This window comes from Suncus etruscus, chromosome 6 (genome assembly GCF_024139225.1).
Source record: "Suncus etruscus isolate mSunEtr1 chromosome 6, mSunEtr1.pri.cur, whole genome shotgun sequence".
In the NCBI taxonomy this organism is placed as follows: domain Eukaryota; kingdom Metazoa; phylum Chordata; class Mammalia; order Eulipotyphla; family Soricidae; genus Suncus; species Suncus etruscus.
The window spans coordinates 54,616,654-54,760,832 of NC_064853.1; the positions used below are offsets into that span (position 1 = coordinate 54,616,654).

Consider the following 144,179-nt stretch of genomic DNA (forward strand, 5'->3'; position numbering starts at 1 on the left):
ACTGGGTCTCCGGATGCTGAACAGCTTCACTAGCTACACAGCAGGCTTCACCTGCACTCAAGAAGGATGATCCTGAACTCTCCCTCTGCCAGCAGCTAGCTCATTGGTACGCTGGGTCCTTGTTCTACAGGCAAGGTGAGGGGTGGGTGAGAAAATGGAGCAGCCTCTCAACCAGCTCTCAGCGCCCCCAACTCCCTGCTTTGAGTTTTTCCATCTGGGAGTGGGATGGGGTGTCGTCGTAGGGAATGTCAGCTCAGGCCCCAATTACATGTGCACCTCCTGGGAGGATTTCTTCTCACGTCTCCTTTATGAGCCTCAGTCTCCCCAACTAAAAACAAGGCTCTGCCAGCTCAAATTGCTGTGGGGAGACGTGTGCGTTCATAGCTGCAAACCTGTGTGGGAAGATCTTGGAGTGGAAGGAGATACTGTCTTAAAGAGGAGGGGCTGGGGCTGAGCAGCACTGTGCCCCAAGAGATGGCCTGTGTGGGGGGCCGGGAGGATGCTTCAGCACAGGAAGAGATGTTTTTGCAGGAGACAGGAGTGCCTGAGGGCGGGGCGACTGGTGGATAATGACTACTTACTCCCATCCCTGAGCTACCCGTGCCCCTACCCAGCTTTCTCTCAAGGGAGCCTAGACCCTTGCTGAGAACTATCTCCCTCACCCTTCCACTGGGGTCACTCTGGGAGGGGACTGGAAGAATCTGACCTTCACCACCTGCTTTTAAATCTCTCCTTCTTTGGAGATTCTAGCAAGATTCTGAGCTTGCAGGAAGGGCAGGTCCCAGCCGTGAAGGGCTCCTGGGCTAGAGGAGAAGCAAGGAAGCAGCATGCGTCGTGAAGGGCTCACCGTTATTGTGGGGAATGTGTCTTAACGGAGGCCAACCCTTCACACAGCCCTGCAGAAAGCACCACACTCGTCACTCCACGTCAGTCCAGCAGCCACTTAAAAAACATAACAAGAAATAAGCAAATTTGAAAGAGTACTGTAATTGTGAGTGAATGCCGCCTGGCATGTAGCAGCGATTTATTAATCAATTCACTAATTCAACAATTCTGGATCGGGCCCCTCCTGTGGCGCGGTGGCGGGGCTTGGAGTGAGCTGGTGGGCCACCCAGACGCGCCTTGTTTTCACAGAGCTCTGCTCTGGAGGGAAGCTGGTCATTAAATAGGCAATTACAAAATCCCTTTCCACAGAAGGGAATATTTCAGAAACTGTGAGGCACCAAAACTTGAAATTTACAATTTAAACTATTTTTTTAGTCTTCTTCAAGCAGAAAATACTGAATGTAATTTAGCCCTTTCCCTCTGGCTCCAAGTCGTTGCTCTGAACAAAGAATCATCGATGGTGATATGGAGAAGAGCCCGGAAGGCCTTGGTGCCCACTGCAGCAGGGACAATAGATAAAAAGATGCTGTACTTGAGGGGGTCCCAGGTATGCTTTAGACTCAGTGACCCCAGGCCTCAGCTATGGCTGATGGATTCAGTGTCTTCCCTCTCTCTTCAACATGGTCCTGTCTCAGTTCCTACATACCTTCAAAACGACACTACCACACTTACTGCAGACTTTAAAACAAAATAAAACAAAGAACTATGAGAACTGCTTGCTTAGCCTCTTCTGAGAAGTGAGAGTCTGTGGGCACACAGCAGGGGCTGCCCCAAGAGCAGAGATCAGGGGTCTGGCACCAGGGCCGCCGGCTGCTCAGGTCTCCTCGGTGTATTCCTGGCTCTTCTCAGGCTGTGTGCTCCAGGTTGGAGGGTAAAGGAGGTGTTGTTATAAATACATAAGAGGCTTATTAATGGCTGGGCATGCACACATTAATTGCTTCCTCCTGTTTACATATAATCAATCACCTCCACTGCTCGAACCCCCGGGCAAGCAGCGGCAGGAGTGGGAAGAGGACGCCATTGGGATGAGCCTCCGAGGTCGAGGCTCCATCCTTCTTGCTCAAGTCTTTCCTGTCTTAGAAAAACAAACCAGAGCCTTCCCTTCATCTGGGCCCCATGATGCCTGCCCGCTCTGTCCATTTCCCAGCAAGCTCCTCGGAGGAGTCAAGGTTCTTACCACCTCCATTTCTTTCTTGCTAGTCTTTCCTCATCCTTTATAGCTTCAGGATACCCTACTCACCATAAGCCCACAGGAATTCACTGCTCCCTGCCTGCTCCCTACCTGCTATTTCTGCCATTGAACCAGGGGTACTTTCAAGAGCCTGAACTTGTGCCTGTATCGCTTCCTCTCTCAGAAGAGTAGTCAGTACATCCCAATCCTTAGATCTACCCCCAGAATAGACCTAGATTTTATCTGCTCCTCAGTATTTCTGTTCCCAGGGCAGAGTGATGGGAGATGCCCACTGTCAGTCACCAGGGCAGCATGTGGCCATGGTCCTCACCTCTAGAAACATGCTCTGGGCCCTTCCCTGATGCCCCGCTCTGTTGCTAGGAGGGTCACCTGCAGCCCCTCCCCTGATTAGAAGCTTCAGAAAGCTCTGAGCTTTGGAGCTCAGAAACTCAGGAGTTCTGTGTCCTCCTTCCCCTCTGTACTTTCTTGCATATGGCTTCCTGTCTCCACAGTTCTCGCTTCCTGGTCCCTGCCTCCTGCAATCTTTCTCTGTCCTTCCTTAGGAAGGGCTCAGCCCAGCTTTTTCAGAGGGGCTCTGGCTCCATGTGCAACTGGGGCTCTTTGCCTTTCTTAGCCCTGGCTGGTCACATGCCCTGCAGGTCACAGCTGGCTTGCAGTCAGCCCTCACCGTCCTTCACCCTTACTTATCCTTCACCCTGGCTTCCTCTTAAGGCTTGCTCAGGCCTGGAACTCCAAGAATGACCACTCCTAGCCTGGGTAACTTGAAACAAGTAACTTTCCTTTTGGACCTGCTGGTGTGGGCGAGGGCCTCCTCTCTGGGCTGGATGACTTGGAGACGGCAGCATCGTCACTGCTCTTATTAATCTTAATAGCAGCCCTTGGAAGTCGATGCTATTATTATCTCCATTTCACTGAGGAGAAGCGGGTGGAGGGCCGTATGATTTGTCTGAGATGCCGCTGCTCTTAAGGGGATTTGGGATCCCAACTGGGTTCTGTGGATTCAGGGTCCATGTGCTCAGCTGTGAGGTGGGGCAGGCGGAAGAATGGAGAGTATAAAAGCCCAGATTTGAGGCTAGTTAGGGAGCTGTTCCAGCAGACCTAGTGATGGGTGCATAATCTGCCTCTTCTGTGGGGAAGCCAGAGAACTCATGAGTCCAAGGAGAGGAGGCACTGCAGGGAATAGGGTAGAAAGGCCCACCCATAGTAGCATAGATACCTCTATATCTCTGAAGAGACCAGATATAGGGCATAAGCAGGGACTCTTCCTGTCAAAGTAGAGACAATGGGATTCTGGAACCATAGATGAGCTCCGTCTCCAGGTATGTTCAAATTTAGGTGACTCATCTGTGTGCTGATAAATTTGGGAGGCCACTTTGCTTCTCTACATATTAGTTCCCCACTGCCTTTCTGGTTGGGAAGAGCCCAGCACACAGTAGGTCTATGTTCTGTCCTCCACCTGCCTCTCGGCCCCACACTCAGACCTCCCATAGGGAGCAGGCTGCAGCTCATTATCAGAAAGAGGAGCATTAATATCCCTGATATTAAAAAATAACCTTATCATCATTCTGCCTTGTCGGGAGGAGATGAGCCCACATCAGCACTCTGACAGATGGGAGCAGCTCTTGCAGGAGAGAGACAGACAGACAGAGAATAAGATGGGGAAGCAAGAGAGAGAGAGAAAGATGAAAGGGAAGAGAGAAAGATAGAAGGGGCAGAATGGGAGAGGGAAAGAATGAGTGTGTTTGTGATTGTGCGTTTGAGTAAGAGTGTGGGAATGCATGAGTTGAACGAATGTGGGTGTGTGTGTGTGTGAGTGTGGATGTGAGGGTGTTTGAGAATTGTGTGTGGGTGTGAATGTAGGGTGTTTGTAAGTATGTGTGAGTGTGTGGGGTGTGTGTGTGTGAGAGAGTGGTGTGTGGAGGGGAAAGAGTGTGCCTAGAAGACGATGACTTGGGGGTGGTGAGTAGGTGGTGATGACACCTCACCTCTGTGAAACCAGGGAATAGTTTTAGGAAGGTGGCTTGGTACTACCCAATATTGAATGTATTGAAATGCTAAGCAGCTCTAAAGATCTGTGCCTGATTTTCATGAAGCTGTCGAGGCTGAGGGGAAGAGAAGGAGCTTGGCTGAGGACATACTCGGGAGATCTAACTCCTGGAGCCTCTTCCCTCACAGCTCTGCTGCCCTCATCACTCATCATGGTCCCCCAGAAAGCCTGCTCTGTGCTGAACCATGCTGACCACTGAGATACCTTCATTGCTGCTACTGCAAACAGCCCAAGTTTCACTTGGGCTCATCACTCCACCCCAGCCTCTGGGGTCCCTTGGCTTCTCTTTCATTTGGGTAAAGGAAATCATCAGTGCCTCTCTTTATTCCATCCACCCTGTTTCCTAAAACCCCACAGCATTAGATCAGGGGGTGCAGGCTGTATTCCAACTGTATGCAGGGAAGCATGGAATTGTCCCCCACAATTGACTGGAATCGACTGCAGAGAAATCTGGAATAGAGCATTTCATGGCAGTGGCTGTTAGCTCCACTGAGCAATAGGAAGGTCCAAGGGAGGAAGAACTGAGCTGTGTGATGATGGAGCAAATGCACAGCGCAGTCAAAGATTACAGGGGATTTTCTAGGGGCACACAGCCAGCAGCAAGTCTCAAAGCAAGTCTGATCTGCTGGTTCCTCCTCTGAGTTCTGCCCCAATATGGAACAGTACACACCACAGAGAAGGTCCTCGCTGGGTGATTTTGTCCTGGAGTAACCAAAGGTTGGGAAACATCACTGAGAGGCACAAGCAGCTGGAAGAGAGCATTATTCAGTGAATCCCATGTCAAGGCTGCAGGATCCCACCAAGTACAGCAGCTCCTTGGAGACCAGAGATCAGAAAACTGGGAAGTCCTAGGCTTCCCGAGATCCCCAAGCTCTTTGCCTATCTTTCAAGTACCAGACTGCTCTGTAGATAACAACTCACATGTGTTTTCTGGAAAGGAGATAGTGGTAGACAGAGGCACATCCCCTAGGAGTGCCCACAAGCCTTGTTAAATGTGGCATCTCCCAGATACAACATTTCTTCCTGGCATGAGAGTTAGAAGACTGGGTGAACTTCCAGGGTGGCGGGCCCGAGCTGTTTGAATGTCTGCCAGGCTGTTGCGGTGGCCCAAGGTCACTTGCTGGTGGGAACCAGTGAGGAGCAAACAAAGGAGCAAGGCTTCTCAGCCAGCTGGCTGCAGTGGGCTGAAGGGTGATGTTCCAGTGAGGATACAGGGACAGTCCATCAGGACCTCTGAGGGGATGTTTTCTGAGGCTGCTGCTGACAGCCCCAGCCAGGGGTGGGAGTGCTGACAAGGTGAAGACGGCACCTGGTGACCATCAGCTTCACTGCAATGGCCTCAGGGCTCTTTCCTCGAAGCCAGGACCTGTCAGCTCTGCATACTCTTTGTTCCATGCACAGCATCTGCTGGCTTTTGCCCCATCTCCTCCTTCTCTCCTGGCCACAGCTCCTAGGAACCCCTCTCCAATCCGCTTATACCGGCCTTGGGGAATCTACCAAAGCAGGAAATCCCTGTTGGGATGCCCTATCTAGCAAGAGAGCCCCCTCCTTTTTATTTCTTTTAGGGGGCTTCAAACCCAGTGGTGCTCGGGGCTTAATTCTGGCTCTATGCTCAAGGAACAGTCCTGGCAATGCTTGGGGGAATGGCAGGAATTGAAGATGAAGATGGGGTGAAAGTTGGCAGATGCTGTGCATGGAACAGAATAGTATGAGGAGCTGACTTCTCATACTTCTGAGGTCCTGGCTTAAAGGAAGGAGCCCTGAGGCCGCTGCAGTGAAGCTGATAGTCACCAGGTGCCCAGCCAGGCCATCTTCACCTTGTCATCAAATTCTGGTTGACCATGTTTAAGGCAAGAATTCTACCTGATGTACTAGACTGCTGACCCTAGAGTATACTCCCCCCACCCTAGGCTTGGCCTGACTTGTGCTTCCTCCTGAGGCAGCATAGTTCCTTCTCACTGAACTGGGCCTGTGCTCAGACCTTGGTTCTATCTGGTACAGATCAGAGTAAATACTCTGTCCATTACCCCCATCACCACCACCATGGGACTAGGGATTTAGGGAGAAACAGAGGTTCCATTTCTTCCTTAGTAAGAAAGAGATGACTTGAACCCAAAGTCCAAACTTACACTCACAATGATGCTTCAATGCTGTCCACAGACCATTGTTGTTGTGCCAAACCACTGACTATGCTGGTGGAGGGGCAGCAAACTCCATGGGTGGCAAAGGTTGAAAATCACCTCTCAGGCTTAAGGTGCAGCTCTTAGCGCTGTTCAAGACAACTGGCTCCAACACAAGCCAGAAACCACCCTCCCCTTCTTACCTGAGTCCTAGACAATTCCGCATGGGGCACAGAGGGGCTGCCCTATCCTCCTGCCTTCTGGAGACACTGGCCTCTGGCTCTCCATCTCACCTCCTGCTTGTCCCCATCCCCATCCATGCTGCAGGCCAGCTCCTCACTCCTGCATCTGGCTGGGGGCAGGCACAATGCTGTAACTGGGATCAGGATTTTTGTCTGTCCCCCGCCCCCAACCCCTCTTGTCCAGACTCGGGTTTGCTTTGTCAAAGCCATCCCTGCCTCCACCAGAGATTTGAACCCCAACGTGGGAGGCTGAGGGCTCTGGCTCCACCTCCTTCATGGGGCTGGGGGTGGGGAAGGATGAAGCTTCTCCCAAGGAGGAAGCTAAAGATGTAAACGAACCCGTGAAATCCTTGGTGACAGCCGTGACCACTGTGGCTCCAGCCATTAAACACGGAGCTTTAGCGGCCCCCAAAATACACCTGGGGCACTTGTCACCAGCTCCTGCTCATCACATGTGCACAGGCAGGGGGGCGTGCACATGACTGCTCGCGCACAGGCTCAGGGGACATGCTGCAGAAGCAGGGGCACTCCGAGAGAAGACTCTGGCAGCCCTACAACCCCACTAAGGCTGTGGAGAGTAGGACTGGGCTGAGGGGCCAAATCCTCTAAGCCTGCATATTTTGTGGCCTACCCCATGTGAGTGACACTGGCTATATACATTGCTTCTTCTCTGGGCCCCTATATCATCCCAAATGGCTTTGGTATGGGTCAGACACTACTTAATATCTGCCCTTGCAGTCTGCAAACACTCAGTATGGACTGGGCACACCAAGTCCTGAAGCTGTTTTATGGCTTTTACTTTGTCAGAGACCCACGAGGGCAGATAAAAGTCTCAGATGGACAGCCTGAGCAGTAAGTGCTGTCACCAGGACCGCCCCTTCCATGTGTCATTTTTCCTACTTTGCCCAGGTTGTTGACACATTCTGGGATGATGGTATGAATCCCGTGGCTGGGAGAGGAGTGGGAGGGTTGTTTCCCATGATCCCTGCAGCAGGCTGCTGGGACAGTCGTCTGGCAGCTAGGGGGACTCAGAGCCACGGGCTTCAGGTCTCTGAGTGCAGTTGTGACCCCAGGCTGTGGTTCCTACTCACCCAGCACAAGGCACATCGGGGATCCCTGGGGAAGGTGGGTTAGTCTGACCACTGTTGTGCCCACTCTTGCCTGCCTCTCCACTTGAGAATTCTGCGCAGTAGCAATAACCACTGAGCTTTTGGCCTCTCTACCTCTCCTTGTCTGAGTTCTTAGCTGGACTTCCTCTCCCACTTGCCTTATCCCTCTTCCTCGCAAACTCTAAACCACTTGCCCCACTGGCCTCCAGAAAGCATCCCTGCCTCCCCCATATCTCCCTGTGTGTGTGCCCTCAGGTCTGTGTATGCCAGAAACCACCCTCCACCCCTCATCATGGAGCTGATATGATACAGTGACCAAATATATACAGGGAGCCTGGAGCTGGAGGCTGGAGCACAGTTTTGTATGCAGGTATCCAACCTCCTACCCCAGTTCAGTCTCCAGCCCATGATGATCCCCTAGCACTTTCAGGACTATCACCTCTCACCCTCGCCAATACTCACAAGGCAGAGCCTGGCACAAACTGGGCAATTTAGGGTGGGATGACTTTGGTGCATGCCCCTGTGAGTCCCCTACCCCCCACATATTGGTATGAAAACCCATCTAGTTCTGTAGATACCTGAAAGATCCATAGCCCACATAGCTGCTCATGCAGTGGGCTTGGGCTCCACCAGTGGCCAGCATAGCACAGCCACCAGCATCCCTATTCCCAGCCTCCCAAACTCAAAATTTCCTTCTTTCACTCCCTCCAGGTCCCAGCCCAGTCCATCAAGTTCACTTTTGAGGGTGCCATGGATAATTGGAAGTGAGTCAGAAGACTGTCCATTTCCTGCATGGAAAGCTGCCCATCCGGCTGATGGCAGGAACCCTCTGGGGGGGGGCAGGGAAGGGGGACACAGACCAGATTGAAAAGGCTGGCAGGGGGATGGAGCAGCTGAGATGGAGAGAGGGTGGTGGGAAATGTGAGTGCAGGCAGCTAGCATAGGGCAAGACCCTGGTTTGGGAACACTGCAAAGCCTTTAGAGGTATGGAAGGAGTGGCAGTGGGAAGAGGGACAAGCCAGCCATTTCCCCTCTGGTCCTTTTTCACTTTAGTCAAGAGGGATGGTGATCTCCACCAGGCTGTGCTGAGAGGGAAAAGTCTGCCTAGAGTTCTCATTTTCGTGGCCCGTGCAGATTCCCTCTGACACTGCAGGACCACACACCTTTCTACACAGCAATGATCAGCATCCATGGAGCTGGTGCTACACATGTCCCAAGTCTTGCAACTCTCTTGCATCCATTTAGATGCTGTTTCATGCTTACAGAGGCAGCCTGGAGGGTGAGCTTGGCCTGGCCAGCAGCCAGGGAGGGAACCCAAGCTAAGCGTCTGGGGATACACTCAGGCCTCTGCTCTGAACCCACAGGCTCTCAGGCCAGATCCATAGTGCACAACACTGGAAGAAGTGGGCTCCTGTATGACGTGGGGCCATTGGGGTTGAGGGCAGGAGACCTCCCATCATGGTTTAGGAGGGTTTCCCCACCCCAACTCTCCACCCACCATCTCGCTTCCAACAGGGATTCATTTAAGAGCAATGGCCAGCTTGCCGAGGGACTTCAAAGATAGTGTTTGATGAGTTTTAGCAGCTTCAGCAAAACTCTAATTTGAATTTCAGGCGCTGGTGTATGATTTCCTCAGTGACAGCTCCGAGGGATGCTTGGGCTCGGCTGTCATCCAGGGGGGCCTCTTGCCGCCACCACTGCTGCAGCCTGCCTTCCCAAGGAGGAAAGACGGGAGGCGCCTGGGCTCCATTGAAGCCAGAGGGAGGGGGTGGAGGCAGAAACCAGTGACAGGGAGAGGGAGGGGACACAGCAGAGAAGAGGCTTTCCGAGATAGAGAAGGAAAGAACCTGGGAAGGAGATCAGAGAAAGTGGTGAGGGTAGGGGTGTGGGGAGTGGAGGGGAGCAGAGAACAACAGAGAAAGATGGAGATGAGGAGACCCCAAGGGAAAAGGACTAGAGAAAGCAGAAAAGAGAGCAAGACAGACAGAAAGAGACAGACTGATGGGCCAGAAGCCAGACTGAAAGAAAAGGCAAGAGGGGACAGACAGGCAAGTGGGAGCCACAAGAACCCCAAAGAGGACAGAGATGCAGGCAGCAAGATGGGGGTGGGATCAGGGGAAGACCTGGATGAGAGAGACAGAGAAGATGGGAGGGGGGGGGGGGAGGCAAGAAGCCCAACCTGCATTTCTCCAGGTATCTGTATGGGGTTCTGGGGGACTGGCCAGGCAGGATCCAGGCCAGGCTGTGGAGTGGCCTGGCTCAGGGTACTGGCTGGGGTGGGAGAAGCAAACATAGGCTCCCTCTAGACCCTTAGCTGGTGCAGCTGCTCCCAGGGATTCAGGTGACGTCCAGGTCATCCAACCACAGAGATGGCTCTGAACCTGACCCACCACCTCCAAGCCCTACAACAAGTATGCAAACAAGAACACAAATGCCCAGCACACAGGCAGTGTGGGAAGGGGCTTCTCATAATCTGCGTGGTCTATAGGTATGCACACACACTCACACACATATATACACACACATACACACAGACTTACATTTATGCACACTTAACATATGCATGCGTACAGACTCATATACATGTACACACACAAAGGCTAGAAATTAGAGAGGCAAGGAAGAGATTGTGGGGTGGCAATAAGGTAATAAAGAGACTTTCTCTGCTGTCAGGTTCCTTCTCTGTACTGGTCAGAAGCAGAGCATTGCACAGGGCCCAGTGAGGGTAAAAGAGAATCAGGATTTCAGCCCAAACCCTATGTTGAATCTGAGCTGAAAGTGCACACATAGGCTCTGGGATCTAGTTCCCTTTCTTGGGGAGAAGGCCATGTTTTTCAAGCCTAGTAGGAAGGGCGGGGGACTGGTTGAGCCTTTAAGGCCTTACTGGGCTCCAACAGCTTATGTCCCAGGGCTGGGGTGGCACTGGGCCTGGAGGAGAGGGGCTGGGAGAAACGAGACAGCCCCAGACCTGGGTTCCTGGGAATTGTAAGAATCAAGTCTGGGGTAGGACAAGGGGAGATGAGGGGCACAGCACAGTTAAGGGAGGCCACTTGCCACCCCTGAAATTTGGGTCATTTGAACTCAGATGATATATAAAAAAATAAACTATTTATTTGATATTTAATATTGATTGCATATTAAAAACAAAACAACTGTCTCGGGTTGAGTAAATGTGTTTATTTCACCTATTTCTTTCTTTCTTTTTTTTTTTTTACCCTTTCTTTAGGGGACACCCCCACAGTGCTGTAGTGCCACCTCCTGCCTTTCTTTCGCCATCTGCTCTAAGCAGTCAGCACTGTCAATGGCACTGTGGCTTGTGCTGCACTGTACTGCTTAGCAAGTCTCTGCAATTGTGTGTACAGATCAGAGACAGGCCTGCAGGCTACACACCCCAGAGTCCCCCCTGCTACCAAGTCTGGAAAAAATCTGGGAAGGCTTTGTTTCGCTTTCTGTTGTTGTTTATTTTTGTAGCACATCAAGCAGTGTTAAGGGCTTAACCCTGGCTCTGTGCTCAGAGATCACTCCCGAAGGAGTTCAGGATGCTGGGGATCAAACCTCCAGCAAGTCCCCTACCTACTATACTGTCTCTCTAGTCCCAAGTCCGGAAGGTTTGTTGTTTAAGTTCAGTCTCAGGGACAGAGCTGGGAGGCAGGAACCAAACTCTGTTTTTTCTGAACCTTAGGTCCATAGGATGGGTTGAGAATGCTCAGGGCCAGGCACTCAAATCCTTTGAGGTGGAATTGGTTGAGAAAGCTCCTGGCATAGTGAGGAAGGTCCAAGGGATAGAGCTGGTAATGAGGCTGTGCTGCTTCTACAGAAACCTGCAGAAGCCATTGGGGATAGGGACCTGTGTTTCTGCCCAGCTAATAACTCTGACATTGAACTTCAAGTCTCCAAACCATCTCCTCCTTCTCTGACTCAGAACTTGGGTATATCCTTGCCTTTACTTCTAAGGACTTCATCTCCTCACCTGTATAATGGGAGTGACATTACTTCAAGAAGCTGTGCTGGCTGTCTTGTGAGAGCCAGCTGGGGTAGGTGTGCCCCAAACAGAGCAACCCGGGCCCATGCTGGCACATGGTGAACACGACCCAAATTCTAAGACCGGAGCAGAAGGCCCAGCAGAAGCCCAGAGGAAGGATCCTGAAGAAGGAAACTCAGTCTCAGCTCAAGTCTCAGCTCCAGGCATCTTCAAGGACAGGCAGGACAGAACAGGACAGCCAGGGTGGGCATCCAGGAGGGGCAGCAGGCAGCTGCTCGGCCTTCTTGCCCTGGCAGGCAGCAGGGCCAGCAAAGGGGGGTGGTGGAGATCTCCGACAGCCGGCAGGCCTGGAGAGTGACATGTGAGGCAGGAGCCGTGAGTGATGAGGCTGGGGGCCGGCAGGGGTCACATCTCTGAGGGCCCTGTCTGGCTGCCCGAGCCGCCAGGACTGCGGCTCAGGCGCCATGGGGGGGGGGGGGGAGGGAAGGGTTGGAGCCAGGCCACGATGTGGCGGATCCAAGTCCTCAGCAGATCCGCTGACAGTTGAAAGTTCTGTGAAGACAGCTCCAGGGCCCCATGGGCCTTCCCTTCCTGGCTCGGGGTCTCCAGGGCTTCCCGCTGCCCCTCAGTCATCTCCTCAGCACATCTCAGCTTGTAAGCAGGTCCCAGCAGAGGGGAGACAGCCCAGGCCACCGGAGGAAAAGCGAAGCAGGAGGGCACATCGGCCGGATGGTACATCTGCCTCCCCCACCCACCTCCACCCCTGGTTTCTCACCCCAGGGCCTGCTTTCAGCATTGGGTACAAATCCCAGTTCCCCCACTCACTACCTGAGCTTGGGGCAAGTGACTACTTTTATACCTCAGTGTCTGGAAAGGAATTTCCTCATGACATGTGTGTGCACATAGATGTGTGCATGTATGTTTGTGTGCGCACATGAGTTTGTGTACTTGTGTAAACTAGTGTCGGGTCTACAGTCCATGATGTTGGTGGCCCCACACAGCACTTAAGTGCAGTGTGTGTGTGTGTGTGTGTGTGTGGGGTGAGTTTGTGCTTTTCTTGTTTCAGAATCAGACACAGAGATAGCTTGCCCAGGGAGACCTGGCACAGCAGGACATAGTTGGGCCCAGGACCCAGTTTAGATCTTTCTACTCTATAGAAAGAACATTTGCTGGAAAGAACAATATCTCAAGCTGAGGGATGAGGCTCTTCAGGGGATTCTAGGCATCTTCTCGTGGTGGGAGTGCTATATTCTGCAGAAGATATGAAAGAAGAGAAATCTCAACCTCCTGCCTCCTTTCCACCCTGTACTATAGGAGACATTTTGCAGGCATGACTCTTGGACAGAGCAGGAAGTTGGGAGGGGACCTTGCTAAGATCCAATCATCTGCCACAGCCCTGATTGTCATCTCCAGAATCTTTCAGAAGTCAGCTGCTTCCAACCCCTATTCTGGCCCTACATGGGTGTCTGTGAACAGCATGTTCTGTTTTCCTGCCTGTCTAAGGCCCCCAGCACCAGGACTGAGGCCTTCCTTAGCTATGGCATGGCCCTGAGAAAGTGTGTACTCCTGGCCCTGGCCCTCACTCTGCTCTTCCTCCTGGCACTCCTCTCCTTTTATTGTAGTGTTACTCCCAAGGAGTTTTGAAGCGTTACTTTCTCTCATCTCCATTCCCACGAAATTCTAACACCACAGACACATCATTTATCTGTGTATGCACAATATGTGTATCTGCAACATCTTGGGTAAAAGGAGTAAGAGATTTTTCACCCTCCAATAGCCAATTATCAAGCCCTTTTGAGAATGCAAGCCTTAACCCAGGCGCTGAGAACTGCAAATCGCTCTTGCTAGGGTCACTTAATTGCTTCCCCACCATTAATTGCTCCTGGGTGGAACACAGAGATGGTGAAATCGATGTCAGGGCCCATTTGCTGGTCAGATGGGTGTATGGGCACAGGGAGCTGACTTGGACCCATCCCCCTGCTCTGCCCAAATTGTGGGGCCCAGTTTAGAGGAGGGCAAGGGCAAGGTGGTATCACAGAGGTTATTGGGAAGTCATTGTGGTTTGGTTCATGGGCTGAGGATGTGACTACAAGAACGTGGCAGAATGCACCTTTGCATGTGTGAGGCTTGGGTCTTATCACTGTACCCCCTGAGCACTGACGGGAGTGATCACCCCAACAAAACCAAGAAATAATGTCACTGCATCAACAGGCAGGGCTGGAAGATGGCTCAGTGGATTCAGAGCACTGGAGCCAGTGTGAGGCCATGAGCAAGTTTAGTTCTGGGGCTGCTACCTGCATCAAGTGACAGCCTCACTGCCTGAGTCCCTGTAAGGGGACAAAGGACTGCTGAGTCCAAACTCATTGTTCCCAATAGAGGTACCAAGGTCTAAAATGGTATGTGGATGGGGGCATTTAGGGATTTGTAAGCAGGTTGTGAGTCTCCTGGGGTGGGTCACTGTATCTCACTTATTCCAACCTTAATCCACATGATACACTTTACCCCTGTGGGCAGAGTGAATAAATGAGTGAGCAGGCCATTCAAAGAGAAGGTGGCATCCCAAGCAGTAGCCCAGGTCTCTGATATGCCAGTTGGGCCTCAAAGAACAAGGCAGGAATTCTGGGCAGGTGATGATTTCCAGCAGCCAAGTGCATACTCAGGAGTCCACAGCTTGCTCGAAGACATATCTGCCTGGGGGTTAAATTGGCATCTCTAAATGTCAGGTCCCCAGAGTGAGCTCTTTCCTTTCCCCATCCCTGCCTTCTCCCAGCTCTCCCCACCATAGCACACACCACCTCAGGTACCCACTTTCAGACCAAAGTCTTTAGGGCCATCCTCAAGATTTCTTTTCCTCTGATCCCATGTCCAGCGTCAGCACATCCTGCAAGCTCGCTTTTCAGCAGCTGACTGGTCCTGCCCCTTGAGGCCAGACCATCACTTCCCTGGTTCTGCTGACCAGTGAGCCACTCAGGCTAGATTTTAGTTCCAGCTTTATTTTCTTTTTTCAAAAATGCTGTCGTGGACCTTGCATTTTTACCACCAGCCCTTTCACATTATATTTATTCTTCACATGAGCCATGGCACTTACTGAAGACCCTCTTGTGGCCCCATTCTTGGAATAACCCAGAGGACTCCTGTAGTCCTTATTTTTACAATATTTTGTTTTGGTTTGATTTTAGGGCCACACATAGTTGTGCTCAGGTTTACTCCTTACTAATAGATCATGCTTGAAGAAGCTCAAGATGCTTTATAAAGTGCTTGGTTTGAACCCAGCTGGCATATATAGCCAGACATGTGCAAGACAAACTCCTTATCTGCTATGGCTCTGGCCTCTGAATTCTCCAGTTTTACCTCCCACTACTCTTTCCCTTGTTTGTGCTGCTCTAGCCATCCCTGCTTCCTTGCCATTCCACACGCCTGCCTGTCATAGGGCTTTTGGACTGACTATTCCCACAACAGTGTATATTCTCACCTTCCTCAGAATCAATGTAGTCTCGAGCCAGAGAGATAGTACAGAGATAGGGTACTTGTCTCGTATGTAACTTGCCTTGAACATGGCAACCTGGGTTTTATCCCTGCACCCTACATGTTCCCTGAACCTGCCAAGAATAGAGTTAGGAGTGACCCCTGAGCATGACTGGGTTACCTCTCTACAGAAAGTCTTTATGGGGCCAGAGCAGTGGCACTATTGGCAAGGCATCTGCCTTGCAAGCGCTAACCTAGGACTGTCCGTGGTTTGATATCCCGGAGTCCCATATGGTCCCCCAAGGCAGGAGTGATTTCTGAGCGCAGATCTAGGAGTAGCCTCTGAGCATCACCGGGTGTGGACCAAAAACAAAAACAAACAAATCAAAAAAGGAAGAATCATCTAGTTTTAACTTGGGCTACTTAAAGAAGTCTGACCTGGCCTAGCTACCCTAGCTCAAAAGCAACACAGCCCAGACCTCTCCACACCTCAGTACTCAGTGCTCAGTTCTTGTGTCTTGTACCATTTATTAACCTCAGATCTGTAAATTGCTTTCTACAGGAATAAAGCTGAAAATCTAGGATCTCAGTTATAAAGGCTGGTATGTGTGTGTATAACAGATGCTGTTGTGCAGGGGTTGAAGAGGGACAAGAGATGTTCACAAAGTTACTAATGAAGTCCCTCCTCCATCAGCTGTCATGCAAAAATTGTCCTTTAAACACTGTTTGGCATTTATTCTATTACTAATAGTTTTATGCTCTACTATATGTGGTTATGACTTTTACACTCTTTTTTTTTTTTTTTTTTTTTGGTTTTTGGGTCACACCTGGCAGTGCTCAGGGGTTATTCCTGGCTCCAGGCTCAGAAATTGCTCCTGGCAGGCACAGGGGACCATATGGGGCGCCGGGATTCGAACCGATGACCTCCTGCATGAAAGGCAAACGCCTTACCTCCATGCTATCTCTCCGGCCCCGACTTTTACACTCTTTAGTTAATAGCTTTACACTCTTCTATAAGTGGCTATTAATAATATCCAGACCTCTCTTTGTACTGCATTACTATTCTGACAACCCTGAGGTAGTCAACCATGTCCATCTGCCCATTGCAGGGCTGAGGGAAACAGAACCATAGATGGGCAGTGCCAGCTCTGAGAGCAGACCTGGCATCACAGCTGTCCTCAGAAGCCTGATGTCTATGGGCCCTGGCCTTCTCCTGAAGCAGATGCTTTCCTCCAGCTCAAGCACTGAGAAGGCACAGCTCAAGGCCCCAGTCTCACTCATGAGGGGAAGCAGCTGCCCACCAAGGCCTGTTGTGGCACAGTTCAGCCCCAAGGGGCCACATTTCCTTTCTGTGGAGCCCAGGGAGTTCTTCCTGTGCCCACAGCTGGGTTGACAAGGCAAGGCTGGAATACACGAAAAGGACCTCTTGTTTGCTTCTCACAGCACTTCCCTCAGACACTGGGCACAGCCTTCTTTCAATGCCACTGGGCATTGTACCTGTACTCCTGAGCATCTCAGGCATACTTGCCACAGGGAAGCCCCTAATGGCCTCAGTCTCCATCATATCAGGTGGGTGGCCCCGTGACAGATGTGACAAGTGAGGCCAGTGGTGAGAGGAGTGGCAGAGTCAGGCCCAGAATGCTAATTTCTCTGTGAGGGTCAAGTCCTGCCCATGAGAGAAGGGCCCTCAGCAGCAGCCCAGCTGCCACCAGGAGGGTGCAGGGATCCTACATCTATATCACCCAACTTGTGAGCTAGCAGCCACACAGCTCCTTTTTCCACAATCACCCTTATACATGTGCCGGTATGTTGCCCCAAATCTAGTTCCAAGAGAAACAAATCTTGCAATTACGATTGTGCTAAGGTTTTACAAAGTGTATTTAATGAGATGTTCTCAGTGCTGCCTTCCACTGCAGCTGTGAGAGCCACAGACACTAAGACCAGGAGGTGCCACTGTCCGTGTCCATTGTCCATGGACCTGCCACCTCTGTATGTGATCCAAAGGCTGTGGCAGTGGGGGGATACCCTAACTTACTTGGGGTACCTTGTCATGTTATATTGACTCCGAACAGAGCTGCACAGACCAGGATCAAGACTGAGGCACTGGGACCAGAGTGATAGCACAGCAGGTAAGATGTTTTTGCCTCACATGTGATTGATCCGGGGCATAACATATGGTCCCCCCTGGTTCACCAAGCCAGAAATTAATCCTGAGTGCTGCTGGGTATGACCCAAAAGTCAAAAGCCAAAAAAAGAAAAGAATGTGTAACTGACCCAAAAGTCAAAAGCCAAAAAAGAAAAGAATGGGTAACACAAATGACCAAATACACAATGTGTATTTGAGAAATTCTGGATTAGCCCTCCCCCATCCCCATACATATTGTTCACTCTAGGATTCTGTGTAGATAAAGGCAGCCTCACTGCAGTCACTGCTGGGCTCTGCCATTAGGGGCACAAGAACCACAAAAATTTTGGGTGCGGATGCAGAGGCCAGTGGGTGCACCTGGACCTAGGGTATTTCACTGCCTAAAGCAAGGCAGGCTGGAATACTCGCACAGGACCTCTTGTTTGCTACTCACAGCACTTCCCTCAGACACTGGGCACAGCCTTCTTTCAGTAGGCCCTGTAGCTGAGTATATATGCCCCTAAAATTCATAGTATTGTAGCTTTGACTTTCTGGACAACTTCATTTGTTTGATACTGTCATTCCTAAAGGAACTCTCCAATTTAACAGTCTGGACATATAACAAGAGCTTACTAAACCTTCTACCATTGTATTAATGACTTCATTAGGTCATAAAGTAATTTTCAAAAATGAGCTTGCTACTGTAATTTTTCTTTTCTTTTTTTTCTATTGTTTTATTTCCAATAATTTTGCTTTCACTTATCTGGAAACAAATGTTTTATAGTCAACTATGTGATATGTTTTATCTAAAAAAAAAAAAGAAAAAAATAAAGAAATGAAGAACAGGAAAATTGGTCCTTAATCGGAAGTTTGACACTGGGTTGGGGATGGGAACAGGCCACTAAAACTATGACAGAGAAAACTGGTCACTCTGGATGAGGACTGAGTGCTGAAAGGAGGTAAAGTGATATGCATGATACCCTCTCAGTAATGGTATTGTAAACTACAGTACCCAATGAAAGAAGGAAAAAGAAAACAGTGCTTCCATAAAGGCAGGCCAGGGGAAAGGGGGTGACTGGGGACACTGGTAGAGGAAAGTGGACACTGGAGAAGGGATTGATTTTGAACAGTGAATGCTTAAAAACCAATCATGATTAACTTGTACAGCACAGTGAGTCCATTAAAAAAAAGAAGAAATAGGTGATGAGAAAGCAGATGAGTGCTTTGAGGGGTGCTCACAGCCCAGCCAAGGTAGTGGGGATGGGGACAAGTACGGTCTGCACCTTCTCTCCTTTTTGAACTCCAGTTGCCTGGTGCCCACACATGACTCCGGCTTCAATAGTGCACCTGGCCAGGACATGGGGTCAGATCCAGAAGGTGGTTCTGCAGCTGTAGGAGCTTATACCAGGAGGCCCCAACACACAGCAGGAGGGGCTCGACAGGCACCTACAGCCTTGACCACCAGTCACACCACAGGTGCGCCCTGGGCACCAGCCAGAAGCCACACTAGAGAGATGGTGCACAGAGGTGGCTGAGTCTAGTCCTGCCCTTCAGAGTCTCTCCAGCTTGTGCTTTTAATCTTTCTCCCTCCATAGAAACTCACCTTGCCTGAGCTTGCCTAGCACCTGGGGCTCCCTACATTAGGCTTGGAATCACTCTGGGGTTTGGAATTTCTGAAAAATTAACTGTGTCATTTTTATTGTGTACTAGAACCTTCGTATCTCTTATGCATTGCTTTAGATCCCCATAATTACCCTGGAAGATTTTATTACCTCCGTTTTGGGACACCTTGGACAACTGAGGTAAAGGGTTAACAGAAAAAAGTCACACAATGACCAAATAGAGCAGGCACGTGAGCCCATAACTGAAACAGACCCGAGGCCATGGCATTTTATATTCTTTTCGAATCCAGTTCTTTCCCATAAGGTGTTTGCTGTTCGAGGAAACAATTTTCTTTTAGGAAATCTAATCTCCCCAAGACTGGGGAGAGGAGGGTATATGGGAGGAGCCAGAGAGGCCCAGATGCTTGCCAGAACTGACTGGTCCAGGAAAGCAGCTCTATATACTCCTGCCTGGCCCTGGGTATAGGCTAATCAGAGCGTGGGCAGGCCTCATGCCCAGCCTGCATTTCAGAGAGCCCAGATTGAGGACTGATGAAAAAGAGGGGAGGCAGGGCCCCCAAAAGTGACAGCAGGGCTGGATAGACAGTATAGGGGCTAAAGCGATTTTCTTGCATCCCGCTGACCATTGTTTAATTCCCTGGTGCCACATATGATCCTCTAAGACTAGCTGGGAATATCCTTGAACACTGCTAGGTGGGACTCAACCCTCACCCCCAACCCCAAAAACAACAGTAAAGGCCACTAATAATCTAGTTATGAAGCAATGCAAAGGACCTGCCTCTGGTGATTTAGGAGCACATTTCTGCTAGGCTGGGGAGTCAGTGATGGGTTGTTTCCTGGCTGAATAGGAATGAAGCAAGAACAACTCAAACGTATTGTAGTACTTAAATGCCGGCTCCGGCTCCTTTGGAGTCAGCCAGTCTGAGTTCCAACCCCAGCTCTGCTTCCCACTGGTAAAAGAAGATGTCACATCACTGTTCTGGGGTAGTTTTTCACCAGGAATAAAGGGCAGTATGTCACCTCTCTCCTGGGTGTGAGTAATTAAGATCTCCATGGAGCCCTTTGCCAAGGTGTGCTTAGCCCTCACTGTATCTGTGAAGAATAAGGACATTTCCAGTATGTTAGGTCTGAAATGCATGGTTGTTTGGGGGTACTTGCTTCTCGTATACAATCTTTGACTTGTCTCCCAGATGCTGGCATGACAGCACCCAGCAGGGACCAAGAAGACCTCAGAGGCTCCAGAACTTTTGGAATCTGGAAAGACCTATGCAATCAAATCCATATGACAACTGTGTGTGTATCTTGTGTGTGCATGTGCGTATTTCTGTTTTCATAAGCTCACTACAAATTTTGCCCTTGAAGGGGTCACAGTTAAGCATGGAGGCTCTGAAGTCATCCTGTAACATTGACTCCTCCCAGGCTTGAAGCCCACCCGTGCTCTCACCTGACATCTCTCGAATGCAGGTGTGTTTGTATCATCAGCCCTAGTCCCTGGGCTCACATGAAACTGGCTGATGTGGGTCAGTTCCTGAATGGAATTAGTCTTTTCCCTCAATAGGAAAGGTGTTTGCTCTTGGGCCAGCTCCACAGGCCTCTTCCACACTCACTGCCTGTTCTTATCAGACACTTACGACAGGTCTAAGAAATGTCCCCTGGAGGGAACTGTGGGTCCCTGGACTGACCTTGTCCTAGCTTTATTTGATCAGCTGTTCCTGGCCTGTGTCGGGGGAGCTTGGCGAGAAGAAGTGGCACGACTTGGTGTTTGATCAGAGCAGCCAGGGAGCGCCAGGCAGGCCCTGCTAGGCCTGGAGCTGCTCTTGGTCTTTTGTTAATCACTCTTCAGAGGACAAAGGAAGGACGTTCTGATAGACCAGCCCACCAGGAGCTTGGGGGAACAGCTTCATAAAAGGGGTGAGTTGTTGAAGCTGGGTTCTTGTGTGGCCCCCCCTGGCCAGCACTCCTAAGCACCACTTGCCTTGTCAGGGTAGGTGTGTAGCACAGAAACATAACTTAGTGGTCTAAAATGGCCACGGATTACACTGGGCAATGGTGCACAGAAAAAAGTGTTTCCTGGAAGTGAGTCTCTCCTCTGCCCAGTCTTAGATACCTTCTTTAAGTGACCCTGGCTCTTGGGGGGTACTTCCAATGAGTGGGGAGACAAGACACTCTAAGACAAGTCCACAGATACGGCTGCTTTTCTGTTTTAACTCCAAACTAAGCCCTGAGCTTGAGCTATGAAGGGCAAGAGTAATGGAGCCAGAATATCCTTCCCTGCTTGGCTATTTCCTTTATTCTCCTGGAAGACAATCAATCACAGTGGCACCTTCCTGAGACCACCTTGAGCTGCCATACACTCAAAGGCCCTTGTCACCATCCTCCCAACTCTGGGACAGACACACTGGGTCATCATCCTGCAGCCCAGAGTTAAATCCTAGCTTGGACTGGTCTGTTCAGATACAGTCTTAGGCCACATCAGGTATCTTCTTTCTTCAGACTTTCAAAAAGAATCATAAACATACACAGATGTCATTCAGGAAGCCCTCTTCCTGCCCAGACAGGTAGTCTCCCTCACAGACAGGCAGACACTGCTAGTAGTGCAAGTAGTCCCAGGTCAGATATCCAGGCGAGTTTGCAGGCTCTGGAGCAAGCCCTCCCCACTGCAGCTCAGTGTCTCAATGGGGCCAGTCCTACCTTCTGTCTATAAGCCAGGTTCTTAGGCACTCTTTCTGCCCATTTTCCAGTTCGACTTCTTTATGCCATGCAGGCAACAGCACACTCCTCTGTACACGATCTCCTGCCTGATGGGAGCCCAATTTCAGGTGACAATGGGCTGTTGCTGACCGGGACACTCAGGATCTCAAGCTGACGCACAGCCCCAGAATCCCAAACTGCCCACTGGTATTACTCTAGGATACATCTCCAATCCAGGAAGTCAGTAAGAACCCCCTCCCCCAAGTCTGGCCCTTACCTCAGAGGTGTTTGAGTTAAGGGACCTACAGGCTATGATGTACTTGCTTCCGTACACACTGGGTTCTCTCTCTTCTTTCCTTCTGCTCTTGTGAAGATGAAGAGGCGAGGGTAGTTTGCACTGGGTTGCAATGCCCTGGAGATACTGGGGATCCCAAACATTAGCGCCACAGGGATTTTGCACTTGACCTGTGGGGAAGTGCTGGAGATCAAACTAGTGACTCATGCACACTCTCCTCAAGTCACAGCCCAGGGCCCTGCCCGGAGAGTGGTGCTGCAGAAACAAACATCCTATCTGTGCCTGCCTCTCCTGTTTCCTTGCTGGCTGCCAGCAACGTGACATTTTCAGCTGTTCACCGGGAAAGGATTCTGCTTATTTTACAGTTATCTGCTCAGCATTTCATGCTTTAGGGGCAGTGGAGATGCAAGAGATAAATGAAAAGTGGTGGGTGTTATGAGGATCCCTAAGAATTCAGAGGGAAAAGAAAAAGATGGGGAACTATAGGAATGGACAGCATCCTCAGCACCTACATGATAGGGGACTGCTGACCTGTTATTTGAGGGGCTTTGTTCCTAAGAGCTCAAATGTCAACACTAAATCCACTCAATCCAGGCTTTTAATTTGCACTCCCATTCCATGGGGGTAAACACACTCTCCTCTCATTTACAGATGGGAGCTGGAGGAAGCAGCTCAGAGCCAGCACCTTAACCAAGGTCACAGCAGGAGGCCCATGTGTCTGGGATACCAAACCCCACATTACACTTGCAAGCCAGAAGAGAGAGCTAGTCCTCTCCACCTGTGCTAACGTGACTGAAGGCATGGCAGCCCCAGAAAGCAAGCTGCTCAGTCCCAACCTGTCCCACAACTGCCCAGAACAAAGAAAATACAAACACAGATCCACACCATTACAGTCCGAGCGAAACTCAAGCAGCCCTGTAGTTCCCAAAGTCTGTTTTATTTAAAAGGGGCAGTTCATGGTGAACTCAGAGAATGGTTTGTGATCCAACATCATGGGCTGGCAAGTTGTTCTGACCAAGGATGGGGGCAGTGTGTGTGGTGGTGGTGAGGGAACCGGTCACTGCTTTGAGGGCCACCAGAGTTGCAGGTGGTGTGCATAGCTCAAAAGCGAGGGCCTCTCACACTGGCATGTACTCCTCGCTAAATTAAAGTCGCAGCCCTCCAGAGGAGCGGTTTCCCCTTAACTCCCAAGTCCAGAGAGCTCCCACATGTCTACACACTGAGGCTTGAGCTTGGGTTGTGCTTCCGTGCTTCCAGTTCAAGTATAACCAGCCCCTACCCCTGCTCCCCATGGCAGCAAAACAAGACCAATTCGCTGACTCTCCTTAAGCACTGTTCTTACCCAGCTCTTTTCCTCTTGGACTTGCCCTATCAACCCCCTTGAGGTGCTTTGGGCCCCAAACAGGGCTGAAATAACTGATCCTGTTCTGGGAGTGGGATGGAGTAAGAACTGCTGTGTTTCAGCATCTAACTTTATGCCACAATTTACTCATTCTGGGAGGCACATCCCACAGTGCTTGGAGGACCATGCAGTACCAGGGATCGAATTTGCAAAGCCTGTGCTTAGCCATCGAGCTCTCTTCAGCCCTCCACCTTAGATTCAACGAGAACACTGCCCCCATTCCATGGGTGGCTGACAGTTTCTGCCATTCCTCAGCCCATTTCAGGCACAGCCCTCCTGTGCCATCACTGTGTGAGATGCTCTATGGGCAACACCTAGTATCTAGTTCCAGGAGTATCCCTGATCTGAACGTGGGGCAGGCCCCCTATCACTCCTCCACCTTCTTTGATCAGGCTCATTTCGTGCTTCTGCCCCTGCTCTGAACTCTTCCTTGGGGATGAAGTTGATAGTTTCTGGAGTCAGCGAGGGAAAAGCACGTGTCTTCAGTGAGGATCTAATGTTCACATCACAGGTCCTGAACTGTTGTGGGTGAATGGCTTTGGGGACCGGAGACAGCTGTAAAAGCACACAGCTCTGCCTCTGTGCCACATTTGGTTCCACTTACTGATTCGAATTCTCAGTCTCCTGGGGACTAGGGTTGGGGACATACTGCTCCATAGGCTTACACGGGCATGGAGTCGGCTGGCCTCCCCTCTTTCCCATCAGCTCTGGAGGATTCCACTGAACAAATCCCAGGGTTTCCAGGAGTCCACACACCACAGGGCATTACCCACAGCAACGAGGCTGAGAACACAGCAATGACAAGGTGAGCAAGCAGTGTGGACCAAGGAGACATGGCGACCAGGACAGTGTCCTTGCAGCAGAGGCAGGGGCAAAGGATAGGAGGCCAAGCAAGCTAAGATTTTCCTGCAATCAAATCCACACTCAGGGTGGAACAGCCTGGGGGAGAAGCTGTCAGTTCAGCAGCTGACACCAGGGTCTATTCCCACCTTCCATAGCAGCCAGCCCCAGTGGTGGGAGCTGGAGAGCTGCAGGTGTGACTCCTCTGGGATGGCCAATGATTAACCCAGTATCCTGGGTTCTATTAGAAGTCCAAGGAATTCCCAGGGAAACTGTGTGGGGTTTAAAACTTAGAGCTTTATCTAGTCAGAACTTTTTGGGAGGGGGGTGGTCACATCTGGCAGTGCTCCAGGGAGCACACACCCTATGAGCCTCCTCTCAGGTTCTAGTCAGAAAACTTGAAGATGAGAGGTCTTTTCCCCTCAGGCTCTCCGCAGTTCATCTTCACTTTGTTGTGGGGCTGGAAATCTGGCCACTGCTGTGGCTCCGTGGCATGTGGGGAGTGTATATGTGGCCACCAGATTGGGCCTCAAGGTCCTGTGAACACAGGCCACTCCACTCGTTCTGTGAGTTTTGTCTGGTGCCACAGGGACATCCAGGAGTATCTGTCACCTGCAGATCCAGGACCCTCCTGGCCTGACAACTCACAGGCCCAGACAAACCATGAGATCACAAGAGCGGCCAGCCAGGACCTGTACAAGGGCTTCCCGTAGAGGCAAAGTCTTCAAGGTTTGAGCACCATCTTCTGGTCATCTTGGCTTCTGAGGCTGACATTCCTTTGAAAATCTCACTTGCTGCCTGCCAGACCCAGACAGGGATAGCTTGAGCATTCACCAATCAAGACAAGGGCATGATGGTTGGAGGAGGAGCCTGGGGGGTGGGGGGGAGGCTGGACAAGCTGGAACTTGTTGCTGTAGTAGGAAGCTGCCCAAGGGCTGGTGAGAGGACACGCTGGGCAGTGTTAAGCTCCACCTTCAGAACTTCCAGCACTGTGTGATAGCAGCAGAGGTCCTAGCCTAGATGCTAATCGCTCTGCTTATATCCAGTGATGTGACGTGTGATCAGAGAGAAGGGAATGGCCTGTGTTCAGCAAATCTGCAGTGGGGGCCGAGTGATTCAGGTGGGGACTCCCCTCAGCATGGGTCACAGCAAAGTGGGGCAGGAGCCTGCATGGGGAGCAAAGACTACACAAGCAGTATCGACCATTCAGTGTCAGGGAAAAAAAAAAGCTCATCATTCTCTCCCAGAGGCCGGCATGGAATTCATCTAATTGCACTTCATAACGGATCTCACAAACCATTCATTATGAGATGATATTTTGAGAACTGAAGATAAAAAACCTTGTGAAATCCAGACCCCAAAGGACACTGACCTGCAGGATTGCCGCAGGCTGCCTTGGACAGAGATGATGGCTCCTGACCCCCAGAATTTCCTTCTCACACACTGTACCCGGAGGATGGGCAGTGGCAGCCTCCAGGGCAGGTGGGAGTTCAGATGTGCAGCAAGATTACAGAACCAGGCCCAAGGGGCAGAGCCTGGGAAGGTCATCCCAGAAAGGCAGCGTCTGCCTGTAGTGGGATATACTGCCTCAGCTCTCCCCACAGAAACTTCCTGACAAGGTTGGGAAGCATGGACACAGGGGAGTTCTGGGTAGATGTGCTACCACCCTGAGGGGGACTGGTGACCCCAGGCAGATGGGAAAAATACAGTAAGGAAAAGGGCCACAGGCTGAAGGTAAGGGACCCTTCCTTCATGGTCCAATGGTGATTTCCTCTTTTTAAATAGTCAGAAGGTACTGGCAATTTCAGCCCTGTCAGTGGGTCACCAGCCCCCTGTGTCCCCCACTCCTCTCCCTGTGGTTTGGCCCATTTTCTGGGAATGGTCAGTGTTGCCAAGGCCACTGCAATTGGATGGAGGGAGGCGAGGAGTTAGCACCACAGACTCAGGCACTGATGACTGGGAGAAAATGCTGTCCGGATGCAGGTTCCAAGGTGCTGTCTTGCCTCCTCTCTGTATCCCCCAGATTCTGCCAGCTGCACAGTGGCTCACTTGGCCTCCCCGCAAATCAGGGTCACAGTACCGTCCAGCAGTTCCTCCACAGTCACAGCCACCAGCTCAGAGCTGCTCTGGGGTGTCTGTGAGTCTGGCAAGGTGACAAACACCTGCGAGCCAGCCAGCTGGGTCTCCTCCAGCGTGATCACCTGCTCTGTGGGGGCCGCTGGCTCTGGACTCTGGATCACCTGAAAGGGAAAGAGGGTGAGGCCGTGGGGCAGTGCACACAACACGTCCTCAGGAGTTCCACAGCTTCTGTCTTGGGCCGTAATGATGATCTTTATGTTTTACCTGAGGAGAGCAATTACATGGGCCTAATGGGAAGAGGCAAGTCTAACACTGCAGCGATGCAAAAGAGAAGGCAGGCAAACAATTTAAATAACTCTGTGCGCTAAATTGCTATCATTGAGCTCAGCGCGCTGTCTGGGGCACCCAGACTCTGTGATTACACACCGGAGAATGCCAGCTCCGTTTCTCACACTGGGGTTTCCTGTCGCCGAGATGACACTCTGGAGCCAAGTGCCATGTGAAAGAAATGCTACTGAGGGTGGCAAGTCTCATGTTTGACACAGAGAACAGGAGCCATTTACCCAAAGCCTGTGCCTGACCAAGATGGTGCCTCGGCACCTCCATCAAGCTGAGTCCTCAGGCATCTATGTGAGCACATGTGATTAGCTGAGGGGGAAGACTGGATGGGTGGTCTGTGACTTTTGTTTGTTTTATTTTTGGTCCATATCCGACAGGGCTTACTACAGGCTCAGAAATCACTCCTGGTAATGCTCTGGAGACCATATAGGGTGCCTGAGATTGAACCCAGGGCAGCTTCATGCATGCTGCAGTGTGATCTATGTGCTGTAATATCCCTGGCCCTCCAAAGTGACTTCTGTCAGAATATTTCTTTAGCTTGCCAAGTTAGTACCCAATTTTTTTTTTCCTTTTCTGGGGGAGTGGTGCACACCTAGAAATAATCAAGGCTAACTCCTGGCTCTGTGCTTAGGAATCATTCCTGGTGAGCTTGGGAGGTCATATGGGATGCCAGGGACTGAACTCAGGTCAGCTGCATGCAAGGCTAATAATGTAAGGCTATATGTTGTACCATCTCTCCAGTCCCTCTACCTGTTTCTTGTCCCCACAGGCCACATGCCTGCCCCTCAGGTTTAAAATGTCCTGCTCACCACGTGGGCAGAGGGGAAAAGTCGAGTGGGACGAAGAGACGCCAAGACAGCAGGTCCAAACTGTTTCTCTTCCCTTCCCTTTCAGCAATGAAAACTTATTTACTGTGTTACCAAAAATTCTGATATAGAATATAAGAAAAGGGTTGCTCTGGCAAAGGTAATAGCTAGGGTTTGAAATGCTGTTTTTCTTGACTGCATTGTGGGACTGGACAAAGAGGCAAGTCCTCTTCAGCTCTGGTCACAGTTACGGCTAATGAAAGAACTGAGAGAAAGTGGCAAGGTCTGCCAAGAGGTCCAGGAACAGAGAGGGCAGAAGCTGACAGTCTTGGCACATCAGAAGCAGTAGTTTTTTTCTCTGGCCAAGGAGAAAAGCCACCACACTCATCCAGAAGTGCTGGCAGGTACCCAGGCAGGTGAGCTCAGCCTAGGGTGCTTCACCCTTCTTCTTTCCTGCAGCCCTGCTACCTCCCACAGTGCTTCCTGGAGAGGGCGAATGTGTGAGGTTTGTAGAGAAACCAAAGGCAGTCCACTTTGGGAATTCTTTTCTTGGGGGTGTAGGGAGTGTCAGGCTATATCTAGCTATGATCAGGGGCTACTCCTGACTCATGTTCCAGGAAGCCTGCATGAACAGGTTGGGCCTCCCACAAGCATATCATGAACTCAGAGTACTATCCCATCCCCCTGGCCCACTTTCAGAAATTCTCTCCTCCAGGTTTCTGCCAAGACTCATATTTTCTGTTCTCGTGAGTACGGGCCCAAGGAAGAGGTGCTCCCATGAGGCCCCTTATCAGGATGGGCTCATGAGACCAGTGAGTCCCCCAGAGAGAAAGGCAGGCTGTGTGACAGCACCTCTCCAGAGGACACTGTCTCCCCGCCGTCTTCCTCCCATGGCTCCAGCATTACCTGCACCATCTGGGAGGTGGTGGCTGGAGTCTCCATGCTGGTGGCCCTTGGGTGCTCGGAGTCCAGGTGGCTGTGCAGCTGGGCCTGAGAGGTGAAGAGCTCCCCACAGAGCTCGCAGGGGAAGGTATTTTCAGACTGCTTGAAGTGCTCTGTAGTCACATGGTGCTGCAGTGCCCCAGGGAAGCGAAATGTGGCTGAACAGTACAGGCAGCGGAAAGGCTGAGACCCTGCAGGGGACATGGGAGGGCGAGGCTGGTGGTAGGCAGTGTGGTCTGAGAGGGGGCACCTTTAGAAAAATCATACGAAGTTACTCCGCCCCCCAAAGACTTAGAGCTGGAGGTGGGACTCACGGGCAAACACATACTTAGCATGCATGAGGCCTGGGTTCCATGCCCAGTGCTGAAAAAGGATAAAGGGAAGCATCTCACAAGCAAGGCCCTGAAGCCACAGCTTAGTAAGTATCAGCATTAGGCTATTCTGTGCTGCCAAGTCCATCCTCTGTTCCCCATAAAGGGGTGGACATTAGTGCTATTCTACCCAGTACTGAGAAACTCATGCCCCCACAACTCAGAAATAGGGCTATGAACGCTAAGGCTGCCATGGCCAGGGGCAGTAGTGTAAGATGAAGGTGCAGGACTGGGTAGACGTGACTTCTGAGAGGGCAAGTAACTGTTTTAACTTCCAGGCTCCAAGAACTGGCAGGATATTCCCAAAGCAGACTTTGGATTCTTTGTTTGTTTGTTTGTTTGTTTGTTTTGTTTTTGGGTACACCTGACAGTGCTCAGGGGTTACTCCTGGCTCTATGCCAGGGGTCTCAAACTCAATTTACCTGGGGGCCGTAGGAGGCAAAGTCAGGGTGATCCTTGAGTGCAAAGTCAGTAGTAAGCCTTGAACATTGGGGGGTATGACCCAAACAACTAAAATAAAACAAAACAAAAAAAGATTCCTCTAGGGCAGGCCCACAAAATGTTGTACGGAGGGCCATACATTCAGAAATTGCTCCTGGCAGGCTCAGGGGACCATATGGGATGCTGGGATTTGAACCACCAACCTTCTGCATGCGAGGCAAACGTTTACCTCTATGCTATCTCTCTGGCCCCAGACTTTGGATTCTTAGGTTAGAGAGAATCAGGCTACTGTTCTCCCTGTGTGGCTTTTGGCCATTGTTCAACTCCAGGGCTGCAAAACACGTGGGAGAAAAGGCATGGACAGGTCTGAGAAGCCAGATCCTAAACCTAATCCATTTATTTATGTTTTCCTTTTTTATGTAAGGACACAGGAGAGCATAAAAATCTATGTCAAATCAAGACCAGCGCCACACTTAGAATAACCTATAAATTCTAAATGATAGGAAGGCAGGGTTTAATTGCCAGCAGTTTTTCTTTTTTTTAATGGCTCATTAAAAATGTGCTTTGAATTGGAGCCACTTTAGATTTGAAGTAACTACAAGGGGGTGGCCTGTTGTACTCAGCCTTAACAGATCTAGTTCTCAGGCAGCCTACAAGGGGTCACCTTAACTGTCCCTATCCCTTACATGGGAAAGCAAAGGTACAAGTCATTTCACCTGGGTGGTGCAGTATGAAAAGGTCACTGACCTGAGTGCTGGCACTTGATGTGGACCTGGAGCAGTGCTGGTGTAGGGAAGAGCTCCTTGCAGTGATCACATTCATGGAACTTCAGGTCTGCAAAGCACACAGGGAAGCAGGGTAAGGAGAGGAGGGAAAAAGGACAGTGTGATGATGGTTGATACTCAATGAGATTGACAGAACCTAAGGCCTAGAACCTTCTGCCTCTGATACATTCATTCAAGCTGGTGAAAAGGGGCCCCTGGCCTGGCTCCGAGTGCCTAGATGTATGCAGAGGTAGTGTGAGATTGGAGTGAGAAAACCCCCAGGCTTGTCAGAAAGCCTGTCCTCAGGAAATGCTTGGTCAGCTCCCTAGTGAGAGTCACTACCTGCACAATCATCTGAACGAAAAGAGAGGACTGCTCCTTTTATCTTTCCTGATTATTTGAGGGGAGAGGGGTCCACACCCAGAAATACTCAAGGGTTACTCTTGGCTCTGCACTCAGGAATCATTCCTGGCAGGCTTAGGGAACCATATGGAATGCTGGGGATTGAACCTGGTCAGTGGGGTACAAGGCAAGAGCCCCACAAACTACTATTCCTCTGATTCTGGACTACTCCTTTTCTGAAGGAGAGAAGCTCCCACCCACTGAGGTCACAAGGCTGTCAGAATGTCAGTGCAGAGCCCCTCACTCCTCCAATCTCCAGCTGTCTGTGGGCCAGGACAGAGCACTACCTAGGAGCTGAGAAGTGCAGGTACTGTTCTGGGTCTCCACACTTGAGACTCTCAGGGTCCCCAGTCCTGCTGAGAAGGGACAGGAACAGCATCCTCCAGGTGCCAGCCTCAACCTGGCAGGCAGGAAGTAGGCTTTCGTAGACAGACATGGGCTGCTATGTCACCAACCTCCCTGCCAGGCGGCACCCCAAGATCACCTGCATGCTCAGCTTTGATGTGCTTCTTGTGCTCAATGGTGTTGGAGAAGGTTTTGTCACAGGAGCTGCACTGGAGTGAGGAGAACTTGGAGGATCGATGGTTCTGAGCAGCAAACACATCAGGGTGGTGGGTCCGATTGTGATACCATAAACCAGACAATTGCTGCAAGGGATTGGGTACACGTTAGGTCTCAGGATCTTCTGACAAGGTAGAGAATTCTCAAGGCCCTCATGACAGAAATAAATGTTCTTGGGAAAGTTGATGGGTCCGGTATCATCATAAGTGTTGACAGGGAGGGAGGCTGCTAAAGGAACAAGGTCCCTGTGTACTGCAAACTGATACACCTGAGCAGCAAGAGTGTGTGTGTGTGTGAGAGAGAGAGAGAGAGTGTGTGTGTGTGTGTGTGTTTGTGTGTGTATGTGTAAAAGATACGTATCTAGTCTATTGGGCTATAAACAACAGAACTAGAAAGTTCATAGCTTTCTGTTTACTCCTTTAGAGCACAACAGAGAAGTCCATGCATGCAATTCCAGGAGCAAGTGTCTCTGCCTTCCTGGTACAGAGCACCCCAGGAAACTTCAACAATCCCCAGGTTTTCCAGAGTCTGAACTGCAGCTCTGGGATCCTAATGTCACTATGCTGGGCTTGGCCTAAATGCAGCACTTGGGTGTCTGCCGAGATGACACTGTCATCTGAATATCTTGCTGTGTGGCCACATCTTGTGGCTGTCAGCAAGAAACAGGCTTCTTTCTATGGTTTCTGAGTGGCTCATACTGTGGCTGCCTTTTCATTCTACCCAGAACTCTACTTTAATGATATACTAAATTTTAAGGTGATAACAGCAGAGGCCTGCCTTGGGAGTTCACACACACACTGGACAGTTCCAGTACCCCAGGATACGCCCCTCCAGAACCATCACATCAATCATCATAAGTTGGCGACTTTCATGAGAACCATGAATCCTGGTCAGAGTCAGAGGTGCTCTGAGAGCCACAATCATCAAGGAGGCCCAAGGCGCATGGCTGGGGTGGAAGGAAGGTGGCTCACCTGGTAGGCCTTGTTACAGATCCCACAGCTGAAGGGCTTCCCCCCGACATGGGTGACCATGTGTCTCTCCAGCATGGAGGGAGCACTGAAGATCTTCCCGCATGTGGGGCAGGGGTGATACTCCTTGGAGTGCACCTCATGGATGTGTTTGCGGTGGTCCTGCAGTGTGGGGAAGCTCATCCTGCACTTCTTACAGTCATAGGGGTCTTCTATGTCTGGTCCCATGAGAAGGGCAGAGGGAAGAGAGCAGAAGTGTCAGAGGGTGACATGAGAGTAGCCAGATGCAAGTTTCCAAGTGAGATAGTTAACCCAGACTGCAGGGTCTCAGACTCCATGGATGGGAGGCCTATGCCATCTCATCAGACTTCACCGACTGTACCACTTCTATAGCACCTTGGAATGTATCCCCACACTCACTTTATGTCCCCTAATTCCACTTCCTGCTTCCCAGGGCGTCCACCCAGAAGTTGGATTACTGATCCCACCCTAATTAACATTCATACGCCACATGGTGATGGGATTATTGGATTATTTCCCCCTCCTCCCCAACATATACACACTTGGTATTCCTCTCACACCCTAGTGTGTGGCCTGGTTCTTGTCAGTAAGACCACTGAGGAAGGCAAGCACTCATTCTTTGGTCTTCCTCCACTAGGCTGCTTTCCTTCTTAGGAACAGAGAGCTTGTGTGGTGTGATTCCTTGCTTGAGTGCTATATTTCCTGAACAAGTTCTTGTACTTTTTTACTGTGTGGATTATTTCCTGTATCAACGCTTGCTTCCAGTCCCAAGTCTCACCAGATCCTTGTTTCGGAGCCTTGGGCTCTGCTTATAGATGGCACCTGAACAGGGACATCCAGCTCTCGGCAGGATTGAGAAAAGAAATGCTTGGTTGAACCCCAGGTTAGACTCTGAAGTAAGAAAAACAGGGTTTTTTGGTTGTTTTTGGGCCACACCTGGCAGTGCTCAGGGGTGATTCCTGGTTCCCATGCTCAGAATTATCCCTGGCAGGCTTGGGTGCTCATATGAGATGCCAGGGATTGAACCTGGATCCATCCCAGGTCGCCATGTGCAAGGCAAACCCCTACTACTGTGCTATCTCTCCAGCCCCTTTCTAAAAATTTTTTTTAACTTTATTTATTGATTGATTGGTTTCTAGGCCACATCTGGCATCGCTCAGAGGTTACTCCTGGCTCTGCGCTCAGAAATTGCTCTTGGCAGGCTCAGGTGACCATATGGGATGCTGGGAATAGAACCAGGTTCCACTGGATTGGTAGCAAGCAAGGCAAATGGCCTACAGCTATGCTATCTCTCCAGCCCCGGCCCCTGAAAATTTTTGTTGTTGTTTTTGGGCCACACTAGGCAATGCTCAGAGTGCTCTGCACTCAGGAGACCATATGGGTGCTGGGATCAAACCTGGGTCAGACAAGGGCAAGGTAAATAGCCTTCCTGCTATACTATTACTCTAGTTCCAGTAAGAACATTCAACAAACACATCCTGGCCAACACATTCTAAATGCCTTACAAATATAAGCTCATGAAACCTTCCAAGAACCCTGTAACTAGCTCCCCATGCTCAATCCTGTTTTACAGGTCAGGAAAACCTAGTTTTCCAGCATCCGATGGCACAGGTGGGTAATGAGTAAAAGAGGGCCACAAGCCCAGCTAGAATCCTAAGGCCAGGCTCTGAGCAACATGCTTAATTGGACATGCCAACTCTTCAGTGAGGCCTCAAAAATAAGAACAAACACTGATCATGAATACATTTGCCATCCCTGTGGTAGGAAGCTTCAGTCTTCCTCTCAAAGCAAAATATTTTAATAATAAAATCCTTTGCCCAGAAGAAAGGCCTAGCTAACATGCCAGTCTTCTGTGTGCAGTGATTCCGATTAATTCCAGAATTCTGACACGAAGCAGTTCTTGGTATCATTAACTGGTTTCCCTGTGGACATGAGCTTCCAAAATCTCAGTTTTACATTGTCATTTAAGACTCAAACTTTGAAGCCACTATCTGTGAGCAATGATATGGCCATATGAAACAGGCAAGGAACAGTCAATTCAAGTGGGGCCTGTTGCTACTGAAGCCATATCTCAGACATGCAAGAGCTCCATTCTAGTTTTCCCCTTTCCTGACTCCCATATGCTGTCACTGGGAGAAGGAGACTAAAAGCAGAATATCACTTAAATATGATAGAGGGAGGGAGCTGGAGAGATAGGATGATCACATGGGAGTGATCATTTCTCTAGAATAAGAAAGGAGCATGAGAGACATAGAAGGGCAATGGAATCTCTTTAAGGTCAACAAATAGTAGGGCCAAGTCCAGCCCAAGCATAATCCTCTGTGGTGGTGCTGAACACAGTCCTGCTCAATAAGAGCAGTCAAAGGCACCATGTGGCAGCCAACCAGACATCTCCTGGGCAATCTTCTGAAGGTGTAATGAGGAGCACACTTTTTTATGTGCACGTTTGTATCCATTCTGGAAGAGGAGAATGGAGGGGACAAACACTACAGAATGTGTGACTACAAAAACATTTGCAAGGGGATGTGGAGTGGAAGGTTGTGAGGGGAGTGTGGCTTACAGTAATTCAGAAAGGGTCCATGCGCTCTTACTGGGGAAAGGCAGGTATGACTACAAAATGAGAGAAGGGGGACAGAGTGAGAGTAGGAAAGATTTGTTCAGTGGATTAAAGGGAATATCTTAGAGCCTATATCCTATAGAATTTTTCTCCTTTAGCATAACTTGCCTGTATAGGACAAAATTATAGGGCTAAAAGAAAACTACTAAAAAGAAGAAGGACAAGGAAATAGAGACACAGGTATCAGGATATCATGCAGCTGTTAAAATAGAATTCTTCTGGAAACAAAACCAAGGGACTCGGTATTGTCAGAGAAAGGAGGAGGAAAAGGGTTGCTCTGGTGGTGGACAGTGTCTGTGATGACTGTTACCCAGTACCTGACTTCCATGATCTCAGTACCTACTGTGAAAGGTATGCAGATGGATGGAGAGGCCGTTGGCTTGCCGGAAGCCCTTGCCACAGTCCCTGCAGACATAGGGCTTGTCCCCAGTGTGTGTCCTCACGTGACGGGACAGCTCAATGGACTGGGCAAATACAGCATCGCAGTACTGGCATGCGTACATCTTCCCTGGAAACAGCCACCACAAGGACGTAAGAAGGGAAACCAATGGGGAGAAAGCAATTAAATGACAGCTAGTCTGTGAGATTGGGTGGGAGATGGGAGCCATCCTCTCTGACGGCTCCTCACAAACACAGCTGGTCACACACAGTGGATGTCAGCATGATATCCCCCTCCTGATCACCCTGGATTACACATCTGCTAACCAGATCACCACAGGTACACTAGTGCTTCTGGTAACGGGTTTCCTGGCCCCCAGAAGCAAAGTCTGCACAGTGCAAATAAAGCTGTGTCTATAAGCAGGAGGCCAAGATTGAGCAGATAATGGAAGTCTCTTCATAGCACCTCACTAAGAAGCAACTATAGATGGTATGTCCCTTCTGTTCTCATGGACATAAGGAGGATCCACTGGCCATACTGCAGGATGCTGGGAAGGACAGGGAGGGTGAAGGTCTGGAAGCATAGAGCCTTGAGGACATACCCGGCTGTCCCCAAGTTCCCTAAGGAATGATCAGCCTGGGCAGCTCAATGGTGCTCAGCACAGTGCAATGTGGATCCAGAGTAGGGTTTTGAGCACAGAATTGCTTCAACAGAGTTGGTTTATTTATTTTATTTTAATTTTTTTTGGGTTTTTTGGTTATACTCAGTAATGTTCAGGGGTTACTCTAACTCAGTGCTCAGAAATTAATCCTGGCAATTTGTATGCAAGGAGACATTATGGGATGCCAGGGATCAAATGCGGGTTAGCTACATGCAAAGCAAATGCCCTACCCCCTGTACTATTGCTCAAGCCCCCCAGCTGACTTTCTAAAAGAAACAATATAGTCCTGTGCTGCCATGAGAACATGGAACAGGGGGGGAGGGAGAACAGTAAGGAGAATCCAACAGCAATTCACATGAAATCTGGGAGTGTTATTATAGATGACTCCCAAAATAAGACAGTGTTTTACCATTTTGGGGGAGTCATCTATAACAGTGAGATCTGCACTGACACCCTCCTCTGCTCCAGGTCTGTCTTACAAACAGCAGTCCATGAAGTAATTGAGTTCAGGTGGTCACCCAGCAAGCACCTGCCAAATCTCAGCAGGTTCTTCACAATCATTTTGGTCACATCTAGCAGTGCTTAGGGGACCATACAGGGTACCAGGAATTGAACCTGGGTTGGCAGCATGCAAGGCAAGTGCATTACCTACATATGTGGTCTCTCTGATGCCTCTTCTCATTTTTGAACCAAAGTCCAAGGACTGCCTGGCTTTATGTAACTTCTACAGAGATGAGGTCATGACACGGAGCTCCCCAGCTCTCCTCAGAAACTCTCATCCTGAGCCTGTCTCTTGCCATGCATGTACATTGTACACAATCCAGATCATTGGTGTGCTCTGATGGTCTGAATTTTGTTTTTCTTTTCATCAATCATAAACCTCTCTATCGATATCAAACTGTATACTATAGGTGTTTGACTGCAGCTGGAACAGGGAAAGCATGTGGGGGAGAATGCCCTCTTAATATATCCTACCTTCTGAGTGCTTTTTCTTTGTGTGGTAGGCCAGAGCTGAGGCCTGGGTGAAGGTCATGAGGCAGTGCTTGCACATGAACGGACGGTCCCCAGTGTGAAGGCGAAGGTGGTTCTTCAGAGTTGAGTTGGCTGCAAACTTGGCACCACACTCTTCACAGGAGAAAGGCTTCTCATCAAAGTGTTCTGTCAGTTTATGATACTGCATGCCTGGGGAGCATGCCCAGAGGGAGGGGGAGAGAGAGAGATGAAGAGAAGGAGAGAAAGAGAGGAGAGAAAGGAGAGAGGAGAAAGGAGAGAAAAGAAGAGTAAAAAAGAGAAATGAGAGGAGAGAGAGAATGCTATCAACATCATGGATCCTAATGAGGGCTCTGACTCAAGTTAGGCCTCTACAGGCAGCACAGTGAGAACCAAATGAACCAGGCCACGCACACTTGGACCTCTGAGAGCCATGTCACTCATCAGCCCACTGTCCTGTGCTCCTAAAGTTCCTTTGGCCCATTCCTGGTTGGATCAAGCATAAAGCATCCTGGGACTATCTTTCTCTCTTCTCTCTCAACTAGAACCTAGTCACCCAGAAATTAAAAAAAATAAAAGACAATTCACCCTTGTGTTCCCTCAGGCTTGGATGACACTTGGGACAAGAGTAAACAATTCTGATTATATACACCTCCTTGTTTTCTGGGGCTCCTGTTTATTATCAAGAAACAAGTAATATATGGAAATGCAGACTCAGGTGCTCAGCAGCTGGCTACGATTATGAGTAACAGCCATAGTCCACTGAGTATGGACATCACCATGCTAGGGGTTCAGCTCTGTCATCTTAAATCTTCGTAACAAGCCCAAAAAATCAAAAAGTCTCAGGGTACCTACTTAACAGAAGAGGAAATGAAAGCTCAGCGAGATGGTTCCAAAACTCATACTCTTTCCAGACACTACGCTGCCTCTTTCGGAATCAGCTGCCTTTTCTAAGCCTGTTCCCACCATTCCCATAGACTGTGGAGGCAAGGCCTACTGGAATCCAACCCACAGCCCCAGAGCAACCCTTTGAACCATGGAGCCTTCTGGGACACACCTGAGGCATGAGCGAACTCCCTTCCACAGAGGTCACAGGTCACAGGAAGTCTCTTCTTCTTCTTCTTGGGAGCCCCAGGCTCACCCCCTATACTGTGGGCCTCCAGCTGATGCTTCTCCAGCTCTTTTTTCGACTCCTTGGTCTCATTGCACTCCTTACACTGGATCTGCTTGCTCTTGGCCACCCGGCAGCGCTTCATGTGAACCTTGAGGCGGCAGTAGAAATGGAAGCTTTTGTCACAGGCCTTGCAGATGAAGCTCTTCTTGGCAGAGTCTGGGGAGGCAGAAGTGTCTTTGTCTTGTCCTGGCAAGGAACCAGGCTCCGCCTGGTCATTCTGGTTCCCAGCTTGGCATGCTACGTCAGTGAGCTCAGCTGCCTTTTCATCCACATTGTTGGCTTCAGGATGAAATTTAGTCCTCACCTTCCACCGCTCCTCCCCAATCTCCTGAGTAAGGAAACCTGCACCGGAGAAAAATTGCATGGTGCCACTTGATTTTCTAACATTTCGTCTCAAATGTTAAGGCCGGAAATTACTCAAGGCCCTCATAAAACTCAGTAGTAATATCTCCACCATCTTTACTTTTCTTAAACATAATTAGCGTTATTTTATACAGATATTTCTGACTTTTCCAGGCACCAGGAACATGCAGAATGCAGCAGGAAACAACAATGCGGGGTCCTGCCTGGAACCCCCACCTCCCTTCTTACCAGCAGATGCTAATTCCTGCATGACAGGCTGCAGGTCTGGGACAGATGTGTGGGTGACGCACAGGAGGTGACATATTTCAATGGCCGAGATGGATTTCTCTGTGGCTTTGCTCAGCACCGCTTTCAGGGAAACTTCAGGGCTGACTGTCTCCAAGGAAATGCTCAGAATCTAAATGAACCCAGGAGACAAAGGTTGGCAGTTCCTATCAACAGATTTTTTTTCTCCATGGTTTTCAACTTAAAAATGAAAAAAGCTAATTTCGAGAAGGCAATTCTCCCTTTATCACAAGCCTACATTTCTCATGAAAAGTAGTTAGTGGGATCTGGGAGGAGGGGATACACATGTAAAGACAAATGTGTAAAAAAGCAAGGAAACAAGGAATGCGAATTTGAATACGAAGACTCATTAAACCTTTTCTCAAAAAAGTATTTTTTAAGACACAAGGAGCCTCTCAAAGAACTTTTCTAGATCTCAATATTCAAAGCTTAGAAGGCTGTAGGACTTGATTGCTGGTATACTGTCTGGAAGATCAAGATAACTTTTTTAGAATATATAATTGTCTCTGTGTCTGGATGTAATTCCACATGATCAGGGACTTCACATTTTTAGATACTTAGATGTATCCTTTTAAACATTTTCTTTCATAAAAAAAAAAAGGCAGCTTTTTAAATTAGGTTCAAATAGGGGCTTTCAAGAGGCCAAGAGTTTTATTTCAAAGCTGTCCTCTTTCAGATTGTTCGAGCCACCAGCAGAAAGAGTCAGTATACTGAGAAAATAAAGCTGATCTATCCACAGATGGCCAAATGGAATCTTGGTTTGTAAGCCATTTTTTTTCCTGCTCTTTTCAAGTCTATCTAAATAAACCTGGTGTTCCTGGAAGCAGGCATGAGACTAATTAGTGAGGCTAAAACTGATGAGCCACAGAAGCACCATCTCTGAAATACATGGTCCTGGTATAGGAGGGAGGTATATTATCCTAGGAAGGCCTTGGAAATGAACATCGTCTTCTTCTACCCAACAGAGTCATGGGCAAAGGGTACCCGTGGGCACAGCAAGAAGCCAGCCCTTCTGCACACCTTCCAGGCTCCCTGGACCAAGAACACTCCAGATGAATGTATGATCTGATTTCTTCTGTGCTCCGACTTCCCTCTCTGAGACGAACAGAACCCCCAGATAGACACCCATGGCTTGCCTCCCAGTCCCCACCTGCCTTTTCTGGGATTCCAGCCACACTGTGAGAAGCCTCACAGAAAATGAGTTGGCACTATATGCCACTGCATATGGGCTAAAGCTTTGTTCTAGCTATGTTTATCTTGGCTGTTCCTAGAAACCAGAATAGAGTATGCAATAAGGCCAGTTTCGCTTTTCTCTCTTTGAAGGAACTTCATCCTTAGAACATGCTGGGGAGCAGTACCACTCAGAGATCTGCCTAACTCTAGACAAATGGAATGAATCTAAATCAGTCATAGAATCTGCCTACAAATCTGGCCTCATCTCTTATCAGGTAGAAAGAACATCCTACACAGGCTATGGATCCCCCTGGGAGCTCGGAGCCCAGTGTTCCCTTATCTGCAAAATGCTATCACCTGCCACACAAAAGAGGTGGGAGGATTAAAAGGAACAAACTAGTTACAATGTGTGGGCTCAGCAGGGGGCTCAGCGCACAGCAGGGAGTCCACAAGGCTGATTCTTCCCTTAGGAACCAACACAGGCTTGGGGACAGCTCTGCAAATCCACCCAGAAAACATCTCTGACTTGCCCCACCTCTGTCACTGCCTCTGCCAGCTGCTCCTCCTCTGGTGTGAAGGACTTCTGTTCAGTCCTTTGTCGGAGAGCTTCTAGGATCCGTCTGTGATGCCTCAGGATGGCTTCTAAGGCTGTGCTTTCCAGCGGCCTCACTGAAAGAAAAGGGACGCAGAAGCTCTTTAGGAAGACTAACCACCCGACCTGTTTCCTTCCCTAATTCCCCACTCAGTTCTTTATAGTCAGAATATACTTAGTCCCATCTCCTATCTGAGGTTGGAAGGGAAGAATATGGCAAATAGCATTAATAAGAACAGAACAATCCCCACAATCATCTAGAACAAATCCCATGCCCATGGACGAAATCGATCGGGGACAGGTTGACTCCCACAGCAGACCTGGAAGACTGGCAATGTGAAGGCAAAGCTGCAATGAGGCCAGGTCTCCTACCTGTCCGGAAGAAAGCCTGGGCACCAGGCTCCTTCTGGATCTCCTCCAAGAGCAGGCGCCATGGGCAGGGCTCCATCTCCTGAGCTGCCAGCAGCAGCTGCCACACAGTGGTGGCAGAGAGGGTCTGCTTCTCCATGGCTGCTGACATCAGAGCATTGAAGGCCCCTGCACCCGTCTCACATCTTACCAGCATCTCCATGACCTGTGAGGCACAGCACCAGCAAACAGTCAGTCCCTTTCCTCAGTAGTAGGGCCCCAGGCCATCAATGTCCTGTGTCCCCCTCCCCACATTGTAAAATCAGCCCATGCACCATAGTTCCAACCCCAGGTGAACGGGTCTGAAGCAGGGTCATGCATGAAATAAACGAAACTAGGCTGAGGGTGAAACACGTGGTCTGGCAATCTTCTACTTCATATGGAGAGCCATCTACCTGCCAGAACTGTCATTTTTATTGAGTACAGAGACCAATCCCAGCTGTTAAGGACAGAGTAAGAATAAAAGCAGACAACTTAAGTTTATCCAGAGGCAGTTCTGCCCAGGTTTACATGTAAGACAATCTCTGTTTTGCGTATCTCTGTTACAATGTGTAATCTAACACCTCAGAGTTCGAGACACCTGCATCCCAATGAAGCTCTATGGTGTTCCTTCTGCATGCCCTCCCCACACTGCTGTGTAAAGGAAAACAGCCCCCCCCCCATGTCACTGTCTCTCGAGAAGCAACATCTCGACGGGTCCCACAGCAGTTCTCAAAATGGCTGAGTGTGTCTGTCCATATAAAATATAGATGACAGAGGGGCAGAGTGATAGCACAGCAGGTAGGGCATTTGCCTTGCATGTGACCAACCCATGTTCTATCCCCAGAATCCCATATAGTCCCAGAACCTGCCAGGAGTAATTTCTGAGTGCAGAGCCAGGAGTAAACCCTGAGCACTGCCAGGTGTGGCCCCAAAACAGACAGACAGACGGATGGACGACAGGCTCACAAGCAGAGGATTTACAAATCTCTTCCTTCTCCCTCATTTGATTCTTGACCCACTCTCTGGTCTTCCCTCTTTCCTCTTACCTCCTTTTCTTCAGGGGTTAAGTCCTTCACACGTTGGATCATTTTCACTAACACCTGGTTGTCTGTGAAAATCTCGGAGAGGTTTTCGTGATATCGTCTCAATAGCTCGGTCCCGTAATCATCAGGGCTTGCATGAACTGTAAAGTTATTGGCGGAAATGGTAATGGTCAAAAATGAGATCTACCAAGGGTTTCTCCTATGAAAATTCAGGGAGTTTTAAATGAGAGAGGAAGAGAGATCTTGGCATGAGGCTCTGCCTTCTCTAGACATCAAATCCAGCTCTTGGCTTGGGGTCTCCTACACATATATTCAGAAATCCTTTGGTCTACACTTCCTCATTCAGTGCTTTAGGGTCACAAAACCACTAGTGCTGTGTAAGTTAGCACCTGGTGGTACAGGCTAGTGACTGCTCCACAGGGGTCTAATTAGAAGGCTGCACTGATGAGAGATTCAGTGGATAGATTTGAGGGGCACTAGCTGTCACCCAAGGTAAAGACTAACTGGGCAATCCAAAATGTAAGCATGAACCCAGACGGTGGCCATGACAAGCCTGGCCCCTCTTCTATTTACATGGCTACAGAGTTAATCTGCCACCGACTCTCCCCTTATGGCTACGGTAACACCTGTCAGTGTAAAGATACAGTGGCTAAAGGGATGCTATATGGCTGGGATTGAACTCAGACCTACAAGCTAGATTCCATAGGCGCTTGCTCTCTCTAAACAGGTCAGGTTTACTTGTAAGTAAAGAAAATTACAAATTCCCCAGCATTTCCCTTAGTCATGTAGTTTTTAAAACTGAATAAGTTCTTTGCTCCAGTGACTCTTACTTCCTGGATTCCATCCTTAAGAAATAACCAGAAGGCCAGAAAGATAGTAGAGTAGGTAGGGCACTTGCCTCCATGATGTTTAATCCCAGGCATCCCATATGGTCCCCTGAGCCTGCCAGCAGTGATTCCTGAATAAGAGCCTGGAGTAACTCCTGAGCACCACAGGTGTGGACACACCACTTCCTTATCCCAAAGAAAGAAATGACCCAAACAAAAAGATCCCTATTATGGACACATTTGAAACTGCAGGATTTGTCATGACAACTGTTGATAAATAATCATTACTGAGTGCCTATAATGTGCTAGTGTAAATCTTATGTAGCTACAAAGGAATGTGCTAGGTACTTTTCTTTTTTTTTTTTTTTTTTTTTTTTTTTTGTGGTTTTTGGGTCACACCCGGCCGTGCTCAGGGATTATTCCTGGCTCCAGGCTCAGAAATTGTTCCTGGCAGGCACGGGGGACCATATGGGACGCCGGGATTCAAACCGATGACCTCCTGCATGAAAGGCAAACGCCTTACCTCCATGCTATCTCTCCGGCCCCGCTAGGTACTTTTCTTACCCCATCTCTTCACAGAGAATGGAATGAGGTTCGGCAAGGTTTGGCCACCTACATGGGGTCACACAGCTAAAGTGAGGATGCAAACTTAGGTAAGTCTTGAGTCTTTTCATTAGACTACACGTGTACCCACAGCAGAGCAAGAGGGAAACACCATCGAGCCCTTATGATGGAAACGTACACAGCCTTCAAGACACAGGATAATGGTTTTTATTTTGTTCTGTTTTAACATGGGGGAGAATGCTGTTATGTTACTCTTAAATAGAGAAATTTATAAACATGGTAGAGTATCTAAACATTCTAAGAATTGGGTTTCAAATATCAACATTGACACAATAAGTAGTGGGGCTTTAGGTTGTCTCATTGCTTTACATATTAAAGTTAGTATATGAAAACACTGTGATTATGTAGGCCAGAGCTATTGTACAGTGGGTAAGGCACTTGTACTGCAAGGCAGCTGACCTGGGTTTGCTCCCTGGAACCCAATATTGGTGATTTCCTGGACTGGCGCAAGTGGTAAGGCTTCTTCTGCCTTGCAATGGCTCTAGCCTAGGACGAACCAGTTTGATCTCCCAGCATCCCATAAGGTCTCCCAAGCCAGGAGTGATTTCTGAGCGCATAGCCAGGTGTCACTACTGAGCATCACTGGGTGTGGCTCCAAAACAAGCAAAAACAAAACAAAAGAGTGATTCCCTGAGTGCCGAACAAGGAGTAAGCAAGCCCTGAGCAATATTGGGTGTGGGCCAAAAACAAAATAAACAAAAAACTCTGTGAGCATCATCTATTTTTCTAATACCCTTTTCCTGAAAACCATCTTAATCTTTAATGCTCTGGGACAGGGTTGAGCTAGCTTAAGTGTTGCTGTTCCTCTATGGAAAGGGACATGGACTCATTTCCCAAACATCAGAAGGTGTTAATTCTGGGGAATAAAACCAAACAATACCCAAATGAGGAATGATTATGAAACCATGGTTTGAGTTTCTGCTGTTCATAGTTGCCAGAACCATGAGCTTTTTCTTCCTTTCGGCATTCACAAGTAACACCTGACAGCAGCCCAGGAGAAGCCACATAGACACAAACCTTGAGTCGCAGGAACCTCCAAAGAAGTCTAGTGGAGAAGATGCATTCTTGAACTACAGACCTCAGTTCCAGGAACTCCAAGAATTGTTGTTTTGTGGCGAGTTTCCTTTTAGCAATAGCATTTTAGAACATTACCTTATCCCCCAGCATGAAACCAAAAGGCTGCTTTAAGTTTTAAACTTCTGTAGGAGTTGGTCCACAGGGCCAACAAGTAACTAATACCTGTGGTGCTCGGCAAAGTGGCGGATTTCTGCAAATTTCCCAGCAGAAGACCTAACTTTGGGAATGCCATCTTCACAGCTTGAAAGAGTTTTACCAAACTCTCAGCAGTCAGAGTCTTCTCTTCAGACATTCTGTGCAACAAATTTTCTATGGTCTCCTTGGGTGTTCTGCCCTCACAGCAATTCAGAATCACCTGCAGTGGCAAGCCATCACCAGACACCAATTATGAGAGTGCTGAAAGCATTTGACCCACCCCCTGGGAAATCCGACAAGACGATGGTACAGCACAGATGGTCCCACATGTGCCTCTGTGGGGCTCTGGCACTACTTTTTTCATAGTCTCTTCTTTATTGTTTCAATAAACATCCAACAGTCTCCAAATAAATACTCCTACAAACACCTTTCTCCATTGTTGTCCTGTGTAAATTCTTTGCCTCCCCAAATTTGCATTTTTTGCACATATTCTTATACTAGAGCTGTTACTGACATTTCCCCTGGTTCTTAAGAAAAGTGTGTTCAGACCAGCAACCAATTAATATAGTGTTTTCTTTTTTTTTTTGAGGTCACACCCGGCGGTGCTCAGGGGTTACTCCTGGCTGTCTGCTCAGAAATAGCTCCTGACAGGCACAGAGGACCATATGGGACACCAGGATTCAAACCAACCACCTTTGGTCCTGGATCGGCTGCTTGCAAGGCAAACGCCGCTGTGCTATCTCTCCAGGCCCCGTTACAGTGTTTTCAAGCTCCTGTTCAAAAGTATCTGACCATGGTCCAGGCTGTCATTCTGAACAATTTTCATATCTTTGCTTCTTTTAATTTTACATGCATAGCCATTTAAATACCCAGATAATTTACATATTAGGCAAGTAGTCTCTGAAGTCAAAATAAGTGAAGGGCTTATCTGTATTATTTTTTCCTACAGATCATTGACTATTTCTCCCTCTCATTTTCAGCAGCACATGCGCCAATCACATTCCCCTGCTCTTCTCAGCTGTGCTGAAGGATGCTCCAACTCAAGAGGGCAAGGCAAGGCGCTCCAGCAAAAGGTTAAAAAATAAACTAATTGAAGCTATTTTACAGATACTGTTTTAGTATAATGGGAGTGATTCTTTCAGGGACTCACTATGCACAACTTCAGGAACTGATAATGCAGAGGATTATTGCAATATGTGTAATCTATCGATTCACAGCCTCTGAGCTTCCCTTTGGGACCATGCCAGCTCTCCAGAGGGACAGTCAGATCAGTCACGGTGGCATGGCAGAGGACACTATTAGCAAATTAACTCCCATTTGAAAATAATGAATTTAGCTATAAAACCAAATTGGTTTTAGATAGATGAAAAGAATATCTATATTGTAGATGTGAAAGGAATGTACATATTATAAATCAAGCTGTCATATTCCTTGTCAGTAGAGAATAGTTATTCTCTTTGCTTAAGGTCTAATATATATTAAGAATTCTAAATAAAATACAATTTGAATTTTCACAGCTTGTATCTAAAAACCATACTGATTTAGTACTACATCTTAGTTCGCAAGCAGCCAAATATTATTCAGATGAGCACAGGCTTTCAAGTTAGTCAGGCCGAATTTGAACCCCAATTCTAAAACCTAGTGCATCCTTCTTTTAATATGCAAAAAAATTAAATAAAAATGCAGTTCTTACATAAAGTTTCTATAAAATTGTTGTATGGCCTAGAATAATGTATGAAACATGGGTGACCTGTTTTTTGTTTTTAGGTCACACAGGGCAGTGCTCAGGTTACTCCTGGCTCTATGCTCAGAAATCGCTCCTGGCAGGCTCGGGGGACCATATGGGATGCTGGGATTCGAACCACCAACCTTTTGCATGCAAGGCAAACACTTTACCACGGCCCACGGGTGATCTTTCATAATAGTAATTACTGACATATTCAGGAAGCAGCATGAACAGTGATAAGTAGAGTGCGTTTTGCTTAAAAGTCTGTGTTCCAGGGGCTGAACTAAAGGGTAGGATGCTTGCCTTACACGTAGCCAACTCGAGTTCAATCCTTATCATCTCATATGGTCCCCTGAGAATTCTAGGAGTGATTCCTGGGTGTAGAACCAGAAGTAATCCCTGCAGTAATCCCAATGACACAGGAGCATCACTGGATGTGGCTCAAACAACCAAACAAAGTCTGTATTCCAGAACTAGCACCAAACAGCTATGGCTTTAGACAAATGCTTAACATTAAGTGTGTTTCTTTGCCTTTAAAATTAGGGTAGAGATGCCTGGCACACAAACAACCTCACTTCAATTCTGGCTCGACAATGTCCCATATGCATTGACAGGAGTGATCCCTGAATACAGGAGTAAGCCCTAAACAAACCAGATATACACTCCCTCCCTAAATTAAAACATACATACAAAATAAAATTAGGGTGATGTCCATGATGTTAAAAAGTTTCTGCAAGGATAGAATATTTAAAAGATCTTGGGCACTTGATTCACTGCAACGGAGATAGAGCTGGAGTTATTATGTTAAATGAAGTAAGCCATAAGAAGGATAAATATAAGATAAAATCACTTATATGTGTTATTTAGAATAACTACATGAAGAAATACAATGGCTTAAATGGGGGTTGTCAAGAACACCCTAGGTCTCAGAATATATTGAGGAGAAGGAAAGAAATTGTGTGGAAAAAACACATATGAAATGATGAGAGAGAGGGGCTAAGGGTGCATTAGTGGAGTTAAGAAAGGACAGAACTAAATATCCAAGCCAGAGTCAACAACAATGAAATCATGAAACGCAAACTTTAACAACCAAACTTAAGGTGTCTCTTATGATGGCAGGCTGGGGCAGGTAGTAGTGGTATGGGATGGACTATGGGAATAGTGGTGGAGGGAGGTTGACACTGGAGGTGGAACTGGTCCTGAAGCATTGTATGTCTAAAATCCAACTATGAATAACTTTGTAAACCGTAATGTTTTAAACTAAAAAATAAGATCTTCAGCACTTAGCTTGCAACACAGAAGCAACAAATACATGATGACTATAATTGCTATGTTTTTAATGTTTCTAATCCTAAAGTAATGGCATTCCTGCTTACCACTCTCCCTCCTTCCTTCCTTCCTTCCTTCCTTCCTTCCTTCCTTCCTTCCTTCCTTCCTTCCTTCCTTCCTTCCTTCCTTCCTTCCTTCCTTCCTTCCTTCCTTCCTTCCTTCCTTTCCTTCCTTCTTCCTTCCTTCCTTTCCTTCCTTCTTCCTTCCTTCCTTCCTTCCCTCCCTCCCTTCTTCCTTCCTTCCCTCTCTCCCTCCCTCCCTCCTCTCCCTTCTCCCTTCCTTCTCTCCCTTCTCCCTTCCTTCTCTCCCTCCCTCCCTTCCTCCCTCCCTCTCTCTTTCCCTCCCTCCCTTCCTCCCTCTCTCTCTCTTTCTCTCTTTGGTCTTTGGGTCGCATCCGATGGCTTTCAGGAGTGACTCCTGGCTCTGTGTTCAGAAACCGTTCCTGGCAGGCTCAGGGGACTATATGGGATGTCAGGATTAGAACCACCATCAGTCCTGAATCGGCTGCATACAAGGCAAATGCCCTACCGCCGTGCTATCTCTCTGGCCTCCCACTCCTATTTCTTAAAGAAGGAGGTATGTACATAAGAGTCAAGGCATCTATGAGCCTCATTCTATAACAGAAAAAGCTCTAAAAGGTATGTATACTTCTATTCTTTGGTGTCTAGCCAAAGAACACAAAAGCACTAACTTGAAAAGATATATGTGCACCTAAGCTCATTATAGCATCATTTACTATAAGCAAGATATGAAAATAACCAATTGATCAATGGCAGAGTGATCAAGAAGATGTGATCTTGGGGTTAAAGGGAAAATAGAGTGGATAGGACCTTTTCCTTGCATGTGCCCAACCTTGGTTCAATCTCTGGCACCACCATATGGTCCCCAGAGCCTTCAGGTGTGATCCCCGAGCACAGAGTCAGGCACACACACGGAATACTTCCAGCTATATCCCTTTCCCTCAGAAAAAAACAAGAAGAATATGTGGTCTATATGCACAATGGAATACTACTTAGCCATAAGAAAAAGTGAAGTCCTGCCTTTTGTGATACCATGGATGGAGCTGAAAGGGATCATGTTAAGTAAAATATCACAGGGAAAGACAAATATCAGATGATCTCACTCATGTGTTCAGTACACAGAGAAGTAGAGGACAGGAATAGACAAAAATCAAATGAAGCAATCCGTGGTCTCAGACCTAGAGGGAGGGCAGAGAACAGGAGTGGTGTGGTATGGAAACATTCCCATAGAAGTGGGGTAAAACCATATCCATAATACACAGTAAGACAAACTAGTGTGATTTCAGTTAAAGAAGCAACATTTAAATTAAAATGCCTACATACATGTTCCACATAATGTCAAAATACAGTGACTCTTCATCCACATTCACCCCACACTCCTGCTTTATCACTGTGCTTCACTGTTCATGAGGAGTGGCTTAATGAAGCACTTGTGAGGCCCCAATCCTAAGAAGTTCTCCCCTACCCCCCGCATGTGATTTATAACTAATTTAAGTTCTTCTGCTTTAGCCCTTCTGTCAAGTAAACTGAAAGTGACAGAAGAAAATGACGGTGTGGTCTGTCTTGCTGCAGAGAATGAGGCTGAGTTTGGGCTCTACTTATAAATGCTGTTTTACCAAGATAATGAAGTAGTTCAAAGGACACATTCAATCTAGGTAATAAGGAAAATGCCTGAATGAGGAATTGAATGAAATCACTAAATAGGGGATCAGGTACTTCTATAACCAACTTACTTAAGCCAATTGCCTGAAATTACCCTAACTCTGAAGTCTCGGGAGAAAAAAAAAGGGGAATTTAATCTTATAGTACATAACATCTTTCCTTTGTGAAGTTGAAAGTAGTTAGAAAACAGAGGCCAAATAGATAGCTGCTTTGCATGTAAGAGGCCAGGTTTTATCCCCAGCAGTAAATAGTCCCCGAGGAACCCCCTGGAAGTGACTCCTGAGTGCCAATAGGTATAGTCCTAGATCTAATAAAATTTTCTGTATGTAATTTGCAGAAATAAAATTCTGAGGTTGAAGAAAAACAGGGATATCAGGCTACTGAGTAAAAGATGGTCTGAGATCAATGCTTACAATTATAGATAGAAGGTGGTTTCTACACATTTTCACTCCTGAACATATAAGTCACTTCCCACAGTTTTAAGAATTGATGCCGAAAAGTTGGCTGGCTCTATTCCTTCTTTCCCAGATACAAAAATATTTTTAGCACAAAGTAGAAATCAATAACACCAACAAATACAGTTATCTAGTGGACTTGAGAAGTCATGCTAGCAGTTTTATGAGGATTTTAGCAGGAAGCTGGTGGGAGAGTAAATTGGTGCAACCTTCCTGAAGGGCAATTTGGCAATATATATCAAACACCTGAGAAATTTTATACTCTGCTACATTATCTCACTTCTTAGCAATAATTCAAAGGGAGAAAAATTATCTGAGGAGATGCAAAGATTTGCATACAAAGATATTCCTGAGACAAAACCAGGGAATAGACCCTGTTTCAAACAATGAAAAGCCCTTGGCCTTGAATTACAAAACTGAGATTACTAAGCAGGGGAAAAGAAAGAAGAAAGGAAGAGACAACCTAGAAATGATATCAGGAGTGTGGTAGAGGGTCTTGGACACTTTGGTAACTTGGTACATCAAAACTATAAGTGTTAACAGTTAAATTCTAATTAAAAAGGTTGTTCTTGGGGCGGGAGCAGCACAGCAGGTAGGGCATTTGCCTTACACGGCCGACCCGAATTTGATCCCCAGCAACCCAGATGGTCCCAAGCCTGCCAGGAGTGATTTCTGAGCACAGGGCCATCCACAAGCACTCTGGGTGTGGTCCAAAAATCAAAACAAAATAAAACAAAAATAAAAAGGATGCTCTCAGCATTATAACTTATAATAGCCATGAATACTCAACAATAAAGAGTGAATGAATTATGGAATATTCATTAATTAGATGAAACACAATTTGAGTACGGAAATACAGTCTCTCTCTCTCTCTCTCTCTCTCTCTCTCTCTCTCTCTCTCTCTCTCTTCCTCCCTCCCTCTCTCCTTCTCACAGTCTAAGCACAATTAACAAACTGTTTGTTCAGTATTACCCCATACTAGAATGATTCAGATTGGGAAAAAAGAGTCCAACCCCTCTGTCCCCCATGTTAGTAGTATCTCTCTCTAGAGTGGGATGGTAGGAGATTTGATACTTTGCTTCTGGTCTGTTTTCTTGGCTTTTCTGCAGAGAAAAGCATGTCAATTTTGTAAAAAGGAAAGTGGCATTATTATAAACATGACTTAACATTTTAATTTGCAGAGCAACTGTTTTATGGGAAAACCTTATGGATCATAGTGTATTAACCAGCCTTCCACTCCACACATATACAAATGAAAAGTAGAACTGCCTCATGGAAGGATGCCCACAATGGAGTAAACGACCAGAAACAAGAATCTGGACTTCTGAGACTTTAAGCAGTGTGTCTGAAAATACTGCAAAGTCCAAAATGTCCTATGCCACAGCAGAGATATTTTTTAATCTCTAAATTGAGAAGGAGGAGTGAGTGATTCTCCATGTTACCTGCTTCTCAGAGTCTGTCAGAAATCCCTCCTTGGTGGTTTCCAGGAACTCCACGATCGGCCTCAGCTGTGTCACACACTGGACCAGGTCCTCTTTGTGTTGGAGTAACAGGACAGACAAGGTCTTTCCCTCCTCTGTGCCCCCTGGGGGGAAAAAGAGTTAGAGACATGCAAGAGAAGCTAGTTGATTTGAAGAACAGGACAGTAAGAGAGTTTGTCAAGAGAGAGAAAGAGAGATCTAACAAAATTGTAAAGTGATTTTCAGCCTATTCTGAGCCTCTGAATGCAGAATCTCTTTTCAGAGAGGAAAATACTTTATTATTCTGTTTAAACTCTATGAAAGGAAAATGTTTCATTTATCTGTCGAAACACAAAGCTGCAGAGCCAACTAGAGGTTAACTTCTGGTTGGCAAGGCCACTGCTTTGTCCCTAAACCAGACAAGAGCAGACTCAGCCTTTCCAGTCGTCAGAATGGCGGAGAGGTTGTGACTGGGACGTGTGGCTTTCTGGAGGGCAGAAAGACATGGATGATATTTATGTTGCAGACTAGGGAGCCCAGGGGTAGAAAAGGAGCCTCACATTGCATGTATCTGTCTAACATGCAGCTTCTGGAGTACATGGAGGTCTTATGGGGAAACCATTTACCAGTAACTAAGGGAGGGCAGGAACTCATCACTTGTAGATTCTGGGGCGCCTCCCCAGACAGAATCAGTCACTCAAGGCTGGAGGGAGCTTTTCCTACCTTTTGTTGCCACTGCTACATCTTCTGATTTTCTGTCTGAAAATGCTGCCTTGACTGCAGGATTAGAATCTTGGTACAGCCTCAGCAGGGACACAAGGGCCTCAGGATCCAAGCTCTCATCCTTTACTTTAGCCAGAAGCCTCTGGAAAATGGAATGTCCATCTTCGCCCTCAAGACACCCCATTATGGCCTGTGGAACAAAAGTACCCACAAAGGAATTAGTCAACAAGAACCCTACATTGCTTAGATTTAGCAATCATGGCCCTCTAGAATCCTAACACTACCCATTTTACCTTTCAGTGGTATTGGTCATTACTAATGATCTGGATCACAATTCTGATTTCAGAACACTGAGGCATTGAGGACAAAAGCATATATTTCTTTCAGGGGCCAGAGAGATAGCATGGAGGTAGGGCATTTGCCTTGCATGCAGAAGGACGGTGGTTTGAATCCTGGCATCCCATATGGTCCCCCGAGCCTGCCAGGAATGATTTCTGAGCATGGAGCCAGGAGTAGGCAATGAGCGCTGCCGAGTGTGACCCAAAACCAAAACAAAATAAAACAAACAGAAAAGCATATCTTTCTGACCAGTTCTTTTCAGCTTTCCACATTGGTTGTCATCTTAAAACCACCACCTAAGACTGGTCTCAATTCTTAATTTTCTTCCCTTTTGAAAATCTCTCATATATAAATTCCCCTAAAACTTAAAAACAAATAAACAACAAAAACTTTTTTTTTTTTTTTTTAGGCTAGTCAAGTGAAGCAGTGGGAGTGGAGAAGGAACAAAGAAATCTGTAACTGGCTCTGAACAATTAATTGTAAACACCACTGCACTCGGACTAGCCACAATAAAAACTTTTAAAGGTCTTGCAAGAAGTGCTCTGGGAGTCGAGTGGCCACTCTCAGCAATTCTCAGCCAACTAGGCATAGGGTTCAATGTGAGGGCCTGAGGATAAGCTGCTATTCAGGTGCTCAGCGCCATCAAGGCCCAGTGAATAGGCCATGTTGTGCTAATGATTGAAATGACTTGGGCACCTGCACCCTAATCCCACTACCTTCTCTCTGATCTTCCTATAAGTTTCCCCAGCACTGGCATCCTTTCTTTGGTCTGACATTTATTACCTCTCCCACAAATAAATAGGAGGAAAGTCAACTAGATGGCAAGACTAATATTTCTGTTTTATATAGGCATGTATATCAACATATACACATACAAACTTTATATTTCTTTTCTTTTTTTTTTTTTTTTTGGGCCATACCCAGCGGTGCTCAGGGGTTACTCCTGGCTGTCTGCTCAGAAATAGCTCCTGGCAGGCACGGGGGACCATATGGGACACCGGGATTTGAACCAACCACCTTTGGTCCTGCATCAGCTGCTTGCAAGGCAAACACTGCTGTGCTATCTCTCCGGGCCCCAAACTTTATATTTCTACCTGACAATACTACAATCAATGATGGTTTTTCTGGTTTTGTTTTTGGGCCATAACTGGTAGTACTCAGGGCTTACTTGTAGCTGTGGTCACAGATCACTGATTGTATTCAAAGAACCATATATGGTTCTGGGGATAGAACCAGGTTGGCCACATGCAAAATAAGCAACTTAACCATTATGCCCTCATTCATGTTTTTATAATCAATACTATAAAAACTTAAGGTTTTATCCTCCTTTATTATATCTCTAAATAATTTCTCAAAACTCAAGAGAAAAATCATCCATTTCTCACTAATCCTAAAGTTTATCATTTCAGGCAAGACTTTATGAAGCAAATACTGGAAAGTAAAAACAATTTAAAATTTATCACTTAAAAAAAACTTACGGTTTTATCTCTCTCTCTCTCTCTCCTCTCTCTCTCTCTCTCTCTCTCTCTCTCTCTCCTCTCTCTCTCTCTCTCTCTCTCTCTCTCTCTCTCTCTCTCTCTCTCTCTCTCTCTCTCTCTCTCTCTCTCTCTCTCTCTCTCTCTCTCTCTCTCTCTCTCTCTCTCTCTCGAATATCTATACTTCCGAAGTTCTATTAGGGGGCTAGAGTGATAGCCAGTGGTAGGGCATTTTCCTTGCATGCCACCAACCTGGGACAGACCCGAGTTCGATCCCCGGCAACACATTGGTTCCTCAAGCCTGCCAGGAGCAATTTCTAAGTGCAGAGCCAGGCGTAACTCTTGAATGCCACTGGGTGTGGCCCCCCAAAACAAAACAAACAAAAAGAGGCATTTTAAATGTATTAGACCTTGAGTATTGTCTTTGATTTAGTGTTTCCTGATCACAAGAGGGCTATAAAAAGTTAAATTGAACTTTTTTTAAGTTCCTATATTCTGAATAATCTCCAACAAAGAAATTTATATAAAACAATTTAGTAATCTAAATTAAGATTTTACTGAAGTCAAAAGAAAATAATGGCTGTAGACTCTTCTCAGGTTGTCTGCTCCAAGCTGATTAGTACTTCTAGTACCTTTTCAGAAAGGGTGGAAATAGATTCCCCTTTCTGCCTAAAGCCAAGGCAGCCCAGTACCACACCTTACTCCCTCCTACAGAAATGACCCAGCTCCACAATTTAACCTTATCAAACTGCCAAGCCACAGAATTTATTTCAGATCTATAGACTTTGGTCTATGCAGCTACAAGAGGCCATGAGATAGCACAAAATTCCATAGTGTCTGCCCAATAGGGTCACAGGAAATCTGATGGGGAAGTTAAATAGAAATCTACCAGGCTCAGTGAATTTAAACAGTAACACAGAAGGCTCAACTAGCACTAACCACAGCCCAGGAAATCTGAAAGACACTATCTTTAGTAACATCACGGAAAGCTATAACAACCATTTTAAATTGATGTTTGTTGATCTAAGTTTCGATAATCCTGTTTTCCTTTGTGTTGTAAAAATGAGATAAATTTGTGCATTAAGAGGGACAGACTAGGATGATGGGTAGGAAATTGGGGTCACTGATGAAGGGAAGGCCACAAAGGTGGTAGAACTGGTGTTTGAACATTTAATGCCTAAAATGGCTGTATTATAAAAAGTTGGTAGGTCATGAGGTTATAATATAAAATTATTTAAAAAAAAGATTTTACTGGAATGAATAACTTCCAAGAGTCTAACACATGATATAGCTGAAAGTGTACTCCCTTTAGTCATAATTATGCAGCCTCTCTGCTTTCCCTAGTTGGCCTCAAATATCTGAGTATCTTTTCCCTGACAGTAATGGCTGAAGTAGGCAGCTTTTTGTTTGTTTGTTTGTTTTTGGGGGCCACACCCGGTGACGCTCAGGGACTACTCTTGGCTATGCACTCAGCAATTACTCTGTTCCTTGCTTGGGGGACCATATGGAACGCCAGGGATCAAACCCAGGTCCGTCCTGGGTCAGCCACGTGCAAGGCAAATAAATGCCCTACTGCTGTGCTATTGCTCCAGGCTCTAGGCAGCTTCTAAACTGGTTCCCAATACTCTGTCTCCAAGCATTTGTGCCTTTGGGTTGACTTGCTTTGAAGGGAGAGAATAGGGCAAAAGGAATGGTATTCCACTTCAAGAGTTGCTGCCGAGACGTCCACATTTCTGTGTATGTTTCACTTGCTTGTTTTGTTTTGGGGAAAACATGCTGCTACATTCTGACATGTCCTACAAACTGCCCACATGGCAAGGAACTGGTGATGTCTTTGGCCAACAGACAGTGAGTGTCCTTGAAAAAGGATCTTCTGAAGACTGCAAACAGGCATGTAATGAGCTGAGAGACAATCTGAAGCTGGGCTTTGAGAAGTCTCCTGACCTGGGGAATTTGATGAAGGAGCATGCCTCTTTCCTGACCCTCAACACCTAAAGGTAATGGAGGTTTGTTTTTGAGTTAGTAAAGTTCAAAATAAATTTCAACACAGTGGTAAAAGTGCTACTGATTCATTCTTACTACTAAGAATGGGTCTTTAGCATCTCCCTCTATCTTTCTCCCTTCCTCTATTCCTCCTCATCCTGTTTTATCCTTGGTCAGACTTTGCTCACCTGAAGGAAACTCTCTGAATATCCCCATTCTACCTCTCACTGTATCCAATTTGTCTGGCATTATCATCTGAGCCAGTGGGGAAGAAAAGCTTTCATCAATGGTGGCATCTGATGCATTTCTCATTATCCTCTCTGCAGAACTGCTCAGCAGTGAAATTAAAACATTTGTTAACTTCATTGCTCAGCAGTGATACTAGGGTGACCATCTGGGAAGAGAAGCAGGGGTGGGCTTCCGAAAGGGCCAGGAGGGAGCAGTCAGTAGCCTGGACAATACTGATCTCTGCTCTTTGTTTCAGAATCTCCCAGGGAATTGCACTAGAACCAGAGCTAGAAATACTCCCCCACCAGTCCTTGAAGCTGCCTGGGGCTCCACACTGGCAGGAGGAGACTTTCCCTGAAATTGGGTCTCTGCCTACATAGAAGGAAGGGTGGCACATAGGTAGACATGCTGGCATTTGGCTGCCACCATCTAACAGAAGTTGGAGAGATGAACCAAAATAGATGTCTGCTCTTTAACCACACCATTGAAATTCCTGTGATTCCTTGATTTAAAGAGTCTCCCATAAACTCAGTTCATGGTTAAACAAATAATCAAAGTACTTTTATCTATAAGTAAAATAAAGGTGAATATTTAAAGAGGGGACCATTCTTTTTCCCTTTTACTCTATAGGTTAAAAATAACTCTTCATACTCAGATCTTTTGGATAAATTTATCCTCCCAGTTGTTTGGGATTCCACCTGCTCTTGCACACTAATGCCTCCCCTCTGTGCTAAGGGCAAGATGATGGCAATAATGATACAAGGGCTCAGGATTGCCCAAGACACTGTATATTCATGTGATCTACTTTTGTTGTCATAATCCTCCTGAAAAGTGTCACTACATGACTTAAACTGGGGTCTGAGAGGTGCAGAAACTTGTTGGCAATGGGATGGCAAACAAGCAGATCAGCTCACGCACTACACAGCTCCAATTTCAAGTGTGATTCAATCAGTTGACACTAGACTTTACAGAATGTGCTAGAAATCATGGTTAACTTTGAACATTGGATATAGATGATCTATATTATTCCTCTTGGCCTTGAGGATTAGTATAAACTGATACACAGTAGGCACTAAATAAATGCTTAACAGGAGGTCAGAGAGATGATGCAAAGATTTGGAGATATGAACTCTTTGCAAGAAGCTTAGGGCTGGGGCTAAAGTGACAGTATAGGGAGACGATGTTTGCCTAGCACAAGATCAACCAGGTTTCAGACCCAGTCATCCCGTATGGTCCACTGAGCCCATCCAGGAATGATCCCTGAGCAGAGAGCTAGGAGTAAGCCCTGGCTATGTGCTCAGAAATCGCTCCTGGCAGGCACAGGGGACCATATGGAAAGCTGGATTCAAACCACCATCCGTCCTGGGTTGGTTGTGTACAAGGCAAACACCCTACTGCTGTGCCATTTCTCCGGCAGGGCAGACCTTTTTTTTTTTTTTTTTTTGGTTTTTGGGCCACACCCGGTAACGCTCAGGGGTTACTCCTGGCTATGCGCTCAGAAGTCGCTCCTGGCTTGGGGGACCATATGGGACACCGGGGGATCGAACCGCGGTCCATCCTAGGCTAACGCTGGCAAGGCAGACACCTTACCTTTAGCGCCACCGCCCGGCCCTGTGGGCAGACCATTTTTATTTATTGGTTTGGGGACTACTCTTGGAGGTACTCAGGGCTTACTCTTTGTTCAGGGATCATTCCTGGGAGGGCTCAGGGGACCATATGTGGTGCTGGGGATAAAAGCAGGGTCAACTGTATGTTATGCTAGTGCCTTACCCACTGTCCTATCTCTCTGGCCCATGGTAGGTTTTCAGTGCTATGCTGCTTCAAATTATGTAATGATTAACTAAATCACAAATCACCACCAACAGAAAGACAAACTCAAAATTCTTGGGCAACTTTAAGTGTATTTTTTTTTTTAGAAAAAGCAACAAATAACTAAAAATAAAACAACAACAAAGAAAAGCCTTTACAATTGTAGTTAAAAGGGAGATTTCAGGTGAAGAGTTCTTAAATGTGCTCACCAAGAGGACTGAACAACTGCTGTAACTTTGGGGACTTTTATGCATACAATACATGTGGCAGGATTTCTTTGTGGTCACAACTTTCAAAAAGGATGGGGACTCAGTCTTATTTACTTTTTAATTTTCCTATCCACCATCTCAATTCCTGGCACAAACCAGTTGCTCAATAAATATTTGCAGAATCAAAGGGTACGCAGAATTAAACCTTTGGAAATATGGACATTATTAATGTTCTTCCAAAGACTGAGAAATGTCAGCACAGACACTGCTACCATACACTAATTTTGTAAGCAACTAACTTCTCCAGCGATGTTTCTCCAGTTATGAACTATAGATACCAAAACAGAACTCAATGTGGATCTAATTATAGATGGAGATTCCCAAGCTCTATCATTTTTTAAAAATAGTATTTTTCTTTAAACACCATGATTACAAACATGATTATAGTTGGGTTTCAGTCATAAAAAAACACCCCCCCTTCACCAGTGCAACATTCCCACCACCAATACCCACCATCTCCCTTCTCCACCCCCTGCTTATCTCGAGACAGGCATTCTACTTCTCTCACTCATTAACACTGTCATGATAGTAGTTAGTGTAGTTATTTCTCTAACTGCACTCACCACTCTTTGTTCGAGCTCTATCATAACCTAAAAATCAGACGATGGCAATGGGTTTGGAGGAATTTGTTTTTTAACTTTTTAAATAAAAAATGTTTATTATAACACCCTGATTTATCAACTTGTGCATTTTACAGTTGTTATAAAATTTTTAATGTTTTTTAATTATAAATTTTAATTATCATTTTTTTTAATGTTTCAACATCAATCCCACCACTATGTGACCTTCTCTCCACCAATATGCCCAGTTTTCCACCTACCACTCCAGCCTGAACCCTTGCAGGCACAAACAAATATACTTTATATTATTTGTTAAAACATAAAGGCAAATAAAATTATTAAAACTTAGATTAATAAAAGTAAATTTTTCATAATTGTTATATTCTCTCACTGGTGCTACTAAAGCCACTGTCTAAGAATTTACTTGGCTATTTGGGAGTTAGTTAAGCCTTCAGTGTTGTTGTTTTCATTCATTGAGCTTGGGATAGGAGGTCTTTTATGTAACTGTCCCATCAGACTTGCTGTAATACTGGACTGAAAGTACTAGAAAACATGGTGGGACTGGAGTGATAGCACAGTGGTAAGGTGTTTGCCTTGCACACAGCTGATCCAGGATGGACCTTGGTTCAATCCTCGGCATCTCATATGGTCCCCCAAGCCAGGAGCAATTTCTGAGCGTGTAGCCTGGAGTAAATCCTGAACGTCACCAGGTGTGGTCCCAAAACTAAACCAAACCAAACCAAAAACATGGCATGACTACACCATCCAAGATTTATAGCTCTAAAATAACTTGGAGGCCTGGCAGTTTGATAAAGTTGGTGTGGCTTCAGGTTGCTGTGCCTTCTAGTAGGAAGAAGACTGTGCCTATTCTCATTCTGAGAAAGCTCCAGACCAGACCAGTTTACTTGGGAAGATAAGGTGGCTATCATGGTTTTTTTTTTTTTGAGATTAGTTGTCTGAATATCCTTTTAACAAGCACCTTTCAGGTACACTAAACATCAATTCTAGAAACTGATAGGTTTGGGGTTTTTGTTTGCTTTAATTTTTATTTTGGAGCTACACCTGGTCATCCTCAGGGCATACTCCTGGCTCTACATTCAGGAGTCACTCTAGGCAGTGCTCAGATACCACCATGGTTTCAAGGAATTGAATTTAGGTTGGCCGCATACAAAACAAGCACTTTACCTGCTGTCCGATTTCTCTAGCCCCAGAGACTGATGGCTTTGTACAAGACATGAGAGTTGCACATTCAGGAAGCTACTTCTAAGAGGGCTATTGTACTTATTTGAAAGTATGACTTGCAAATTAAGCCTAAAGTTAATAACAAACCACTCATGTATCATGGTAAATGAATATGGCAAGTGGAGAGAGGGTTTCAAGGTCAGATCTACAGACAATGAGTCAATGCATACATAATTGCAGTTATACATAGTGAGCTTTTTCTATGTCCTGGCATTGTACCACAAGCCTTTTTTTTCCCCCTAAAGCCATACCAAGGGGGTGCTCAAGGCTTATTCCTAGCTCTCAGTTCAGGGAATAGCTCAAGAAGAGATCAGGGGATCATAGGTAGTGCTGGGAATCAAATCCAGATCTGCCACATACAAGACAGACAAGTGCTTTACGCACTGTGCTATATCTCTGGTCCCCTTTACTATGTGTTGTGCTTTTTTTTAATTTTATTGAGACCATTGTGAATTACAAGTCTTTTTTTTTTTTTTTTTTTTTTTTTTTTTTTTTTTTTTTTTTTTTTTTGTGGTTTTTGGGTCACACCCGGCAGTGCTCAGGGGTTATTCCTGGCTCCAGGCTCAGAAATTGCTCCTGGCAGGCACGGGGGACCATATGGGGCGCCGGGATTCGAACCGATGACCTCCTGCATGAAAGGCAAATGCCTTACCTTCATGCTATCTCTCCGGTCCCGAATTACAAGTCTTTTACAGTTGTATTTCAGGTATATAGTGACAGTGAATTAGGGCCATTTCCGCCAGCAGTGTTGACCTCCCTCCTCCATAGTTCCAGCATGCATCCCATACCTCTATCCTAAGCCCCTGGACATTTTGTGTTCATCTTGTTACAGTTTGGATCTTTTGATTTTATTGTTGTTGACTTTGGCTTGGGTATATATATTTTTTAAACTCAATGCTCCTGAAACCACATGGCCCCTGGGTCCCATCCACTTTTTTCACCCTCTTTTCTCAGTTTCTAGAAAGATATAGAAATATTCCATGGGCCCGGAGAGATAGCACAGCGGCATTTGCCTTGCAAGCAGCTGATCCAGGACCAAAGGTGGTTGGTTTGAATCCCGGTGTCCCACATGGTCCCCCATGCCTGCCAGGAGCTATTTCTGAGCAGACAGCCAGGAGTAACCCCTGAACAATGCCGGGTGTGGCCCAAAAATCAAAAACCAAAAAAAAAAAAAAATATTCCACTCCTAGGGATATACCCTAGGAACACAAGAATACAATACAAAAACCCCTTCCTCACACCTATATTTATTGCAGCACTATTCACAATAGCCAGGCTCTGGAAACAACCAAGATGCCCTTCAACAGACGAATGGCTAAAGAAACTGTGGTACATATACACGATGGAATATTATGCAGCCGTCAGGAGAGATGAAGTCATGAAATTTTCCTATACATGGATGTACATGGAATCTATCATGCTCAGTGAAATAAGTCAGAGGGAGAGAGAGAGAGAGACGCAGAATAGTCTCACTCATCTATGGGTTTTAAGAAAAATAAAAGTCATTTTTGCCAACAATCCTGAGACAATGAGAGGAGGGCTGGAACTTCCAGCTCACTTCATGAAGCTCACCACAAAGAGTGGTGAGTGCAGTTACAGAAATAACAACACTGAGAACTACCATAACCATGTGAATGAATGAGGGAACTAGAAAGCCTGTCTAGAGTACAAGTGGGCTGGAGGGAGTTTTGGGACATTGGTGGTGGGAATGTTGCATTGGTGAAGGGGTGGGGTGTTCTTTACATGACTGAAACCTAATCACAATCATATTTGTAATCAAGATGCTTAAATAAAGATATTATAAATAAAAAAAAGAAATATGAGGACAAACGAAATGATTCAAGTTCTAAGGGTCTCTGAAAAAGGCAGCAATCCCTATCTAGAAGATATAAATTTTAAAAGAAAGAAGGCAGGTGTGGCCAAATACATTTTTTTGCATAGGCATAGTAAATGTTGGAGAAATTAGAAAGAAAATTTCCTTGGCCTAAGAGATACAGGGTGTCTCCACCCATGAAGCATACTGTTATAAGACCGACTACAGGCTCCAGGCATGTTGGTTGTTCAACCCCAAGGTCTTTCTTTATGGTCCCAGGAGAAGTTCTGTTCAGTTGCGATTGTCAAAGTTAGTCTTCTGTAATTAGAGATCTTTGTTTTTGCACAGATCCTAGGACAAAGCCTAGGGTAAAGTCTTTCTTTATGGTCCCAGGAAAAGTTCTATTCAGTCGCGGTTGTTGTAGTCAGTCTTCTATAATTAAAGATCTTGGTTTTTGCACAGATCTTAGGATGTAATGTCTTCTGATTTCATCTCACCGTTAGGTGGTAAGTTAGGGCAACCTGCCCTTAGATCTAGGTGTTGTTTCCTCGTCATCAAGGTGTTATATGAACCTACCCTGAAGCAAGTTGGTGCCAGAGCACCCTTTACCATGAGTTCTGTGCAAATCTTAATTTGACCATGATCCTATAATGTGGGTGATAACATTTCCCTTGTTTCAAATGAGGAAAATAAGGTTTACAGAGATGAAGTTGGTCAAGCTAAATAAGTAAATAAAATAAATATATCTCACACAATAGAACACTGCTTAGCATTAAGAGGAAGGAACATGCAACAACTAGCATGTACCTCCAAAGTATTATGATGAATAAATGAAACAAACCAAAAAGAATATATAGTCTTTGTACTACCCGAGAAAATGCAAACTGATCTATAAAGACTGAAAGCATATCAGTGTTAACTAGGGGTCAAGGGATAGAACAATATATGGCCAAGAGATTACCAGGGATATAAAAAAACACTCAGAAATGATGGATGAGTAAATTCACCATCTTTAATGTGGTGACAATTCTAAGTTTCAAAACTTATCAAGCCGTGCATTTTAAATATGCATAGCTGATGTCAATCATACCTCAATGTTATCTGTTTTAAAGAAGGGAGAGAGGGAGAGAGAAAGAGAGAGGGAAAGAGAGAGGGAGGAAGGGAGGGAATGAGAGAGGGGTATAGGATCTAAGTACACAGCAGTATTTTCCAAGCTGATTGTATTTAATATCATCTTATCTTAAAGTATCATTTCCCTTTTACGTTCTACAGCTAAAAAGATTTATTATGAAATAGAAGGAAATCAGCTTTAAATACAGTCACCAGGTAATTGGTAGTGCTCTTACTATGACCTCTAAAACAGAGGAAGAAATAGCATAAGCCTATAATGATCACCAACAGCGAATCAGTGTTCTTTCAAAGCATTAGTAATGTTACTGCTGTCAAAAGATTAGGATAAGAATCAGGGAAAATAAAATAACTGTTGAATGAAACCATGCACGGCAAATATTGCTTGAGCACCAGTTACTGCCAGGATTTTTTAGGTACCAGAATCTTAAAAAAAAAATCATAAAAAAAGAAAGAAAGAAAATACTGAAGACATGGGTCAAGGAAGTGCATAAGTGCAGAGGTGACACTGATAATTTTGCTGATCTAGGCAATGAAGGCTACTGTGCCTCTGTAACCAAAGTCAAGCTGAAAAGAAGTGCCAAGAGAAAATGAAGAGGTTTGTCTGCAGGCTATCAAGATAACCCACTAGGAACAAGAACGACAGATCCAGCAGCCAAGAGAACATTTACTTGCAGAAATATGAAAGCACAGTGTCTGTAAAAAGCACATGGCCCACGAAGAACCCTATCTACTTCTATCATCAAAGATCAAAATAAAATAAAGTCTTTCCCAGGAGTTTGCATATTCTCCTTAGGTCTGAGCAGGCATTCTCTGGGTGTTCCTGCTTCCTCCTATAACCCAAAGCCCTACTGAGTGCATGCTGCTTTGGCCTTAGTGAGTGATACTGTCTAAGAGCTGTAAGGGTGGACCAGGATACTTGTAACACTGAAAATGAAGAGGTGGGTTAGAAAGTTAATGAACAAATATGAATTATTGTTTAATATTAGAAATTCTGGGGGTGGGGTACTTTATTTAGAAACTCTGTGATATTTCTGTGACCAAAATGTGCCATGGGAACCTGACTCATGTTTATATCATTTGGCCTATGGCAAAATTGCTCTGTAATCCAATCTTCAGTTGGTCACAGTTTTCAAGACCCTCTCAATGACAACGTTAAATGAGGATTTACTGTTCCACAGATTTATTTTTGTTTCTTATATATATTTAGTTTGGGGACAACATCCAGCAATGCTTGGGGGGTCACTTTTAGTGGTGCTCATAGGGCTATGTGGTGTTGAGGACCAACCTGATAAATGTCTAAGAGAATAGAATCATCATGGTTCTGAAGAAAATTATTAAGGGGCCAGAAGTTCAGTGCATGTGGTAGACTGGAGTTTGATCCCCAGCACAGTTTATAGTCCCCTAAGAACTTCCAAAGAGTGATCTTGAACGCAGAGACAGAAGTAAGCACAGCTAGGTATGGTCCAAACACCCCCCCCCCCCCAAAAAAAAAAGATTTTTATAGACAGTGCAATCAACTATGACTGAAATAAGAATTATAGCTCAAAGGTGTAATATGCCATCCTGGTAATTAAACACGAGGCCCTGACTTCCATCCCCAGAACTGCATCCCCCACCCCCCTGCAGACTCCATTAAAAAATAATGGTATTTCACCTTGGATTCATTTTTAAAAGGGCATCTTGCTCAGAGTAAGGGACATGGTTCCATTTTAGAAGATATTCATTATTTCGATTAAGTGACTAATAGACGCTAACTTGCCTTGAGCAACATGGGAGAGGTTGGCACACTCCACCTCAGATCAGAAGAGGAAGCCCACAAGAGCAGTACTCGTTTACTATGCCAGCAGGCTTTCGGTGCAGGGAGGAAGAGGAAACAAGAAGAGTTCTAACATAGACCTGGATCAGTTCTGCAGAGTCAGGTGTAAGGCCTCTAGCTATGAGGGAGCCCATAGATTGGGCTATGTCTCACTGAGTTGGGGGTCTGAAAAGAAAGGACACCTAAAACGTAGAACATGGGAACCCTCTGGTAGCTTTCCGTCAGGTGGTTCCTAATCACTCATGCATACAGGGTACAAATGTGCCATCTTCAGCTGAATGGAGGCAGTATAACTCACAAGCAAAACTAGCTCTGAAGTCAGAATACTGGTATTTGAGATCTTGTTTAGGGTTTATGGAAAGCTTTGTGACTTTGGTCAAGATAGATCACCTCTTGGAGCATTTTTCTCACCCACCAGACAGGGCTAAGAACTAGTGAACTAGAATTCACCTTGCTGTGTATGAGGGTCAAATGAATATGCAGAGAAGAAGCCTTTCACAGTGAGTGTTCAATCAATGCGCACCCTGGGTTTTATGCTTGAAAATAATCACAGTGTTGCTGAACACTGGTTGCAGTTGGCTCAGCAAGTTATGTTAGCACTTGTCCCATGTTTTGAACATATGCCATTGTTGTTATTGATTAATCTTTGATTTGGAATTTCCATGACAACTGTATGCCTCACTTGATCCTTGATGAATCACGAAAGTGTGGCATAGTCAGTTAGCCTGGAATAGAAACTGACTGTAAATTTAGTTTTACCTGGGATTAACATATAATATTTCCTTTTGAAAATATCTTGCAGTGCAAGTATTTCTACAAGACTGCCCTTTAGGGAATAAATGTCAAACATAAAACAAAATTAAAGGCTGGAAAAAAAACCTGAGGTCCCTGCGATATTTTTCATTTTCCTCTTTCTCCCCCAGATAGGAAGCTGATATGGTACCCTGAGAATCCTAAACTAGCAAACAAATGAAACCCAGGCACCTACCTCCTTCTGGGCACTTTTGATTTCTGAGCAGTCTAGTCTTTTTAAGACATTCTGGGTGGTCAGCAGTGCATCTGAGAAGATAGCTTCATTTTCTAGAAGAAAGGTCAGCTGGTAGTGTTTCCTCTCATGCTCTGAATGTAAACAAAACAACAAAATCAGTGATTTGTCCTTTGAAGAAAATTTTAATAATTCTTCATTTAAGCACTGTGGTTATAAAATTGTTCATAATTGAGTTTCAGTCAATGTACACCACTGTACAAGTCCCTTCACCACTACCAAAATCCCCAGTTTCCCTCCTACCCATTCACCCCCACCGTCTCTGAAGCAGGCATTTCATTCTCTCTCTCTCTCTCTCTCTCTCTCTCTCTCTCTCTCTCTCTCTCTCTCCCTCTGTCCCCTCCTCTTTCACTATCCCTCTCCCTCTCCCCTCCCCCCTCTGCCTCTGTTTCTCTATTCTCTCTGTCTCTCCCTCTCACCACCACCACTTTTGGACACTATGATCTGCACTATTGTTAATGAAGGGGTATTGTGCGTATCACTTTATCTCCTTTCAGCACACAGTTATCCAGAGTGATCAGTTCCAACTATTATTGTTATAGTAAACCTTCTCTATTCTAACTGGTCTCACTGGTTCTTTGTGGCAAGCTTGTACCATGCATGAACTGGTCCTCCTGGTTTTATTACCACTCTGTCTTTTATCCTATGATGAGTGAGATTATTTTATGTCTAAACTCCCTTCTTTTGACTCATTTCACTGAACATATTAATCTCCATATCTATCCATGTATAAGCAAATTTCATGACTGAAGAGATTTTATTTTTTATTTTTTTGGATTTTGGGTCATATCTGCAGCGCTCAGAGGTTATTCCTGGCTTGGCGCTCAGTAGTCGCCTGGCAGGCAGGGGGACCATATGGGATGCAGGGATTTGAATCATCGTCCATCCTAGTTTGGCTACATGCAAGGCAAACACACTACCGCTGTGCTCTCTCTCCAGCCTCATGAGATTTTTTTTTTTTAAATCCAATCTGTCCAAGAAGCTTTAGGTCAGATTCTGTGTTACCCCCCAACTTCCTGTTTATCCCACCTGGATGGTCAGACCCACCCACACCTGGAAGGACTGCTGTTTGGGATAAAGAATAGGGCTGGCTGAGGGAAGGAGAAATAGAGGAAAGGGAGCAAGGGATCATGGAAGGCAGCAGATATGAAAAGGCCTAGAATAGAAGCCATGTGAGGAAATGAATATGGCAATTAGGGCTATGAAATAAAACTGGTTGACTCCTGAAACTTCATCCAATTGCTCGTGAATTTCTACGCCATTATCCTGTGCTCTCAGACCCAGTGCACCCTGCCAAGAAAGGCCTCACCGGAACTCTAGGACTCTACATTTTATATTTACTTAATAATTCTGTATTTAACTGACATTTACCACACCAGTGATAAGTACTGACGAAAGTGTCTCAACAGACTCTTCTTTGGTGCCATTCTCCTGGTTAGAATAATAACAGGTAGGTATCAAAAATGAGGTAGCATTAGTGCAATACTGCCTCTCAGCTCTTTCACTCATCCTCAACTTTCTAACACTACACATTGCAGAGGCTTCTGAAGGAATACCCAGCAGGTGTATTTTGCTATGCTATCTAAAGTGGTCTGGGGTGGACTTATCAGTAAGACCCTAAAAACCACACAAAACCATAAAGAACATTAAATATAAAGGGTTGTAAAGATAGTATAGTAGTAGGGTGCCTGCCTTACACACCGCCACCCAGGTTCAATCCCTGGCATCTAATATGATCCCCTGAGCACCTTGAGGACTAATTCCTAAATGCAGAGCTAAGAATAAACCCTGAGTATCACCAGGTATGGCCCAAAACCCAAAAGCCTAACAAAATAATTAAATCTAGTGTTTACTAAGGGGAACGTAACAACTTTTCAATGAGTAGTACCTGGTTCCAGACTTGCCTCCTTTGCCTTCTTACATGCTATAGCAACAGGGGGTGGGGAACAAACTCCTGTGGTCCGAGGAACCTTCACTGGAGCGCTGGCATTGCCCTGGAGCTCCTGGAAGGTGGAAGGATCCATACTCATGTCCTGTACAACAGGAGGAACCGATTCCTCCATTCCCACTCTCCCAGGGGTCCCTGCCTGGGCAGAGAGCTCGAGGGATGCACAAGGCTCTCTGGCGCCATCACAGCTGAGGCTTTCTGCTTCTAGTCTTTCAGTTTCTTTCTGCAAGGACTCTGAGGATGGCATGGGGTTGTCCCTCACCACCTGCCCCTGCACAGAGCAATTTACGAGGCTGGTCAGAAGATTTTTACAACTAACAGCCACATCAAACATTTGAAGGCTATCGGCCAATGAGATGATCTTGGAGAAATTGTGCTTGCCCACTGGGAGTCTGCCGGTGTACATCATTTCCAACAGGAGGGCAAACTCCTCCGGGCTCACCACCGATGCATCGATGGAGATGGTGTCAGTGTTGTCCAGCAGGGTTTTGAACAGGAGGCTGGCAGCCGCCAAGACCAGCTTGTGGGCCCGGAAGTAGATGGTACCAATGGAGATGGTGCAGTCACAAAACTGCTGCTCCTTGCACAGGGTGTACAGCTGCTGCAGCAGCTGTCGACTGTAATTGGGGAGCTCCATTGCATCCACTCTGTCCCAAGGACCTCTTTCCTGCTCTCCTTTCAGAGCACTAGATGCTAGAGAAACAGGAAAAATAGCATGTTACTATTTCATGGGCACCAGGGAAATGCCTTAACTGAAATCCTAAAGCTAACAAACAAACAAAAAGGCAATTCACATTCATTTGACAAATGTCACTCAATAGGGAAGGATGCTGTGCCAAGCATACTAAATTAATAATGATAATTATCAAATTACCATGTGTTTAATTATATGGATGGGACCAAGCTTAGTGCTTCATCTGGATGTTCTCATTTGATCCTTACAGACAACTCAACAGAAAAGATACTACACCCTGGCATAGTGCAGTGGCTTAGAACACCTGCCTTTTAGGTGACCCACACAAGCCAAGCATGATCTCAGTGCTGTTATTTGTGCCTGTCAGTTCTGCTGTCTTCAATTTCTGGCAGAATGAACAGTTTCCATCTTGCTGCAGCCAAGCTTATGTAGTCTCACAAGAAAGGGTATGACCTGTAACATGCAATGCAGCTAAAAAGATTTGAAGACACCATGGCCAAGAAGTGTGACCACTGGCGAGCAGATGTAAAACATCGCAGATCCCTCCCCCAGAAAACATCACAACCATAAGTTATGTGTTTCAACTATAACTGAGACCCTACCCCTGCATGTATGTGCATGTATGTGCCAGTGAACATTAGTGAGCAGTATGGCTGAGTGTGAGCACCACAGCCTCAGAGTGACCCAGCAAGCACCACAGCCAGATGTGTGTGTAACTGACAGCAACAACAGCACCAACAGCAACAAAGATGAGGGGAACAGAAAGTGGGGAAGAAATTTTTTAAAAGATTTAAAGAATGCTAAGTCCCCCCACCTTACAGGCATGTTTAAAGTTTGATGAGACTGAGACCAGGGAAAGAATAGTGCCACTAAACAGCATGTGTGCAACTCACAGGTTTCAGAGCAGTGGCAACAATGCCCTACACTGTTCCCTCTCCGAACTGGTTTCTAGGCCACAGACCCTTCTCAGCACACCCCCTCCACCCTAAACCAGGAGTCAGGCAACCTTTCTTTTGTTTTGTTCTGGTCTCCCCAGTGTGGGGGGGGAAGGGGGGACACTCCCAGGACATTCCCTTCCATGGATTTGGGCCACTGAGCTATCTGTGCTGCTCAGCCCAACAGTGCCATAGGTCACAAGGGCCATACCCTGTGTTCACATGGCATTAGGGATCAAGGGATGCACCTCATTCCTGAGCTACTTTCCTGACAGGAGACAACAGACAGCCACATCTGGTCACTTTGCATAGGAGCCACCATTGTTTTTATTCTCATAGTAGAAACCAAAAAGCCAAGTTCTTATAAGGGCCCACAATACTTTCCTGACCTATTACTAGCTGAGAACTCAGATTTGACTAATCTGCCCTCACTGTCTCTAATCACACCAACTTCCTGTCTGTTCTTAGAACATATGAGGCATATATTCCCATGCTCCTCAAGACTGGCCTATGTGCCTGACCTCTTCTCATATGCCCATTGCATCATCAGAATCCTTTCCTAACTGTCGTTCCAGGCTACCTCTCCTCCAGCCTCAGAACCTCTGATCTTTCCTTCCTTTAATAAGTTATCATAGTGTTTAGCACTCACAGAAATGCTACATTTCTAACTTGTTGATTCTGCATCTACCCTCACTAGATTGTAAGCTCAGCTCAGAAAGGGACTTAAAAAGAAAGCCATCTGTTGTAGCCCAGTGCTTGGAACTCTGCCTAACACAAACATTGCTGGTCAGTGGTGGAATGAATGAAAGAATGAGGAGAAATTTGCATACGGAAACCTTAAACTCATTTACATAAGTCAATGAGGAGTGTCCTGAACTTAGAGGAGGGTTCTGAGGAGGAACAGTTGTCCTTATCCTGACAACAAATGAGTAGCTACAGATGAGGTGAAAGTGGAGATAAATGCACTCCAAGTCTCCAGGCAGAGACTCTAGGAGGAGGCATTACAGAAGAAAATCTGACAAATCAGAGGGAGGACTGGAAGACAGGATTACAGAGTCCTGAGGGCCTGGGAGAGATCAAGGGCTGGAGCATCAGGCCTGCTTGGTATGCAGGAGCCCCAGGCTAATTCCTGGCACCTCCCATTCCTATTCCTATTCCTGAACCCTCTTTGGAGTGACCCTGAGCGTTGTGCCAGGAACAGCACCTAAGCACCAGGTATGACCTTCCATATAACCCCTGCCCAACACTCCCCCCTCCAAAAAAGGCTGAACAAATTGAAAAATCAACACTCTTTTTACGTCCATGAATGAGAGACATTAAGGCCACAGGGCAAACCACAGCTATCCAAACTGAAGAAGCGGGTGGGCAGAGAAAGAGATATAGAAGAAAAAACAGGACACTGACAAAGATAGACCAGAGAAGAATCCCACTAACAGAAACCTACATAGAAACCAGTGCCAGCACAGGAAAAACAGCCAGAACAGCCCAGACTGATGAACTGCTAGAGATACAGCATGGACATGTCTGAGAGTGTTCCAAAGGGACCAAACTATAGTTTTCTGAGTTTACTTCCCAAAGTTCTACCAGTGAATACATATTTCTTCCAGCTTCTGGCAGGAGAGGAAAAAGCTACCACTTTAAAATATGCCAGAACATTTTGTTCACAGCAAGGACTGCCCTGAGCAGAAGCTATTTTCCAGAATGTAACCTGCTGGGGTCTTATCAGAATCTAGCCCAACCAGGATAAGGACTGGGAGAATTAATATTGCTCAATACCAAAAGCAAGCAATAGATTTAACTGAAAGCCCCACCTATCAAAATTCCATTACATTTTTTATAGAAATAAACAGCCTTAAACCGTGTCAAGATTGGGCCTGGAGAGATAGCACAGCGGTGCTTGCCTTGCAAGCAGCCAATCCAGGACCAAAGGTGGTTGGTTTGAATCCCGGTGTCCCATATGGTCCCCCGTGCCTGCCAGGAGCTATTTCTGAGCAGACAGTCAGGAGTAACCCCTGAGCATCACAGGGTGTGGCCCAGAAACCAAAACCAAAAACCAAAACAAAACAAAACAAACCCCCCCCCAAAAAAAAACCCCAAAAAAACTTGTCAAGATTGAGCAGACAAAGCAATCTAAAAAAGAACAAAGCAGGTGTAACATTTCCTGACTTCAAACTGCATTTCAACCATAGTGTCAAAAGGGGGGGGGGGGAGAGAGAGAGAAATAAATTGTCTACTCCTGTAGGTGGGAGATGGGGGGATGGAGTGGAAGGGAAACTGGGGACTTTAATGGCAGGAAATGTGCACTGGTGAAGGGTAGTGTACGCTGTATGACTGAAACTCAATCATGAACAATTTTGTAACCACAGTGCTAAAATAAAAAATAAAACTGCATTTCAAAGCTTCAGTTATTAAAATAGCATGGTACTGGCATAAAAACAAATGCTTTTAACAGAATTGAGGTCATAAATAAAACCACAAATATGTGGACGATCCATTTACAACAAAAGAATAATGACCATAAAATGGACTCTAATAAACAGTTCTGCAAAAACTGAACTTGCAAAGGGGGTAAGGACCCTATCAAGCAAGAATGCTTTCACATAGCAAAGGAAAATATCAACAAAATGAAAAGGCACCCTAATGTATGGGGAAGATATGCAAGTCAAAAATATGGGCTAAAAACTATAAGTAAAATAATTCATATAACAAATAGCAAAACACTGACTCAAAAAATGAGAATATGAATAGATATTTTCCCAGAGGTATATGAAAAGACATTCACCATCACTAATTGTCAGGAAAATGAAAATTAAAATCTGGAGCAGCTATTACCTCAAGTCTATTAGAATAGCTATTATTAAAAAGAAAAATAAGTGTTGGTAAGGATGTGCAGAAAAGAGACTACTGGGTTCTGTCAATGGGATGTACACAGATGAAGCCTCTATGGAAAACAGGATAGAGGCCCCTCAAAACATTTAAAATAGAACCCTATGCTCTGATACTACCTAACTTGAAGATTTGCTACAAAACTACAATTGAGACAATGTGAGATTAATGAAAGAATTGATAAATAGACCAAAAACATATCAAGTCAACCTTCCTTTGGCAAAGAACCAAATATAGTACAATAGAACAATGACAGTATTTTTTTTCTTTCCTCCTTCCTTCCTTCCTTCCTTCCTTCCTTCCTTCCTTCCTTCCTTCCATCCTTCCTTCCTTCCTTCCTTCCTTCCTTCCTTCCTTCCTTCCTCCCTCCCTCCCTCCCCTCCCTCCTCCCTCCCTCCCCTCCCTCCTCCCCTCCCCCTCCCTCCCTCCTCCTCCTTCCTTCCTTCCCTCCTTCCTTCCTTCCCTTTCCTTCCTTCTTCCTTCCTTCCCTTCCTTCCTTCCTTCCTTCCTTCCTTCCTTCCTTCCTTCCTTCCTTCTCTTCCCTCCCTCCCTCCCCTCCCTCCCTCCCTTTTCTTTCTTTACAATGACAGGTATTTCCTTTCCTCCCTCCCTCCCTCTCCTCCCTCCCTCCCTCCATCCCTTCCTTCCTTCCTTCCTTCCTTCCTTCCTTCCTTCCTTCCTTCCTTCCTTCCTTCCTTCCTTCCTTCCTTCCTTCTTCCCTCCCTCCCTCCCTACCCTCCCTCCCTCCCTTTTCTTTCTTTACAATGACAGTATTTTCAACATAAGGTGCTAAAACAAATGAAGATGCATATGCAAATAACAAAAGTTAAGAGACAGCAGCCAGAGATACTGCATGCCATCAATCATGGTTGGATCCCCAAACCACATGGTCCCTAAATATTACTGAGTGTAGTACTGTAGGCCCACCCATGCACTGGTATTTCCTAGTACTACAACAACTAAGAAGCAACACTTGGGTACTGGTATTAAAACACTCACATGCAAGCTAAGAATTGCCATGAGGGACCTCAAGGCTTACTAAGCACTGCTTGCCTTCCTTCCCCTATAAAAAGTCTACACAGACAACTCACAATCTTTGCAACATTAACTTAAAATGACTCACAGACATGAATGTAAAACATGAAACTATAAAATTCCTATAAAATATCAGAGAAGAAAATTTAGAATTTGGGTAAAGTGACAATTTAGATATAGTAACAAAGGCATGATCCTTAGGGGAAATAAAACTGATAAGCTGACTTCATTAAAATGAAAAAAAAATTATGCCTGTGAAAGATATTGGTAAGAAAATGAGAAGATAAACAACAGACTGAAAGAAAATATTTGCAAAAAATATGGGATAAAGCACTATTATTCAAATTATACAAAGAAGTCTCAAAACTCAGGAGTGAGAAATCAAATAGCCCGATTTCAAAGAAAAGTGCTGAAGACCTTAATAGACACCACCAAAGAAGATAAACAGATATCAAGTAAGAATATAAATTAATGTTACTATCATGTCATAAAAAATTACAAATTAAAGCAAAAAGGGATAATACTACACAACTATTAGAATGGCCAAAATCTAAAATATTCATCACAACAAATACTGGTAAGGATGTGAAACAAAAATGGAACTCTTGTTATTGGTAGAAATGCAAATGACAGTCATTTTTGGAAGGCAGTTGGACAGTTTTTTTTTTACAAAACTATACATATCCATACCATATAATTCAGGTGCTTATAGCACTTTAGCCATAATTGCGAAAACTTGCTAACAACCAAAATATCCTTCAAGAGGCGGTTAAACTGTGATAAATCAGATAATTACCCCTCACCAAAAAAACAAACAAACAAACAAACAAAAAAACCATTATTGTCCATGCCATAAAGACATGGAAGAAATCTAAACACTGAATGACTCCTATATAAGATGTGGTGGGAAAAGCCTACGTCTATGGAGAACAATCAAAAAGCTTAGTGGTTGTCAGATTTTTCAGGCAGGATGGAGGAAGGGATGAGTGAACAAAGCACAGAATATTTTTAGGGTCATGAAACTACTCTGTAGTGTATTACAATGATGAATTGATGCTATTGTACAGTAGTAAAAAGCCAAAGAATGGCCAAAAAGGTATCCTAATAATGAAAACTATGAGCTTTGATCATAGTGATGTGTCACTGTAGATTCACTGGCTATAACAAAATGCATCTATGAGGTGTGGGAAGTCAAGACGGAGGCTGTGCTTATATACAGACTGTTGTATAGGAACTCTGACTTCAATTTTGCTATGACCCTGAATCAGATTTAAAAAGTTTCATTATTTGAAAAAAAATCTTTTCCTAAAATGAGGAGGTGGAGAGACAGCCCAACATGGCTAAGTGTATGCAAAGAAAGGAGGGAGGCCTGGGTTTGATCCCTGGCACTACACAGTCCTCCAAAAAAGCCATGGGAAACAATTCCGAGACACAGAGCCACAAGGAGACTCTAAACACCACAGGTAAAGCCCAAAATCTAAAAAAATAATAAAAAAAAATTCCTAAAATGAATGTAAAATGTTTATACTACCCAAAGCTGTACCTTTCCCATAATATTTAACATTGTGAAGTAACTATAAATTTATATGATTTTTTCACCTTACCTAAAGTATGGCCACTGAGCCATACATCTGCTTTGTTTGAGTCTTAATATCTGTGGTATCAATAGCTACATTAAAAAAAGGGGGGGGGGTTTAAAGTGGTAGATAGCTGGTAGGGCATTTGCCTTGCATGCAGCTGACCCAGGTCCTATCCCTGGTATTCCATATGATCCCCCAAGCCTGCCAGGAATGATTTCTGAGCACAGAGCCAGGAATAACCCAAGTGCCACCAGTTGTGACCCAAAAACAAAACAAAACACAGAACAATCAGGCAAATATAAGGCTTAGAAGTAGGAAGTAGGAAAAGAACTGTAAAGCACTGTATTCTATATTTTCTGGTACTTGTAGAAATTAGGAGAATATTCTATATCTTTTTTCTTTTTTTTTTTTTTTGGTTTTTGGTTTTTGGTGTTTGGGCCACACCCAGTAACACTCAGGGCTCAGGGGTTATTCCTGGCCATGCGCTCAGAAATCACTCCTGGAGGCCCGGAGAGATAGCACAGTGGCGTTTGCCTTGCAGCAGCCGATCCAGGACCAAAGGTGGTTGGTTCGAATCCCGGTGTCCCATATGGTCCCCCATGCCTGTCAGGAGCTATTTCTGAGCAGACAGCCAGGAGTAACCCCTGAGCATTGCCGGGTGTGCCCCCCCCCCAAAAAAAAGAAATCACTCCTGGCTTGGGGGACCATATAGGATGCCGGGGGACCAAACGGCAGTCTGTCCTGGGTCAGCCGTGTGCAAGGCAAATGCTCTACTGCTGCACCATTGCTCTGGCCCCTCTATATTCTTTTTAAAAAGCAAAGTAAGAGTTATCTTTAGAAAATTAAAGGAAATAAGGAAATAATTATAAAATGTTGTAATTTAGCTTATTTAATAAAAAGAAAAAATAAGAACAAGAATTCATTTTCAAGTAACACAAAGTACTACTCAATGAGTTCATAATGATTTTTCTAAAGAACAAATGACATCAAGAAAAAATGATCTTTTACTTAAGACATAAGTCTAATGAATTACAGTAAGTTAAATGTCCTATCTGGCTATGTTAGATCTTTGAAAACATTCCTTTTTTCAGAGAAGTTTACTGGGCCACACCTAGCAATGCTCAGAAGCTACTCCTGCTTGGTACCAGGGGACTATGTAGTTTAATGCCAGAGCTCAGACACTGGCTTCCTGCGTGTGCAAGGCATGCTGTGTTCAACCCATTGAGCCATGTCACCAGCTCCTAAAAATTTTCTTAGAAGCTAGTGACAAGGATTGTTAGTTTCAGGAAAAACTAGAATTTGCTTAAAATGTTGTTAGGGTCACTTTTCTCCAGAGAGAACCATATTTCCTCACATTAAACTAAGACCTAAGGACATCACCTTTAGGCCCTAGCACTGAACCACTGGCCAAGTGACTCAAGAATCACTGGGAAGGTCCCTGAGTTTTCTAAATATTGCTCAGGAGCCTCTCCTCTCCTTATAAAGACTACTGTGGCTCAGTGGCAAGTACCATAACCTATGTGTGGCTAGCCCCAAATATATAAGCAATGCAATAAAATATGTGACCCTCCCAAATCTTCACAGTAGAGAGAGAGACAGAGAGAGAGAGAGAGAGAGAGAGAGAGAGAGAGAGAGAAAGAAAGAGAGAGAGAGAGAAAGAGAGAGAGAGTGTGTGTGTGTGGTGTGATAAAAAGAGAATGGGTACACTGAGGTATAAACTGTCCAAGGGTGATCAAAGGCTATGTACCTTAATGATCTCAAAACTGTCCAATGTTAAAAGTTGAAATTATACTGCTATTAATGTAAATTCAAATGAAAGAGCAGACCTATTTTGGCAAAAGGCAGCATTGAATGAGCTGATGTACTAGTGGTCTTTTTAGCCCTACTATACAGAGGAAGGTGGTAAAAATATAATAAAAATGCCTTTTAAAAATATATAGTCAAACTGGAAAAAGTATGTGTGTAGGGCCGGGGAATCCCCAGGTACCTGAAATGGAAAGACATCAAATCAAAGCCAGAACAGTAAGAGGAGTTGAGACCATGGAGCCCATAGGGGTTTCAAAATCCAGTACAGGCCCCTGGGCTTGGAGGAGAAAGCATTAATGCTCTTATGGAGACCTGGAGATATAGCTTCAGGCAGGAAGAAGGTGGGGGGAGTTGGAACTGAGACCCTTTCACAAAGCTCAGAGCCTCAAACACCATTCTTCCTTGATATTCTGCCTAAAACTCTGCTCATAGCTGAGAGAAGAGCAACGAAAGCCGCTAATTACCTGAATCTGTAGAAGGGCAAAAGATACTCACAAGAAATCCAAAATGTAGGCCTATGCCATAAAAAGGTATAGAATCCAAATTTCCAATCCCTATTAAACAATCCTGAGCTGAGCAATTAACATAACTACACCCTGACATATAGCAGAGAAAAAAATGTAATATTTTCATAACCCAAGGCAGAGAGAGTCACACAGGGAAAAAGTAAAACATATAAAGAGTTCACTATCACAAACCATATGAGAAAGACCTGAAAGTGAAAGGTAAATCTATAAAAGCTGACAGTAGAAATGTCAGAGGGTATGTTTGAAGCAGAGGTAGGGAAACTTCTTAAACAATGCCCCTAAACCAAAACTCCAAACCAAAAAAGGATGAGCTTGTCTACCACCATATGAAAAGATTTCTGTCAAAGACATTTTATAAACTTATTATCAGACAAATGGCAGTAATAATGTTAGCAAAACCTAAAAGACATAACAGTTTTGATATGTTGAGTCAGTAAGAAATACCTGCAAATCTTCTGGGATAAAAAAAGAATCTGAATTCTAAGAGGGAAGAAAGGAAAGGGCAAATGATACAACCAGTTAATTTAATTTTGAATGAGAAAGTTTGTTAACAGGTTTGGCTAACAGGTGGTAATAACAATCATTAGATGCTGTTATTAAGTGGAGAGAGAAATTAATACCTAAAAAGGGAGTGATAGCACAACTAGTTGGTAGGGCAAATTTAACCCATATTCTATCCCTGGCATCCCATGAGCAACACCAGATGACAGATGTTGAAGAAGCACTTTCAAGGTAAATTTTCTGAGAACTTTCTATTAAGGACAAACATGAGTCTTTAGGATTAAAACCTCAAAACATCAATATAAAATATATAAACAAGCTAATAAAACAGATATCTAAATCACAGAGAATTTACAATGGAGTTGATGAAGACTTCTATTAGTAATAAGTGTTGGGAGGAAAATGGAATAATAGCTCTCAAATACTAGAGAACATAATAATAAACATGTAAGTATGGATATACAGGTTCAAAAAAAAGTCTTAAAAATGACCTCAGAGATTGTACCTAAAGCAAAAACATAAGAAGGAAATTGATTCCGAAAGAAACAGAATGGAAGAGGTAGGAGAAACCCCAGCAAGATGCTAGAGAAGAATCACTAATATATCCACCAGAAAAAAAAAAAATCAAAGTAGTTAAACATAGAGACCTCCAGTGATGGGCCCAATCGGGATTCAATTCCAGGCACCACATAAGGAATGATCTCTGAGCACAGAGCCAGGAGTGAGTCCTGAGCACCTTTGGGTGTGACCCAAAATCAACCCCCTCCAAAAAGTCATGAAAATTTTAAAAGTTAAGGCTGACAATATGTTGGTGAGGCTATAGAGTGACCAGAACTCTACACTACTGGTGGAATTATAAGATGGTATAATTACTAGGGAGAACTGTATGGAGATTTATAATAATAATAGTTATAAAATATAGGGCCAGAAAGATAGCATAGTGGTAGGGCGATTGCCTTACATGCATGCTGCCAACACAGGACAGACCCCAGTACGATTCCTGGCATCCCATATGGTCCCCCAAGCCTGCCAAGAGTGATTTCTGAGGACAGAGTAACCCCTGAGCGCCACTGGGTGTGATCCAAAAGTCAAAATAATAATTATTTATTATTATTAATAAAAATAAAACATTCGACAACATAGATAAACCTTAAAAATAAAAAAGTAAAGTCCAAACCAGGCACAAAAAGTATGTTATACTGCATAAATACATGAGTGAAACAATTTATAGAAATAGCGATTTCCTATAGGGGCCAGAGAGTAGACATGGAAGGTAAGGCATTTGCCTTTCATGCAAATGAAGGATGGTGGTTCGAATCGGCATGCCAATGGTCCTCCGAGTCTGCCAGGAGCGATTTCTGAGCGTAGAGCAGGAGTAACCCATGAGTGCTGCTGGGTGTGATCAGTCAAAAAACAAAACAAAACAAACTAAACTAAACAAAAAACTTATCTAACAAGTGAGGAAGGATCAGATGGTATTTGTGCAAGTTAAATGAAAAGAGGCACAAGGAATTATCAGGAGGCTGGAAATCATCATAAACATCTTATTTTGGGTGGTGATTTAAAAACAAATATTTCAAAAGAATTTGTTAAATAGGGGCCGGGCGGTGGCGCTAGAGGTAAGGTGCCTGCCTTGCCTGCGCTAGCCTTGGACAGACCACGGTTCGATCCCCCGGTGTCCCATATGGTCCCTCAAGCCAGGAGCGACTTCTGAGCGCATAGCCAGGAGTAACCCCTGAGCGTCACCGGGTGTGGCCCAAAACCCAAAAAAAAAAAAAAAAAAATTTGTTAAATAGAATTTCTAGTATTGTACTGTATGTTATTTATAGCTTGATAAACAAAGAAATTAAGAGAGACTGGAAAGCCCCATTCCCCACAATGCCCATGTACACAAAAAAATTAGGAAATGTTTTGGTAAACCAAAATGGCCTACTGTATTTTCCAGTGTATAAGACGACTTTTGAAACGGGGAAAAAAAAAAAAAAGTCAACCGAAAATCGTCTTACACATTGAGTATATCCCGAAAAAACATTTTGATATGCCACTAAACAAAAATCGTCTGGATATTGCCATGAAACGAATTTTCCAACTCGATCCTGCACCAATGCAAGGCTGCTCGGACGCTTCTCTAACTCAGCCAATCCAAGCAGGCTTTTGATGCATGCAAATTAGACAATGTTCTGGACCCGAATCCACACTGTCAAAAGCCTGCTCAGATTGGCCAGAGTCAGAGAGGAAGTCTATTACAGTAGAACCTTTGAACCTTTGCTTGTTGTGATTGGCTCACTGTGGTACATACAGTTGTAGCACAGGAACGTTCTATCTGATATAGCGAATATAGGCCTAAACCTATGTTTTAACTGCAAAATTAGGGGGTCGTCTTATATGCCGGAAAATATGGAACTTGAAAATAGGTATGGGAAAGACAGAAGCAAGACAAAATAACAACAACTATAATAATCTCAACTTACTGAATATTTACTATGTGCCAGGCGCTACTCTAAATGCTCGGATGTGTTGGTACCCTTCAATAATCCTTATCACCCCCACTTGACGGATAAGCAAATGGTGACACTGAGAAGTTACATAACTTACCCAGGGTCAAAAATGTGGGCAGAGATGAGACCCAAACTCAGACAGTCTGGTTCTAAGAGGTATATTCCGAAAAACCACTGCTTCTCTGAAATTAAAAATCAATGACAGGGAAGAAGAGCGAGGGGGGAGTTAGAGCATTCTAAGAGTCAAGAGTGTGACAAAATAGATGATTAACTTTAGCCTTTGTTAAGTGAAGTATGTAAGCCAACAGGGATGTACATGAGGGAATAGAAGCTAAATTAATATTTGCAAATAATAAGCACAGAAAACAATAAAGAGGCTAGAGATGCAGCTCAACCATAGAGCACATGCTCTGCAGTATGAGGCCTTGGGTTTCTCCACAGCACACGTGCACACACAATAATAAAGAAGGTATGATTAATCTAATTGCAATGGGAAAAGGGAAAAAGGAAGGTAAAAAATAAATAGTAAAATAGAAAACAAGATGGCAAAAATAAAGCCAAATGCATTATCGCAATAGGCAACTTAACCAGACTAACAGGATTTAAATTTTTTATTTTATATATATTTAAATTTTTTATTATGGTTTAAGTACCATAGTTACAATAGTATTGATACTTATGGTTTTGATGTATGATTGAACTGTCCTGAACCTTCCTCACCACCAAAATGGTCCTCTGTCACTGCCTCTATGTCACTTCTAATCTACCACCTTCTTCCCTCTGCACTACTTCCCCCACTGCTTGGTAATCTCAGTTTTGTAAAGATTGTTTTGTTTTTTAATATGAACTAGATGATGCTTCTAAAAGAATCAATGTGTGGATATGCTATGTTTAAAACAGTGCTTAGCAAATAATAACTACTGCACTTATTAGCCCTTGTTATTATTACCAAGAGTCTAAGAATCATCCTCATTAGTTCTGAAACAAGTCATCTGACATGACAGCTTAAGTATCTATCTGCAAACAATTAAACTGCATAATCTTTGTAAATCATTTTTAGGTACAGAATACTGTTATTAAATAAATCTGATATGTAATCTTGAGGGTTGCTGACATATACTCTTGAATGAGGCTAAATGATAGTTTGTTGATCTCACACTAGATGTAAAAGCCTCTAACATATATTTTGTTTCCCCCTAATTCTTTTTGCAAGGAAGTCAAACAGAGGAAAGAGAGTATAACACTAGATATAATGTATAACAGTAGATATAGAGTATAACACTAGATATAATGTTTTAAAATGTGTTTTCAGAGTTAAGAAATTATAGTGCAGCATTGCACGTTAGAATCTTTCTAAGTGAAGTCCTGTAGATTCCTGTATAGAGGCAACCTAAATTATGTTATTAAGCATTTACTGAAATTGCCCGGCTTGGGAAAATTGTCAAAGATCCCAAGGGAAGAACATTTAAGCAACAAAAGAGCACCAGAAAGATAGATGCATCTCAAAGGAACAATATTAAAGCCTCAAGAAAAGACTATACTGATACAGAATAAAGATACTTAGAAAGAAAAAACTTAATTGGCTGAACCAAGCACTGCATAATGACCCAAAACACAAATGGGAATTCAACACAAAGTAGAAACTAGGCCAGCTTTCTAAAAGAAGCACAAAGAATATTTATTTATTTATTTAAATTTTTATTCTTTTCTTCCAAAAAAGGATTTGAAAGTTTAAGAATTGAGTTTCAAAGAAACAATAGTCACACACAGTAGAGGGAAAAGTAGAAAGAAAAAAAAAAAACATAGAAAAAAGCAAAAGTGAGAACTAAGCCTAAACTGGCAAGAAACATGGACTCCTTTTAATGAACAAGGAGAAATTTAACACTTGGGACAGTCCCACTATACAGTGATTAATTAAAGTAGATGTTCCGAAATCTACAACTGTTGGCAATGTCACCAATAAGACACTCAAAAAAAAAAAAAAGCCTCTCCCTGACACTCCTGAAGACTAAGATGTTCTTTTCTGTGTCTTGGGAATTTGACCAGCCAATCCCCAACTGATTATTTTCTCACAAGTCTTTAATCAACAAGGCAGATGTATTAACCAATAACTATTTGTCAACTTTATACTATTTACTCAGCCCAAGTGAACTATATAACAAGATCCTTTTTCCTTAAAATGTATTTTAAAAAAGTTCCAACAATGGTATAATCAAAACTCCTGAAAGGGCTCAATTCACAACAGATTAGGAGAAAGAAATGAAGAAAAGCATTGAAGAAAAAAATAACAGATCCATTCCAATGAGGGGCAATGAAAAGGAAAAGATTGGGATTGGTAAAATCAAGTTAGGTATAATGCCAGGAAGCAAGGGTAAAAAGGAAAGAATCATAACAGAAGGAAGGAGCTTAAATCCAACTCGAAGAAATACTCCTCTCTGACACGTGCAACTGGAAAGAATGTGGGTATAAGCAACTGGCATTGCACCAAGCATTGAAAAGGCACCCAACAAGTGGTTGGCATCATTTCTGCAGACAATAGTAAGACACAGTGATCAGGCCATTTAAATAGGAGTAAGTGAGGGAGGCTAGAATAGAAATAGAACTACACCTGTTTTGAGAAAGGAGTGTCCACAATAGGAACAGCACAATTAAAACAGTTTTCAGTGACAGATGAAATGAATTAATAAGGAAAAGTTATTAGCAATGGGGAGAAGTAAAAGAAGCCTATATGAAATGTCTACCAGCAAACACATGAAGTTCTGTGTGGAAAAGCTGGATCTTCTCTGCCTGGACTTCCATACTCCAACAGCCCAAAGAGGAAAACCATAGTATTTGATCAAACGCCCTCTATTCTGGTTCCCCTTACAATTCTGTGCTTTCCTTTGGGTACTTGTACCTCAGGGTCTGAGACAGCTCTAAGATCTGGTTCAATGCAACTGTACCAGCATCAAGTATTTCTGCATTACTGGCACTACTGATAATATCATCTGAATAAAACCTTTACTTCTGTCTTGATGCTTGGCTCTGCTGGAACCAGACAGCTGGGAGGGACCTTGAAGAGCCCTATTCATTGCTTTCAGCAAACAGAAGTTCATTACTTTATCTATCACGTACTCTTGTCGCATGACCAAATGACCTTAGTCCAATCTCTTCCCTTTTTAAGGGAGGAAACTGAGGTCCTGAGAGGCTTAGTTGCTCTTTGATCTGAGTCAGCTTTAACCCCATGGCTATTTAGTATCTCACAAACAACCAGAGTCAGGTGAAATAACAGGCACTCTCACATAATTAGAGCAAAGATCACACATTCAGAGACAAGAAATGGGGCATTTGTTCCACACCAAAAGATTATTTAAAATGTAAGGTATCTAAGGAATCAGCTAAGTTAAAAGAGAACGACTAGCAATTATTTCTGAGAACTCAAGGAGGATTGGTGAGGTTAGAAAAGGGTGACTACAGCTTTTAGCAGGCCCACATTTCTCAAGTTCAAAAGCAGCTGTCATTTGGTCTTTTTACACGGAAAGCCTGAAAAGCAGCAATGGATGCTATAAGGCAAGGAAATATTTTAAAAATTTGACAGTACAGTGTTCATTACATGACAGTATCTTTCACATCTATTGTCACTGTTGCTTCTGATTATTGTTTCAAATTATATTATTATCACCATAATTATCAACCTACCCCACATGCTAAACCTGCTTCTGTTCCAATCCCTGAGATCTGTAGCTATACCTAAATGGCCTGTATAATTTCTGAAGGTACCTTCGGTTATTGGGAGATCCTGGTGGCAAAAGATTACAAACAACTGCAGTACTGAATATTCTAAGGCAACTGATTGACAAACAGAAGTCACTACTAGGGACGGGGGAAGCTGTCCAATGGTGTCATAAGTAGGGATGACACTGAGAAACTACTTTGCTTATGTAATGGGATTTGCTCCTGATCATTTCACTCATACTCATTTAACAGATACAGAAGAAGGCTTCAGAAATGTTGAATACTTTGATAAGGGACACAGAGCTAGAAAGGCACATAACTGAGTGTAGGTCTCAATTCTCAAGCCATGGTTTTTTTCCCCCTCTCTTATGCAAACCCCTCACAAGAGTCCAAAGCTTAGTGACCACTGTGTAAATTATTCTCTTTTCCAAGGGTTCAGCAGTCATTAAGAAGCACAGCTGTCAACTCTTGGTTACTAAACAAGTACACTAACAGTCTCACCCTGAGGGAACTGGTTAGTGAGCCAACCACATCCACTGCCCTATAGACTCAAGAGACCATATGCTTCTCAATTACCAATGTATGTTCCCTGACAGTGAGTTCTAATGATGGGCCACTCTCCTTTTAAAGAACCCTTTCCTAATACTACAAAATTATACTAGAATGTCATTTATCAAACACCCACAAATAACAATCACAAGAATTAAATTTCTTAGTTTGTTCCTAAGCACTTTTTTAACCTACTGACTCTCTTTCTTAATATTAACCACCCAGCAAAAACAGTAAATCCAATTTACCAATTAGTCAAAATTAGGGGAGTGGTTAAGAAACAGTTCACAGGGCCTGGAGAGATAGCACAGCGGTGTTTGCCTTGCAAGCAGCCGATCCAAGACCAAAGGTGGTTGGTTCGAATCCCGGTGTCCCATATGGTCCCCCGTGCCTGCCAGGAGCTATTTCTGAGCAGACAGCCAGGAGTAACCCCTGAGCATCGCCGGGTGTGGCCCAAATAACAAAACAAAAAAAAGAAGCAGGTCTTGGGGCTGGTGAGGTGGCGCTAGAGGTGGCGCTAGAGGTAAGGTGTCTGCTTTGCAAGTGCTAGCCAAGGAAGGACCGCAGTTCGATTCCCCTGTGTCCCATATGGTCCCCCCAAGCCAGGGGCGATTTCTGCGTGCTTAGCCAGGAGTAGCCCCTGAGCCTCAAACGGGTATGGCCCAAAAAACCAAAAAAAAAAAAAAAAAAAGAAGAAGAAGCAGGTCTTAGTACCCTGCTAGCATTGCAAATATTCAAAGAAGCCGTTTATAACTCACAACAGGAACCAAGAGTCCCCCTTGACAATACAAGGCTGCCTCTGTTATCTCATGGACCCTAGCCCTCACTTCACCTATGGTCATTGCTCCAGAATGTAGCCCAATGGGCTCTGCCTGCAGGGAAAGTCACATCCTCCTCTGCGAGAAACATATGACAATCAACTGCCATCAAGCTCTTGTGTCCAATGTCCACTGTGTGTGTTCAGCTATCCTGAGAACCTTGCAGTAGGAATTCTCTTCCAGATCAATAAGATGAAGGCAAAGAATGGGGAAGTGGGGGGAAGAACGGGCAATCCTCTGTTCTCTGCTCTTCACATCCTCGAGTCTCTTAACTGCTGCTGGCAATAATGCCTAGCACTGTCCATATTCTTTCCCATTCAATTCCCTTAACACTCTTAGGAGGTAAATGTCATTATTATCCCTAACTTAGAGATAAGAAACCTAGTGTCTAACTAATATTCTGACTAATGTCCATCAAATTGTCTAAGGCACACAGCTAATTAGTTTGAGCAGAGCTCAAATATCTGGCTGCTCCTTGTTCTTACTAACAGTCTATTTTTTTAAATTAATAACTTTATTTAAGGGGCCGGCGAGGTGGCGCTAGAGGTAAGGTGTCTGCCTTGCAAGTGCTAGCCAAGGAAGTACGGCGGTTCGATCCCCCGGTGTCCCATATGATCCCCCCAAGCCAGGGGCAATTTCTGAGCGCTTAGCCAGGAGTAACCCCTAAGCATTAAACGGGTGTGGCCCGAAAAACCAAAAAATAATAATAATAACTTTATTTAAGCACCATGATTACAAACATGTTTATAGCTGGTTTCAGTTATAAAAAAAAGAACACCCCCTTTCACCAGTGCAACATTCCAACCAGCAATGCCCCCCAACTCCTTCCTCCCCCACACCCCTGCCTGTATTCGAGACAGGCATTCTATTTCTCTCACTCATAATTGCCATGATAGTTGTTAGTGTAGTTATTTCTCTAACTGCACTTAGCACCGTTTGTGGTAAGCTTCATACCGTAGGCCAGTCCTTCCAGCCCTCATCTTTACTGTCATTATTATAATATTACAATAATTGTCATCATTACAATAATATCTCTTATTTTTCTTAAATCCCACAGATGAGTGAGACTATTCTGTGTCTATCTCTCTTCTTCTGACTTATTTCACTCAGCATAACAGTTTCCATGTCCATCCATGTATAGGAAAATTTCATGACTTCATTTTTCCTGATAGCTAGATAATATTCCATTGTGTATATGTACCACAGTTTCTTTTAGTCACTCATTTGTTGTTGGGCATCCGGGTTGTTTCCAGATTCTGACTATTGTAAATAGCACTGCAATGAATATAGGTGTAACACTCATTCTTGACTGGGCTTGAGGCTCTCAATCTTCTTTAAGCACAGAGAGGAATTCCTGCCAGACCTGGTCAGAGCACTCGAATTCAAGGTTCCCTGTTTGTTCAGCTATTCTCTGCTAAGAAGTGGAGATGCAGATCTGGGAAGGATATTCTTCAAACAGACTGAGTGGCTCACTGCCAAGAGGTTTCCCCAATGGCTTAAGCTTAATTTACTCAAAGGTCTAGTTTAGAGGTCAGCCTTGTGGGTACAAATCCTATTCTGAGAAGTTTCCCACTTTGTTGGACTTGAAGAGGATGGATAACATTGACTTTATGTGCAAGAGAAGAAATTAAGGGGCCGGGCGGTGGCGCTAAAGGTAAGGTGCCTGCCTTGCCTGCGCTAGCCTTGGACGGACCGCGGTTCGATCCCCCGGTGTCCCATATGGTCCCCCAAGCCAGGAGCAACTTCTGAGCACATAGCCAGGAGTAACCCCTGAGCGTTACCGGGTGTGGCCAAAAAAAAAAAAAAGAAATTAAGTCAGAAAGTCAAATCACTCATTACCAAATGAAATATGCCTCCTCCTTAACTGAGAAAACTAAGTGGCAAGGTAAGAAGTATCAAATCTTCCATGAATTACAGAAGACACAGTAGTAACTAACATTCAATGAAAGCTTGATGAAGCTTTTCTCATCTCAAATACCTGGTAACATACAGTATTCAGACAAGACCAACTGATAGGGTACATGTCCCATCCAGCACACCATTCCTGGACAATTCTGTGACTCCAAGTCTGTCTTTTGATATACAGATGGTCCCCAATTTAGGATAGTTCCGCTTAAAATTTTTCAACCTTATGGGTGGGAAAAATTTTGGCCATCAGTAGAAACTACTTCTTCTTTTATGATACTGAGCAGCATAAAATCATAGCTCCCAGTTAGCTTCGTGATCATGAGAGTAAGCACAAAATTACCACAATTCCATCATGCAGTAATTAATGTTCAATGCTTCTTTGGATCCAAACATTCTTCAGGAATTCCCGTGTGTTCTCAGCTAGGTGCATTAATGATGAGACTCCATATAACTACTCTGCTTTCAAATCTCTGTGCACTACTCAATAATTCACATGTGATACCTACACCTTAATATGTATGTTCTGAGCACATTTAAAGCAAGCTAGGTTCTGTATTTTTCTACTTGTTTTCTGCCTGCAGGCTAACAGTGGTCCATGGATTGGCAGCTGAAAACCACCAGGCTAGTTTAAATTATGATATTTGGTAGGTTAGGTATATTAACTGTATCTTTTCTTTCCTTTTTTTTGTGTATGTTGGGTGGGGTCCCCCAATTAGTGCTCAGGAGGCCTTGGGGCTAAATCTCAGTAATATTGAACCAGCCTACCAACATTTCAATGCAAAGGCCTTGCCCTCTTGAGGTGTTGAGGGCTGCTAAAGGACTAGCAGTGCTAGGGACTGCTTAGGCTCTATCGAATGATGCTCAGGGAGGCATACAATGCCAATGCTTGAATACTGTATTTATGTACATAGTTATGCAAGTTATGCTCCTATACCTGAACTATCTCCCAGTCTTATATCTCCAACATTTTTTTCTTTTTTGGGGGGGATGTGGGTTGGAGTTGGCCAACCCTGGTGGTAATCAGGAGTTACACCTGACTCTGTGGTCAGAAATTACTCCTGGAAGTTTTAGGGAGACACAGGGATGCCAGGGATCAAACGGGGTCAGCTGTATGCAAGGCAAATACCCTACATGCTATGCTCACTCTGGCCCCACATTTCCAACATTTTCTTACACAGGATTTATGGGGCTCTAATGAAGCCTCATATAAACTATGGAAGGCCTGTGGTTCCATTACAAGCCTTGCTTTGTCTTTGCAGTAACCTTGTACAGGTTTTTATTTTAGCCTCTCTCCAAATGTGAAGAATGCCTTCCTGTTGCCCTGTCCACAGGCATTTGCTTTGATGCTCCGAGCATCTATCTATAGCATATCAGAACTACTCTCAACACACTGAAAACTTAGCTGATTTTCAGCTTGCTTCTGGGACATCTGCTGCACACTGTTCATCCCAGACTCTTTGCTCATTCTCTTCTCTCTTCCCACACCCACTCCCTTCTCCAGGTACTTTTTTTTTTTTTTTTTTTACCTATTACTCTGCTTTTTTTCATGTATTTGGTTACACAACACTAATTAAAAAATTGTAGGAGTACTTATCAACAACCATAAGTGAACTAATGCCTGATGAGAAGGATAATAAAAATCAGAAACTCTGGAGGGAGTTTCTGACTGTCACAACTGTCAGTACTCAGGGCTGATTCCTGGATGTATGCAGCAGGGACTAAACATGGTGGGGCACAAGGCACCATATGGAGTGCCAGGAACTGAACTCAGGTAGCTGCTTGCAAGGTAAAAGCCCTATCCACTATACCTGCTCAAAAATCAAAATGTTTTGCAACTAGAATTATCCTTAAAATTCAGCCCTATCATTTTACAATAAAAATGTAATTATAAAAATCAGGTGATCTGTCATTTATCCAAGCAGTAAAGGTAGGACCGGATTTAGGAGGCAGAACTCTGGGCTTTCAAGTCTTCCTGAATGAAAATGCTACTAAGTATACACAGCAAATGTTCAGTGGGGAGAGTTTTCAATGTTGTTTAACAGAAAGCATTTAACATTTAACATTGTGTGAATCACTAGCATTGGTCTGTTCACATTTTTCCCCTTTGAAAGTTGAGAAAACAAATATTCTTAAGCTATGAAACTGTTTAAAGGTGTTTCAGGTAATACATGATCTCATATTTCTCAATCTGCCATTAGTAAAATTGTAAGATAGATTTATAACTTAAAAAAGGCTTTAAGTGAGTAAGATATTTAAAAAATATATTAATTATTCAACTAAGGTTGGGATGAAGAAAGCCTTTCATACTTATGAAGAAGAAAAAAAATTCACAAATGACCGAAAGATTTAATCACATAAAAATATATTCCACCCCAAAACGTCATCAACAAAATTAAAAGACAAATGATATACACATAAACATTTCATGTCCTATAAAGTGAAAAATAAAGGGCTGCTATCACAACATGGAGATCATTCAAATCAATAAGAAAAGCATTAACATTTTTAAATGGACAGAGAAAAACTGATAATTCACTGATTAAACTATTAACACTCAATAATAATTCAAGATGTAAATGTAAACATTAATACTATAAGGTCAAACTGAGAACATTTCACATTGATAATGTGTTTCTCTTCTACAAGGATAATATTTACTGAGAAAACAGTGATTTAGACCATACACACTGATGTGGCTGGTTTCATTTTGAAGCCTAGTTTGAAAGCTTACTCAGAGGCTTTGATATGAGTCACTAGTTACCGGGACTCTTCTATACAATTTGGATGTGAAATCAAATTAGTTAATGCAACTGCACTGATTAAGTAATATGCATATGAACAATAAAAATAAATACTAGGTGATATCATAATAAAAACATTATTTGTATTGATGCTATAGCAAAGAGCAATGAGTTAGCCATACAATACGAAGAAAGTATAAACTGGTAAAATACTTCAAGGAAGCAATCCAGAAATTTTCTCATTTAGAACTAATAAAATGTCCTTGTACAGAGACATAAGAATTTGGGAAGGGGGGGAACTTAAAATCTTTATAATTAACATGTTTTGACATTACCATTTGACAATATAATTAACATGTTTCAACAGAATGTTTATATATCAGTTATATGTACATGATTATAGAGGGTGAATTTCTTTAAATGTTTGTCTTTAGATCTACTTTTAGAAATCAATAAAACAAATAAGACTAATAAAAGGTATATATTGTTTTAGGAGCAATAGAATTGGCAATAAAAATCTGAAAAGTCAGGGGCTGGAGAAATAGCATGGAGGATGGTGGTTCAAATCCCGGCATCCCATATGGTCCCCGAGCCTGCCAGGAGCGATTTCTGAGCATAGAGACAGGAGTAACCTTTGAGCACTGCTGGGTGTGACCCAAAAAACAAAACAAACAAAAAGTAATCTGAAAAGTCAGCTGTATTATGAGGTGTTAGATTCATTTGTTTGTTGGGGGACAACATTGGGTGAGCTAAGTGGTTTTTCTGGCTCTGCACTCAGAAATATTCCTGGTGATGCTTGAGGTTCCACATGAGATGCTGGGAATCCTGGGCCAGATATGTGAAAGACAAGCACTCTACCCGCTCTACTATCTATACTACTTCTCTAGCCCCTGTTTTATGCGATTATCAAAAAAATAGACTATATTGCCATTTTATGAAATATCATTTAAAAAATTGATCTTAACAAGGATATAGGCTGGGGAATGGAAGGGGATGGGGCAATGTTAAGAGGGAAACTTGACACTGATGAGAGGTGTTGGAAAATTGTATACCTAAAACTCAGCTATGTATCACTTTGCGAATTATAGTGCCTAAGCAAAATTAATTATTTTTAATAATTAAGCTCAAAGGAAAAATGATCAAAAGATTATCAAAAATGATCAAATCTTATATTTTTCCTACCAAAAGATACTATCATGAAAGAAAATAAGACAATATAGGATGGGAGCAAATATTTTCAAGTCCATGAAATATAATTCAACAATTAAAGATGAAATAGTGATATATATTCCAACATGAGTCAATCTTGAAAACATGCTAAGAATGGGGCCGGTACGGTGGTGCAAGGTGTTTGCCTTGCCTGTGCTAGCCTAGGAAGGACTGCAGTTCGATCCCCTGGCATCCCATATATGGTTGACCAAGCCAGGAGCGATTTCTGAGTGCATACCCAGGAGTAACCCCTGAGCGTCACCGGATGTGGCCAAAAAATCAAAAAAAAAAAAAAAAAAAAGGGAAACAATGCTAAGACTTCAGCCATATGATCCCATTTATTTAAAATTGGCAAATCCAAAGAGATGGAAAGTGAAATCTTGATTATCAGAATTTGAAGCATTGGTGAGAGATGGTTCAAGGTAAGATGACTCTTTTGAAGAAATTAAAATGTTCTCAAATTAGAAAGTAATGATGGTTGCATAGACTTTTAAGTTGTATACTTTAAAACAGTAAATTGCATGGTATGTGGATTATATTTGAATAATTTTTTTAAATTAGGATCTCGAAAACTTTTAATAATACGAAGTGCTCTCAGTATGCTAAAATAAAAAAGCATGCAACTATATATAAAATCTCAATTTGATTTCAAAATATGTATATGCATATCTTCATTTCCATTTCAAAAATAACATAAAAAACATAACAAAATGCATTAACAGTGATTATCCCTATATAGAGTGTCCTTATTAGGTGTGAAAACTTATTTTCCTCTCCATAAATTTTCAAATTTTCTATAGTAAGCATACTTTTTTTTTTATAATCAGGACATTTAAAATTAGAAACCCTGGTAAGTTTGTCTAGTTTCAAAGCTAGTATCATGTCTGGCATATTAGTCACTCATTCAACATTTAGGGGTCAACCTATAAAGATCTAGGCACACGCACATACACATATACCATGCTATGCTTCAGCACAGTTAAGCAGGATATAATGTCTGTCTGAAAGGGGAGACCCAAAGCCAAGTCCATGCCCTGGGAAGAGGAAAGTCTCTCAGCCCTTCCATCCCCATAAGTGCTAACTGCACACTTCTGGAGAGCACCCATGGCTGTCATAGGCAACAGTGCAGCTTAGTGATCAAAGGTTGAGTGGGAGCCAAACTGCCTAGCTGTGAAGTTCGTGAACTATGGGATGAGTTGCCTAACTTGTGTGTGGGATGTTGTTTCTTTATCTAAAGAAAACAATCTCTCCTTTGGGTTGGTGGGAGAATAAGTTAACACATTGGCAAGATATGCTGGGGACATAATCAGTATACAATGAGTGAATTAGCTGCTGGCCACTGCCACTGTTATCTTTGCTATCACCACCAACCACTATAGTCTCAAGAAGGCAGAGACATACAGATTAAAGACCTCTAGAAAGACTTATTTCCCACATCTCAAAACTGGCAAGCATACTATTTTATTTTATTCTTAAATAACCATTGCATTTACAAATTTCCCTGGATTCTCTCCATTTCTAAAGAAACTCTTTTTAAGGAGTTCCTGAGATGAGGCTCAACAACAAAATTGCCAATTAACAACCTGTCTGTGTCCTCTTATCTTCTATATTTATATATGTATCTTCTCTACATGTCAAATCTTTAAGAATTTCTAGATAACCACATCACTAGTTTCACACAGCTGGTCCAGGATGAGATTCTACTAAGAAAGGGAGAGAAGATGGGGAGGGTTAGGCTTCTCAAGATAGAGCTGGATCTGAGAGATTTTATACAAAGTCTTAAATGCAAGAGAAATTGGAATATAACAACTTTCAAAAATCGTCTAGTCCAATTCCAAGCCACCCCCCCATACACACACTTTTTTTCCACAAGAGGAAACTGAGGCTGAGAAGTGAAGTGCTTCAAGATCTTCTGGTTCACTTGGAAGAGAATAAGACTCTCTGTACTCTATGTCTTAGATATGTATTCTAAGTGAAATGCATCGTAGGAGACTTTTGGAAAGAGGAAGAATAAACAGTTCAGAAGGGTTAAGGTAAGTAACTAACAACAGGGGTTAATATTTATGGAGATTTATCATCTCCCAGGCACTATGCCAACCAGTTTGCATGGGTGGCCTTATATAATTTTGGCAAAAGCTATGAGGTGGTTCCTATTATTAAACTCCACTTTCAAATGAGAAAGTGGAGACCCAGAGAGATTAAATGATTGCCCCAAATCACAAAATCAGTGAGTGGTCGAGTCAGTCAATGAGCCCATGCCGGTTGACTTCAGGGCTGGAACCATTACTAGTGGATATTGCTCAAGCTTAAGAATTTACAAAGCAGCCAAGCTCTTGATCCCTGTCTTTTCCCCCACTCTTCTGGCAACTTCTCTGTTCAGAAGCAGTGCAAAGATACCCAGTTAATAAAGTAGCTATTGAGGGAGAGCAGGGGACATTTATTTAGAGCCTACTTATTCTGTGCTATTTGAGGCACATAGTCCTCAAGCCCTCCCCAGGGCCCACCCAAGGCCATGCAGCTGGTAATAGTGCAGCTGGGGCATGAGGAGCCCATACAGCTCAGTATGTCTCTAAGACCCCATTTCAGACTCAGTGAGGGCAGTGTGTGCTTGTCCACCCAGCAGTTCTGTACTGAGCTTAGCCAAATGCCCTGAACTGAGCCTGGCACTATGCAGGGAAGAAACTCAGCATAATCCCTGCTCTTTTAAGAAGCTTATGCCACAGCTGGGGAGAAGAGACCACTTTCTGCTTAAAATCCTTTTTCATACCTTTGTAGTTAAGAAGCAGAAGCACAGAGGACTACAGACCCCCAACTTCCTGCAATATTGTTCTATTACATTACTCAGCAGTCCCAACCTTTAGAACACCTTTGTGTACATTTCATAGATGAATCCTACTTTTGTCTCCTGAGTGCTGTAAGCTTTTTCTTTTGTCTTTGAAGAAGTGGGAATTATTTTCATCTCTATCTTTCTCTAGTGCATCACTCGGGAGTATGACAAGAGGGCTAACTTAGGAGACTTAAGGAGTTAACCAAAAGAAAAAAAAAAAAAAAAGCAAAAGAGCAGAACTTCTCTATTGCCTTTAACTTGAGGAAAGAGCCTATGGGATTCCATAGTATTTGCTCAAAACTGTTCAAAGAAAGACATGGAAAATTTCATCCTTAACATTTTGCTGCCTGGAAAAAAAAAAAAAAAGTCCAGAACTCTAGGGGCCAATTATTCTGCTGCTTCGGCCTCTGACCTGAGAAAATCTCCCTCTGGTGTGAATCTGACTAGAACTGAGAGCAGCTGACAGCAGAGTCCCACTTAGCTGAGCATGTGGTATCTAGAGGTGGTCAAACTTAATGACTGCCAGGGCAACATGCAAGTTAGAGGAGTCTCGCACCAAACCCATGAGCTAAATCAAAATGAGCGGCAAGTTGCACCGCAATTTAAATGTGTCAAGTTTCCACTACATTTTGAGCATCATGCTAAGAGTTTTGTACTACTTGGTACTGCTTAGTAACAGATCTTTGAAACCAATCAATAACAAAATGCATTGAGGAAACTGGTCAAAGAGAAGACAACTGTGAACAGAGCACCTAGAGGGAATAAAGAGGGAAAAGCATGAAGGACTGTTCATGTGTTCTGTGAACACTGTAAGACAGGAGACCCCTGCAAAGTGTGGATGAGAAGGGAAGACCCACAATAAACTTCAGTCTGGGCTTAAGAGGGCTGTCTCCTCCTAACTTCTGCTTTGTCCTAGCCAGGAACAGTTCACATTTTCAAAAACCTTAATAAGAAAGTAAAAAGTTGGGTATCAAACTATTATCGGTGTACCTTTGAACTACTAAAACTTTTAAATTCTCATCTCTCAAGTGTAAAATGTAATGGACATGTATGGGGGTGATCATAAAGCTATTCTCATTTTCTGCTCAAAATTTCCATCATAACTTTATAAGCAAATTAACAACACTGAGTGCTTGGCCACTATGAAGGATTTAAGAAATAATTATGTAAAGACTGAGTACAGCACTTTGTGGTTGTTGAGTCAATAGTAACAATTGTTATCAAATGCTATTTTATAAAGTTCTGAATGGGAATAAGAAATAGGACAAAATGCCCTCCATCCAGAAACAAAAGGCTATGGACCAATGACTATCCTGGCCTTGGCACAAGGACAAAGCACCTTTCTAAATATCGGTTGCACAGGCTTCTTATTCTCTCACCTGTTCTCCTGCCCCACTGCTGTTTTATACATCCTTTCAACACATCCACACATATAGAACACAGAGCCAGGCCAGACAGGGGACAGAGTTGATGGGGGGAATGCAGATAACAGAAGGTTTAATATTAAAAACAGATAAATTAAAGTCTAATAAACTGAAAAAGCACATACAGGTTCTACAAAGAAAAACATAAACACTCCTATAAAATCACCATAGTAGCTCTAAGAAGGAGAAACAAGACTACCTTCAACATCACAAAGATCCAGTATCCCTAAATTGACTCATAATGTAACATCAGCTCAATAAAAAAAAAATTGTTTTCTCCTAAAATGATACACACTAATGATAGTTTCTATGGCAGAATTAAGAAGCAAAAACGAGGGAACAAAGCTATAGTACAGCAGGTAGGGCATTCTGTCTTGCATATGATCCTCAGAATCCCATATGGTCCCCTGAGCCGGCCAGGAGTGATTTCTAAGCACAGAGCCAGGAGTAACCTCTGAGCACCACTGGGGCAGCCCAAAAACAAAACAAAAAGCAAAAACTGCCAGAAAAGCCAGGGGAGGGAAGCAATGATAAAACCAGCCCTTCCAGATAATAAAACTAATTATATATATAGCCTCCAAAATTAGCTGATTTTGTAATGGTATAAGAATTGAGAATAAAGCCAAGGGAACAAAACAGGAAATTCAGTAGAAACCCAAAGCACAGAAGAATGTAGTGAGATAAGAAGCATCTCAAATCAGTGGAGAAAAGATAATTGCTTTAAATACGGTGTTGGGACTGCCCACTAGTGGTTGACCACAGGGAAAATGATAAGACTGGATCCTTCCTCAAACCAAATGCCAAGATAAATTCCAAATAGATATAAGATTTTTGTTTTAAAAGATTAAAAGTAGGGGCCAGGAAAAGAGTTGAAAGTTTGGAAGCATATATAGACAAGAATTGTGGGTTTGATTCCTAACATCATGTGTAGCCCTTCCCCCCACCAAAAAAAAATCAGTGATGTATTAGAATAAAAACATTAACGAATTTTTTATAAATCGAGTGAGGCAAACTTTCTTACTATGACTAAATAATACATTTTTTTTTTTTTTTGGTTTTTGTGTCACACCCAGCAGCGCTCAGGGTCTACTCCTGGCTCTACTCTCAGAAATCGTCCCCAGCAGGCTCGGGGACCATGTGGGATGCTAGGATTTGAACCACGGTCCTTCTGCTTGCAAAGCAAACACCTTGCCTCCATGCTATCTCTCCGGCCCCCTAAACAATACTTTTAAAGCTGATAAAGATGAGTAGATAAAGATGTAAACCTTTTACCATATGAGATATTTTATCTCACAGATGGACAAGTATCTTTCTGAATATTCTTTCTGACCTACAGACTGCCAAACACCCAAAACTCTGACAGCATCCTTAAATCAAAAGTGGGGGTCAGGCAGGCATAAAACTACTGTGAATATACCTTACAATAGTCTTGATTTTGGAATCAAGTAAATGATTTACATGATTAAGAAGCAAGATCACAGTTAAAAGTAAAAAGTTCTAGAAACTTTAGTCCTTAAAGTTTAAAACAAGTGGGACTAAGTGTTTACTAAGTTTTCAAGCAAACGGCAAACCATGTAGAGAAAAGCCACTATATCAAGTGAGTCCAGGGCAGTGTTTAACTTTCCAACTCAAGTGCATTTATGTGGTGGGCAAACGAAACCACATGGAACAACATACAGTCCCTGCAGATAATGGCATTGCTCCTGACCTGCTTAAGATACTCACAAAATCACAGAGTCTGAGTGAGCATACAAGCCCCAGAGTGAGAGCTACTTGTCCTGGTCCACTGAATGGTGCTAACTAGTGCCCAACGTGAGAGTGAAGTGATGTGAGGACATACAGATGAGGATGGAGAACCATAGAGATATCAGTAGCAGTCTGAGTCTTGCACCTGACAAGTCAAAGAACTTCACTATCTACCTATTTTTGTTTTGGAGGCCACACCCAGCTCAGGGGACGGATTGAACCAATCTGGGCCTTCTGCATACAGAGCCCATGAAGTTGTCTTCTAGGCTACTATTCAGGAGTTTCTAATAAAGGCATAAAACTGTAATCATTGAAGAATGTTCAGTTCTGCTGTGACTTGAGAGACATTGTGATGGTAGAGAAGAATTTCAACTGGCTACAAATTGGCAGGTTGGAAGACAGTGCACTCACAATCTCAAAGCAAATATCTTCAGTCTGAAGAGCTGGTATGGAAGCTAAGGTGCTTGCTTTGCATGTGACCAACCCCAATTTAATCCTGGCACCACATATGGTACCCTGAGCCCACCAAGAGTAATCCTGAATACAGAGCCAGGAGTAAGTCCTGAGTATAGTTGGGTAAGGTCCAAATCCCACCTACCAAAGGGTAGGGAGCAACCTTTTTGTCTTCACAGCTATAAGAGGCTTTTATTAGAGAAAGAAATCAGGGAAGCACCTTTTTTGGAGTACTAGATTCCAGACCAGGACAGCTGTCCTTATCTCTGGTTTTGGAGCAAGGGTAGTGGTCCTTATCTAATATTGAGTCTGATTCAGAATGTTCACATTTGTGCTTTATAAAGATCATTGGTAACAGTGTACAAAGCAGATTGGAAACAAGCAAAGCTGAAGCCAGCTGACCACCTCCAGGGCTGCTGCAGTAATCCATGACAAGAGATGATTGTAGTCTTAACTAAAAAAAGGAAGAAGGGCTATGACTGAGTCACTGGAAGTGGAGGAAGAAAGGGGGAAAGCACATCAGGAAAAGATTAAGAACATAGGTTGAGGTAGGGGTCTGGGGTAGTCTCCTCATCTTCTGCCACTGTGGTTCACCTACCAGGTGAAAGAAAGAAAATTCAGTGCCTCCAGGAGATAGTCATTCAGATCATGTGGGGTCAGGAAACTAAGGTGTTAGAAGGAAGACCCAGCAGTCAAGCTGTAGTCCTAGAAAGCTGATCGAACTAGTACATCACAACATTGCTTGCAAATATTGCCTCAACATTGTAAATAGAACCACACAACGGGGTGGGCTGGAGTGAAAGCACAGCAGGTAGGGCATTTACCTGGCAAGCGGCCAACCTGGGTTCTATCCCCGGCATCCCAATGATCCCTTGAGTCTTTCAGAAGTAACCCCTGACTGCCACAGGCATAACCCCAAAAGAAAACAAAAGAACCACACACAGCTTATTTCTGCTTTTACACTTAAAAAAAAAATCATTCAAGTGATCAATATTTAGAACCTCAAAAGCTATCATTTGTACTTGTAGTCTTTTGTTTCTGGGTTTGTTTGTATGCCTCCTCCCCCTCTCAGCTTAATCCTGGTTTTGAACTCAGGGGGCCAATGTGGTAATGCCAGGGATTGAACCTGGGTTGGCTGTGTGCAAAGCAAACGCCCTACTTGCTGCATTTTTTTTGACCAGTCTTTGGTTTCTTATCTCCCTCAACCTTTACAGTTTTGAACCAAACCCCAAGGTCGCAAAGATCAGGGAAAAAGGCTCCAGGGATTCAGACAGATGGACAGTCTCTAAATTCATTTGCAAACTATTGAAAAATACAGGAATCAAACAAACCCGTCTGGTTTATAGTAGTATTCTGCTGAGGTTCTAGGTTTACCTAGTTAAGTAACCTAAGATCTAAAAAGTATTTCCTTCCTTTTATTTCTTTTTGAGTATTAATAAAACCAGAATTACACCTATGAATTGACTTTTTCAGAGGTCCTAGTAGGAGACAATTCTGAGATAAAGAAGTGCCCTCTCTTCCTTTACTCCAGTTTCTGTCTCCTCTTTCCCTTTTTATGCAGCTCTGGCCTGACAACAAAGGGTTACTATTACTAGGCTTCCTCTACTCTTAAAAAGAAAGAAGCCCAATATCTACTAACTGCAGACACCCCTTATTAGTGGAGAGCCCCCATTTCACCAGCCTCCAGTGGAATAAAGACAAGCCATCATCTCTACAGTATTTCTGAAGCCTCTCATTGGATAGTTAGCTCCAGTTTTACACAAACATTCCACTATGCTTGACCACTTCAGACAGGAAACAAAGCCTGAAAAGATACTTTCAAATCTTTGGGGTCACGGCCCCAGAAAGTACAAAGTCCTGGTTTCAAGGAGATTTTCATCACTACTTCTAATATGTGCTATTTCATTGTTGGCTCTGTACCTTTTGAGGTAGGGGGGCCCTGTCAATGAATTTTGTGAAGTAATAAAACCAAGACACAAGCTGAAAAAGGAGTTGCTCTGAGATGGAACCCTCTTTAGACAGGCAGGAACTGAGAGCTGAGAAGACTGAATGATGCCAGTGCCAGGCTAGAGAATATTAGACCCCTCAGGAGAAAAGCTGTAGCAGCCATAAAAGCCTTAACATAAGAATAGGAAAGCCCACCGGCAAAAGTTCAAAGTCCTTTTCCTTTGCCAGGCCTAAACTGGAGCACACTGTAAACGCCTTAAAACCAATTGGGCATAAGTACATACATAGTCCATGCTGGGGTCACCCACATCCCAATTTGGGATGTTTAATTCCTTTGTTTCTCCTTTCTTGGGGAAGCCCGCATTCTCTTGAACAAGGATCCTCAAACACTAGGCAGGGAGGACAAGTTCCCACACTGTACAGCTTAACAAATGCCCTGTGAGACTGGTAGAGCCTAAGTGTCCACACCATGTGGCAGGCTGTTAGCAGTTCTAAGTCCCCTGGGAACTTCACCTGTGAGGTTCAGTGAGTCAAGCTGGAAGGCTGCCATACTCTCTATACTGAGACTAGATAATCTCCCTACTCCACGCCCTTAGCCCTGTTTCCAAACTTTTCACCAACAACAGACTCTTCTGAGATTTGATTAAAGTAATGAGCTCTCTTCCTTGAAACCTGGACATTTTTTTTTTAAATACAAAATTGCTAGCAAATGTAAAAGCTCTGTGAATCCATTACAACTGGATCATTTGCTTCAGATGAATAATTCCCACTTCAGATCAATAGGCTCTAGTGTCTTTACCTTATGGGAGAAAATGAAATGCCTGGTGTCATGATTGAAGATATAAAGGTAACTAGCATTAGGGAACTATAAGAAAAGCTAGCTTCTTTTTCTGACCCTTCTCTCCCTGGGTGGCTGCAAGAATCTGAAAACTGCATGCTCTCTGCAAAGGAAAATGTCGCAGCCCTCAGTGTGACTTAAAGACAATGACAATCTCATCTTTGAATTTAAATGCCCTTAATATTTAATTCTCTCCTCCTTGTAGTTACAGCTTGCTTTCTCCACATTATCAAGATGACAGCTTTAGAAGGCAGGCTATTGGAGATCCAGAAAACCATATATCCCAATTCAATTTTCTTGTGGAAATCAAAGCACTCACTCTCTTGAAGAGTTGAAAGAGGCTGACGGGTCACTGGCTTCCCCCAGGGTGCTGGCACAGGCCGCCCTGGAGAAGGGCAATGTAAATACTCAGTATGAGGCAACAGGGCAGAGCAATTTGTTTTTCAATCTATTTTATTTCAGTTCAAAGCATCTTTGCAGACAGATAGTCCAAGAAAACAAGCCACACTTTGGTTATGCTCGGTCTTTCTCAATCGTCAGAAGCCGCTGAATATTACCAAAGTGTGGTTCGTTTTCCTGTGCTGCCTGTCTGCAATGATGCTTTGAACTGAAATAAAATAGATTGGAAAACAAATTGGTATGCCCTGGCTCTTCCTGCAGGTTTTATATTATCCTTCAAAGCTAGTGTTACCACCTCCTCTTTCCTGGAACCCAGCAGACCCAAATCACAGAGTAAAATGGCAATACTTTAAAGTGAAGGTCCCACCCAAACCTAAAATAGCCATTTAATTCAGGGCCTGTTGTTTAACATTGCATTAACATGCCACTCTGTCCAGCTCCTGCTCCATTTGCTGGGCTGGGCTCCATCTTCTGATGACATGTGCAATATGGTTGCCAGTTACAGTGTAGTGCAAGACTTGACACTGCTGATCATCTCACAGTTCGCTTGATTTATTACTGTCTGTAATTTTTCAAATTCATGAGCCCAAACATCATCTTACTCCATATTCAAAAGCTCTGCTACTTGTTTTAAAGCAGGAAATGACTGCTCAAAGAATGCAACATTATTTTAAAACTTTTAAGAGGAAGCCCAAAATCTTTTGCAAATAAATAGTTTAATTACCACCAACTAGAAGAAACCACTATTTTCTGAGAATGCCTTAAAACATGCCTGTGGCTGCAATGGATGAACACAAGTGGTTTCAAACTTAAAACACTAAGTTTATATTCTCTTTATATAGAGTTTCCTAATTTGGCAAAAAACAAAACACTAAAATCCTAATCAGAAAAGTTTCTTTCTTAACAGAACTTTTTTCCTTTAAATACTTAAAGTTTCCATAAATGTGTAATTACAGGAAGAAAAATAACACAGAATCTGTTATTACATTTTCTTTTATTCCATACAACATCCTTTGAGGAGGTACCATTATCCAGATGTCATGGCACATAACTCATGTGTAACTTTCTTAGAACATGTAGAACAAGGAACAGCAATTTGAGTTCAGTGCAGGGACTTAGAGCACGTGACTATGAACCACAGCACAACAGTCACTTTCTTTCAGTTCTCCAATACCCCCAAGTTTTTACCAGCTCCATCTCTAAACTTAACTGAAGTTTCCCCATCCACCCATCCCTAACTCCATTTCCTTCCCCTTTCCCTCATCAGTGGGCAGACTCCCAGTCACTTAACGAGCATTAACAGATCCAAGTAGCACCTTTTCTGAGGGGCCTTTCCCCAGCCATTTAGTAAAAAGTGCTCTGCCCAATTTATCTTGTTTGCTTTTCCCTTTATAGCCATTGCCACAATTTGGAATAACTTAGTTATTGCCAATATTGTCTTTGACCCCCGAGTTTAGTTTCATCTTGCATACACAGCAAATGGTACTGAGTGCTAAGCAAGCATTCAACTATTTGCTCAACGAAAGGCCTGGATTTTTTTAATATTTAAAAAGTGTCAGGTTATGGGTACTAGCTATCTATCAGTTGCCACAAAAATGGGTGAGGTGTGGCTCCAATCCCTAAGGACCTCCCTAGGTGATAGACACAATAATCGATAAATGAAACAGTACAGGGTGGTCAGCAAAATCAGCAGTTTCAGATCCCAGGCCCTTTAAAACGAGCACCTTGGGCATCTTTAAAACGAGCCTGTTGGGGGCCAAGGTAGGGTGTTCGACTTGCATTCAGTCATTCAAGTTTGATCCCTGGCACCACTTGCAGACCACTTGATATAAAGAGTGATCCCTGAGCACAGAGCCAGAAGTAAGCCCTGAGCTCTGCCAAGTATAGACAAATAGTAAACAAACAAACTAATAAAAAGGAAACTTTGGGAACCTGAGAAATGGGGGATTAGGGATAGGAATTGGTAAAGGTCCATGCCTTGGTGGGGGGGGGGGTCCACACCCGGCAGTACTCAGTGGTTACTCCTGGCTCCACGCTCAGAAATCGCTCCTGGCAGGCTCGGGGGACCATATAGGATGCCGGGATTCGAACCAATAACCTTCTGCATGAAAGGCAAACGCCTTACCTCCATGCGTTCTATAAGATCTATCAGGGATGGACTTCATAGAACTTCAGCGTGTGAGGAGGTGTAGTCCTGGAGTCCCTGCCCAGCACCCCAGCACCTCCTGGATGGCCCAGGTAATTCCAGTACCCTGTGAGGGGCCCCCTGAGCACCACTTTGGAGACTCAAATAAAATAATAAAACATGAATATTAACACTGCCAAAGGGGTGATTTTAAATGAGAACTTAATAAAGCACACAGTGCAGCCCTCTGCACACAGGTATGCACTATAAATATTAACTGCCGATTTCAAATATTAACTAGAAATTAATTTCTCTGCTACAGTAACATCTGTACCTGACAGCTCTATTGTTCACCATCTGTCCATGCCACCAGCGTTAAAATTCAGTGGAAAGGCAGAGATCATGTTGCTGGTGCTGAGTATTCCCAGGGATTTGAATCAGAGTTATGGTACAAAAATGGAGACACTGGGTGACAGTGGTATGCATACGTGCAAGAATGAGATGTGCTGAAACCATGAGCTAAGAATCAGGTAAGGAAGAGCAAGCAGGTTCAGTAAACACCGCTATAAGAGGAGGCAGACCTCTAAGTTAGATCACGATAGAAGCATCCTGATTCTGGGTCCAGTGGGTGAAAGTGTTCACTTTGAGATTCTAAAGAAACCTCCGCAAACTCTACAAAGAAGCAGCAGGAGTGCCAGTGCACTTAATTCGAAGGAACACATTCGGGACAGGATGACACCACGGGCCACCAAGCAGAAGGATCTCGGGCAAGAGTTCATTTCGCCAGACTCATAATCCAGTCCACCCCGCCAGAGAAGCAGAGTTCGGAAGAGGCGCTCGTCCTCTTTGGTAAAAACCGAAACACGGTCACTTTCCTTGTAAGAGCCTCACTGGCGCGGGAGGTACGGTGCATGAATATAAAGCAGGCATCGGGCTTTTGGGGATGGCTGGGTGGAGAGAATTGTTATTCAAAATGGGAGAAAACAAGTCCGAGTCTGAATAATAAATCATTCTGCAACACCAGAAAGGAAAAAAAAAAAAAAAACACAAACCTAGGAAAGCCAGAAGATTCTGTGAGCTAAAGGTCCACCAGTGTCTAAAGCAGAGATTGACACACCTGCTCGCCGAAGGGCCAGAGAGAAAGATGTTCAGTTTTATGAATTAAAAGTGCAAAAAAGCTGTACAATATCTGTCGCAACGACTCAATTTGGGGCCTGGAGCTGGAAAGCGACCACCCATGAACTGGACCATGTTCAAGTCAAACTTCAAATGAGGGCACTGGGTCCCTTGTCATTTCTACAAACTCAACGAATGGCTGTCAGGCCGCAACATCCCACCCAGCGCCCCATTTAAAAAGTATTCGTTGTAGTCAGCTCCGAGCGACCAAAAATGAGATGGGGGGAAAGGGGATGTGACCTGGAGGGAGCGGGATCCGCGGGCAGAGGCCCAGATGGCGCCGAAGCAGAGAGGACCTAGGGCAGGCCTGGGGCCACTAGCACGCATCCCGCTAGCCGGGCTCAGGCCGCCCCTAGAGGGACCACATCGGTCGGTCCCCGCGGCGGGGAGAAAGTAGGGATTTGGTCGAACCCCCGCGGACTGTGCCACGCGGAAGTCGGGGGGAAGGTTCTCGGGTCTCTGCACCCTCCTCATTTCGGAGAACTCTCCCCAGGCTTTCGCCGCCAAAGGGGTCTCCACGCGGGAGTCCCAGCCCCGTTTCTATGGTTACCTGTTCAGCACCGATTCAAACTGCCGTTCTTTATTGACAAGCGCCAGAGAGGACACGAACACTCCTGCCCCGATAGGGAACAATAAAGCTTTCTCCATTCAACAGCGCCGGAGACGCCAGAAGGCGGCCATCTTGAGAGCAGCGCAGAAGCGGTGGAAAGCGGAAGGGGGCGACCGGCCCGTCACGTGATGGGTAGGCGGGCCCAGCGTGGTCACGTGCGCTCTCTTAGCCAATGCCGCGCCTGCCTGAGCCGCCGCTCGCCAGGCTCAGCTTTGACCTCTGACCCCTAGTTTATTCCCTCCTCCCGACGCTCCCGGACTGATTCCTATTGGGAGCGTTCTGCGTCCCTAACTGGGACCAAGCTGGATTTAGGATTTTATTTCAAAGAATGGCGGAGAAGTAGACACAAAAGGCTTCTTTGCTTTTATTTTTTCCTCCAAAACATGACTTCGGGGAAGGTGGAAGACCTCGTGAGCTTTGTTCCCAGGCCCATTCTCATTGGGTGCTAAAGTTAGGCATCCGGAGGCCCCCCCCAACAATGCAAAGCATTTTGATCCTGCCTCTTTCTCCGCTCACAATTTTAGGAGTTGGGGGGCTGGGGTGGGAATGGGGAAGGGAGTGTAGCTTTTCTGTTTGCTCATTTTTCCATTGTACTTACTTGTATGTTACAAGCGTTTCTTTTTGGAGCCCCTGTTACCCGCCTCACACACCAAATCCATGAAAGTCAGATACAGACAGTATGCGATTAATTAAGTCACAACAGCGCTGGCCTACTGCAAAGCACATTGTCACTTTATCACTGACGCAGCTAATTTTTCTGTCACTCCAGTCATGCCGTCTAAATCCAGTTGTCTCGGTACAATGCCGAGTTACCCGCTGTTAACATACGCTTGTATAAATACTCAGTCATTCGGAGAGCTGTCATTGTCACACTGACTCCAACTGCATCAGTGTTTATAATCGCATTCAGTAGACCAGGCAGAGCTATCAGCACTGTGGCTGTCATCCTGTCCATCATTTTTACTGTCGATATCCGACACCCTACGTCTGTCAATGACCACACAGTCCAAACTGTTCAGGGCAACGGAGTGCTTGTACTGTGTGCCCTGCTGTCACCCTTTGAGTTGATTTCGCTTTCGTTGTCAACTAGTTTCACTGCCACAGAGTCAATATTTAGCAGGCCACCACTGGGTGTACAGCTGTCCTTGTTACTACCCAATTAGTCCCTTTCATTTGTACACACATGTCACTGTCCTCTCCTAATTGACAGTCACTTTTTTTTTTGGTTTTTGGGGTCACACCCGGCAGCTCTCAGGGGTTACTCCTGGCTCTAGGCTCAGAAATCGCCCCTGGCAGGCACAGGGGATCTTGGAATGCCAGGATTTGAACCACTATCCTTCTGCATGAAAAGCAAACGCCTTACCTCCATGCTATCTCTCCAGCCCCTACAGTCACGTTTTTAGTGACTAAGTCATACCTACACCTGCTGAGTCTCCTAAGCATATGTTCCCACTTCCTCTTTTTCTGGGAGTTTCTACAAGAAAAGGCAACCAGATTTGGACGATGATCAAATATCTAGGAGAGTGTATAATATAATACATAGTGGGTGCTCAAGAAATATTTACAGGATTCAATATTTATCCCTCTTTGTTGCTGGGTTTTTGTTTTTTGTTTTTGTATTTGTGTCACACCCAGCAGTGCTCAGGGGTTACTCCTGGCTCTATGCTCAGAAATCGCCCCTGGCAGGCACGGGGGACCATATAGGATGCCGGGATTTGAACCACCGTCCTTCTGCATGAAAGGCAAACACCTGGGTGGCGCTGGGATGGATTCCTCCTCTTCGTCAGACGGCAGTTTGGGCTCCGGAGACCCGCAGTTGCAGCATTTCATGGAGGTGGAGACGTAGAAGCAGCGCTTCCAGCAGCTGGTGCATCAGATAACAGAACTTTGTTGGGAGAAGTGCATGGACAAGCCTGGACCAAAGTTGGACAGCCGAGCTGAGGCCTGCTTTGTGAACTGTGCTGAGCGCTTCATTGATACAAGCCAATTCATCTTGAATCGACTGGAACAGACCCAGAAATCCAAACCAGTCTTCTCAGAAAGCTTTTCTGACTGATCTCTGTAATACCTCTTTGGAAAATGAAGGTACTTCAAGACATGAAGACCAATTGATTGGATAGTTGAGGTAAAGGCTATGAGGGTGTGGACTCCCACCTGTATTACTCTTGGGACATCCCATCAAAACCTAAGAATGAACAAAGACCAATTTTTGGTGTGTTTGGCTGGGATCATATGTATTTTTGGTTGTGCTTTTTAATGGAAACATTGTGAAGACAGTTGACTGGTTAATGGGAAACTACTAGATAGATTTTCAAAGTCCCATTATGTGCTTTGTATCATTTTGATGGAACTGCTTTTACTGGTTTGGTAGTGGGACCACAGTTATAATCCATCATGTGTATGGATTTGTTTCAGGTTTTAGTGGAGATTAAGGTGTGTCATTCAAAAAAGGAAGAAGAGCAATTTGGTAACAAACTCTAGACCTCCTTTTCCAGTGTTTTAACTATGAGTGCTGGAAAAAAATCTGTAATGTTCATATACTACACTTTACCCTTCTAGATTATCTCCCTTCTACTGTGAGTTAATTATCTCTATGAAGTATGATACTCAGGTAGGACAGTCAGCCTGAGAATCTGGAGGCCTTTAGTGATAAAGTACCCTCAGCAGTGAGCATAATTCACATTACTAAATTACTATAAGGAAAAAGGTAGCTTATAAACCCTGTATATCTCAGGGTCTCAAAAAATTAAAGATGTGCCTAACTAAGTTAAACAGATTAGGCCAGTTAAAAGCTGTCATTTCAGATAGAAGTGCATGCCTAATATATAAATCCCATACTGTATTCTTTGATCATGAAAAATAAAAGCTTCTTTGAGTTTCAAAGAAAGAAAGAAAGAAAGAAAGAAAGAAAGAAAGAAAGAAAGAAAGAAAGAAAGAAAGAAAGAAAGAAAGAAAGAAAGGAAGAAAGAAAAAGAAAGAAGGAAGGAAGGAAGGAAGGAAGGGAGAGAAAGAAATAAAGAAGAAAGAAAGAAAGAAAAAAGAAATAAAGAAAGAAGAAAGAAAGAAAGAAAGAAAGAAAGAAAGAAAGAAAGAAAGAAAGAAAGAAAGAAAGGAAGGAAGAAAGAAAGAAAAAGAAAGAAAGAAGGAAGGAAGGAAGGAAGGGAGAGAGAGAAAGAAATAAAGAAGAAAGAAAGAAAGAAAGAAGAAAGAAAGAAAGAAAGAAAGAAAGAAAGAAAGAAAGAAAGAAAGAAAGAAAGAAGAAAGAAAGAAAGAAAGAAAGAAAGAAAGAAAGAAAGAAAGAAAGAAAGAAAGAAAGAAAGAAAGAAAGAAAGAAAGAAAGAAAGAAAGAAAGAAAGAAAAAGAAAGAAGAAAGAAAGAAAGAAAGGCAAACGCTTTACCTCCATGCTATCTCCCCGGCCCCTTTGTTGCTGATGTTACTGTGATCAGACAAAGATGGAATGCTTGGTTGCTGTGGGCTGGTAATTGCACCTGGTGATATGGGAGACCATGGTGGGGATTGGGGGGGTGGCAATCTAAAGTAGGGTTTTATGCTTGATTTCTACCAGTAAGCTTCATCCCTGCCCAATTAAAACATTTTTTTATGTTTTTTGTTTTGGTACTGTACTCAAGGAAACTCCTAATGAGTTTCAAAGGACAACATGGGATGTCAGGAATTAAAACCAAATTAGTTGCATGCCAGGCAATCACCTTATGTGCTGCATTATCATTCTAGCCCTAATACATTTTTTGAATATGTTTTCATGGGATGAAAAGATATTTCAAAAGAACTTTTTCATCCTGGTTACCAAATGGTCCCCTGGAAATGCTAGTAGTAAACTTCAATCAATGAGACAGGAGTACCCCCTGAGAACTAAGGGGAGTTACCACCAACAAAATTAATCAAAAAATTAAAAAATAAATTTCCTGGGGCCAGAGTGGTGGCACAAGGGGTAAGGCGTCTGCCTTGCTCATGCTAGCCTAAAATGGACCACGGTTCGTTCCCCTAGCATCCCATGTGATCCCCCAAGCCAGGAGCAATTTCTGAGCGCATAGTCAGGAGTGACCTCTGAGCATCACCAGGCATGGCCCAAAAATCAAAAAATAAATAAATAAAATAAATAAATTTCCTGTGAACTGTGTGTGAATGTACATGGAATGAAGATTGATCTCAAGCAACATAAACAATGAAGTCGGTTTTTCTATAATATTCCTGTTTAACCTTGACAAAATATTATATTCTATAGGAACAGAAAAGATAAAAATTAGAAATTTGGCTATCAAAACACTAAATTCCTTGGAACATAGTTACAAAAATCCGTGTTTTGGGATGGGGATAAGTGTTCTATATTTTATTTTTGAAGAACTGCATGTTTTTTGGTAGAGCTTTTTAGAAAATATAGCGAAGACTTTCCATCTGAAGTGTGCTTTAGACAGATAAAGAATTGCATATCCATATACCCACCTATAGTCAGCAACTACATTTCTTCATAATTGTTAGCATAAGGTTTTGTATTTGTGGAATATGTGTGTACTTACCCACAATTCATGAAAGACTTGCATAGGAAAATGAGAAGCAATGTCATAATATGGGGATGAAAAAATACTAGCTAAAATGGCTAAAGACCTCCTATATCTGGAGAACTTTATGGGGCTTAGAAAAATCCCTTCAATGCACCATTCAGCAAAAAAGATCCAATCCTTGGCCATGAGGGAAAGCTCCTTGAAATTTTTTCATTCTATTTTCTACATTAACAGTGAATATTTTCAGGATGATGCCGGAGGTGACTCCTGCTACAATCTATTTCAGGAATGACTACCATTTGCCAAGAACAGAGATGAATAATATCTGGTCTCATCTCTCCTGTTTTAACTGTACTCCTTTTCAGGTGCATGATAGGCTTTTAATCTGATTTTTATCATTTATGAATTGGAAGAACTAGAATTAGTATACCCACACAGAAAACTTCACCCCTAAAAAGACAAAAATATGTATATATTTTTGGTGCGCATGGAATATTCACAAGGATAAATCATGTTCTGGAATACAATATGAGTGTCCAAAAAGTCATGAAAATAGATATTGCATCAAGTATCTTTTTAGACCATGAAAGTGAAATCTAATCATGAAAAAAAAGGTTGAAAAAGTTCCAACATTTGGAACCTCAGTAACATACTGTTAAATAATGAATGGATAAAAAAAGGAAATCAATGAAGAGTTCAAAACATTTCCCCACCAAACTAACATACCCTACCAGATGAAATTAATCTCCAGCCTCCAGACCTGACCTCTACCTTTTTAATCAATCCATATCTATAGTTTCTGAAGTACACAGCCACATATGCAGCCATGTGCCAGCTCCTCAACAAATTCTACACTGCTTATACTTTCTATCACTGTGTGAAGACAGACGGAAGAAAAAGGACAATTCCCAGTTTAATTCTTCAGGGATTTTTCAGGGAAGCTAACTACAAATATTCACCCTCACCATAGCAGATACACTGCAAACCTAATGTGAAAGATATGTAAAAGTCCAATGAGCAACAGTAATTTCACAAGCAATGACTTTAGTGACACCATGGTGAGAATACTTAATGAGTTTAAAAGAACAATGGTACAGGTAGTTGTTGATATATGGCAGTTGGACTTGGACACGCCCCTTGGATAACCCCGCTGTGATGACAGTAAACTTGGACAAGCCCCCTTGTCATGCTAGGTACAATAGAAAAACTTGGACAGTTGCAAAGGGGCTCAGGATAGCGCTCTCTCTCTCTCTCTCTCTCTCTCTCTCTCTCTCTCTCTCTCTCTCTCTCTCTGTCTGTCTCTCTCTCCTCTCTCTCTCGTTCTCTGTCTCTCTCCCCCCTCTCTCTGTCTCTCCCCCCTCTCATTACTCCCCCCTCCAAGGCAGACAGTCACTACAAGTTGGCGTCCCTGTTGGGCACGAAACCCACACCCGGCAGCTGGACCCAATGGGCTCCCGAAGCCTTGCAGCAGCAGAGCAGTAGACAGACTTGCAGCTTATTGCAATAACCTGTGTTGGACACAGGTGAGAGAAAGAGAGGGAGGGAGAGAGAGAGAGAGAGAGAGAGAGAGAGAGAGAGAGAGAGAGAGAGAGAGAGAGAGAGAGAGAGAGAGAGAGCTATCCTGAGCCCCTTTGCAACTGTCCAAGTTTTTCTATTGTACCTAGCATGACAAAGGGACTTGTCCAAGTTTACTGTCATCACAGCGGGTGTGTCCTAAAAACAAAAAAGACACAAGAATGCAAAACACAGACTTGATATATTTGCTTACCTGCCGGGTGTGGGTTTCATGCCCAACAGGGACGCCAACTTGTAGTGACTGTCTGCCTTGGAGGGGGGGAGTAACGAGAGGGGGGAGAGACAGTAGAAAGATCCAAAAAGAAGCTTACATAAAAAGAGAAACCCATAAAATTCTCAGCAGATCTATCAAAAAGACTTTCTGAGCCAGAAAAGAATGAAGGGGTAAAGTACCCAAACTCAATGAAATGAACACAACACCCAAGTACTCTCTCGACATTATCATTTAGATCTGAAAGAATGATAGGTAAGGGTCAGGCATAACAGTTTAGGAAATTCAGTGTTTGAAACCAATCTTGCCAGATGTAATAAAGGAGCTTTAAAAAATTTAAAGATAAGGTACATAGTAACAGGGGCCAGGGCGATAGCACAGCAGTAGGGCGTTTGCCTTGCAAGCAGCTGATCCAGGACAGATCTTGGTTCACGGCATCCCATAAGGTCCCCTGAGCCTGCTGGGATGATTTCTAAGCGTAGAGCCAGGAGTAGCCCCTGAGTTCTGCCAAGGGTGACCCAAAAACCCAAATAAATAAATGAATAAATAAATAAAGATACATAGATACAAAATTGTTCATGATTGAGTTTCAGTCATACAATGTTACAACACCCTTGCACAACTTCTTTAAAAAAACAAGACAAACTCTATTTTTTTTTTTTTTTTTTTTGGTTTTGGGCCACACCCGGCGATGCTCAGAGGTTACTCCTGGCTGTCTGCTCAGAAATAGCTTCTGGCAGGCACGGGGGACCATATGGGACACTGGGATTCGAACCAACCACCTTTGGTCCTGGATCGGCTGCTTGCAAGGCAAACGCCGCTGTGCTATCTCTCCGGGCCCCAAGACAAACTCTTTAATACTTGGCACTGAACATGACCCGCACTCACGATGCTATGGTTGCTCTCTAATATATTAAGAAAGGTATATTTACTCCTAGCTTGATAAGAGATTTTATATATTTTCAATATCAAATTAATATCTTATTTATATTGAATGTTCTACATCAAAACTTTTTTTTTATATCCATAGGGATTTTTGTTATTGTTACTGTTTTTTGGTCACACCCAGTAGAGATCAAGGATTGTCTCAGGGTTTTGCATTGAGGGATCAGTCCTGGTGGGCTTGAAGAATCATATAGAGGGGTCGGAGAGATAGCATGGAGGTAAGGCATGCAGAAGGACGGTGGTTCGAATCCCGGCATCCCATATGGTCCCCTGTGCCTGCCAGGGGTGATTTCTGAGCACAGATCCAGGAGTGGAGTAACCCCTGAGCGCTGCTGGGTGTGACCCAAAAACCAAAAAAAAAAAAAAAAAAAAAAGAATTATATAGGATGCCAGATTAAAACCTAAGTGGCTACATGTAAGGCAAACTCCCTACTCATTATACTATGGCTTCAGACTGTCCAGGGTGTTTTTTTTTTTTTTCCTTTTTTCTTTTTGAGCCATATGTGGTGATTAGCTCAGGGGTTACTCCTGGCTCTGTGCTCAGAAATCGCTCTTGGCTTGGAGAACCATATGGGACTCTGGGGGATCGAACTGCGGTCCCTCCTAGGTCAGCATGTGCAAGACAAACACCCTACCACTTGCACCACTGCTCCAGCCCCATCCACAGGGATTTTTATGGTAATCTTTTACTTATTAATGGATACATTTGAGTAACATTTGTAATATTTTCTAATATAAATTCAACAATTATTTTATTAGGATAAAATACTTGATACTTTTATAAGTCTATTCATATTTTACTATTTACATTTCTTAATTCCATTTACTCAATAACTTTTACATTTGTTGTTAAACATTTGTTGTTTAATTTTTTTGTTTGTTTTTCTTTGTTTTTGGGCCACACCTGGTACGCTCAGGGGTTACTCCTGGCTATGCGCTCAGAAGTTGCTCCTGGCTTGGGGGACCATATGGGACACCGGAGGATCGAACCTCGGTCCATCCAAGGCTAGCGCAGGCAAGGCAGGCACCTTACCTCTAGTGCCACCACCCGGCTCTGTTGTTTAATTTTATTTAAAGAAAATGTTCACATAGTTGTCATGGTTGACTTTACTACATTTGTTTCCAGATAAGTGAGAGCAAGGTTATTTTATAAAAATAATAGAAAGGGAAAAAAAGATTAAAAAAAAAAAAAAAGGGAAGAGGGCTGGAGTGATAGCACAGTGGTAGGGTATTTGCCATGCACATGGCCAACCCAGAAAAGATGGTGGTTCAATTTCTAGCATTCCATATGGTCCCCCAAGCCTACCTTCCTTTCTTTCTTTCTTTCTTTCTTTCTTTCTTTCTTCCTTCTTTCTTTCTTTCTTTCTTTCTTTCTTTTCTTTCTTTTCTTTCTTTCTTTTCTTTCTTTCTTTCTTTCTTTCTTTCTTCTTTCTTTCTTCTCTTATTCTTTTCTTTCTTCTTTCTCTTCTTTTCTTTCTTTTCTTTCTTATTTTCTTTCTTTCTCTTTCTTTCTTCTTTCTCTTTCTTTTTCTTTTCTTTCTTTATTTCTTTCTTTCTTTCTTTTATTCTCTTTCTTTCTTTCTTTCTTTCTTTCTTTTATTCTCTTTCTTTCTTTTTCTTTCTTTCTTCTTCTTCTCTCTTTCTCTTTCTTTCTTTCTCTTTCTTTCTTTCTCTCCTCTCTTCTCTCTTTCTTTCTTTTCTTCTTTCTCTTTCTTTCTTCTTTTTTCTTTCTTCTCTCTCTTCTTTCTTTCTTTCTTTCTTTTCTTTCTTTTCTTTCTTTCTTTCTTCTCTTTCTTTCTTCTTTCTCTCTTTCTCTCTCTTTCTTTCTTTCTCTCTTCTTCTTTCTTTCTTTCTTTCTTCTTTCTTTCTTTCTTCTTTCTTTCTTTCTTTCTTCTTTTTTCTTTCTTTCTTTCTTCTTTCTTTCTTTCTTTCTTTCTTCTTTCTTTCTTTCTTCTCTTTTTCTTTTCTTTCTTTCTTTCTTTCTTTTTTCTTTCTTTCTTTCTTCTTTCTTTCTTTCTTTCTTCTTCTTTCTCTCTCTTCTTTCTCTTCTTTCTTCTTTCTCTTTCTTTCTTTCTTTCTTTCTTTTTTCTTTTCTTTCTTTCTTCTTTCTCTTTCTTTTTCTTCTTTCTTTCTTTTCTTTCTTTCTTACTTTTTTCTTTTCTTCTTTTCTTTCTTTCTTTCTTCTTTCTTTCTTTTTCTTTCTTCTTTCTTTTCTCCTTTCTTTCTTTTCTTCTTTCTTTTTCTTTTTTTCTCTTCTTTTCTTTCTTTCTTTTTTCTCTCTTTCTTCTTTCTTTTTCTTTCTTTTCTTTCTTTCTTTCTTTTCTCTTTTTTCTTTCTTTCTTCTTTCTTTCTTTCTTCTCTTTTCTTTCTTTCTTTCTTTCTTTCTTTCTTCTTTCTTTTCTTTCTTCTTTCTTCTCTCTTCTTTCTCTCTTCTCTCTCTCTCTTTCTTCTTCTTTCTCTTTCTTTCTTTCTCTTCTTTCTTTCTTTCTTTCTTTCTTTCCTTCTTTCTTTCTTTCTTTCTTTCTTTTTTCTTCTTTTTCTTTCTTTCTTTCTTTCTCTTTCTTTCTTTTCTTTCTTTCTTTTTTCTTCTCTTTCTTTCTTTCTTTTTCTTCTTTCTTTCTTTCTTTCTTTCTTTCTTTCTTTCTTTCTTTCTTTCTTTCTTTCTTTCTTTCTTTCTTTCTTTCTTTCTTTCTTTCTTTCTTTCTTTCTTTCTTTCATCCCTCCTTCTTTCCTCCCTCCCTCCCTCTCTCCATCCCTCCCTCCTTTCCTTCCTTCCTTCTTCTTCTTCTTTTTTTTTTTTTTGGAGGGGCACACCCAACAGCACTCAGTGATTACTCCTGGATCTACGCTCAGAAATCAGGAGCTGGGCTGGAGAGATAGCACAGTGTAGGGCATTTGCCTTGCATGCAGCTGATCTAGGAGGGACAGTGGTTTGAATCCCAGCATCCCATATGGTCCCCCATGACTGCCAGGAACCACTTCTGGACACAGAACCAGGTGTGACCCAAAAAGAGATCTAAATTGGCAAAGAAGTTATAATATCTTTATTTGGAGATAACATAATATACATTGGAAACCCTAAAGATTCCACTAAAAGTTTTAGAAATAATAAACCAATGCAGCACACTAACAGGCTACAAAATCAACACATGTTACATTTCTATATGCAAATAATGAACTATAAAAATAAAAATGGCATTTAAAATAATGTTTTTATTATCAAATACCTAACAAAGTATATGGAATACTTATACATGAAAAAATGTAAGTGACTACTAAAATAAATAGAAATAAATAAGAAAATGTAAAAATATTACAAGGTCATATTAGAATTAACATACCTCAAGATAGTTAGAATGACATTTCTATTTAAAGCATTATCCAGAATATATGCAGTTGATGACATTCTTCAAAGACTGACAACAAATTCTATTAAGTTTATTTAAATGTATATAATAGGGCTTGCCTTACACATGATTAATATGGGTTTGATCTTCAACTCCCTATATGGTCCTCTAGCCCTTCCAGTAGTGATCCCTTAGTGCAGAGATAGAAGCAAGGCCTGGCAACATTGGTGTGGCTCCCAAACACAAACAAAATAAAAAAATTTTATGGAATCATAAAATTACCTGAATGACCAAGGCAATTTGAGAAAAAAATTACACTATTTCCAGACTTTAAATTATACTGCAAAGCTATAGCAATTAAAGTTATTTTGTACTGGACTGAAGATTCTCAGGTTAATGGTATGGAATTGAGAACCCAGTGGGCAAAGATTTAAGGGCAAAGTACATAAAGTATGGATGAAGGAAAGGATCTTCAACAAATGGTGTTGGAAAAAATAGCCCCAAGAAGGAAGAAAGGAAGGAAGGAAGAAAAGAAGGGAGGGAGGGAGGGAGGGAGAGAAGGTGGAAGGAAGGAAGGAAGGAAGGAAGGAAGAGAGAAAGAAAAAGAAGAAAGGACAGAAGAAAGGAAGAAAGAAAGGAGGGAAGGAAAGAAGAAAATAAAACTATATTTCACATGTTTACAAAGTTTATTCAAACTGGATTAAAGACCACGAGGTTAGATCAGAATCTGTAAAATAAGGAAAACATGAGCATTACTCTCCAAAATATGAACTTCAGATAAATCTTCTATTATTTGACTTCAGTGGAAAATACATAAGAGAACTAAGAAACAGGAAAAAATCAAATTGAAAAGTTCTTGTATGGCAAAATAAATTCATGTAAAATAAAAAGACACTATACTGAATGAAAGATAATATTTGCACACAAACAATCAGATAAAGGGCAAATATCCATGTTATATAAAGTACATACAAAGCTTAACAACCAAGAAAATCAATAACACCATTAAAAATATGGGAGATGAGATGAATGAATACTTCTCCAAAGAAGACATATGGACAACAAGTAGACTTATGAGAAATGTTTTATTGTCACTTGTTATCAGGGATATGCAAATCAAAGCAACAACTATATTATTTCACACCACTGAGATTGTCATATATCGAAAAGATTGGAAACAACCAGTGTTAACAGGGATCCAGTGAAAAACAAACTTCATTTATTGTTTTTGACACTGTTATCTAGTTCAGTCTCTACAGAAAATAGTATGGAGATTTCTCAAAATGATAAGAATAGAGATTCTCCTTGACCCAGAAATTCCACTTGTACAATGGAAAACTATGCAGTTATGAGAAAAGATGAAATAATAAGACTTGGGCCCGGAGAGATAGCACAGCGGTGTTTGCCTTGCAAGCAGCCCATCCAGGACCAAAGGTAGTTGGTTCGAATCCCGGTGTCCCATATGGTCCCCCTTGCCTGCCAGGAGCTATTTCTGAGCAGACAGCCAGGAGTAACTCCTGAGCACAGCCGGGTGTGACCCAAAAACCAAAAAAAAAAAAAAAAAAAAAAAAAAAAAAAAAAAAAAAAAAGAAATAATAAGACTTGATGCAACTTGATGAAGGGCAACAGTTAAACAAAATAACCCAGGTTAAGAAGAACAAATACCGGGGCAGGAGAGATAGCATGGAGGTAGGGTGTTTGCCTTACATGCAGAAGGACAGTGGTTCGAATTCTGGCATTTCATATGGTCCCTGCCAGGAGTGATTTCTGAGCGTAGAGCCAGAAACCCCTGAGCTCTGCCAGGTGTGACCCCAAAACAAAAAACAAACAAACAAAAAAAGGACAAATACCAAAAGGTTTCACTCCTCGGAGGTATATCACAAGACAATACAAGTAAATAGACAATATCAAGCAAAGCTCAGATTACCAAGTTAGGGAATTGGAAGAGAGTATAAATTGGATATAAGGACAATTCTCAGTAAACTCAAAAGCGAGATGCCATATGACCCAGTAATCCCTCGCTTGGGTATCTATCCCCAGGACAAAAAAAACATTCATCCAAAAGTATATATGTACATCGCTATTCATTAGCACTCAGTATAATAGCTAAACAACCTAGATATCCAACAACAGACAAGTGGATCATGAAGATGTAGTACATATATACAATGAAATACTACATAGCTTTAAGGAATGATACAATCATGCAATTTGCAGCAACATGGATGGAACTAGAAGACATGTTAAGTGGAATAAGCTAGAAGAAAAAGGGTCAATACAAAACTATATCACTTATATGTGGCATTTAGAATAGCTGCACAAAGAAACACATTGGTCTAAATGGTAGATATCTCGAGCACCATGGGTGCCAGGAGAAAGAAACAAATTAAGTGGAAGAGGAGAAGCGCAAAAGCCTTTATTCTCTTTTATACTTCAAAGAAAACTGCAGCAACAGATACAGCTGTTTAGATTGAACAGTTGTTCAATCAACTGCTCTTTAGAGAGGTCTATAATAATGCTTTTATCCACAGAATAATATGGATAATAATAATACTTTTATCCACAGAAACAGGTGCAGAGTGTGTTTGGAAGCCAGGGACTCACACCACAGTGTTCACTATTAGAATTTTTTAGTGTCTTCGTTTTAATATGTCTATAATAACTCTAACTTCTTTGTCTATAGTGGTTCTTGGAGATATAGTTTGGTCGCCCTACTTTCGCATTTTAGTCCTAGATCATATTAGACTCCAGATACAGTGTTTAATATGGTAATGTCTTGACAAAATACTCTAATTTATCCATTTTCCATTTGATTATGCCTGCTATTATGATAGAATGTCTATGACCACAGAGACCATTGAAACAGGCAACTGCACACCATAAACTTTTGTTAATTGAATATGTTTTTGCAATTTTTTTCAATTTAAACTAGTTTACCATTATATCATAATGCCCATGTTGTCAGTTTGCTTTCAGGAAAGGAACCTGGATGCTTGAGACCCAGTAGATGATACTTTATGGAGTAGATTCCTTTTACAGTGTTCACTACCATACTGCTTAGTATTCTAGATGTGAAAATTATGATTGTTCTAAGAATGCTCCATGCACAATCTAACCATGGAGCTTTTATTTAGCAAAGTTTACATTCACCAGTGATGATTTGCCTAAAAACTAGAAAATCTTTACCCCTAATTAGCAGGCCTCATATTTTTTAAACCCTACAACCCATTCCACAAGAGTCAGTTCCTCAACTGCAACCTATGAATCCATCTCCAATATCTATCTATGTGGGTGTGTGTGAGTATTTATGTGGTTTATGTGGTGGACACCTCTATGTCCAATCTGTATTGTACATAATGCCTGTCTATGTTGTATATAGTTCCTGCTATATATAACCTCTCCTTATCGCCCTCCCCTGCTTACTACTTTACAAATCCTCTTCTATCCTTCACCCTCTCAAGCCTGATCCATTTTCTCTCCTATTTAACCCTCTTGACCCTCAGTTCTTAACTCCTCAGGAACCCGAACCTTCCCCGTCACAGCAAGCTGCCAGTTGGCTTCCAAAATGAAAAGGCACCCTCCCAGCCTACTTCGTCTTGGCTGGGAAGAAGCTGCCACCATTGCTCCTACTGATTCATCCTATGTGGCCCCTTTTCTTCCACCTCCCTCACTGTGGACTGTTGTTTGCTACAGGATTTGGCTGTGGAGATACCCTCAGCTCAAGGACTCTGCCTGTTCCTGACTTCTATGAATCATTTCTTAGATTCCACAAGACCACATGTGGGATGAAACTGTGCTCTGGATTCCACCCCCCCCCAGACTATCTCAAAAGACTTAAAGGGGATATTTATATTTCCATTGTATATTTCTGTAATGCATTTTCTTTAGTTACAATTCTTAGTATATATTTCCATATATAGAGGTAGCTTTCCCCATCTCCTTTTGGGATCTGCTTAGTCAGAAATTCTAGTATATGTCTCTCTTGGGATCTTAGTTCAGGTTTGAACCAGGTTATAGATATTGTTTAGCTTGTTATTTTTACCCCCATATGCACCAGTAGTATCATGTGGCATTGTTCCTTTTTGGATAGGCACATTAAAATGGGGGAAATCTTACAAATAGAAAGAAGTTCTTATCTAATAGGGATTAGAACTCACAAGTTTTATAGTGTAGGGGCGTCTTTCACCCTGAACATTTGTCATAGTGGCCTCAGTTGATTGGACACTGACCATTTAACCCCAAACCTTGGTTTCATTCTGGAACCAGCACAATTTTTCTGCACCAGCACAAGGAATCAAACTTCACAGGGGAGACCCTATTGCCTCCTGGCACCAACTTGCTCCAGGGTAGGTTCATATGATACCACATGACCAGAAAACAGTAACAGCTAGCTTTCAGGGCAGGTTTCCCTGCCTTGCTACATAACAGTAAGATGAAATCAAAAGATGCTCCATGACTCTCCAGTTTTGACATAGGATCTATGCAAAAATCAAGATCTCTGACTGCAACAACGGTGAATGAGTAGAACTTTTCCTGGGACCATGAAGAAAGACCTTGGGGTTGGACAATTAGTATGCCTGTAGTCAGTCTATGACAGGATGCTTCATGAGTAGAGACACTCTATGATTTTAGGCCGAGGGTATTTCCTTTTTTATTTCCCCCAAAGTTTGTTGTGCCTATGCAAGAGAGAGAGAGAGAGAGAGAGAGAGAGAGAGAGAGAGAGAGAGAGAGAGAGAGAGAGAACTTGCCATTCCCTTTTATTTTATTTTATTTTATTTGTACCTTCTAGATAGGGGCTTACACCTTTTTTCATAGAACCTGGGATATTAATTACTTTGTTTTACCTTATATTTCTACATATTTCCACAAACTGAGAAAAGAAAAATAAAAAGAGAATGGTTTCCAGGGGCCAAGTGGTCTCAGGTGCATGGTGGAGAAAAAAAAGGTTAGAACTAAATACCCTTGCCAAAGTTAATAACAATAGAATTAAGAGACCTAAACTATAACAATTTAAACTTAAAATGGACCTGTTACTGGTAGGGCAGGGGGCTAAAGGTGGATGTATGGGATTAATGTTGGGAACTTTGATGGAGGGAGGTCAACACTGATGGTGAGAATAGCCCCAATTCACTGTCATTGTATGCCTAAAATCTAACTATGAAGAACTTGTAATTCACAATGGCCTAAATAAAAAAAAATAAGATAAAAAAGATTGGATAGAAGACTGGGCTAGAGAGACAAAGAACAATGGTAGAGGGTGTTGTATTTTGGTGGTGGCAGTATGCAGTGACTTTGTACACCAACACTAATGTAATCATGTTACCTAAATAATAACTTATAATTATTAAAATTAATTTAAGATAAATAAAATAAAAAAAGAAATAAAGGTTCAACTGATGATATTATTTAACTTAATCTCAAAACCACTTTAGTACAGATGAAAACCAACTCAGAAAAGATAAATTATATTTCAAGATTAATAGCCACTAGCAATAGATTTAGGGATAAAACCTAGAAATCATACTTCAGAGAATTCGCATCCTCCCACCAAATAATGACATGCAGTTTTAACTGAATCTTGGGCTCATTATAAAGAATTAAGGATTATAGAAAAATAGAAAAAGGAGTTAAAAACAGAATCACTATAAATCCTATCACTTTGCAATACCATATCATTATAGATGAGCATATTTCCATCTCTGGGTACATATATACATGAGGTTAGATGGTGAGATAATCACAATAATAATACGTTTACCTCTAGTCTGCTCTTTTTGCTGAATGCTGTTCCAAACACTTTCTAAGAATTAGCACATTTAATTTACTCAGAAAGAGAAGGATAAACATAATTTTATTAAAACAAACTCATCTCACATTCAGATTCGTATCAGCAGCCAACCACCTGGTGATATTTGTCCCCAAATCTGGCTATTTCCTTAATCTCTGCTGTCTTCTTCCTACTTTCCAATCAAACCTGAAGCCCAGCATTCTTGGGCTGCAAAAACTGAGTCTTTAAATAGCACCTTCTGCACAGCTGCTGTCCGGTCAAATGTCTTCGCAGTTCCCCCAGGCAGTGGTGTTATTTGTAGAAGTGAGGTTTGCTAGAGGCTGACATATGCTTTTTATTGGTTAGAGTAGGTATCTGGGCATCAGCATTCTTTTTTTCCTGGCTTTCTACATGTTAGAATTTTAATACTCTTTTTTTCTCATCCAAATGAAGCTTGGTCTACAGATCTTGCTCAGTGGAGACCAGAGAGTTTCAGATAAGGAAGCTATTAGAATTTGACAGACTGACTTAGAAAGGTCAGCTACCTCCTCATCCATTTCTGATGACCAAAGATGAGGTGGATGGGGATGGCCAGGCTGCACTAGGAGCCTGGGACTCTGGAGCTTCTCTATGAATCTGGCCATACCAATAAATTAATCTCTTACCTCTGTTTCCAGGAAGCACTTGGAATGATAGAGAATTCACAGAAGCTATCTTCTTCTAATCAAGACAGCTCCCAGATCAGAGAGGACAGCTCACCCACTGTTCTCTGTTTCACTGTTCAGGGCAAGTGCTTGGCTATTGCCCTTGATACTTCTGTGTCCCACTCAACTAGTCAGTAATTAGGTCTTTTTATTTTACCTATAAATACATGTTCTCAGAACTAGTGCAGGGGCCAAAGTGATAGCATGGAGCCTGAGTGTTAGCACAGCAGTAAGGCATTTGCCTTGTACAGGGCCAATACAGGACAGACCCAGTCTGTCGAATCCTGACATCCTATATGGTCTCCTGCCATATAGCCTGCCAGGAGCAACTTCTGAGCACAGAGCCAGGAGTAACCCTTGAGTACCTCCAGATGCGACCTTCCCCCAAAAAAGAACTAGTGCAGGGTCAGGGTACTTGTTTTTTTTTTTGTTTGTGTATTTGGTTTTTGGTTTTTGAGTCACACCCTGCAGCACTCAGGGGTTACTCCTGGCTCTATGCTCAGAAATTGCTCCTGGCAGGCTTGGGGGAATCATATGAGATGCCAGGATTCGAACCACCAACCTTCTGCATGCAAGGTAAACGTCTTACCTCCATGATATCTCTCCGACCCCAGGTCAAGTCACATGTAAAACAGGCACCGAACCTGGTTCCATCCTAGGTAACCTCAAGCTGGGTGTAGCCCTAGAGGACCCTGAGCATTGTTGATATGGCTGTGGTGGTCCCTGTAACCTCAGGGCCTGTGTAACACCTCATCCTTCTGTCCTTTCCTTACATTGAACCACAACTTAATTGTCTGAGAACAGTCAGGAGTGGTCCTTGGGCCTCTGGAACACCATTCTACACAATGAATAGATAATTGTTCTTCTTTTTTTTTTTTTGTGGGGGTCACACCCAGCAGTGTTCAGGGGCTACTCCTGGCTCTATGCTCAGAACTTGCCCCCGGCAGACTTGGGGGACCATATGGGATGCCAGGGTTTGAACCACCGTTCTTCTGCATGCAAGGCACACACCCTTCCTCTGTGCTATCTCTCTGACTCCAATAATTGTCTTTATTTGAAAATAAATAATTTTACTTTGTTCAAATGGCCTTTCTTGTCACCTAATATCTCCCCACTACCACTACTTTTTGGTATCCTTTAATGACTTAGTTTTTGTTTGGGATCCTCATCCAGTATCTTTCTGTTACTAGAAATAACCTTGTTTGATATAAACTTAGACATTAACCTTTTGTAAAAGATAATGAAAGGAAAGACTACAGGTGAGGGGCCAGAGAATACATAGATTTAGATGCTTGCCTTGTGTGTAACTGTCTCCAGTTAGAGCTCTGCTACCACATATTTTCCCCCAGGTATAGCCAGCAGTGTGAATCCTGAGCCTAAAACCAAGAGCAAATCTTGAGCACAACCAGGTGTGACAAAACACTCCTCTCCCCATGCCCAGTCCTCACCAAAATTATATGCTATATAGCAATAAAATATGGAATATTATTGTATAAGTTAAAAATTCCTCTTTTAGAATAATTGACTTCAGTAACTGATTACTTGAGTGATTCTGCTTTTCTTTTTATGCATTTTTATTTATGCTCTTGTGTTTTAAATTCACCAGTGAATAAGCTCATGAAACCCTAGATGGAAGCCCAGGTGACCACTTTCATGCACTCCCTTCTGTCCCCTCAGCTTTGCTAGGTGGTCCAAGGGGTTCAGTGTGTCCTCCAGGACTCATGAATGAATAATATACTTTGATCTTCAATGTTCCCTGATGATTTTTGTTGAAGTGTAACTTGCAATCATAATAAAATCTCTAAAGATAGGGTCCACCACAGCATAGGCTTTGGGTAGGGAAGGATTGGGGGGGGGAGGGGTCCTATCACAAGAAGTATAGATGTAAGTGAGCACCCCAGGCATTCTTGTCAATAGCACCACAAGTGATAGGTTAGCGTCCACACGAACAATAATTAAATACAGGTAGTTATATTTGGTGGTGGCTACCACATTGAATTTGGCAGATGTAGTGCTGCCTTTAAGGCTGAGAGACTGTATCAAGGAAAGGGAAAACTTGGAGGCATCCCTTTAACCCTCAAAAAAGAGATCCTTCAAAAACTCTCCAGACTTCACTGGAGAGTTTGTAGTTGTAGCCCATGATGGCAAAAAGTATGTACTGCTGGATTTCCTGCAACTTTGAGGAGATAATAACTTCACATCCTGTAGGAGAAATGTACCTTGTAATGAGGTTGACTCCTCATTATCACAGAGTAGCGTAAAGTGTCCATTTAGAGCTACAATGTGATCAATTGATAAATGGGTAGATGGAAACTAGTTGGGACCAAACCTTTCACTAGAGACCTTTAAATATTACTTTGAGTTGAATCCCCCAAACAAATTACTTGACATATTAGAACAAGAAAATAGAAAATACATAATTCTCAGAGACAAATCCAGAAAAATTGAACAGCAAAGCATGTACACAAGCAAAAAGGATCATGTAAGTCAGTGAAAAGAATACTGCACTAAGGAGTTGTAAAACTACAAACATACATGCATCTAACAATATAGCAGAAATGTATTAAACTACTAATAGACTTACAAGGTAAAGGAGATTAATTTACAATGGTAGTAGAAATTATTAGCAGTTATCTCTCAAAATTATTAAAACAAAGAAAAAAGTCAGAATATGATACTTGAAAATCTAATGAGTATATACACAGACATATAGACATATATTTATACAACTATATGCCCTGCATACTAAATACTCTCAAAATCAGATAAAACTGGCTAGAGAGCTAGTATGGCAGGTAAGGTACTTATATTGTATTTGGCCAATTATATTTTATCAATCTGAGTTCCATCTCTGGGACAAGATATCATCCCCTGAACACAGGTAGGATTGATCCCAGAGAACAGATCCAGGAGTAAGTCCTGAGCATGACTGAGTGTGACTCCAAACCACCTACCCCCAAAAGAGTCACATTTATGGGGTGGTGAGAGGAAACTTTGGAATATTGGTGGAGGCAAACTGATACTTAATGGTAGTATTGGAGTTGGAACATTGCATGCCTGAAACTATATTATTAATAACATTGCAAGTTATGATGTCTATAAAATTTTAATTAAAATAAAAAGTCTAACTACATTTAAAATTTTTAATTTTAAATAAAAATTTAAAAGTTAAAAAATTGGGGCCAGCAGGATAGTGCAGTGGTAGGGCGTTTGCCTTGCACGTGCCAGATTCAGGATGGACCTGATTCTGAGCGCGTAGCCAGGAGTAACTCCTGAGCATCACTGGGTGGGCCCAAAAACAAAACAAAACAAAACAAAAACAACAACAAAACAAATTTTAAGAGTCTCTCTGAAGGATGGATAACAAGTGTGTGTGTGGGGGGCAGCAATATTAGTAAAGTGGGGTAGAGAGGAAAGGTGAAGTTAATAAAATCAAGAGTTGATTTTTAAAGAAAAATATTACTAAAACTAAGATGATCTACAACTCCTCATAAAAAATCTACAAGTAAAATATATATATATATTATAAACAGGAACACTTAGGGGGCCAGAGCAATAGCACAGCGAGGAGGCATTTGCGTTGCTTGCGGCCAACAGAGGATGAACTCCCGTTTGATTCCCAGCATCTTATATCGTCTCCCGAACCTGCCATGAGCTATTTCTTAGCGCAGAGTCAGGAGTAAACTCTGAGCGCGTCCCGGTGTGACCTAAAAATCAAAGCCAAAATAAAATAAAAAAGAAACACTTAGGGACTGGAATGATAGTAGTAGGGAACTTTGCAAGTGGTCTTCTTGGGTTCAATCCCCAGCATCCCATGTGGTCCCCCAAACTCTGCCAGGAGTAATTTATTAGTGCAGAGCCAGGAGTAACACGTGTGCATTATCAGGTGTTAAAACATTATCATGACCACTCCCCCCAAAATAAATTAAAAAGAATAATTATGGCAAGCGGTTAGGCTACACATCTACCGTGAGTCTGACCCAAGTTCAATCACTAACACCACATAGTCCCCCAATCATCATTGGTGCAACACCAAATGTCCGTAGGAAATGTTGGGGTGGCCTGGGCATCCCCAGCATCACAGGACCCGAGCAGCATTGCATATTCTGACTCTTGCATTAAAACAAAGCAAATAATCACCAGTGTGGTCCCTGGGCTATCTGAGCACCACTGGAGCGGTTCCCTAATTTTTTTTTAATAAAGAAATAGATATCTACATACATATCTACAAAAGAATTATAAATTAATTATGGGGCCAGAGAGATAGCACAGCAGTAGGGCGTTTGCCTGGCAGGCAGCAATCCAGGACGGACCTGGGTTCGATGTCCAGCATCCCATATGGTTCCCTGAGCGTGCCAGAAGCAACTTCTGAGCACAGAGTCAGGAGTAACCCCTGAGCGTAGTTGGGTGTGACCCAAACCCAAAAATAAATAAATAAATTGTAAGGCTATTGCAACTAAAAGAGTTTTACTGTATCAGGAACTACAAATAAAACAAAATCTGTTAAAACGTATTTTAGGGGCTGGAGAGATGACATGGAGGTGGGGCATTTGCCTTGCATGGAGAAGGACGGTGGTTCAAATCTCTGCATCCCTTATGGTCCCCCCAGCCTGCCAGGGGTGATTTCTGAGCGTAGAGCAAGGAGTAACCCCTGAGAGCTACTGGGTGTGATCCAAAACCAAAACCAAACAAAACAAAACAAAAAGCCACCAAAAACCAAAAACAAAGCTATTTTAGAAGAAGAAATTTAAAAAACTTATATAACTAGAAATAATAATAGTTTGATAACTGGTTTAACAAAATCTGTTAAAACATGTTTTAGAAGAAGGAATTTTAATTTTTTTATATAACTAGAATGCAATAATTTGAGAGCTGGGTCACTGCATCTTTATTAAGTTCTCAAAGTCAAGTTTTCTCCATCTTTTTATTTCTCCATCCTCAGTGCATTGGGTTCATCCAAAAGAGTAACTCATCATTGCCTCGACACTACAGATACAAGCTCCACATTGTTACATGACTGCATGCATAGGAAAACGCTCTTGCTGTTTCTCATCTTGTTTATAAAGAAGTACCTTTCCCCAAAGCTCTTCATCCTCTCCAATGGCTTTCTGGCTCTCTGTATTGTACACGCTCACATTTAAAATAATCACTGATTAGGAAAAGATGACTGTTCACTCCAAATCTGGATTGCTCTCCACATCCCGTTCCAGGATTGGATAGGCTGTTCTTTGCTAAAGCGAAGACTGAATGGAGACAGTGGAGAAATAAGCGGATGACTTCTGGAGAGGGATCTCTGGTTTTTCCTATTGTTATGACCAATTGTATAACCTTAGCCGTAGTATAAGTTATGATAAAAGTGTCATGCTCAAATTTTCAAATGAAGAAATGTATTAGAATAAAATATTCATTCACTCAAGAAATTATTTAAAGTCTATGAAGTGCAAGGCTCTGTTTAAAAACAGGATTAATAGGACCACCATGACTCCCTACTTCCTCACCCTGCAATTAAAAAAATACATCGTGAGAAGGTGTCAGTAAATTCAACCAAACTTTCATAGATTGCCTAGTTCCTGTGTGATTCAAGTTTTACAAGAGGGGAGTAAAGTTGCTCAATCTACTTATGAAGCCAGTTAAACCTTAATATTATAACCATACATGACCAGTATGAGAAGATATAATTATAGGCCAATTTTACTTATAATTATAGATGCAAAATTTCTAATAAAACCCCATTTAGGATTTAGTTTATGAATGTACAGATGATTTAGCATCAGATAAACCTACAAAGGTGTTTGATTAAGAAATATAGGTGTTTTTTTTTGGGGGGTCACACCCAGCGGTGCTCAGAGGTTACTCCTGGCTGTCTGCTCAGAATAGCTCCTGGCAGGCACAGGGGACCATATGGGACACCGGGATTCGAACCAATCACCTTTGGTCCTGGATCGGCTGCTTGCAAGGCAAACGCCGCTGTGCTATCTCTTCGGGCCCGAAATATAGTTATTTTAATAGATATAAAAACTGTCTATTTATGATTAAAAATTGCTTTCTGATTAGAAAGAAAGCTCTTGCTAGAAAAACCTACAGAAAACATAATATTTAATTTTTATAACAACAAACTTCACATTCATATGAGAACCAGATACATATATTTGTGTATTTCTTGATATTGATAATGTTGAATGCAATTCTGGGAGCTTGGGATACAAAGGCATCACCACAATTTAATGAGCAAATAGTAAATTATTAATAAGTGTTGGAAGAATTGGCTCATAATGTAGAGAAAGGAGGATATGCCTTTTGTTTTTTAAAAAAGAGTTGAAATGCTTTTGAGATGGATTGAAGACTGTATGTGAAGGAGTACAGCTATAAAACTTTTATAAGAAAAATGTAGGCAAATGTTATCTAGAATCAGTAAGAATTTCTTAAAGAGGAAAACAGATGTATTTTACTATTTCAGAATGGGAGGTATTTTCTTATATGGTTGGATTTAGGTTTAATCCTGAGAGTATAGCTTCCAGGCTGACATCTGGGAGCCAATTGTTCCATTGTGTTTTTCACATCCTTCCTATATGGTTCCCAATTCCTGATACAATAGTCCAGCCTGTGAGGAGGACACTACAGACAATGCCTTGGATTGGACAATCTAGCTTGCCTGGAGCCTAGAGTTGGTCTTATGCCAGGAAACTTCAGGGCTAGGGTCTCTTTGTATTTAGGCCAAGGTTATTTCTTTTCATGCCCCTCATATTTTGGTGGGCCTATGCAAAGAACAATTGCCACTCTAACACCGTTTTTACTGTGCTCCTTTGACTCTAATCCTTAAAAAAAAAAAAACACTTAAAATTTGAGGTTAACTTAAGCTAATATGCACGTGCATGGAAATGTAAAAATACTATGCCTCTAATGTTTAAGGAGTTACGTAAGTTTTATGGCTTTAGATTGCCTTTTGTGCTGTTAAGAAATATTATAATGTGTTACAATCTGGGGACTTGAGGGACAAAGTAATTGTACATGGATTCTGTTTTATTTATCTTAATGTTCTTTGGCTGAAAGGTCAAAGTTAGATCAAGGAGACTTCTGAGAATTCTGTTTATGGGTGATTGTCCTTCCACTGTAACTTTACCTTGTCCTCTTTCTTTGCAGCTTTGTTCTCATAATTAAAAATGAAAAATTAAAAAAAAAAGAAAAGGAAAGAAAAGAAAAGAAAAGGAGTCTTTCCCTTAGAGTAGTTACCGCAAATTTCCCATAATACATTCTCCTGCATCTTATTTGTGGGAACTTTGACATATGGCCACACCATGAGGTCCTTGGAAATGTCAAATTTCTGCCAGGAAGCCTTGTTTTCAGTTTATAATGAATGTTAATCACTAATTTTTAGTTAAGAAAGCAGAAAGGGGCATGAGATGAGACATCTCAAATGAGATGAGGACAACAAAAATACCATTAATAGAGTTAATAGATGGGAAATATTTTCTTTTTTGGGGGGGTTGGTTTTTGGGTCACACTCAGCAGCCCTCAGGGGTTACTTCTGACTCTATGCTCAGAAATCGCTCCTGGCAGACTCTCGGGACCATATGGGATGCTGGGATTTGAACCACCATCCTTCTGCATCTAAGGCCTTACTGCTATGCTATCTCTCCGGCCCCGGGAAATATTTTCAACATACATGTCTACTTGATTTGGAAATGCACAGCAAGTCGATGGGGAAAATAGGAGAGGAAAAATTCTATATAAAGTCTGCAAAGGAAATGATAAGGGCTAATAAATCAGGGAGAGCAAACGAGAAACTATGATGACTATTAAGCAGACAAATGTTTAACCTGATTAATCATCGGAGAAGTTTAAACTAAAGTAAGCAATGATACAACTTTAGCTCTCCAGTAAAAAAAAAAAAAAAAAAAAAAGAGGACAATAGAAAACTACAAAATGGGGGAGTAAAGCAGCTTTTATGCACTGTGTGGGGAGTGAAACAAACAAGGCATTTGGGAGGAAATAGGAAAGCATTTAATGAAATGAACAAAATATATCCTCACGTGTACTAAAAATTCTTTCAGAGAAATTCTTGCTTAAGGACACAAATGTGTGCACAAAGATGTTTTTATTCGTTTATAATAACTGTTGGAAATAACTATAAAAGTATAATGTAGATGGAGGGTGTGGTGCTTGAACATATCATGTATGTAACTCTGCTAATAAATTTGTCAATCATGATGCCTAAAATAAAATTAAATTAAAAAAAAAGTATAAGGTAGTGCAATGGTTAAAAAAATCTATAGCATGGAGGTAGGACGTTTGCCTCACATGCAGAAGGATGGTGGTTTGAATCCTGGCATCCCATGTGGTTCCCCCAAGCCTCCCAGGAGTGATTTCTGAGCATAGAGCCAGGAGTAGCCCCTGAGCACTGCCGGTGTGACCCAAAAACAAAAACAAAACAAAACAAAAAAACTATCAAAAACTAGGAATAGAAGCAGAATGTAATATATAGCCACATGTCACCCACATATATTTTTATACATAAAGATGTACCTGTTAGGGCCCGGAAAGATAGCACAGCGGCGTTTGCCTTGCAAGCAGCCGATCCAGGACCAAAGGTGGTTGGTTCGAATCCCGGTGTCCCATATGGTCCCCCGTGCCTGCCAGGAGCTATTTCTGAGCAGACAGCCAGGAGTAACCCCTGAGCATCGCCGGGTGTGGCCCAAAAACAAACAAACAAAAAAATATACCTGTTATAATGCCATGTATTATTTATATATGTGCATACTTTCATTCAAATGTAAATGCCTTCATAAGTGGGCAGAGAACCTGAGTATAGTGCCTAAAAAGAAAAGGGAATTGACTGGAAATGGAAAGCAAAGCAGAACAAAATTAAATTAAAAATATAATTAAAAAATTAAAAATTAAACAATTAAAAAGTAATAAACATGATTAAAAATAATAAACTTGCATACAATCTTGCCCAATATAGGGCAAGGTGTAAGCTTGTACTCAATTTACCTTTCAAGTCACACACACCCAGATTTACAAACCGGTGATTGTAATATTTTTTGAATGAATAGATGACTATTCGCTAACAGAAAATCTTGGAGTCTGATGTGCTACTGCATGGGATTTGTGCAATGATTCATATGAATATTTTCCTCTTTGGGGCTCGCATCATTTGCCTCCAACTGTTTAATCTCATCAAGCAGCGCACTCACAATTTCAAGTTATTTCTTGTGAGGCTATTATCTTTGCTGGGAATCTTTTTGGTTATTGTTTTGTTTTTCATTTGGAATTGTGTTTCGAAAGCATCTCTTTCCCTGCAGGTTTTGAGCCATCTGTGATAAAAGAGGTACTTAAGATTGCAATAACAACAAAAACAGATTAACTAAAGGTTTGCCTTTCATGTAGGGAATATTTCTGCTCAACTTTCCGCCTATGCACTACAAAGAGTCCTTATTTTTGTTTCAGTCGATTGAAAATGAGGCCCAATCCTAGATGAAATACATTTGTTCTCTTTTCAACTGTTTCCAAGTGTGGAAATCTCTTCCCTTAGATATCCCCATGACTTCACTCACGTGTGTGCTCAGATGTCATTTTTTGGAAAGGGCTTTCACCATTTGAAACTGCATCTCCATTACTCCCTCGTGCCTTCGTTCTGCTTCTTCTTTTTTTTTTTTTTCAAGGCCTTGTTATTACATCCTATTATTTGTTTGCCCATCTATTTTGCCTCTCGTGCTAGAATGTGAGCTCCATGAGAAGGAAGATCTGCTCTCCTTCCTTCACTGCTCTGTCCCCACATTAGGAAAGTGCCTGGTAGCATGAAAGCGCTCACTACACACGCATGACTGCAGAGGGGGAGATTTTCTGGAGAGTGCAGTACAAACCCATCACACTCCTATTCAGTTCTGATATTACTTGTGGTGTACCCAATAAGCATTTTTCTTTTTGGCTGTTCGTCTTTCTATCCTGTCTTTATAAATGTACTCATCCAATATTTATCGAGCTCCTACTATTTATCTGGCACAGTGCTTGGGGCTGGGAGACTCTATCCAATAGACCAGGCCTCATCATTCTTGTTTGCTTTCAAGAATGACAATCACTTTACATTTCTAAAACTTGCAAGCATTTATTAAAAGTTTGCTCCATGCCAAGCATAGAGCGAATCTCATTTACATCCATTATCTTTTTCAAACCTCACAATAATCCCATGAAGTTGACGTTATCAGAGTATCTCAAAATTTCTTTCCCATAAGCATGCGGTTTATGTGCAATGAATAGAACAACAGAATTAACTTGTCACAGCTGGATAGAGATTTCCAGAGCATGGCACACAGGGCACAGCTAATAGGTGCAAAACCCTTGCTAAGCCCTTACTCCTCCCCCATCCCTGTTCACTGAGTCTATACTGCTCTTTTTATGCTAAGCATACCTTTGTCCTCAACAGATTTGACTAGTGACTATATTTTACCTCAAGGTTTCTTTCATTCTTTTTTTTTCTTAAAAAAAAAAAAAACAAAACAAAACCAACAACAACCTTTTTATGGAGGCACTAGAATTTATTGTACTGTTAATTATTCTTTTCATGGACTCATCATTCCATACCAAGGTTTCTATCCAGAAGATACATAGACATACAGGACTATGAGTGGTTTTAGACAATTTTGCTTGAGATATCAAGCATGGTTATAAATAACATTTTTTTCTACTGCCAACTCTGTACTAACCTTCCATGAAAGAGGGTTATTGAGACATCCTAAAATTTTCACATCATTTTAGAGACAAAGAGATTTATAGAGAGGTTAAGAAACTTTCACAAGGGTTCAAGAAATAGTACAGGACTTAAGGCACTTGTCTTGCATGTGGCTGGCCCTAGTTCTATTTCTAGTAGCACATAATCTCCCAAACATTGCCAGGTACTCTTCTGGAGAAGAAGAGATAGCACAGCAGTAAGGCGTTTGCCTTAGATGCAGAAGGATGGTGGTTCAAATCCCGGCATCCCATATGGTCCCCAGAGCCTGCCAGGAGCGATTTGAGCATAGAGCCAGGAGTAACCCTTGAGCGCTGCTGGGTGTGACCCAAAAAACAAAACAAAAAAAAAATGAAGAAGAAGAAGAAAAGGAGAAGGAAAAGAGAAGAGGAGGAAGAAAAGAGGAAGGGAAAAAGAAGGAAATAACAAAGAAGAGGAGGAGAAACAGGAGGAGGAGAAAGAGGAGAAAGGAGAAGGGGAGAACGAAACTTGCTCAAGTTTTATTTAGGACTCCTACTTAGGCTAACCTCCCAAGTTCTACTTTTTTTTTGTTTTGTTTTGTTTTTTTGTTTTTGGGTCACACCTGGTGGCCCTTAGGGGTTACTCCTGGCTCTATGCTCAGAAATCGCTCCTGGCAGGTTCAGGAAACCATATGGGATGCTGGGATTCGAACCACTGACTTTCTGCATGCAAGGCAAACGCCTTACCATCATGCTATCTCTCCAGCCCCCATCCAAGTTCCACTTTTATTACTGAACCAGGCTTTCATCCTTGAAGACTCTGCCTCTGTGGGCAGGGTCACATGACCTTAGAAGACAGGAATTCTGGATTTCAGCCCTCTGTGTCCCTTCCTTTACTGAATAACTGTGGGCTGCTGGCCTTTCCCCTCTCTGCCCTTTAGAGTCTTTGCAAAATGAGAGGGGAAAGTTGAACATTTTCTGCAGTTAAAAGAAAGATCCATGGGGCCGGAGAGATAGCACAGCGGTGTTTGCCTTGCAAGCAGCCGATCCAGGACCTAAGGTGGTTGGTTCGAATCCCGGTGTCCCATATGGTCCCCCGTGCCTGCCAGGAACTATTTCTGAGCAGACAGCCAGGAGTAACCCCTGAGCATCGCTGGGTGTGGCCCCCAAACCAAAAAATAAATAAATAAAAGAAAGATCCTTTTTTATTTTAAGTGGATTTGAATCTAGAAATCTAGTATGTCATATGTGACACAGGTGGAAATGGAGCTGCTTTTATGGAATTGAGAATTGTAGTTTTTGGGCTTGGTCTACCTGTGGGAAGTCACAAACAGACTTTGGGGAATGATAGTTTTTTTCAGAATCACATGCTGAATTATGTGTTCATGAGTGCATTACCCATTGTCACAAAAGGGTTTTGTGATCTGATTAGAGTGGTGATGATAGTGATGGTATCAATTAAAGCCAACATGCTAAAGCTCTTTATACACATTGCCTCGATTCATTTTTTTTTTTTTTTTTTTTTGGTTTTTGGGTCACACACGGGAGTGCTCAGGGATTACTCCTGGCTGTCTGCTCAGAAATAGCTCCTGGCAGGCACGGGGGACCATATGGGACACCGGGATTCGAACCAACCACCTTTGGTCCTGGATCGGCTGCTTGCAAGGCAAACGCCGCTGTGCTATCTCTCCGGGCCCCCCTCGATTCATTCTTAACCAACATGATGAATAATGAGGAATCTCTTATTTTGTTTTATTTTATCTTATTTTATTGTGTTTAGTTTGGGGGAGGAATGAGTTTCTGCCACACCCTACAGTACTAGGGCTTACTTTTGGCTCTATGCCTAATAATCCCTCCTGGTGGGGCTTAGGGATGAGGCATCAGGGATCAAACTAAGGTTGACTGTGTGCAAGGTGGGTGCCTTAACCCCTACACTATCTCTCTGGTCCTGGAATCTCTATTTAGAGATGAAAAAAGAAGCACAAAATCAATTTGATCCTTTGCTGAAGCAAATGTTTCAGCATGCCATTTAGTTTTTAGTTTTTGGGCCACACCCGTTGACTCTTCTGGGGCCACTCTTGGCTCTGCACTCAGAAATTGCTCCTGGCAGACTTCAGGTATTATATGGGATGCTGGATATCGAACCCAGGTCCATCTCAGGTTGGCCGTGTGCAAGGCAAAAATGCCCTACTGCTTTGCTATTGCTTGCTCCAGTACCTTAGCATGCTTTTTTATAAGGACAGCTGAACTCTTTGTCAAGTTATACCTTTCATTTTGTTTTATTTTTAACTTCGGGGGTTCACACTTGGTGGGGCAAGTTTCAGCTTGTTGGGGGTTTCTGGGGCCACGAAAAAATATGGCTTCTGGCATGCAAAGCACATGCTCAGTCATCTCCTGAGCCCTGCTCGGTTAAGTTTTATATACTTGAAGAATGTTGTATGACCTCCTGTGGGATATTGTTTTCCATTAACTATAATGTTCTGCACTAAAGTGGGGGCACTTTTCAAGCAGGTTTTGTCCAGAACACAACTCATATAGCTCTGGTTTGCCCTGGGCAGTCCCATTTGGTCTCTTCCTGAGTGCTCTCTCCTACTGCTTGCACTCTGCACACCTCCCCTTGTAGGACCTAAGAAACCTCAGACCATTTCTGAAAGCTGTCACAGTCTCTCTCTATCTCATTTTCTCTCTCTCTATCTTGTTCTCTCTCTCTTACTAACATGCACACACACACACACACACACAAATGCATGCCTCTATTACAAAAGGGTCACAGAAGGAGGAGAGCAAGTTTCCATTCTCTGGCTGACTCCTCTGTCCTGGGCAAGCCTTTGGAGAGAAGGTCGGTATAAAAGGAGAAGCCCAGCTACAGAGAGGGAGGAAAGGATATTTACCCTGCTCCACCACAAGCTTTATTTTCCTGTTGGCTAAGTTTTCAACTTGGAAAGAACCAGAGAAAGGGAATGCTGCCCCATTTTTCAGAGAAGGAAATTAAGGTTTGGAGAGATTAGGAAACAGCTGCAAGGTGGGCTGGAAACTGAAGTGTGTTCTTCACATGAAGTCATGAGAATATTTTCCTACTTGATCTACAAGTTTTATTCTCTTGCCTTTCACATTATGATCTACAGCCCACTTGTATTCTGTAGGTGGGGAATAATAAGAGAGACATTTTATTCCACAGAAATACTCAATTTTTTCAAAATCATTGATCAAAAATATCCTCTCTCTTCCTTCCCTTTGGTTATGAATCTAATCTCCAAAGAAGAGAGGGTCTGTTTTGAGCACTTTATTCTGCTCTTTGTCTATTGTCATGGCCACAGTTTCTGTAGTCTCAGTGAAAGGAGATCTCAAATGATCCTGATGTGCCTTGAAGAAAGCATTTTTCACCTTCTCTTTCCTAAGATCCTATAGCTTGGCCTGGTTGGGTCTCTACTGCATCATTGAACCCTGCCCACTTGATAGTCATTCTCTCTCCACTTTGTCCTCTTCTGCTATCTTATTCCACACAAACACTGAACAATACTTGATGTTTCTCATATGTTTATTTTATGTGTTTTCCAAGACATACACTGGGGGTGGTCTTATTCCCATGAGGGATAGAACCTCATCCCCATGATGCAACAAGTCATGGTTGGCCAGACATGGTTTATTGGAGATGTGGCTGAGTGAAGGGATGCATGAATGCATGTGTGGATGAATAAATGACTAGGAGGGTTTGGAGCAGGGAGATCATATTCTAAGTTTGGAATGATCCCTCTAGCTATGAATGGCAGAGCAAACATGGTGAGATTAATGTAGGCTGTTGGGCAAACTGCTAGGCTAAGGTTAATATGTGGTAGAGGGGCTGGAGCAATAGCACAGTGGTAGGGTGTTTGCCATGCATACAGCCAACACAGGACAGACCCCAGTTTAATTCCCGGGATCCCATATGGTCCCCTGAGCCTGCCAGGAGCAATTTCTGAGTGCAGAGTCAGGAGTAACCCCTGAGTGCCACCAAGTGTGTCCCCCCCTCCAAAAAAAAAACCTATAAAAATGTGGCCAGGTAGAGATGACAGTCTCCTTGATTAGGGGGCCATGATGGGCATGGAGAAGAGGGAAGCAAGAACATGATACCAATGGGATGAGGGGACAAAGCTCTCCTGAGTTTGGACATGACCAGCTAGTTGGTTGTATATTATTTATAGTAACTGTAATTTCTGGATGCACAGACAAAGTGAAAATTTCAAACCCATGAGGATGATGTTGGGACTACAGGAGCATTTAAAAGACCTCATTAAAGACTAGGGACCCCATGAAGCCCCTCCTCCATCTACTCTGGGGGAGCAGGTGAGCTTGTCTTGGGTAGATGGGGGTAGTGCACCTGCTGTGCAGTGGGCGGCTGGGCAGAGACCATGTCAACAGTTTCAGCTACGCAGGCGGTTCAGACTTCCTGGCATGTACACAAGTGAGGTTCCCCTAGGACCCTGGAAGAAATATCATCCAATAACCAGCAAATACCCTCAGCTTCCCAGAGACATAGCATTGCCAGTGAGTGACCTTGGTTGTAATGACATTCTGAGGAATATACAAGCAAGCACAAAGCCATTTGGAGGAGACTTTCCAACCCAGGGGCTGTGGCCTGTTGGCTTCAAAGGACAGAACGATTGGTCTTGCTTGCCTGGCAGCAGTTAGATTCTGCACTCAGTGCCTTAAGATAATGTAGGTGGACATTTGCAAAAAATAAAAATAAGTAAATAGATAAATAAATAAATAAACATTCAGCCAAAACCCTGGTTTCTATTCTGGGGACTCTTAAGGTATAATAAGAGACCCATTCTCCATCCCAAATTCAGGTGCCAAAGCTGTATAGATGAATACATAATTACAACAGCACAAAGGCTAAACTCAACTCATCTTCAAGGCAGTCTGATCTTAAGTGGCCCTAAATTTGGTATGGTTTGGTAGTTCAGGCTAGCGGTGGTGCCTTCATGATACAGGCTCTATGACTGGACTTACTCTTCTTCCTTCTTCCCTCCCTCCCTCCCTCCCTCCCTCCCTCCCTCCCTCCCTCCCTCCCTCCCTCCCTCCCTCCCTCCCTCCCTCCCTCCCTTCCTTCCTTCCTTCCTTCCTTCCTTCCTTCCTTCCTTCCTTCCTTCCTTCCTTCCTTCCTTCCTTCCTTCCCTCCCTCCCTCCCTCCTTTCTTTTTCTCCTCCTCCTCTCCCTCTTCCTCCTCTTCCTCGTGTTCCTCTTTCTCATTATTATCATTATGGGCCACACTCAGCGGTGTTCAGGGCTTATTCCTACCTCTGTATGTTCAGGGATTATTCCTGGCATGACTAAGGGACTCATATGTGGTGCTGGGATCAAACTCAGGTCTGCTACGATCAAGGCAGGGGTCTAAAACCTTGTTCTATCTCTGACCCTAGTTTGGCTACTTCTTAAACCCTAATCCCCAGGGGCTTGCTACCTCTCCCAGATTAGGAGTATTATAGAATATATTAGGTTCACCCAGAGAGAATCTGAGCTCCTTGTTGTGTGCCACGCACAGGATGGCAGGGCTTTGTTCTGTTTGTGCATTGTGTTTGTCTGATCTCTACCTAAATTAATGCTTTGCATTTCTTGCGGTGGAGGAGGCATTGGACTCTGTATGGTTCAAAGCTGCATCCTTTTCTGCTTGGGCACATTTGAGAACTGAGTCCCTGATTTACTGTGGGCTGCATCATCTGTACATGGAGCACACTGACCTAGGATTTCTGTAGAAGAGGGTTAAGGACCTCTCTAAGATACAAGCCTGGAGCCGAGCAGCCTCTCGGCACCAGCTGACAAACTATGTCTACTGCTCACAGCCATGCTGGTCGATCCAGGAGCAAACTGCCGGTTCCCCGTGCAATTGCGCCATCTTGTGCCCGCACCTGGCATACCAGCGGCATGCGTGGTCCCAGAAATTCCTGGATGATCTCTGCTGCTCTCTTCAGAACTTTGCTCCTGGATGCCAGCTGGTCCTGCTTGTTCTTCTGGCCACCACTGTCATCTCCCTCACTCCATTCATGCTCACAGACACCTACCGAGAACTGAATGTGGAGTTTCTCAGAGAAGCTGCAGGTGCATAAACAACTCTGTTGGATCAAGAGTGCAAAAAATCCAGTCTAGGGATGTAGGGAAAGCACCTACTCTCTGAGTGGGAAACCCCTTTAGAACAGAAATGTGCAGAACTGGATTTGCTTGCATGTAAAATAAATCCCCAGGGTTGTGAAATCATCACACACGCGTATTTTCACCCCCAGACAAATGAGTCTGAAGAAGCAGATTGGCAGCGAAGAATTAATAAACCAAGCCAGTCAAGAGAGAGTCATGAGGTCAGTCTGTACCTCATGGTCTATCCTTGTGTCAAAGCCAGACTGCTTTCTTTATTAAGCCAATACCAATTCACCAGGAGGGGGAAGGTCAAATGATCCAGGTGGGGCTTTTACATATTAAAGGGCTAGGTGAAAAGGAAAAAAGAAATTGGGAGAATGCCTTTGTTTTGGGTTGATAGCTGGGTGACATCTTATTCTTTTTTTTTTTTTTATGGGCCACACCCGGCGGTGCTCAGGGGTTACTCCTGGCTGTCTGCTCAGAAATAGCTCCTGGCAGGCACGGGGGACCATATGGGACACCGGGATTCGAATTAACCACCTTAGGTCCTGGATCGGCTACTTGCAAGGCAAACACTGCTGTGCTATCTCTCTGGGCCCGACATCTTATTCTTTTAAGGTTGACATATGAACCCAGCCTTGTTTATTAGGAAAGACTTTAGAATGCATGTGTCTGCAGTGGTGCTCTGAAATCTACCCAGGGCTTGGCGCTGCCAGTCAGTGGACAACATGTTCTCAATCATCATCTATGGTGATAGAGATTCTATTCATAGTCACCAAGGTAACATGGCTGGAACACCCAAGCTCCCAGCCTTGAGCCATGAACCCAGAAACAACCACATTTACCCATATGGCTTTTCTGGGGACTTTCAGATTTAGGGTGCATTTAGGGTGCAACCCTTTATGCAGTGGTGTGTCCCCCAGCTGGTGGAAAGCAGAGGGGCTCAAGTGGCAGAGTCAAGCCCATATCTGAGCTACCCCAGGGCCCCTGCTCTGTTTATTTATAGATATAAGGACGACCCAGGTGGGGCCATCTTCCCCACCTATTAGGGAGCATGAGCATTTAAACAAAATGCTCAATTAATGGGAGATTCTCTCAGAAACCAGTTGGTGTTTAGTGTGTCATGTTTAGAAACCCATAAAGAGATGAGCAGCCAGGAGCTGTGACTTTGAACAATAGTTGCCACTAATATCACCACTCTGGGTTTTAAGCAGTTGTTTTCAGCCTTCTGAGCCCATTTTTCTGCCCTACCCCACCCCCCCAAAGAGGACAGAAACAGACCTCTATCCGGGGTTAGGTAGGAGGATATGATATTGCTTTGTCAAGTGTGCTGCTTACTTCTATCTCTCCCTGAACACCAGATAAATGGCAGCTCTCACCAATTGCTTCTCCTCTAAATGACATTTGTCCTGCTGCACACCCACCCATCCAGTCACACCTCTATACATCCATCATTCAGTAGAAAGCATCTGTTGGGGCTAGAGAGACAACTCAATGGCCCTGAGCATAGGCTTTGCATATAAGGGATTTGATCCCCATCCCCACATGCTCTACTTCCTTTGTAAAATCACCCCATGTGCCTTATCTCCAACCCCAGTTGAATGAGTCTGAATCAGGGTGGCATATAAAATGATTCAAACCAGACTGAGGGTGAAACATGGATAGTCTGGCAGTCTTCTACCTCAAATAGATAGCCAGCTGCCTGTCAGAATTGCCATTTTTATTGAGTACAGAGACCACCCCTGGGTGGGGCCATAAGGACAGATAGCTCAGGCTATCCTGAGCCAGTCCCACCTAGGCTTACAAGTAAGACAATCTCTGTTTTGGAGTAAATCTCTGTTTTGGAGTTGTAAACAAACATTCAAAGGAACCAGAGATGATCTTTGTTTTAGGTAAAATAAGGTGTAACCTAACTAACACCTTCGAGTACTGCTCAGAATGTGCACTCACTCCCACAGTACCTTCTCCCCATTAAAATTCACAGGCATCTACTAGGCCTGGGGGAATGTCTCAGGGATGAAAGTAGTTGCCTTGCAAGTGTGAGGCCATGAATCAAACCCTGTCTCCACCCATATGTGCCAACTATCATGCCTACAGCTCTGCTGTCTGGGACTCTATGTTAAGAGGGAGTCTCTAGCACTTAGCCAGCTGTGTACCAGTACTGTAACTTGATTGTGTGACCCCCCTAGTCATCAGAATGACAGCAACAAAATGGAGGAGGGGAGATTGTTAATAGACACTTTGACATAAACCCATGCTTCATGCTGGAGATACAAACATAAATTCCATGAAATAAAATATACAACTTTGTGCACAAAGTAACACAAAGAATTATCTGCATTCAGTAAGGGCCTACCAGCTGTGCTGATCCTTCCTTAAATGGTCACTCCAAGACCAGGAGCCAGGACCACTGGTGCCTGGGTCTCACCCGGTGCTCCCTCTGTCTCCCAGGACCCAGATGTCAGCTGTGTGTACCAAGACAGGTGGGAAGGAACGGCCTTTTCTCTGGAGCCCCAAGGAAGGACAGTTCCACTACAAGTGCAGAGAGTGGAAAGGGGGCAGCCAGGGACTGCGTGGAGGCCAGAGGAAGCCTGGTGTCCTATGGGGACCAGTGTTTTAGGTGCAAAGATGAGTAATGGCCACATCTAGGGGCTGCACACCACTGTGTGGGGAGATGGCTTTCAGTGTTGGGAGAGTCACTGAAAAGGGCTGGATTGAGCAGGATTCTGTAGTGTGAGATGGTGAGGAGAAAGCTGTTAGGAGGAACTTGTTAGCCTGTCATGGAACCAGAAGTGCAGTCTGAAATGATTGTGAAGGAGCAGCCATCAGGGAAGGTGGTGGATAGAGAGAGCCAGTAAGGCAGGCAGGCAAGGTACCCAAGAAACATAGAACTAGGGTTGGGAGAGAAGAGGGTGTTTTTGTTTTGACTGTTGTTTAGGTCAAAGTGTTGTTTCAGGTCTCTGTATGCAAAACCAATAGCTTAGTACAAACTTAGCATCACCCCTTACCTTACAGATAAGAAAACTGAGGTTCAGCAGTGTTAAGAGCATACAATTGAGGAAGAGCTGACTGGGGGATTTTAGCTTTCCTCTGCATAGTTTCAAGGGAAAGCTGAGGAGGATTTTTAGAGTCTGGAGCCTAACTGTCTATGTGTTAGGGCTGGACACTCAAAAACACAGGAAAGTGCACACCCTCACCCTATTGTCTTTGCTGGACTTCAGTGTCTCTTACAGTCCACAGCTCCTACCTGGGCCAGAGCTCTATGACCCACAAGGGGAAGCATTCATGGCCCTTGTGGTTTGATCCAGTTCCTCTCACTGAGCCCCACAGAGAGATAGGAGGTGCAGAGCTCACCTCATCACTCTGGGCATGAATGAGAAGCAGTGGAGGGACAGGAGAGTGTGTCGTAACCCTCAGAAGTGAGCTGAGTCAGGAGCCCCCAAAAATGTGGCAAACAAGTACTTCAGCAAGTGTTAGGACATCAGAGAAAAGCATTGCCTCCTGGGAGGAGTGTATTCAGCTTCCCTGTCCTTGTGGACCATGAAAGGATCAGTGTTTTCACTCACCAGAAGGCAGGAAGGCACCACCATACCACCTCTGTTACTCTTCCTCTTCCCACCTGTCTCCTCTGTTGACAGTGTCCAGGGGACATAGGAGGAGTGTGGTAGGGACCCTGCTTCCCTGGAATTGCTGCTGGGGTTCAAAGGGAGATAGAAGGATCCTGATTCCATAACCCACTCCATCTCTGACATGGTCTCTACTCCAGGTTCTGTCATCTTTGAACAGAGCATGTTCTTTAGCAGGTGCTTGGTGTTTTTCCTAGAATGACAGGATGTGAGTCTAAGAACTTTGGACAGAGGAACTAATTGGGGGTATCCAGGAACCAATGGCCCTGGAACGACAGTATGTGAATCTAAGAACTTTGGATAGAGGAACTGACTGGGATGTCCAGGAACCAGTGTCCCTGGCACTCTGCTGGACGGGTGAAGGTAGAAGCTGCCGGGGACTTGGGCTCTGTGCCCTGTGAGTTGGCAAGAAATCAGGTTTCCTAGGCAGTGGCGCTCTGGCCACTAGAGAGCGCTGTTTTCCTACTGTTCTGGTGGAGCAACCCTCCCTTGGCGGAGGTGGCCCTGAACAGACTCTGTAGACTCATACATACAGGCCACTCACAAGTCGGTGAGATTTGTGCCAGAGCACACACAGAACATTACAATGCCGTGGAAGCTGACTCCAGAACTGGTGTTTGCAGCTCATCCTTCAGAATCTTCATTTCAACTGCTGTAAGAAGGGGGTCTTACTGTCTGCCATAGGGACCTGTGGCAAGAAGGGCTATGATAGGAGAGTGAAGGTCCTTTCTCTGCTCCAGGGCAAGTTTCTATAGTTACTGCCCTCAAAGAAGCTGTCACCAGTGTTACCTGGTGCATGCAGGCGTGCGTGCTTGTGTGTGTGTGTGTGTGTGTGTGTGTGTGTGTGTGTGTGTGTGGTTCTTCCAAGCAGTGTTAGGGGCCAGGGGTATCCCTCTGGGGGATATTTGGTTGGGTGCTGCCTAAGCCCAGCAGTGCTGAGGATATTGTAGTGATGCTCTGGGGAGTAGGCAAGTGCTAGTAATTAAACTAGGGCCTACGCCTGCTTCTCCTCCTTCCCCAGCCCTTTAAACCAATTCCAGAAAGGGATAGGTCCTCAGGGAAAGGACACAGTGAACTCAGGACATACCTCCCTTTTCATCTATTTAGGCAAATTGAAGTCTAGATCACTGTCACCTTCCACTCTATAGTTGGCACATCTCCGACCTGGTGAGGGGACTGGCTGGCTGAGGTCACTAAGTGTCCTTAGTAGAATCCAAGCCTGGTTCTGTCTGCTCCACAGACTTGCATCAACCACCATATGTCCATCATACTAAGCTGGAGGTGTCAGGTGTTGCCTAAAATTCTCCAGTGGAGGCTCAAATGAATGTCCTTTGTCAGGTTCTCGGGGGATGTATGTACCCCTCCTAACTCCCTATTCATCAAATAGACTATCCTGGAGGTGAGAGCATATTTCAGTGGGCTCTGGGGCTCCCTGAGTTGTCTTTTCCCTGGGAAGCTTAACAGGCATGGACCTGCGAAGTGGGAAGCTTCTGCATCTCCCCAAATACTCAGGCTATGTCAGGGCAGGTGTGTGGCTGGAACTCACGCTATGGTACATCTCCAGGCTCCCCTCAATGTGTGGGGTACAGGGTATTGACTGTGGTGGCAGAGCATGCCTCTCAATGAGAGAAAGATCATGTAGTTTGGATTGTTATCCAATAAGTAGCTTGAAGTGCCCATTCTAGGTTGCAGGCTGGATACTACATTCCAATGAAGCCCATTTCCATACAATCCTATCATTATTCCCACTGTACAGATGAGGAAACCAAGGTTCAGAGTCAAGTCTCTGGTTGTAGATAAAAAGAAGTGTAGCTTTCTCTGCATGATCTCTATTCCCTTTCTCTCTTCCCTTACACTCATTGTAGTGTGCAGGTTGCAGTCCAGTGAACTCCAGAAACTTCCAGTCTGAGGGTCCTGGGAATTATGGAAAGCTAGAATCCCAGGCTAAAAGAGCCTTTAGGACCAGGGCAGCAGGTCTCTCAGTCAGAGAAGAAGGGGCGAGGGGAGAGGATCAGATCTGCCCAAGTTTGCCCAAGGTCAGGAGACAGGTTAGGACTAGGAACTGCATGTTCACCTGGGTTCCTGCCAATACATTTTGCTAAGTCATTTTCTGCCTGGACTATGGTTCACTGAGAAATACAGACAAGGAGAGGTGGGATGGGACAGAGGAGGGGGCTGAGACGGTCCTGCCCTTGCCTCTAAAAGCTCTACTGGGGAGTTGATTGTCTCCGTCTGCTGTCAGGCCCTGGGCAAAGAATGCCCGTGGAAAGCAAATATTATGAGAGTAAATGTGTCAACATAGAGTTGGCAGCAGCTTCAGTGTCGGAAACAAGCCGAGGTCTCTCTTAGACAGACCCGCCCCCAATGCTGCCTCTTACCAGCTGCTGGGGTAAGAGAAGCTGCTGTGAGTTGAGTTTTCAGAGAGAATGGGGGAGCAGCTGGCTCAGGGGCACAGGAGGACACTTACAGAGGCAGATGGAAGGCCAGTTGACCATTTCTGAGCACCCAGGACATCATAGAGATTCTCATTTATCTTTCCAGTTGCCCTAAGGATAGATATTGTCCTCGTTTTGTAGAAGAGTTTGCTGAGGCTCAGAGATGTTCAATCATCTACACACAGTCACAGAAAGCAGTGGAACTGGGACTGGTTCTCTGGTCTGGTTACT

General features: G+C 43.6%; 1 protein-coding gene and 1 pseudogene across 1 annotated transcript; one reads left to right on the top strand and one right to left on the bottom strand.

Moving 5' to 3' along the window:
• Window positions 1–25,297: 25,297 nt before the first annotated feature.
• ZBTB40 (zinc finger and BTB domain containing 40) lies at window positions 25,298–104,121 on the bottom strand. Its single transcript, XM_049774631.1, has 18 exons — window positions 103,961–104,121; window positions 67,015–67,767; window positions 65,070–65,200; window positions 51,417–51,606; window positions 50,676–50,818; window positions 44,069–44,261; window positions 41,382–41,518; window positions 40,318–40,519; window positions 39,889–40,022; window positions 38,124–38,292; window positions 37,416–37,874; window positions 36,344–36,550; window positions 34,672–34,836; window positions 31,694–31,908; window positions 30,646–30,808; window positions 29,743–29,829; window positions 28,148–28,374; window positions 25,298–26,257 (listed from the first exon to the last, which is right to left on the bottom strand). The coding sequence occupies exons 2-18, from the start codon at window positions 67,709–67,711 to the stop codon at window positions 26,063–26,065; spliced, it is 3,714 nt and encodes a 1,237-aa protein (XP_049630588.1). The 5' UTR covers window positions 67,712–67,767; window positions 103,961–104,121; the 3' UTR covers window positions 25,298–26,062.
• A 1,664-nt stretch (window positions 104,122–105,785) lies between these two features.
• LOC126011364 (mitochondrial import inner membrane translocase subunit Tim8 A-like) lies at window positions 105,786–106,900 on the top strand (annotated as a pseudogene).
• Window positions 106,901–144,179: the final 37,279 nt, after the last annotated feature.

Coding starts and splice junctions, on each gene's coding strand:
- ZBTB40 (XM_049774631.1), bottom strand. CDS start 67,711: ATGGAGCTCCCCAATTACAGTCGACAGCTGCTGCAGCAGCTGTACACC. Junction 50,819..51,416: donor TGTAGCAGTGGCAACAAAAG/GTAGGAAAAGCT, acceptor TTTTCCCCCCAG/GGGGCACAGAGGAGGGAAAG. Junction 29,830..30,645: donor CATCAAAGCTGAGCATGCAG/GTGATCTTGGGG, acceptor TGTGCTTTGCAG/ACCTGAAGTTCCATGAATGT.